The sequence below is a fragment of the Mus musculus genome, chromosome 3, assembly GCF_000001635.26.
Source record: "Mus musculus strain C57BL/6J chromosome 3, GRCm38.p6 C57BL/6J".
In the NCBI taxonomy this organism is placed as follows: Eukaryota; Metazoa; Chordata; class Mammalia; order Rodentia; family Muridae; genus Mus; species Mus musculus.
In genome coordinates, this window is record NC_000069.6 from 119,673,498 (window position 1) to 119,817,676 (window position 144,179).

At 38.8% G+C, this 144,179-nt stretch overlaps 1 protein-coding gene and 1 pseudogene across 8 annotated transcripts; one reads left to right on the forward strand and one right to left on the reverse strand.

The window, feature by feature from the left end:
- On the forward strand, positions 36,010-36,408 carry Gm4332 (predicted gene 4332; annotated as a pseudogene).
- Positions 45,244-111,150, reverse strand: Ptbp2 (polypyrimidine tract binding protein 2). Of its 8 annotated transcripts, none has more exons than XM_006501732.2 (14): positions 109,705-111,150; positions 108,007-108,037; positions 88,206-88,281; positions 79,447-79,619; positions 78,367-78,510; positions 74,293-74,457; positions 74,095-74,205; positions 66,818-67,013; positions 52,569-52,723; positions 51,115-51,148; positions 50,597-50,689; positions 47,292-47,508; positions 47,110-47,187; positions 45,244-46,960 (listed from the first exon to the last, which is right to left on the reverse strand). In XM_006501732.2, exons 1-14 carry the CDS (start codon positions 109,710-109,712, stop codon positions 46,831-46,833), a joined length of 1,611 nt encoding a protein of 536 aa, XP_006501795.1. In that variant the 5' UTR covers positions 109,713-111,150; the 3' UTR covers positions 45,244-46,830. The 8 variants fall into 8 exon arrangements, 4 of the variants coding, with proteins under 4 accessions (XP_006501795.1, XP_006501794.1, NP_001297640.1 ...); XM_006501731.2 differs by having other exon boundaries at positions 45,244-46,963; NM_001310711.1 differs by having other exon boundaries at positions 45,245-46,960; positions 52,569-52,708; positions 109,705-109,891.
- Positions 111,151-144,179: the final 33,029 nt, after the last annotated feature.

Genomic DNA, 144,179 nt, shown 5'->3' on the forward strand with positions numbered 1-144,179 from the left:
CATGGGTGCAACAATCAAAGAAAATGCAAAATGCAAAAAGATCCTAACTCAAAACATCCAGAAGATCCAGGACACAATGAGAAGACCAAACCTAAGAATAATAGGTATAGTGGAGAATGAAGATTTTCAACTTAAAGAACCAGTAAATATCTTCAACAAAATTATAGAAGAAAATTTCCCTAACCTAAAGAAAGAGGTGCCCATGAAAATACAAGAAGCCTACAGAAACAAATATTTTGAAACAAAAAAAGGAATTCCTCCCATCACATAATAATCAAACCACCAAATGCACAAAACAAATAAAGAATATTAAAAGCAGTGAGGGGAAAAGGTCAAGTAACATATAAAGGCAGACCTATTAGAATTACACCACACTTCTCACCAGACACTATGAAAGCCAGAAGATTCTGGACAGATGTCATACAAACTCTAACACAAACACCAGCTCAGGCTACTATACCCAGCAAAACTCCCAACTACCATAGATGGAGAAACCAAGGTATTCCATGACAAAAACCAAATTTACATAATATCTTTCCAGGAATCCAGCCCTTCAAAGGATAATAAAGGGAATATAGGGATAATAAAGGGATAATAAAGGGAAAACTCCAACACAACACAACACAACACAACTATGCCCTAGGAAAAACAAGAAAGTAATCTTTCAACAAACTTAAAAGAAGATAGCAACATGAACAGAATCCCAACTCTAACAACAAAAATAACAGGAAGCAAAAGTTACTTTTCCTTAATATCTCTTAATATCAATGGACTCAATTCACCAATAAAAAGACATAGACTAACAAACTAGCTAAGTAAACAGGACCCAACATTTTGCAGCATACAGAAAGCCACCTCAGTGACAAAGACAGACACTACTTCAGAATAAATGGCTGGAAAACAATTTTCCAAGCAAATACTCGCAAGAAACAACATGGAGTTGCCATTCTGATATCGAATAAAATCAACTTTCAACCTAAAGTTATCAAAAAAGATAAGGAGGGACACTTTATACTCATCAAAGGCAAAATCTATCAAGATGAATTCTCAATTCTGAACATCTATGCTCCAAATGCAAGGGAATCCACATTCATTAAAGAAACTTTACTAAAGCTCAAAGCACACATTATACTGCACATAATAATAGTGGGAGATTACAACACCCCACTCTCATCATTGGACAGATCTTGAAAACAGAAACTGAACTGAGACACAGTGAAACTAACAGAAGTTATGAAACAAATGGATTTAAGGTATCTACAGAACATTTTATCCTAAAACAAAAGGATATACCTTCTTCTCAGCACCTCATAGTACCTTCTCCAAAATTGACCATATAATTGTTCACAAAACAGGCCTCAACAGATACAAAAATATTGAAATAATCCCATGCCTTCTATCAGATCACCACAGACTAAGGCTGATCTTCAATAACAACATAAATAATAGAAAGCTCACATACACATGGAAGCTGACTAACACTATACTCAGTGATAACGTGGTATTCTCAAAACAATTGGGAAACGTGGATGAAATGGACAATTTTCTAGAAAGATACCAGGTACCAAAGTTAAATCAGGGTAAGATTAATGATCTAAACAGTTGCATATTCCCTAAAGAAATAGAAGCAGTCATCAATAGTCTCCCAATCAAATAAACACCAGGACCAGATTGGCTTAGTGCAGAGTTCTATCAGACCTTCAAAGAAGACCTAATTCCAATACTTTTCAAACTATTCCACAAAACAGAAACAGAAGGTACTCTACCCACATTGTTCTATGAAGCCACAATTACCTAAACAACACAAAGACCCAACAAAGAAAGAACTTCAGACCAATTTCCCTTATGAATATCAATGCAAAAAAAATACTCAATAAAATTCTCATAAACTGAATCTAAGAAGACATCAAAATGATCATCCATCCTGATCAAGTAGGCATCATACCAGGGATGCAGGGATGGTTTAATATACAGAAATCCATCAAGGTATCCACTATATAAGCAAACTCAAAGAAAAAAAACACATGATCATCTCATTAGATGCTGAGAAAGCATTTAACAAAATCTAACACCCTTTCATGATAAATGCCTTGGGGAGATCAGGAACCAAGGCCCATACCTAAACATAATAAAAACAATATACAGCAAACCAGTAGCCAATATCAAAGTAAATGGAGAGAAACTCGAAGCAAAATCAGGGACTAGACAAGGCTGCCCACTTTCTCCCTACCTATACAATATAGTAATTGAAATCCTAGCCAGAGCAATTAGACAACAAAAGGAGATCAAGGGGATACAAATTGGAAAGGAAGAAATTAAATTATCACTATTTGCAGATGATATGATAGTATACATAAGTGACCCCAAAAATTCCACCAGAGAACTCCTAAGCCTGAAAAACAACTTCAGCAAAGTAGCTGGATACAAAATTAACTCAAACAAATCAGTGGCCTTTCTCTACACAAAGGATAAACAGGCTGAGAAAGAAATTCGGGAAACAAAACCCTTCCAAATAGTCACAAATAATATAAAATACCTTGGTGTGACTCTAAGTAAGGAAGTGAAATATCTGTATGACAAGAACTCCAAGTCTCTGAAGAAAGAAATCGAACAAAATCTCAAAAGATGGAAAGATCTCCCATGCTCATGGATTGGCAGGATTAATATAGTAAAAATGGCTATCTTGCTGAAAGCAATCTATAGATTCAATGCAATCCCCATCAAAATTCCAACTCAATTCTTCACAGAGTTAGAAAGGGCAATTTACAAATTCATCTGGAATAACAACAACAACAACAAAGAACTAGGATAACAAAAATTATTCTCAACAATAAAAGAATCTCTGGTGAAATTGATACTCCAGAAAACCAAATAACCCTACTAAAAATGGGGTACAGAGATAATCAAAAATTCTCAACTGAGGAATACCAAATGGCTGAGAAGCACCTAAAAAAATGTTCAAAATCTTTAGTTATCTAGGAAATGCAAACAACCTTGAGATTCCACCTTATACCAGCCAGAATGCCTAAGATCAACTGAGGTGTCAGCAGATGCTGGCGAGAATGTGGAGGAAGAGGAACACTCCTTCATTGCTGGTGGGATTGCAAGCTCTTACAACCACTCTGGAAATCAGTTTGGCAGTTCCTCAGAAATTTGGACATAGTACTAACTGAGGACATAGCAATAGCACTTCTGGGTATATACTGAGAAGATAGATGCTCCAACATGTAATAAGGACACATGCTCCACTATGTTCATAGCAGCCTTATCTATAATAGCCAGAAGCTAGAAAGAATGTAGATGTCCCTCAACAGAGGAATGGATACAGAAAAGGTGGTACATCTACACAATGGAGTACTACTCAGCTATTAAAAAATAATGAATTTATGAATTTCTTAAACAAATGGATGGATCTGGAGGGTATCATCATTCGTGAGGTAAACCAATCACAAAAGAACACACATGATTCACAGAACACATGAAACTCAAGAAGAAAGAAGACCAAATGTGGATACTTTGATCCTTCTTTGAAGTGGTAACAAAATATCCATGGAAGGAGGTACAGAGACAAAGTGTGAAGCAGAGACTGAAGGAATGACCATCCAGAGACTGCCCCATTTGGGGATCCATCCCATTAACAACCACCAAAACCAGACACTATTGTGGATGTCAACAAGAGCTTGCTGACAGGAGCCTGATATAGCTGTCTCCTGAGAGGCTCCAGCTGCATATGTAGCAGAGGATGGCCTAGTCGGTCATCAATGGGAGGAGAGGCCCTTGGTACTGTGAAGGTTATATGATCCAGTATAGGGGACTATACTGGCCAGGGCCAGGAAGAAGGAGTGGGTGGGTTGGGGAACAGGGTGGTGGGGAAGAGATAGGGAGTTTTCGAAGGAGAAGCTAGGAAAGAGGATAACAATAATAAAATCTTGTCTTTAAGCTCTCAGAAAATGCAGGGTAGGTGATTTAGACAGAAAGATGAAGTATCAGAAGTCGGAGGTAGGCAAGGAGGAGTGTGCCAAAATCTTTCCCAGTATGGGAGAATTTTAAAAGAGCTGTACATGATGAGGTTTCTAACCGGTTGGTTATCTGTGTATCCCCAGATTCACATGCTACATGTGATAGTTCTGCAAGGGAAGACTTTGGGAAGCCTATACGGTTACTGAAGGTCATGGAGGTGAGATGGTGATGGGAAGAGAGGATGGAATTCCCCAGAAGACTGTCTCTGCCACGGACGACAAATAGGGCAGGGGGGCACCTACAGGCCAAGGTGCAGCACTAACTAGCCCTGTCATTCTGGCACCTTCTTTTCCCTTCCATCCTCCAGGGCCCTGAGAGTTAAGCTGTCTAGATGTAAGACACCCACCTGTCCTATCGTTTCTATCGTGAGAACTGACTTTTGCAACAGAGGTGTCTTGGAAGCTCACACCACCAGCAAAATGAGGACAGGATCTACACCATCAGCTTGGCTGAGGCGCTTCACAGTCACAACTCTGAAGGACGGAGGTGCTGTGTGAAAGCACTGAAGACAGGGAAGCCTGAGGGTCAGAGCTCTAAGGGGACAGTCCCTTACATTAACGTGCTACTGAAACCAAGGTCCTCCCTGTGCACACCAGGCTAGAAGGAAACCTGTGGCGGCCACAAATGTTTGGCTTCTTGCTAATATTTGTGGTATATTTTAGACCCTTTTATTTTAAATGGTGCTTATTATCTGCCATTTGAGTTTTCAAATTATAGAAATTGAAATGTAGCAAATACCTAATCAGGGGTATGGTTTGTTTTAAGCTGAATGCAAATGCCTACCACTTAGATTAGTCAATGGGATCCTGTTTCCCAGCATTGAGTCCTAATTTTTAATTAAAAACCAAAACCCCGATTAGTTGCCTATCATGTATGTGTACTTAACTCAGAAAGGGTGTAGACAGAATTATAAATAAATTTCTAAGACTGTCTGTGGCTTATGGTCAATATGAAACATTGTGTTCTTATTTTTCTTTACTTTTTATTTTAACGATATTTTATTTATGCCTTATAATTTAGAACATGTACACGATTTATTTTTGATCATACTCATCCCCAGTCACGCTTTCTTATCACCCTCCCACTGCCTCTAGGCCCCCTTTTCTTCCAAATGAGTTTTCCTTCTAGTTTTATGTCTTTTTAAAAACTACTTTGAAAATGTTTGTTGTTATTATTATTATTTTAAATAATACATTCAATGTGCATGTGTGTGAGAGTATGCCCAAGAAAAGGTATTGGGTTCCCTGGAACTGGACTTAAAGGCAATTGAGAGCCACATGTGGATACTGGGAATCACACTCTAATCCTCTGCAAGAACAGCAAGTACTCCTAACCACTGAGCCATGTTTTCAGCTTCCATATCTCTTAATAACCTAGTCCTCTGAGTTTACTTAGTAGTGTTTGAATGAGCATAGGCATGTGACATTTTACTGAAGTATAGTCAACTAACCAAGGAGTACACTACAAAAATAAATGACCCTCCTTTTGAGGTAGCCATTCACTGCCAATGGCTGCTTGGCGAATGGGGGGGACACCTTGTGTCCCTTTTCTGCTCATAGGCAGAAGGTCTTGTGCTGGTAGCAGCTGCTGTAAGTCATTAGCACAATGGCAGTGTGAGCAGAAGACAGCATTTCACAGCACTCTCATCCTCCAGCATCCTCCCTGCCTCCTCTTCTGTGATGGTTCCCAAGCCCTGGGTTCTCTGTCTTTTTGACATTTGCTTTCCTATAGCCAATTTATGAACATCTTACCAGAAATCTAGAACTCTTAGGTTAAAAAAAGATAGCCTGTGAAAATAACTGTATCAAACTGTTCTTTGGAAGAAGGGCAATCCTGAAGCTTGGTGAAATGGGTCGCTTCCTGCTCCCAGCAGGCATAAGGAGTAGCTGACATCAGCTTGCAAATTCTACCAGCACCTAGCTTAGGAGTCAAGGTGCCCATGTGACCTCCATGTCAAGAGTCTTGCTCTAGGATATCAGAAAAGGGACTGTCATCTTTTCCACCAGGTTCTAAAGCAAGTTCTTAAAAATTATCCATAGAGACAAATACTTCTCGTGCCATGGTTGAAATAAGACCCCAAAATGCAAACACCATGCTTCCTATGGAAATTAAAAAGCACATGAATTTAATCATATACTTTAGTGAAGACTGGTTCCAGAACAAAATTTGCCACAACATAAGATGCTCAAAATAGGCGAAATCTAGCAAAAGACCAGGCTCATGTGTGTGTGTGTGTGTGTGTGTGTGTGTGTGTGTGTGTGTGTGTGTGTTTGTGTGTGTTTTAAGCTAATAAATAACTCAATGCATCATAGAAAACAAGGAGTGGCCTGTCCAGAAAATTTTTCATTGTTAGAGACACAGAAAACTTTACACAAAATAGTTTTCCTTCATCTAATAAGCTGTGCTGAAGGATCAAGCCTTGGGCTCGTTGGTTGCCATCCAGTATAGATCCTGGTATGGGTATCTCAATCCACTGAAACTCCCAGCAGTTATGAAATAGTACAAGTAACTTGCCACCTGTAATAAATACCAAGTTATAGGGACACACAGATTTCTCATAAACACTAACCAGAATCCAGATGAGGCCACTGTGATGATAGGAATTTTACTCCCAGTTCAGAACATACTCCTTAGCAAAAGTGGATACGGGATTTAGGTCCAGGCCACCAAAAATTGTTTGTTTCTAAACTGTGCCCAGTGTGATCTCAGACACACCCTATAATTTGGATGTAACCATGAATTGTGCTGCATACATGAGAGCCATCTATAATATGAGTTGCTGCAGGGGAAAAAAAATACCCTGACAAGCTGTTGATCTAGTGCCTGCAAAATAAGGACCAATCTACACTCAAGTCCACTGTTGTTACCTCAAAGAAGCCAGGCCCATATGAAGGTCAAACAAGGACCCTCAGAGGCCCAAGTTCACCCCTTGACCTAGTTAATAAACATGGGAATGAAGCAAGGTTTCATTAAACTTGGAAGGACAGACTGCTTGGGTTTTCCTCTGGCTTTGATGAACCGCAGACATCTTTTCTTTAATCGAGTCCCAGGGCCTTAAAAAAGGCAACCTAAAACAAATAGCATCCAAAAGGAGGCTATCAGATTAGTGGGAAGGTTGAAGAGTTGAGAGAGGGGGTTGCCTGAGATAAAATGAATTAAGATCTAAAATATAAGTGACGACCTTTCTTTAAACACCTCCTGGGCTGGGCAAAGGCTCTCAGTAATGGGGCTACAGGAAGAGACAATTACACTGACTGAATTACACCCAGAGCCTGACTGAAAGGCTGGACTGGGGGATTTTGAATGTTCTCAAATTACCTTCGGAACTGTGGCCCTTAAATCACATGTGTTGTAGCCAAATAAGTTGAATGCGTCATGTCAACCGTATCTTCATGATCCTTCAGTGCACTGGCCATATGGGAAGGATATCTGCTAACTGTGCTTTCTTTTCTAAGTATTTATAAGTATGTTTTCCTTTTCCTTTTAAAATAAATCCGGTTGAGATCATTGACCTGTGTTTTGGTTCAACTCATCTTGAAGTTTGACCACAGGCTGCTTCATTTCCTTTTAAAAAATAATAAATAAACAAATAAAAAACAGGGAGAGGGAGGAATAGAACTTTTATTTTCAGTCTGGTGTTCCTGGCTAAAACTTATCTCCTGATACGCAGGTATGTATGTATGTATGTATGTAGGCAGGTAGGTAGGTAGGTAGGTAGGTAGGTAGGTAGGTAGGTGTGAAGGTGAGTGGGTGGGTGGGAGAATGGATGGATGGATGGATGGATGGATGGATGGATGGATGGATGGATGGGTGGGTGGATGGATGGATGGATGGATGGATGGATGGATGGATGGATGGATGGATGGAAAGCAGGCAAGATGGCTCAGGAAGTAAATATGCTTGCCTCAAAGCCTGCTAACCTGAGTTTGGGATCCCTGGGACCTACACATTGGAAGGAGAGAACTGACTCTCACAAGGTGTTGTAGTGGCATGCGCCCCGACACACAGATCAATAAATAAGTGTAATGAAAAGCAAAACCAAGTGTCATTTGAGTACTAGAACTAGAGGTTCTGGGAGTAGGCTAGGATGTACATCACCCACACTAGAACTCAAACTTCTCAGGCTTTCATTCTCTTTCCACAATGTCTCATGGTTTTCTACTAAAGATCCTTTTCTAAAGAAAAATTAACAACAACGTCATGATTCTTTGCCTCAGGTCTCCACAGCTGGACGGTATCAGTTCTCCCTCTTATGTGTGACCTGATAAGACTCAACTTAAAGGGAAAGGACTTACTTCAGCTCACAGTATTTGGGAAGGCACGGTAGCAGGATTTGACAATACTCATTCATATCTGGGTGGATCAGGAAACAGAAAAGATAGATCCCAGAAGTAGAGCCAGAGACCCTCTTTTTACAGGCAGGCTTCCCTTCCTAAGGCTTCTATAACCATCTGAGACCAGCTTGGCATTCTACCACACGAGCCCGTGAAAGACACTTCTCCTTCAAAACACAACAGAGTCTACTAAACCCTGCCCCTCTTGCTACTTTCTGAAACTGTCTTTTTCTTTTTTAAAAATGTCAGCGTTTTTGAGATTAGTTCATCTGAGTGACAGAGAGAAGAAGCCCATGTATGTAGATGCCCACAGAGGCTGGGGGAGAGCATCAGGTCCCATGGATAGGAATTAGGGCTACAGGTGGTGTGATCCACTCCATGTGCACAGTGATAACCAAGCCCCAAGTTGCTCTGCAGACACAGCAAGTACTCTGGACTGTTGAGCCATCTTTTCAGCCCTTCTCACACTTAATATTTTTTATTTTTATTTTGGGTGCTCACACATGCATGCGTGTGTGTGTGTGTGTGTGTGTGTGTGTGTGTGTGTGTGCGCGCGCGCGCATGCTCCGTGCAGGTGGATGTCAGGGGACAACTTGTAAGACTTGTTTTTCTCTGTATACCATGTGGTTTCCAGGGATCAGATTCAGGTCCTCTGTTGGCAGAAGTTCCCTCCCCCCGCAGCTAAACCACCTCATTGGTCCAAACTTTTGAAAGAATAACCTATGAGAAGAACAAATTAATAACAATTCCTGCAATACTCCATTTACAAATGTGTTTACTTTGCTGGCTTCATCAGTCCAAAGATGGAGTTCATATCCTAACTTTTCTTTCTGTCTCCAGTTCATGGTCCTCAGCAAAGCATTGTAAAATTCAATGAATGTTAGATTATTCTGCTTTAGAGTACAGAGTACGAGGGGGAAATAGCAAGGGAAAATGGCCTTATCTTTCAGATCCTTGCTCCAATACTCTGTGAGATCTTGTTCTACCCTGTTTGAGGATCTGTGACACAGAGCTCTGGGCAGGGTCAGAGAAGAGTTTCTTTTGCTTAGATGAGATTGTCTAATTACAAAGTGGTTCAGTGTATACCTGCTGCCAGGATTCTATTTCACCCACAAGCACTGTGGGCTTAGTTGTTCATGCAGAGACAGGCTTCCTCATCCCTAGGTGCTGTGTTTGGAGAACAGAAATCCTTCTTTGGTCATTTGTATCCTCCATGTGGCAGCCAATGGCAACACATTACTTTTGTTGATGTCCAAGGCTTATGGTAATGATTAGACAGATGTTGAACACACAGCTAGTTCTATCTAAGAATATTTCTGGTCCTAAAGTACTTAGAAAGGGATTCTGCTGCTTAAAATCTTCTGAGTCCTTGCTAGCTGCAAATTGCTTTACTGACACCTGACAACATATTCTTTGATTTGCATCTACAGATGAGGCCTTGAAATAAGAGAAAGTTGGATGCCACCTTTACTTGACTGAGCTGCAAGCAGCTCAAATGTCCAAAACAAGCTTGTCTTCTCTGACAACCCCATCCCACTCCTGAGCTCCCTTCTCAGTGGCCAGCGTTTTGTCCTGGGAGAGACTCTAAAGAAATAAGAGATGGAAGTAGAGCTCAGTGGTTGGGTAAATACTTAGACCTGTTGCAGCATTGGTTGAGAGAGAGAGAGAGAGAGAGAGAGAGAGAGAAAGATATCAGCAGCCATCTCAAATGTTCTTAACTTTCTTATTCATAATCAAAACTATAATTTACTTTATTCTTACTAACCCCTAAGTATACTTATTTTTCAAAAATAACCATCAGTATCACCCCTACCATGCAGGCTTCCGTACTCTGTTGGTCTAACTTTGATGCCCCTGTATAAACTTGGAACACATGCTAGTCTTTAGGATACTTCTCTCTGCTTGCTGCATTGACCACTGAAGACGTCATATCTCCTCTGTTACTTCCTGAGTTCCTGTGGGATAATCACCATGGCTTTGCAGTCCCAACACTGAAGAGGGTATTTTTCTGACCCAACAAATGAAGCAATTGTTACTTTGATAGTCTTCATACTATAAATTCTGGTTTGTAACTGATGCCATTCCTGGTAGAAAATCCCTCGTTTCTTTAGTGACAAGTCTGTGACTTCCAGAGCCACTAGAAAATCAGGTGTTATGGTAACTCTTGGCATGGAAGCTGGATGTTATCTGACTACTGAATACATAGTGTCAAGGAGCGAGTCAAGAAGAAAGGGCCCTAATGGAACATGGAAAAGAAAAAAAAAAGAAAAGAAAAAAAAAAGAAAAATGAAAACTCTCTCTCTCTCTCTCTCTCTCTCTCTCTCTCTCTCTCTCTCTCTCCGTGTGTGTGTGTGTGTGTGTGTGTGTGTAGCTAATAAAAAGAGCAAATCTGGTAAGGCTGATGATAATTCCATACCAGGAAAGAAAACCTGTTCATGACTCATATGACAGGAGGGAAGAAGTAAAACGCCAAAGAAGGCAGTCAAGGGGTTTCAATGCGAATGAAAAGACTAGAGAATGGATTCCTGGCCAGAACCCATACTCTTAGCCTGCCCAGCATGAGCCATAAGGCAAGCCCAAGTTTACTAAAGAAAGAGCTTGCTGGATGAGGGAGCAAGCATGCATGGTCCCTAACACCTCACCAGACCTCTGTGGCTTACAGAACCTGGGGACAGAAAAGGACCACACTTCTACTAGCAGCTGTCAGAATACTATGTGTCAAAGCAGCAAGCAAAGATGTCTTTTTCTTCAAGAAATGGCAGAAGCCAGTAATGGCAGGAGCTGCGCAGTGCTAGTTCAAGCCTGACCCCCAGAGAGTAACTATTTTTAATGACAACTCCTTTCTAAGGGACATGCTGCCATTTCTGGCTGCCCTCAGATAAGAATCCACTCCCCGCCAGCCATGCACTGCACAGCTCTTTACAAAGTTGATTCCCCCCTGAGAAAAATCCCTTTGATCAAAAAAAAAAAAAAAAAAAAAAAAAAAAAAAAAAACTGGTTTTGTTTCAGCTCATGGAGACGTATCACAGTGAGACATCTGAGTCAGTAGGAAATGTTAATAGATTTACACTTGCTGGGGAGGCCGGTGCCAGTGTGAGCATCATCTTCTGGCTGCTTAATTAACATTTGTTGGCATTCTATCTGCTACTGTTAGCAAAATGTAAATATTTAAATGGCATGTATTTTTCATGGAGCAAGAGAAGTCTGTGAGCGCAGAACCTCAGGCAACGATCTGGCTCCATCTTAATCTCGGCTTTCTGGAAACTTCTCCTTAGCTCTTTGCAAATCTCTTAACTTCCTGACTTCTCTACCTCAGCGGCTGCATTTCGAACAGACAGAGGATGAAGTTCCAGAGAGAGTTGCAAAGACGAATCACCCAATCACAGGCTGCCTGGGTTGAAAATGTCACACAAAGGCCATGTTGTTAAAGGCTCATTCTGCAGCCTGTGGTGCTTTTGAGAGGGGGTGTGGACCTTTAAGAGGTGGGACCTAAAAGAAGGAAATTTTAAATTTGGGAGTGTGTGGCTCTTAAAGGGATAATGAAATGCTGGCCCCGTCCCTCCATCACTCCACGATCCATGTCTCAGTCTCTCCCTCTCTATCCTATCCCTATCTCTGTCTTCATTGCTGTTTCTCCTTCCTGCTGATCCCCTTTCCTGGGTTTCGGATACTTCCTGCTCTCTGTCAGATGTTCTGCTTCCCCACAAGTTCCCAAACAATACTGTAAGCCTGACGTGGACAGGCACCCTTGAAACCCTGGACCAAAATGAGCATTTTCCCCCTAAATTATCTTCTTTGATGTCCTCTGACATATCCCATGAATATTGCCAAAGTGACAGAAAGCTCACAGACCAACTATCCGGCGGGGGTGGGGGTGGGGGGGAGGACTTCTTTGAAGATGAGAAAGGCCAAATATGATAGTGAATGTAAGTCACGGGACTCAATGCAGAGGGAGCAGGAGAGGCGTGGAACTGTTGGAAACCTTTCAGGATATTCCGCTTCTGTTCTGTCTCGCTGATGGGGTGCTGCCTACGACATATATACCCTCACAGGGACCATAGCAAGCAACAGAGTGTTTATGAGAACAAACTGGAATACTCTAAGGATGAAAATGTTCACCAAGCAGCTGCCTGTCTCTCTCAAGCTGCGGCTAATCCCCAGAAGAGTCTCTCACACATCTCCACGCTGGCTCTTCTCCTGCACTAACTTAGAACAGCAACTGTATTCAAGTCAGGAACAGAGATACTCCAGAAATTAAGGTTTGAGGTTTTTAGTTGTTCTTGTTAGGTGCTTGTTGGTCGGGGGCAGGGTGCAGGCAAGAGTTCACGTGGGTTGTACAAGCATACCTGTAGATAGGTATGCATGCGCACGGAAGCCAGAGGTTGGTTTTTCCCTCTCTTCCTAGAGTCCACTTGTTTGTTTATTAGACCTGGTCTCATTTTCCTGGAGTTCATCTATTTGCTAGGATGGTTGGCCAAGCTCCAAGAACCTTGGTACCTAATTCCTCATCCCAGACCCCCAGTACTGGGGTTACAGACGCACCCTGCCAGCCTCGGCTTCTGTGCAGCAGCTGAGGATCTGACCTCAGGTTATCATGCATGGATGGCAGGCACTCTGAGCCCCCTGCTTCTACTCCTCCAGTGCCATGGAGCAAGCAGTCCTTGGGGGAGCATGGCTGTTAATGCTAAGTATATTATAAGACTGCATGAAGAGTGGTTTCTTCAGGATATTTTCTTTTCTTCTGTTAACCTATAAACAAGTTCTTATACCTTGTGCTGTGGGGATGGAAGGAGTAGATAGATCCTGGGCCTGAATGTTCCTTACTGACATTGTTACTAAATGACTGTGTCTCTCTCTCTCTCTCTCTCTCTCTCTCTCTCTCTCTGTCTGTCTCTCTCTCTCCCCCCTCTCTCTCTCCCTCCCTCCCTCCCCCTCCCGCTCCCTCTCCCATATATATATATATATATATATATATATATATATATATATATATATATATGCTTCCATTTTGAGCTAGCAAAACAATGGAAGGTTGTTTATAGAAGGTTTTATGAAGCAGTGAGATTATTAAACTTTTTATACCATTTCTAGTTTCACCATTGAAAAGCAACATTCAAGCCTCTGTTTGCATAACTGTAAAACAGAAAAACTCTGGAGGCCAAAAATAGAGTATATAGGTACAGGCTCCATTAGAGAGTACTGCTTTAAATCCTAACTTACAACTAACATCCCAACAAGCCTTACTTAAGTTTAGTCTCCTAGCCAGTAAAGTAGGGCTGAATCCCAGGAGATTTGGTGATGGTAAAATGCTAATTTATAGAAATCTTCTTGAACAGACGGGGCCATAGGTAAAGGTAAGTTAATGTCATTGTCATTGTCTTCATCACCATTGTTGGTTGGAATACATCAGAGAACATACATTAATTGCAAATGAATGTAAAGATGTGTGAGAAGCAAATACTGGGCAAATGCAGTACGAGGCCTGACTGCTCTAAATGAGAAGTTCAGATCTAAGAGTCTGAGCTATGATGGGTAAGGTCAAATCTAACACAAAGCTTTCAGAGTTAGGCAGCACATTCCACACTGGGCATTAGAGAGCCTGCCTTGTTCAGCCGATCAGAGCAAGGAGTCTGTCCAGAGAGTGCCAAGGCTCCACTGTTGTCTGCTAGGGAAATTCCTTTGCAACCTGTGCTTCAGTTTCCTCCCCAGCAAAAGTCTCAAGAGTGATCTGGCTTCTCTAGCTTCCTCTCGGTGATATGTGCAGAGTGATAGGTTACTTACACACTGTATATGGGTATGTGGGCATGCACGTATGCATGCTTATGTGTGTCTCCCTCTCTCTCTCTGTCTCTCAGTCTCTCTGTCTCTCTGTCTCTCTGTCTCTCTGTCTCTGCCTTTCTCTCTCTGTGTCTCTCTGTGTCTCTGTCTCTCTCTGTCTCTCTCTCGCTCTGTGTGTGTGTGTGTGTGTGTGTGTGTGTGTGTGTGTGTGTGCATTTTCTGCTCAGCAAGACCCATGGGAAGTGCAGAAAAAAGAAGACAAACATGAAGTGAAGGATGAGCCAAGACATCCGCAGGACAAAATTGTTTTCCCAGAGAAACACCTGGGCAATGTGACAGGCATCTCAAAATTATCAACAGATAAAACAAGGGCAGTGGAGACTAAAGCAGGAAAGACATGGTAAAGAGAAAAGTGATGGCTGCCTATTGCATTAGTGGGCAGGTAATACATTTCAGTCTCAGGTGAGGAAGAGAAGGGACTCCATTTTTCTCTGACTGAACTAATTATAGAGCCCTAGTTTCTAAAGTGGTGGAGAAACCCTCAGGCCATTCTGACAGCTCTTTGAAGCTCTCTTACATACCCTGCAGGACACTACTCAAATGTCTCCTGATCAATAAAGCTTTCCTAATCACATTCTTCAAGCATACCCCCCCCCATCCCAATCTCCTTCCTCCTTGTTTAGCTTGTTTGTTTTTCTACATAGCATCTGTTGCCATTTGAGATGACAGGTAGATATAGATCATAGATAATGATAGATAATGATGATGATATACATAGGCAGACAGACAGTCAGTTAGTTACTTAGAGGTAGATGGTAGATATAGGTATGGTAGATAGACGGATGATAGATTAGATAGACAGATGATATATTAGATGACAAACAGAAGATATGATATAATAGAAAATATATATTATAGAAAGTACAGAAAATAGATAGATAGATAGATAGATAGATAGATAGATAGATAGATAGATAATGATAGATATGTGAGATCAGTTGATAGTACACCACCTATGTAAGCATAAACTATCTGTTCTAGAAAAGCATTGTAAATATAAAGCCAGGCTATGAATTAATAAACAATCCCACTATTTTCTATAGGAGATACCTTGGAGTGCAGTCTGTCCAAGAAGCGTTTTTCTGAGCAGAGTTTACTCGTCATCCTCAGTTTACACATTAAGACTCAAGGCCCTGTGTTCACCAGGCCTGCAAGCCACTCACAAGTTCCCAAATCCATTCAGCTCTTTACTTTGAAAGATTCAGCTATTACTCAAGTCCACGCCTCATTCACAACAACATTCTGCAGTTGACATTTCTTTTCTGAGGCACTCTGAAACTGGTCAAGATTAAATTCTAATAGATTTACTCGCCATTATTAACAGGTGATCCTTTTGGGGACTTCTACATGTCTGAACTTTTCTACGCTTTAAAACAGTGAAAATATTATGGAAAATTGCTTATGTATATTACACATATGCAATTATGTTTATTTTTGGTTTCTCAGTTTTAAATGTGTTCTAAGAAGACTGAAAGTGTTTGGAGAAGTTGTTGAATGAAAATATTGATGAGAACAAGTAAATGGATGGATGGATGGATGGATGGATGGATGGATGAATGGATGGACAGATAGATGAATGGAGGAGAGTCTTTGCCTTCACTTCCCTATTGTTGACTGGATTAAGTTAATGTATTAGCATGTTAACTGGGAAGTTCCTGGCCTGTATTACAGGCTCATAGTCCCAGTCAGATATCTATTAAGATATCTGACATCCTTTGGTGCTGTGGCCATTCAATCATAGAAAGTTGGCCGTGCCTTTGTTATTGTTTGTCCTGGCTCCTTCAATAGCTGATGGCGTTCTTAGTTATCCCTGCACAATTACTGTTCTGTTGATTCCATGCCCACAGCACCAGAGGACACTCCCTAAGCCAATCCTCATTTTTCCATCTTCTTTGTCATGTTGGGTGCATGGGAATCTTTGAGTTTCATGTGCTATACTTGCTTCGGGTGTAATAGCTCTCTCTTCTACTTTCACGTGACGGTAAACTTAGAGCACTAGAATTTGCCAGTGTCTTGGGCTAGGGGTTAACAGTTCTTTTCTGTACGTGCCCATGAAGGTCAGAAGGTGCCTGTTCCAATTGATCGAGCTCTGTCATTGTGATATAACAGATCTCTGTAGACATGTACTTGTGAGAGCAGGCAAGCCAGTATCTGCATCCTCCCTTGGGCCTTGCCCTGGGAATAAAATACAGAGTTCTCTATTCTTGGCTCTACAAATTTATCAAGGTTGATTCCTAAGATGTAGCCCACTCATGATCACAGAATACATAACCCTCTCCTCAATCCTTCTACCATTTTAATCTTTACTTTTTCCTTAACCATTTATTTCTTCCTAGATAAAATCTTGGGCCCAAGAAATTCTGACTTTGACTAATGACTTTAGGACATGCACCAAAATGGAATCTGTCTTCTACTGAAGGGCAATTAACTTTTTGCTATTACAAGGTATAATGCGCGCACACACACACACACACACACACACACACACACACACACAAATACAAAATAAAAGTCCTGTGCACATATGTGTATTCTAGGTAAAGGGTGTGTCTAATCAAACCATCATGGCTAAAATCACTCTAACAGCCATTTGTGGGTAAATGTCATGAGCTTGCTGAATCCTGTGCAGCTGTGTGAAAGGATGGGACAAACAGGGACGCAGGGTCCATTAGCCATGGTACAGTGATGAGGAGAACCAGGGTCAAGAAGCTACCAAACAGACCCACCCCTAAGGGTTTCAGTGTACCCCTGTGGCATCCTTCTTCTGTCCAGATAAGGACGGTAGCAGACTTCCCATCACTAGCCCAGATTCTCTATGCTTTCTTACCACAAATAATCTATCAGACCTTTAAGTAGAGTGGTGAGATGTAAGCATGGGTGGGAAAGTTGCAATATGCCAAGACATTCCCGGGGAGATGAGCATGAGTAGCCTTAAGAAAAACAGCCTCCAGGTCCTCAGTTTCCCCTCCTGTATGGCAACTCTGCCTGAACTTACATTAGCCTCCTTCCCCTTTTAGGGGTATGTGGTCCACAAATCCACTTTTAATACATATTATTAATGTTGATTTGAAAATTTCCCAGGAAAACACAACAAAAAAGTATGGTGGGGCTTATCCTGGACCCGCTTGTGGTATAAATAGCACAGAGACTTCTGAATATGTAGGACCTTTAATGAGGCAGAATCTCAGCTAACTCCCTAACCTTTCCCTAACTCTTCTGCCATCCCATCTCCCCATGTGGCCCTTACTCCCTCCTTATAGCTCTGTTCTCTCCCTTCTGTTTTTTCCTTGTCTCTCTTCATCTCCCCTCTCTGCCGACATCCTTCCTGTCTCTCTCACCGCCCAGAAGTTCTGCCCCTGTACTATCTGCCCCAGCTATTGGCTGACTTTATTACAACCAGTCAGCAATAAGACAATGCCTGGTCTATCTCTTTGCTGCCTAAGACATTGAAAGCTGCCTGACCTTCCTGTTTTGGGCAGGTGTGAAAGGACAAGCATTTACAAATCGAAGACCCGATGGCTGGCCATAGAAACAATGTCAAAATCCTGCCAGCACTTAGCTCTCTGCCTGTACAGTAATCAACAATTAAAAATACAGAGACACACCTAGTCAATGTGAAGGAAAGTTCACCCCAGGGGGGAAAAAAGAATATTAGTGATGAAAAGTGAAGTACAGACATGGAAGATCCACCATTTACTTTCTTTTGGTGTCATGCCATTATATTATCCTCGCCTCTGAGTGTGAGTACAGCCTGCCCTGAGCCAAGCGAATAGGCAAAGCTGATAAGTGGCATGTTCTTCACTACACAATGTGATATGGCCTCCGGAGGCTGCATACATGAGTCCTGCAGAGATCTTTCAGGATGACCATGATACAGGAGCTAACAGTAAGTCAGAACCACTCCTAGGCAGAATAGTCTAGGAATTCAGCTCTCATAATGGACATCCTTGTTTTTCCAGCCACCTAAGTGGTACTGAGTTCCATGTACTGAGTTGTGAAAAGGATTGTCTTTCTACTGATCAAGTCTGCAATTTCTTTGCAATGGGAAGTATCCTTCCTCCTCAGCACTTTCAAAATGGCAACACTTCTTATGAAAATAGATAGGTGGAAATGTATTTTTTTTCTAGATGGAAATATATTATAGTTTCTCTGAAATTGCATCCATTAATCAAATTAAATCTATTTATGAGAAAAATGTAGCTTCTAAATGGACAAATGATTTATTCAAGGTCAGATTTAAATCAATCAGAGTCATGAGTGGCTCACTCTCCCAGAATTTTTATGTGTTCTCTTATATAGTGTCTTAATTGTAAAGAATTTCTTGCAGCAGAGTAAAAATTTTCCAGATGAAAAATATAATTGAACCGAATATATGTATAAATCTGGGGTTATCAAACCTCCAGGTTCTAAATGTGGGCTTTACCACAAAAATAATTATTTTATTTTTATTCTAATACTTCAGGATTCCATTAAGCATTTTAAACGATCACTTGTTTTTAATTGGGAAGAAAAAGAAAATTAGGTCTAATGAAGTTAGTTGGGAAATAAATGCACTATGACTATGTTGACATTCTTTCAAATTGTATTCACTTGTTTGTGTTTCACATGTGTAGAAAAGCATACACATGTGCCCAGCCATATCATGAGCATGGATGTAGAAGGACAATGCCCCGGATACTGCTCTTTCCTTCTCCTATATGGGTTCAAAGCACCCTTGTCTACTGAGCCATCTCACCAGCCCATTTACAGGCATTCATTCTATAAAATGTTAGGTCTTATTGTGACATGTACCAGCCACTATTTTATTGCTGGGAAGAGACAACCATGACCACAGAACAGTTTCAGAAGCTTAGTCCATGATCGCTGTAACAGGGAACATGGCAACAGGCACGGCAGGCATGGGGCTGGAAATGGAGTTGAGAGTTACATCCTGATGTGCAGACCAAAAGAGAGCCCGACCTGTACTTTTGAAACCCCAAAAGCTATCCCCAGTGACACAGTCACTTCAACAAAGCCACATCTCCTCCTAATTCTTATAATCCTTTCAAATAGTGCCATTTCCTAGTGACTAAGCATCCAAATATATGAGCTTCTAGGGGACCATTTGTATTCAACCCACCACATGACATTTTCATACACGGATATCACACACTTTGATCATATTCACCACTAGCATTACACTATCTTCTTGCCCCTCCCCTGTTAGGCTGCTCTGTTCCTCTTCTTATTTTCAAATAATTCTATTTTCATATCATATGTATTACACACACGCACACACACACACACACACACACACACACACACACAGATAAAGGGAAAAAGAGAGACTGGATTCTGTACAAAAAGATGCGTGCATATAGTGTTTGTCTTCCTAAGTCCTATTTTGCTTAACACAACAATCTCCAGCTCCCTCCATTTTCTTGAAATATATTTAATAGCGTTCTCCTAAATGGTTCAATAAAATTCTGTTGTATGTGTGTGAGCACACATGTGCACAGACATTTTATATATTCACATGTTGACTATCTAGACTGATTTTAGAACTTGCCTATTGTGACTAGTGCAGCCATTAATACAGACATGCAGATATGTCGCTTACACACGTTGATGCTTTGGGTATACACCCAGGAGCACTATACCATAGAGTTCTATTCTTGGTTTTTGAGAGAACTACACATTGACATCATAGTGGCTGTACTAAATGATGTTTGCACAAGCATCACTCATCTGTATCATCCTTCTGTCTCTTGTATACTAACCACCTTTCCTTTTGTTTACTGGAGGATGGCCATTCTAACGGAGGAGAGATGGAATCTCAGAGTAGTTTTGACCTGCACTTCCCTGAAGGTTAAGAATAGTGAGTATTTCTCCATATATTTATTGGCTGTTTCTACTTCTCACTTAAAAGAACTGTCAGCTCAATTCATTTTCCATCTTCTGATCAGGAGCTCTTCATAAATTCTGGATATTAATGGCATCAGATGAACAGCTTTGCAAAAAATTTTCTCCCATTCTGTGATCTGTCTCTTCACCCTGATGCTGCTTTTGCTGTGCAGAAAATTTTTTATTTGCTGTAATGCCACTCCCCCTCTTCCTCCTCGTCCTCCCCTCTCTCCTCCTTCTTCTCCTTCCATCCTACTCCTCCTCTACCACCACTGCCACCACAATCTCTTGTCCTAGGCCACTGGGGTCCTCAGGCACACACACACACACACACACACGTACTCGCACACACACTACTTTTCCTTGTCCTAGACCACTGTAGTCCTCAAGTCCCCATTCCTATATCTCCACTTCTCAGAGGCTCTTGACCTCTGTGCTTTGTTGGAGCAGTTTCTGAGTTTCAGATTTTACCTCAAGGTCTTGGATATACTTTGTTAGGATCCTTCTAGCTCGTCTGTCATCTATTGACTTCAGAAATGATATAGTCCTCATAAATTCTGATAGTTTATAGTTTCAAACAAACGATGTATTTATTTCTGACAAATCCCTGCCTAGTCAAACTTAAATGGAATGAAATTAACCTATATTTCATATAAAGAGAATAGAACTTATAAAACCTACATATGATTCCAGCTACCCAAATTACTTAACATTTAATACACAAAGAAAAACCATTGTATTTGAAGTACTGCTGAGTCTTATCATTTTATAGTTTTTGAAACATTGTCTTCCCTGAATTAATAATAATCACCATAAATACTGGCACATCATTTACATAACTATGTTACTTTTGATTCTTTTAATAAAATTTGAGAATTTGTATTCTATTGGAACATGGTCCAAGAATAGAATTATATGAGATTTCTGAGTTCTTATGAGAAAACACCAAGAAACCAAGAGCCCTTGTGGCTTCTGTTTCTTTTAAAAAAAAAAAATGTTCTTTGGGTTTGCTTTCATGCCCTTCCCAGGTATAGTGGATAGAAGTACATTTGCTTCAGATTATTCATTATAAATTGCTATTTTTATTTGTTTATATGCCTCTATGGAAACAGAAAACATGTTTTCTTGCTATGTGTGGCTTGTTTGCCCCATCTGGCTTGGCCCTGTGATTGTGTAAATCACTCGATCCTCCTAACCTTCTGTATATAAATTGTCTGGTGCTCTGAATAAAGGTAGCTATCACATGAGACTTTAGTATGCCTCATTGATCAGCTACACTCTCCCAGGTACCACCTCCTCTAGAGCAGTAAGCAGTGTTCTGGTTGATTTTGTGTCAACTTGACATAAACTAGAGTTATCTGGGAGAAGCCTCAATAGAGAAAATGCCTCCACCAGACTGCCTGTAGGCAAACCTGAAAAGGATTTTCTTAATTAATGATTGATGTGGGAGAGTCCAGTTCACTATGGGGGTGCTACTCCTGACAAGGTAGTCCTGGATGGATTAAGAAAAGAGTGTGAACAAGTCATGGGGAGCAGGCCTGTAAGCAGCATCCTTTCATGGCTTCTGCATCAGCTCCTGCCTCCAGATTTCTGTCCTGACATCTCTTCATGATAGGCTGTAAACTGTAAGATGAAATAAATAAGCCATTTCCTCTCCTGGTTGCTTTTCATCATGATGTTTAGCACAGCAATAGAAAACAACTGAGAAGAATATGTGTGCCTGTCTGAGTGACTCACTCATGCCTTTGAAAGTAGAGTTAGAGGTAGGTATAAGCTGCCAATATGAATGCTGGAAACTAAATCTGCATATTCTGCAAAAACAGCAAATGCCCTTTAGCCTGTGAACCATCCTTCTAGCACCAAGGATTTTATATTTTTCATAGAATGATATTTTTGGAATATAAAAGTATTGGTATATAAGATTTTTGAGTCCCTGGAGAACATATAAAAGAGATAAATACTTGCTTTTATGTTAGTTGATGATTTGTCCTCATTTTCAGGGATATAACAAATGTTAGTCTTACCTTAGGTTTATTCTTGCTTTTATGATCATCATAGTTATCAAAATAACCTCAATGCAATCTTCATTCCAAATTGTCAGAATTCTTATAGCCTACTCTCACTCTCTCCACTCCCACCCTCACACATTGCTCTTGTCTGATTGGTTTTGAGATAAGGTTTCCATGTATCCCAGGCTGGCCTCGAACCTGCTATCCTCCTTGCCTCAGTCTCCCAAGTCCTGGCATTATGAGGTGTGTGCACAATTCAGCACAACTTTGTCCAAGTTTCATTTGTTACTTATTTATGTGTATGTGTTATCTGTGGAGGTCAAAGGGCAACTTCCCACAGTTGCTTCTCTCCTTCACCACGTGGGTCTTAGCAATTGAGCTAACACTAAGGTCATCACATCAGAGAAGTGACAAGTGCTTTTATCTGCTGTGCCATCTTGCCTGCCCAACAACACATGTGCACCCTACGCCTTATTTCTGTTAAGTAGAAGACAGAAAAGCAGTTATAACCACAAATTTTTAAATTAATGTGCACTATACTTAATTCAAGTATTACAACCCAACCCAAATCAATGATATATAGACTTTGGCAAATTTCCTAACATACTTATAGTATGATGAAGGAAGATATGGTAGCAAGATAAAGTAGCAATACACAGAGTACTTCCCCTCAGAGAATGCTAAATTGAAATTTATATTAAAAATAAATATGATAGGCAATAAAATATCCATGATTGACTGATAGACATTCCTCAGGAGTTCTACAGATAAATGTGAACTCCGGAGTCAAAGCAGTATTTTAGCTCTGGCTTGATTTCCTGCGATGAAATAGATATCCTGAGATTTAACTTGAGAATAAATGAAAATTTCTGGCAGCTTCATTACAGAAATAAGACAACTCTAAGACACTGACTGCTTCATAAGATCATAATCAAGTTTGTGAATTTTAAGGGAGGCTCGAGTTCAAAACGTCTCAAGGTTATGACTATACTTTTTCGCTTTTAAATTAATTTTGAGGAACAGGGGGAAAAAAACCCTGAAAGTTCATTCATAACCTGAATGTTGTTCTGTTGTCACAATAATGTTAAAAGCAGAACAATCTGCAGAAAAACAGTGCTGAGGAGGACCAGTGCCAAGGGCTGATGCACTTATAAATCGGATCACTAACATGACCAGCCTGGCACCAAGGGTGTGCAGTCAATAGCTCGAAGGGATGCAGTTACTTGCTTCCATCTCTGACTGGAAACACAGGGAAGAAACAATGGGCAATGGTTATTGCAGACTTGATAGTTACACAGTTATATGTTAAGAACTGACACTAAAATGATAAACCGAACCACAGAAGAGAGATTTGGAAGCAATTACTAATCAGGAAAAGATTCTAATAAATCAATCAGCATTAAGGTGGCTCTTCATCAGCTAGACTCGTGGCATTGCAAGCTATTTACATTTTTAAATGGCTCACCTGGCTTAGCAATGATATTCAAATAATTTCCATAATGTCGCTTGACAAGGACATCTTAGGAAATTGCGTATTTAACTCGGGTCTTAATGGAACAAGGAGTGTGTGTGTGAGTGTGGTGAGAGAGAAGAGAACACGAGGGAGAGAGGACGTTCACCCAGCCGAAAAGAGCAAAAAAGAAAACAAAGAACACAAACAAAATGTTAATGTGACTGTAAATTTAGATTCAGGCTATCCAGAGAATATATGTAAGTGCAGACTTGTGCAATTCCTCCAATAATATATCTATAATTTTTGTCACAGAAGGGGCAGTAATAGTCTATGTATATTTTCATATATGTGGTAAAAGCCATTCAGAACTCAGATCCATTTGTCTGTTGTAACCTTCCAGATTAGCATAAATTTAAACTTGAAGACAGGACTCTATAAGTTATGATATATTGTCAAAATCACTTTGCCAAACAACAGCAACTAAAACTTTTTGATGTGCTTGAAAGATTCCTACGGTGAAAGAGGCCGTGTCTACAGTGACATAGTAAGTCCATGGAGCACCCACATACTTCCCTACGGTGGCATTTCTTTACACTGTGTACCTTGCCAGAAATTACTTTCTAAATTGCTTTGTGCTGAATTGAACTGAGATGCACCAGCCAAGAACAAGGTAAGTTGCTTTAAACACAAAGGATCCAAAAAGTAGCACATTGCCTAAGCAGATATTCTTTCATCAGGAAGTATCATTTTGTGCTGTTGGGGTTTTAGCGGGATAGGCTGTATGGCTGCACACGCAGCCCTAGTTTAGCAGAGAGGATTGATAACATAAATAAACAGGTAAGTATACCACCACCATCATCCCCTTTCTATAGAAGTCTCATCCACTCTATTCAAGCAATTATCCATGAGGTATATAGCCCAAGGTCACTCCAGATATTGACTCTGCTCCTGTCTCCTTTCTTTGATTTATGTATGCTTTTTAAGGGTAGATGTCCCAACAAAAGTTTTCAAACATGTTGCTGCCTCTCACTCTCTTACACTACATAGTATATGCCATAATACAATTTGTTACACATAGCAAGGGAAATAAAGATTGAGGGTGAGATGGCTATATGTTTTCAGATTATATAGAGCTGGGAATATAAGCTGTTTTCCAAAGTCAGATATACTGGACTTGAGATGCTCCAAAGTTTTAATTCATGGATCTTGTAAGCGCTTAATAAGCAATTTCCACGGGCCAAACGTTTAAGTTTGAGCGATTCAGTGGAGAAGGGAAAAATGACAAATGCCAAGGTGAAGATGGAGTTTCCAGAAGTAAAGCATCTTTGGAAAATATAAGATCCTACTTACAATTGTCAAGAGATAGCAATGGCAAGGGGATTCTGTATCCTTTTAGTTTAGAAGAGCAAGAAAATTTAAGGATAACATAGACTGTTGATAAATCAAAAAGGTTACAGAACGCAATCAGGATGTTGGGTAGAAATAAAGAAGTCAAGAGCAAATGACTTCCGTAAATACAAAAGCATCAATATGATTGGTAAGATGAGAATGGGTAGAAGAAAGGATGTGGTCTGGACTTGGCCAGTTGCAAATTCTTCATTGTGGCCATCATTTTGGGGTGTCGTTGTTGTTGTTGTGTGGGGTTTTTGGTTTTTGTATTTTGTTTTGTTTTGTTTTGTTTTTTTCTCTGTGTAGCTCTGGCTGATTCAGAAATCTACCTGCCTCTGCCCTCCAAGTGCTGGGATTAAAGGCGTGTGCCACCACCGCCCAGCCTGTTTTGTTTTTTGAAAGTAGACGTTCCTATGAAACCAGAAGAGAAAATGGAGCTCACTTTTAGAATGTATGTGAAGTAAGAACCACTAGGTGTTGTTAATAGAGTGGTGGGAAAGGCATAGCAGGACACTATGGACATAGAGGATTCTGGTTCTGGAGCAAGAGAGCTAGAGACCCATAGAGAGCATGATGGTGGAGAATTGGCTCAGGAAGGCACAGCAACGTACAGCATTAAGAGGAAGGAGATGCTGAGGACTTGAGCTAACCTTGTAAACTTGTAACCTCTAAACATGAGTTAGCTGACTCCAAAGTGTTAAGGGTCACTAGGGCAGGTTCTTTCCAAGGTAAAATTTAGCTTTGCCAAGTCTTGGGAAACTCTATAAAATATTTTGTGTCCAGTTACCAGACTGGAATTCCTACATAATATCTATTATTAATAAGCTGAAATCCAAGGGAAAACATTAGTCTGATCTGTACATGTGGTAGTTAGTACCAAGAATAGGTTCCCTCAAATACAGAGCACTATAGCCAAGTCATTGCACATTGGAACACAGAGCTCTCAATGAGATCTCTCCAACAAATCCCTTGCCTCAGAGCTCTGGAGACACTGCTGAAGAGGCAGTGGAAAGAGTATGGAAGGCAGAGGGGCTGAAGGACAACAGAACAAGGTTCTCAAAATCAACTGGACAAAGTTCATACGAACTCACAGAGACGGAAGCAACAAACACAGGGCCTATGTGGGTCTGCACCAGGTCCTGGAATTCCTGAGTGTAAGAATGAGTGGGTCTCTGATTTTTGTGCCTTTGGGGCGCTATTTTCCTTCTGTTGGTTTGCTTTGTCCAACTTTAATGTAATGATTTGTCTTATCTTAATTATATTTTAAAATTTTTTAAATCTGTATGTACTATAGTTTAATTAAGAATAGCATTGAAGTAATTGTTGGGAAATTTTTCCATCAATACAGGGGTGAGTAGATGACAGAACTTTTAGAATTCAAAGAATTACTTTGAGAAACAGGCAGCCGGGATATAATAGTTAGTTTGTGCTATTTAGCTGATGTCAATGGTTAGTTTTCTCACTTACTTAAATTCTAACTTACTGAAATTCCCTGAATTTTCACCAGAATATAGAAAGGAAATTAAAGATGAAATGAAAAGACAGTAAGTAAGGGCCCTGACTTCCTAGCACTTTCTAACACTCTGTCTTTTTCTTATAGTTATTACACTTTTGTAAAAATTAGCTCTCATCTCTTAATTGTAATACAACATTGTTTTGTATAGGAAGAAGAGGAAGAGGAAGAGGAGGAAGAGGAGGAGGAAGGAAGAGGAGAAGGAGGAAGAGCAGGTTCCCTATGAAAATGGAATCTAGAGTATAAAGAAACTTGGCGCAGATGGTAGCCACCCTGTCCTGAAGTTCTTACAAATCAGAACACAGTGAAGGGGTTTAGAAGCCTGTACAGACATAGATGATGGTGGTAGTCAGTGAACTCATGCTTAGGCCAATGTAACTTGTACATTAGTATCCTTTAGCCATCTAGAGCGCTTGTTTGTTTGTTTGGTTTTTTTTTTTTTTAATAGATCATGAACCCTTCAGGTTTCTTATTTGGTGGACATAGGACTCATCTTGAGAATACACATTCATAAGTTATCAGGTAAAGATAATGCTGGTCCAGGGAGCTACAGTGAAGAACACCACCATAAAGTTACATGTGAATGTAGATGCTTTCTTGGCAACTGCACATGACCAGTGAAAGGTCTATGTTCAATGAATGAGGTGATTAAACATTATGAAGAGGAACATCTGTGGTTAGACATCAGAGAAGATATTGCAAAGGCTACAGTTGATACTGACAGCAGAAGGATGGAAGCCAGAGGATGAAAGCTTCGGAGAAAGAAAAAAATGGATCCCCAAAACAAAAATGTTTGCAGAGATAGCCTGAAATGGACCATAATTATGTTGTGCACACAATAAATGCACTTTTGATGTCTGTACCTAACTTGAAGGATCAACAGTATTGAAACACAGAGCCACTAGGAAGTGAACCTAATGAAACTATTTGTCCGATGCTCTGACTCTGAACCCTAGCGCCTCCGGTAGGCTCTGCAATGAAACTACAGCTTTCCAAAAGCTATCAAAAGGTATTTATAGACACTTACAGACACATGATAAAGTATTACTATTAAAAGTCTGGGCTGGGGGTGACTGGGGGAGTTCTCTTTAAAGCACGGGCTTTACCATTTGCTATACCTACTGATCCCTGTTCTCCCCAAACATAATACTTGCCTCATGCTTTGTCCCAAGTCCCAACGAGCTAATGATGATAGGGCTCAGCCTGTGATAGTAAAGTATGCTATAAGTTTCTCCCATTAAACATGCTCCAGAGTAGATGGGTCAGTCCACACCTACTGGACACCAAGGACTCTTCCTGTTGTCACTGTTCCCACATGGGTTTTCCTGTGTCTTTACTAAGAAGGAATACTGAGATCTCTTTCCTGTTTAATCCTCTAACTCACAGACAGGGGACAGCTGAGAAGAAACGTCTGACTTTCATCCAAAAAATATTTAGATTATATACTGGTTGTATAACCCAAATGCAATCTGTATACTTACAGATGACCTATATGTGCAGGAATTATATGCAAAGGACAACAGAAATGTTAGAATTGAGGAAAAGGAGGGAGATAGTTAATTATTAACCAGTAGACCACGAGGAGGAGAGATCCTAGGCCATTTGGAATGATCTCTGAGCACTTCCAGGCTAGATTCCAGAGGGCTTTACTCCTGGACTCTTGTCCAACACACCCTGCCTCATCACTGAGCCTTTTTTCTTCTCTGGCAGGATGTTGGGCTCTAGGTCAGAAGGCTAACCTCCTCCTCCCTAACCTACCGTTGGGCCACAGACGACCCTCAGACTGGGCTGTGCTAAGCTAACTCTCCTTCTTGCTGCCCTGTTGGAGAACAGGCAGGCTCCCTGGGCATACTTCACCTAGATCTCAAAGGTCTCTAACTTTGTCTGACTAAGCCAAGTCCTTGCTGTCATTTAAAATGACCCAGCCAGTTCTCCCTCTCCCTCCCAAGTTCCCTCCCCCTTCTTCCTCCCCCCCCCTCCTCTCTCCTCTCTATATCATGCAGGAAGGTATGCTTATGTACTGTCCCTGAACTACAAACTTCTTGTCCTATAATTCTTTTCTTAAAGGAGAGCTAGCAGACAATAATATCAAACACTGGCAGAGATGAGGAAGTAAAGAGCCAATGGTAAGACTGGAGGAAGCTCATCTTCCACTGAAGGAAGCAATCGTATGATTTCAGTGTTGGGCTCAATCTAAAGGACTTTGTTCTTTTGTACTGAATAATCTAACAAAGTTTAGATCCCTGGACGGACACCAAATTGATTTAGTGTCCTCCTCATTGTAAATAAAAGTGTAAGTTTAGTCTCTAATATGGACCTTGAACTTCTCCACACTGTCAAACAGCTGCTAGAAGCTCCTGATAAAATGTTTCATTCTTTGGGGACAGGAAAGGGGTCACCATAATCCTAAACCCCCGGGAATGAATTGATTGTTAGATGTAGTTGGCCCAAGAGAAATAGGCTTATCTGACTGAGTCTGTTATCTTCAGAAATCTCAACACATTACATGACTGGTACTCTCTAGTGTCTCACTATTCATTTGAATGGTTCCTATCATACATTTCAAATTACTCTAAAAGAATTAAATAGTTCATGTATCTACCCCCTCCCCAAGACAGCATTGTATTTAAAAAAACCAAAATAACAACAACAAAAAGGCAGGGAAAAAAAATATGCTTGTTGGCTCAAACCTTGTGATGGCTAGACTTTTCTCAATTTGGCACAAGCCAGGATCATTTGAAAGGATGGCACCTCAACTGAGAAACTGCTGCTCTAAGATCAGAGGGTAGGCAGATGTGTCCCAGCCCATTGTGGGTGATGCTACAGCTAAACACCTGGGGTGTTTATGAAAATGAAGACTGTAAGCAGCATTTCTCCATTTCTGCCTCTATGTTCCTGCCTGAGTTCCTACACACTCTGACTTCCCTTAATAATAGGCTGTGATTGGGACATGGTAGCTGAAATAAACACTTCCTTTCCTCCCTTACCTGGTTTTGGTTGTGAAGTTTTACCTCAGCAATTGAAATCCTAAGACATACCTCTAGTTGTACCACTTGGGAGGCAGAGACAGGAACACTCTGGAGTCCAAGTCAATATGAGCTTATGGAGCTACAGTCTGTCTACACACACAGAAATGCACCTCCTGGCTTGGACACAGGCCATTCTCAGCTACACAATGAGGGTCAGAGTTAAATTCAAGGCCAGTTTGGGCTACAGGAAATACTGGATACTTCATTCTTTCTTAGAATAGGGAACAAAATACCCATGGAAGGAGTTACAGAGAAAAAGTTTGGAGCTGAGACGAAAAGATGTACCATCCAGAGACTGCCCCACCCGGGGATCCATCCCATAGTCAGCCACCAAACTCAGACACTATTGCAATGTTTTGCTGACAGGACCCTGATATAGCTGTCTCTTGTGAGGCTATGCCAGGGCCTGCCAAATACAAAAGTGGATGCTCATAGTCATCTATTGGATGGAACACAGGGCCCCCAATGGAGGAGCTAGAGAAAGCACCCAAGGAGCTGAAGGGGTCTGCAACCCTGCAGGTGGAATAACAATATGAACTAACCAGTACCCTCAGAGCTCTTGTCTCTAGCTGCATATGTAGCAGAAGATGGCACAGTCGGCTATCATTGTGAAGAGAGGTCCCTTGGTCTTGCAAATGTTATATGCCCCAGTACAGGGGAACTCCAGGGCCAAGAAGTGGGTGGGTAGGGGAGCAGGGCGTGGGGAGGGTATAGGGGACTTTCGGGATAGCATTTGAAATGTAAATGAAGAAAATATTTAATAAAAAATTGAAAAAAAATAAAATGATGAATATGAAAAAAAAAACCCTTAAGTCACACTTTGTTTCACAATTGCCATGTTAATTTTTACTAAACGAGGGTCAAGTGTTTGCTAGATTGGCTACCTTATTCTAGTTTTGTAATTTTATTTGTGGGTTCGTTACAATAAGGTGATTTTTAATTTAAAAAATAGCTAGGTAATAGAGACACTAACATGAAAAAGAATTATTTTGCAATAAAAGTGTGCTAGTAAAATTCAAAAAAATAAATTAATTAATTAAAAAAGAGGAAAAATCTGGTCAAATACTTGCTGCCGGGATTATCAATACACCTATATTGCTCAGACTTAAGAATTTAAAGTAGTGATTTTATTTTAGATCTCTACGACACCTCCTGGTCTTAGAATACTCTAAACAACTCAGCATTGCCTTGTAACCTGACTATTCCCTATCTGTCTCTCTTCATTTGGTCCTATCTACACCCATCTCTGTTCATCTTCTGTCTTAATCATAGCAAGAACACGGAGTCAGCCTAAATGTCCATCAGGTTACAACAGATAATGAAACGTGGCACATACACAAGGTGGAATTTTATTCAGCTGTAAAGACAATGAGATTTTGAGGACCAGAAGTCTGACTCAGGGGTGAATTGCATGCACCACTCTTGCAGAGTTTGGGTCCAGTTTCAACCACTTTTAACTCCAGCCCCAGGAATCCCATACCATTTTCTGGTCTCAAGAGGAGCATACACTTGTTAGCATCTGCATACACAAACACCCTCCCTAACACACAGAACATTAAAAATTTTATAAAAACTGAAATCAGGAAATTAATAGGAAGATGACGATCTGGAAAGCATATTAAGTGATCCAAACTCAGCTCAGGCAAACAAACCCCACCCTCTTCAATATGCATATTCAAGTCTGTAATGTATATACATAAAACACCATTATACAGGTTCTGAGTGAGGAAAAGCCTTAAAAACTAAGAAGGAGATCATGAGAGGGTAAGAATAGCTGAGAAGCAATGGAACTGGTCGGTGGGGATGAAACAAAATGACTTTTGGGATATCAAGATAGACTGATGGGGAACTTTAAAATGGGGATGGAGAAGCCCTGGGTGGGGAAGACCAATCTACTGAAACATGCAGTTCAGGCTCTGCTTCTCCATCCATATGATTGGGCCACAATCACAACATTGTGAACTGAGTGGAGAACCGAGGTGAGCTGGCCAGGAGCAGAAGAGACCACAGGCAAAGGAGGCAATGAGCATGGAGAAAACAGCCAGTAGGCAGCTTCAGTGAGATAGCTCATTGAATGGGGGGAACAAAGGATATTTAAACCCTTGTGGGTGAGTAGGGGCCATGTACTAAGGATGCCTCATTTGCATAAGGAGAAATTCCAGGTGCTGCTGGACATGACCTTATAATCAGAAAGGAAGTTTAACCAGGCTATCAGGCTACATGATCTCCAGAGGATCAAAGGTGGGGGTACAGGGCTACAAGACTACTGCAGATCTCTGCACGAGATTTCCTAGGTTTGGACCTGCGTGAAACCCCAACCTTCTCCCCTGACCCAGTACCACACCTCCCCAGTCCCACAAAAAGAGAGCTGAAAAATGGCATAATGGTACTTTGAATGCTAATTTAAAAGATAAACAAAACAGATTTTGGGTGAGTTGCGTGTGATCCTGAACCCCATTGTCTACCTCTAGGGTAGCTCTTGGGTCCTGAGAAGACTTGCAGGACCCCACGAGTGACCTGCTTCCCCATGAAAACCTTTGCTGGCCCTAAAACTAAGCAGCTCAGAATCCTGTCTGACCAATCCTGTCCTAGTGGGATCCACAGGGCATCCCAGTTGGTGTGCCTGGGACAGCCTACAGAGGTGAGGGGCACGCAGTCCCCTGAGCCCCACTGCCTTGCCCTGAGCTCACTCATCAGTCCGGAGGATACCTGGGGGAACTCAAGAATATCTGTCCTGCTTCCCAGAAGAAACATTTGGGGGTCCAAAGACTAACCAACTTGAATCCCTACTTCAGCAATCTCATCTCAGTCAGATCGGCCCCGCCACCCCAACTGGGTCCTACTGGGACACAGTCTTCAAGGGTACAGACCACCCAGAACACAACCTGGAGAGTGGGGTCTGCCTGTGGCACAGCCAGCGGTGTCAGGCACCCTGACCTCCATTGTCTAGTCCACAGCTCCGGCTTTCCCAAGAAGACCTGTTGCTATCAGGCTCTTTTAGTCAACATCAGGAAAAGACAGATGCCTAAAGGACAGCTTAAGATTACAACAAGATCATATGCCCCAGTACAGGGGAACACCAGGGCCAGGAAGCGGGAGAGGGTGGGTTGGGGAGCAGGGCAGGGTTATGGCTTTGGGGATAGTATTTGAAATGTAAATGAAGAAAATATCTAATAAAAAAATACATTCAAAAAATTACAACAAGAACCAGGGCAATAAGGCACCACCAGAGTCCAGCTATCTTGCTACAACAAACAGTGGATTTTCTAATGAAACTGAATCAGAAGAAGAGGATCTTAAATCCAATTCTATAAAAATGTTAGAGGTTTTTAAGGAGGACATATATTTCCCTTAAAAAATATAGGAAAATGCATTGAAGCAGGTAGAGATATTAAAAGAGGAAGCAAATAAATATAAAGAAATATAAAAAATATAATCAAACAGGTGAAGAATATGAGTAAAACTGTCTAAGACCTGAAAAGGAAATTAGAAGCAATAAAGAAAACACAAACTGAGGCAATCCTGGAGATGGAAAACCTAGGAAAAAGAATAAGAACTACAGGCACAAACATTACCAACAGAATACAGGAGATGGACGAGAGAATCTCAGGTGTAGAAGAATCTATTAGTCAAAAAAAAGCAAAACCTAAAAAGTTCATGACACAAAACATGAAGGGAAGTTGAAACACTATGGAAAGACCAAACCTAAGAAAAATAGAAATGGAAGAAGGTTCCCAGATTAAGGGCCCAAGAAGAAAAATGTAATAAAATCACAGAAGAAAATTGCCCTAGCCTAAAGAAAGAGATGCCTATAAGGTAAACAAAACACCAAATATACTGGACCAGAAAAGAAAATCCTCCTGCCATGTAGTAATCAAAACACTAAATATATAGAACAAGCAGAAAGCAAAAAAGCCAACTAACACATAAAGGCAGACTTATCAGAATCATACCCGATTTCTCATCTGAGATTCTAAAAGCTAAAAGAGCCTGGACAGATGTCTTACAGATGCTAAGAGACCAGAGATGTCATTACAGACTATTATTCCCAGCAAAACTTTTAATCACCATAGATGGAGAAACCAAGACATTCCATGACAAAACCAAATTAAAAGAATACCTTTCCACTCAGCATTAAAGAGGATACTAGAAAGAAAACTCCAACCCAAGGAGATTAACTACACTCAAGAAAACACAAGATATAATTTCACACCATTAAAACCAATTGAAGAGAAACAAACACCACCACCACTACCACCATCACCACCATCAAAATAACAGGGACTCACAATCATTGGTCATTAATATCTTTCCATATCAATGGACTCAATTCCCCAATGAAAAGACACAGGCTAACAGAATGGATGATGTGTAAACAGAATCTGTCATGCTGCTGTACAAAAGAAACACACCTCAAAGTAAAGGGCTGGAAAAAAGTTTTCCCAGCAAACAATCCCAAGAAACAAGCCGGAATAGCCCTTCTAATAGACTTTCAACCAAGAGTAATCAAAAGAGACAGAGATGACACTTCATACTCATCCGAGGAAAACTCTACCAAGATGTTTCAATTCTGGACATCTATGCCTCAAATGCAAGTATACTCACATTCCTAAAAGAAACATTACTAAAAAATCAATCACACATCAAACCTTACACATTAATAGAGGAAGGCTTCAACACCCCACTATCATCAATGGACAGCTCACCGAGACAGAAACTAAACAGAAATAATGAAATTAACAAGAGGTTATGATTCAAATGGACTCAATAGATATCTATAGGACCTTTCATCCAAACACAAAAGAATATACCTTTTTCTAGCACCTCACAGAACCTTTTCCAAAATCAACCATATAATCACTCACAAAACAAGCCTCAACACATACAATAAGATTGAAATAACACCATGCATCTGATCAGATGACCATGGATTAAAGCTGGACTTCAACAATAGAAAGTCTACATATTCATGAAAACTGAACAACTCTTTACTCAGTGATCACTGGGCCATGGGAGGGAGGGAGGGAGGGAGGGAGGGAGGGAGGGAGGGAGGGAGGGAGGGAGGGAGTGGAGAGAGTGAAGGGGGGGAGGAAGGAAGAAGTAATTTGTTAAGAAAAAAAAGAAATTAAAGACTTTCTAGAATTCAATAAAAATGAGGGAACAACATGCTCAAACTTATAAGACAGTATGAAAGTAAAGCTCATAGCACTGTCATCATAAAAAAATTGAGAGTTCTCATACTAACAAATTAAAAGTACATTTAAAGGCTCTAGGAGAAAAGAAGGAGGAGGAGGCAGCAATAGCAGCAAATACACACAGGAAGAGTAAATTATAGGAAATAATCAACTTGAGGGCAGAAATTAATCAATTAGAAATGAAGAAAACAATACAAAGAATCACCTAAATCAAGAGCTGATTCCTTGAGAAAATCAACAAGATAGACAAATCCTTGGTCAAACTAACTAAAAGGCAGAGAGATTCTCCAAATTAACAAAATCAGAAATGAAGACAGGGACATAACAATGGACACTGAGGACAATCAAAGACTCAGCATGGCTTATTCAAAAGCCTGTTCTTCACAAAACTGGAAAATCCAAATGAAATGGATGATATTTTTAGATAGATACCAATTCCAAAATCTAAATCAAGATCAGGTAAACTATCTGAAGACATAGAAGTAGTCATTAAAAGTCTCCCAATCAAAAAATGCCTTGAACCAGATGATTTTATTGAAGAATTCTACCAAAGTTTCAAAGAGCTAATGCCAATACTCCTCAAAACTATTCCACAATATATAAACAGAAGAAACACTGTCAAACTCATTTTATGAGACCAGTTACCCTGATACATAAACCACACAAAGGTTCAGCAAAGAGAGTTTCAGACCAATTTCCCTTATGAATATTGATGGGAAAATATTCAAGAAAATACTGGCAAACCAAATCCAAGAACACATCAAAGACATCATCCATCATGATCAAATAGGCTTTATCCATGGATGCAGGGATGGTTTAGTATGCTAAAATCCATCAATGCAATCCACCATATAAACAAGTGGAAAGAAAAAAAATCCACATATCATCTCACTAGATGCCGCAAAGCCTTTCACAAAATCCAACACTCCTTCATGATAGTCTTGGGGAGAGGGGATACAAGGTGCATACCTAAACACAATATAGTCAATTTGCTGAAAGCCAGTGGCCAACATCAAATTAAGTGAAGAGAAACTTAAAAGCATTTCCATTAAAATCAAGAACAAATTAAGGCTACATTCCACCCATCTCTTCAATATAGTACTTGAAGTTCTTGCTAGGGCAATAAGACAACTAAAAAGGGATATGAATGGAAAAGGCAGAAGTCAATGTATCTCTAGTCACAGATGATATGATAGCATATATAAGCAACCTCAAAAATTCTACCAAAGAACTTCTAGAGCTAATAAACACCTTCAATAAAGTGGCTAGATGAAAATTTAGCTCAAAGAAATCAGTAGCTCTCCTCTCCTCTACATAAGCAATTAACAGGCTGAGAAAGAAGTTAGAAGACAGTAAGATACCGGAAAGACGCCCGTGGAGCCCGAAGTGGCGATTCACCGAATTCGAATCACGCTCACCAGCCGCAACGTGAAGTCGCTGGAGAAGGTTTGTGCGGACTTGATCAGAGGCGCCAAGGAAAAGAATCTGAAAGTGAAAGGACCGGTGCGCATGCCTACCAAGACTTTGAGAATCACTACCAGAAAAACACCTTGTGGTGAAGGTTCCAAGACCTGGGATCGATTCCAGATGAGGATCCACAAGCGACTCATTGATTTACATAGTCCTTCTGAGATTGTTAAGCAGATTACTTCCATCAGTATTGAGCCAGGAGTTGAGGTTGAAGTCACCATTGCAGATGCCTAAGACAACTGAATAAATCGACTTAATAGTCAAATTTTGCTGGCAAAAAAAAAAAAAAAAAAAAAAGACAGTACCCTTCAAAATAGCCACAAATAATATAAAATACCTTGGTGTAACTCTAAACAAGCAAGTGAAAAACCTGCATGATAAGAACTTCAAGACTCTGAAGAAGGAAATTGAGGAAGATATCAGATGGAAAGACCTCCTATGCTCATGGATTAGTAGGATTTACATAGCAATAATAACCATCTCAGCAAAAGCAACCTACAGATTCAATGCAATTCCCATAAAAATTCCAACACAATTCTTCAGAGATCTTGAAAGAACAGTTCTCAACTTCATATGAAACAGACAAAACAGAATAGCTAAAATGATCCTGAACAATAGAGAACTTCTGAGCTTATCAGTATCCTTGACCTCAAGCTACACTACATAATAATAATAAAACTGCATGGTATTTAGGTATAGAAATAGGCAGGTGGATCAATGGGATTGAATCAAAGACACGGAAATAAACCCACAAACCTATGGACACTTGATTTTTGACCAAGAAGGCAAAACCATACAAAGGAAAATAAAAGGAAGTCTCTTCAACAAATGTGCTGGTCTAACTGGATGTCTGCATGAAAAAGAATGCCAATAGATCTGTATATATCACCCTGCACAAAACTCAAGTCCAAGTGGATCAAAGCCCTCAAACATAAACCGGTTACACTAAATCTAATAGAGCAGAAAGTTGGAATAGCCTTGAGCTAATTGGTACAGGAAACAACTTCCTGAAAAGAACACCAATGGCTCAGGCTCTAAGATCCACAATGATAAATCAGACCTTATAAAATTAAAAAGCTTCTGTAAGGCAAAGAACACCATTAAGAGGACAAATGGCAGCCTACAGAATGGGAAAAGATCTTCATCAATCCTACATCTGATTGAAGGTTATTATCTGAAATATAAAAAGAATTCAAGAATTTCGACAACCACCACCCAAATAACCCAATTAAAATATGGGGTACAGAGGTAAATAGAATTCCCAACAAGGAATCTTGAATGACTGAGAAACACTTAAAGAAATGTTCAAAGTCCTTAAGGGAAATGCTAATCAAAACAACCTTGAAATTCCATCTTACACTAGTCAGAATGGCTAAGATCAATAACTCAGGTGATGGCACATGCTGATAAGGATGGAGTAAGGACACTTCTCCACTACCAGTGGGAGTGCAAACTTGCACAACTACTTTGGAAATCAATTTGGTGTTTTCTCAGAAAACTGGGATAGTTCTACCTGACGACTCAGCTATACCAGTCCTAGGCATATACTCGAAAGATGCCCCAATACACCAATATACACAAGGATACTTGCTCAACTATGCTCATCGCAGCTTTATTTGAAATAACTAGAAACTGGAAAACAATCTTGATGTCCCTCAACTGAAAAATGGAATACTATTCAGGCATTAAAAACAAGGACATCATGAATTTTGCAGGCAAATGGATGGAACTAGAAAATATCTTGAGTGAGGTAACACATACCCAAAAAGACATGCATGGTATGTACTCACTTATAAGTGGGTATTAGTAATAAAGTGTAGAATAACCACACTAATCAAAACAACCTTGAAATTCCCAATCAATAGACCCAAAGAAGCCAATAAGGAGGGTTGAGAGGATGGCTGAACCCTTCTCAGAAGGAGAAACAAAATAGTGAGTAGCAGTGGTCAAGGAAGGAGGGGCCTATCTCTAGGACATGTCAGAGACCTGGGAAAGCTCCAAGGAGTCTATGGGGCAACCCTAGCTGAGACGCCTCCTCGGAGGTGGGGGTGGGTGGGTATGGCCCTGAAGTGGCCACTTCCTGTAGCCAGGTAGGACTCCCAGTGATGGACAAGAACAGCAGCACAACCACAGACCCTTCCACCCAAAATGTGTCCTGCCTACATGATCCTACATGATGTGTAAGAAAAAGAGCAGAGACTGAGAGACTGGAAAACCAAATTTGAGGACTGTCCCAAGGGCAAGAACCGATCCCTGACACTATTAATGATACTGTGCTATGCTTGTAGTCAGGAACCTACCATAACCATCCTCTTTTGAGAGGCTCCACACAGCAGCCAATGGAAAGAGATGCAGATTCATACCCAAACATTTGGATGGTACTCAGGAAGTCTTGGAGTTGGGAGGATTGATGGACAGGAAGAGGACAGGGTCTCCAGAGGAAGATCAACAGCCAAATAACCTGGGCCCTTGGGGGCTCCCAGAGACTGACCTACCAACCAAAGAGTGAGCATAGGCTAGACCTAGGTCCCCTTCACATATGTAGCAGATGAGCAGCTTGGTCTTCATGCACATACCTCAACAACTGGAGCAGGGACTGTCTCTGAGCCTGTTGTCTGCCTCCCTGCGGATCTCATGCCCCTATGTGGACAGCCTTGCCTGGCCTCAATGGCAGAGGATGAGCCTAGTCCTGCAGGGAGTTGATATGCGTGTGTGTGCCCTCGCGTGTTGGGGTGGGGCAGCCAGATGGGATTCTGCTTCTCAAAAAATGACTTGGGTGAGGGAGGGGTACAGGTAGAGGATGGGTTGCTGTTAAATTGTATCGTTCATCCATCCATCCATCCATCCATCCATCCATCCATCCATCCGATTTTGTTGTGCCAAGCAGCTTTTAGTTTGTACAGGATGTCACCATCTTGGTTTTTTGTTCTTAACTATTCTATATACATTTGCACCCTTCTCCCAAAGCTGGGTAATTCACATACTACCCCTCCCAAGAATCTTACAGAGCATATCCTAGTGAAGTCTAGGTGTTTCTCCACACACTGTTACTAATCTGGACTATTATCTGGTGGCGAAAGGCCCCATTACATGACAAAAGTATACTTTAGTGGACATTCTCCATCAGTTTTCTAAGCTGGATTATTGGTAGGTATTTGTAATATGAGGGATGATCCTCGAGAGGCTAAAAGTAGATGTCAGCACAGGATGTCTATCAACTGTACTTTTAAACTTAGAGCATAGCAGATAGGAAGAAGGCTCTTGTAGAAAAAAGTCAGACAGTCATGTTAGTATACCTGTTGCCTCTGCTTGACTAGTCTACATGGCAACAACCTCAGGCTCACATCTCACTTCAAATCGTTAGAGGGTGACAAAAATTCTTATTTTTAAAAGGGGGCAGACTTGAAATCAATACTGGTCATTTAATGGCAATCCTCAAGGCTAAATTTTGTTTCTTCTGGTCGTTTGTAGTTAAGTTATTCATGTATAACATAGGTGTTTTAAGGGTGAAAATCTGTTCACTCAGAAAACTATAATATCATCCAGAAATTAGTGCAAAAGGCCTTTACCAAATGTATTCCCATGGCACTTGATAATTTGTAGTTACTACTAACTACCCTTTTGAGACTTAACCTAGCAAAGACAGACTATCAACTCCGTTTCATTGGTGAGGAAAGGAGCTCAGAGAACTAATTTTTGGGGACCAACTTACTGTGATTAGTAACTGGAAACCCAATCTTGTTTTTCAAAGTCCAACTTTACACCCTTTTGCTATATGCTGCAACAACATGAATTATACTACACACAACCAGAATGGTCACTTCTTGCCACACTTGGCAAAAATGGGACATAAGGAAACACCGTAAGGTTGCAATAAAGCACTCAAAATCTTTATCGGTGTCACACACAGACTTAAAAACAGCAGCATAATTTTCCATGTTAAGTGGTTAAAATGTTTAATACTGTAAATACAACATTTTAGTCTGAATATGTCTTGGCATGTGTTTGAGGAAAGGAATGAAGACGACGGGCAGTAGCTTAATAGGAATGATTGGCAGGGGGCTTATCTTCACAATGGAGACCAGTGTGGTCCTTAACACCACAGAGAACTCGGAAGCAGACCATACATGAGGAGGTGCACGTGGGCATTTGTGTATTCCTTACCCAGCTTAGTTCAGCTGGGTTGTTTCCTGCTTCCATTTTGCAGCTTTTCCAAAGAACCACAAAGCAAACATGAAATTCACATTTAAGCTGTTCCCTGATATATCAAAGTGCACTTTTTATTTTTAAGGTGCCATGGGGCTCTTTGTGTCTGTTCACCCTCCAATAGATAACATACACCGAGTATCTTCTGAAGATTTAAAATAAGCCAAAATCAGGTAGGGCAGGGGACCCTTCCTAAATGAAATGCCAAATATCACAACAGGGACAAGAGAAAGCTGACAATGAAATGGGACTCTTTCATGTGGTCTTCACAGGTCAGTAGAGGCAGTGATTATTTACTTCACAGAAGTGAAAACTAAGGCTGACGAAGGTCTCACAGCAGTATAATGAGGTGTCAACACGATACAGTGACAGTGCACCAGTGCTTATACTCTACAGATGCCTCTGTAACAAAGCACTTTCACATCAGAGCATTCCAGACTTAGAGAAGAGCTGAAACAACCACAGAAGCAACATCCATTGTCCCTTGAGACAGCTTCTACTGACATTATCAACTGGAATGTCTTCAGAGAACTGTGACCTCCTTTAAGGAGTTCTAACCAAACCGACAATGCTTCCTCCATTACGACTAAACACATTTGGGGGTCGGGGAGAACACTTAGAACTTTCAATTTTCAGGAAACCAGAACTACCACAATCTAGATTTGCTTGGGATTTTGTTGTTGTTGTTGGGTGTGTGTGCACATATGTGTATATGAAAGTTAAGCCAAACCAGACAAAAAAAAATACAGTAAAATACCTTATTATATACATACAATGCATCATTTGTCAGTTCATTAGCCAAAAGCAACAAAAAAGTTACAAGTGATTCCAGTTTTAAATCAGAGGAGCAAGAGAAATTTAATTTCAAAGAGAATGATGAAATAAGAGTGTAGGGATGGGCAGCTGAAGCAGGGGAAGATTGGATAGCAACGACAGAGCAAGAGACAGCAAGGCAGAACAGGACAGACACCAGACACATACTGTGCTGTGGGGAGGAGTGGCCCTTGCAGGCACACTTCTCAACAGCTAAGTCCTTAGGGATCTCTTCTTCCAGGAGGTGAGAAAGGGCACTTTAAAGGTGCAAAGTGAAAGGAAAATGATTTACTAAAGACCCAGGGCTGCCTTCTTTCTTAATATGTTGACCAAGTCCGGGCTAGAGGGAATTTACAATTACTTTTAAGTCAGCTCACGTGGAAATCTCCCTTTTCCTTCTATGCTAACCCTCAGCATTAAATACAAGCCATACTGATTACAACCACATATTTAACCTATCAATTCAAACATTCTCTTTATTAATTCTAAGAGCAACTTGTATTTCTCTTAATTCATATAATTCAAGTCAAGGGTGGACTAGGAACCTAGTGCCCTGTATCTTGGTTAATGAAAGTCACTACTAATGTATGCTGCTTGCTATTTCTTCATCTGGTCTCACCAGAACTGCTAATTCTAATGTAAAACTGCTAGTGAAATAGAACAAAATTTCTTCAAAGAAAACAGCAAAAACATCCTCACTCCTGTGCCTCAAAATTTTATGTGCAGGAATCTTGCCCAAATACTGACTCAGGTCAGAGGTTCCTGATGTTAAGGTCTAGGTGACAGCAACCGACCTTGGTAGGTGGTTGTGTTGAGTAGCAAGAAATGCAATGCTGAAAAGTTAAAATTACTCAGATTATGAGAGAAAAGACAGATGTACCCAAAGATAAAATACTGTTAAGGAGAAACATAGTCTTGATGAACATTCTTGAATAACTATGCGTTAAAATGAAGGAGGGTTGGGTTTGAATTTACCTTAATTTATATATATATATAAAACAAAAGTTGTTTTATTGGCTTAAAAAAAGAGACACAACACTAGTACCAGATAAAAGGGACAAAAGGAGAGAAGTTGAATATTCTTTGTCAACCAAACTATTTACTGAAGGGGGTTATAAAACTTTAGAAAAGGCTATCAGTTATCACTGTCTTAATATCCCAATCTTAACAACTATGAACTGTGATGCACAAAAAGAAAACAAAGAACATACAGCAGCTTGGCTCTTATAGTATTTATGTTCATAGAAAGTTAAGCTTAAACACAATGACAGAATACAAAATAAATTCTTTGGAAAACAACTACTGAATAAAACACTAAAGTCAAGGTAAAGATTGTCTCCAGTGCCAAAATGAGGTAGGTCCTAAGATGGGAAAGAGGTAGTCTCTGGATAGTCCATCCTTTCGTCTTAGCTCCAAACTTTGTCTCTGTAACTCCTTTCATGGGTATTTTGTTCCCTATTCTAAGGAGGAATGAAGTATCCACCCATTGGTCTTCCCTCTTCTTGATTTTCTTGTGTTTTGCAGATTGTATCTTGGGTATTCTAAGTTTCTGGGCTAATATCCACTTATCAGTGAGTGCATATCTAATGACTTCTTTTGTAAATAAAGAAAAATCTAATAAAAAAAGAATTAAAAAAAAAAAGATGGGAAAGAGGTAGGAAAGGGGGCAGGCAAGGCAGTGTACACTCAGCAGAGCCGAGTGGGCAGCTCTGATGCATGCTGCTCTCTCCATCTTTACACACTTGTTTTTTACTTTGAATTACTGATAATGTAACTTTAAAATGTACACTACTCACAAAATCAAACTACGAAGATAACCTACAGGAAATAAAGTCTATGTAAGACTTCTTAAATGACTATGTCACGGAGACTGACAACCAGCCAACACTCCAATACCAGTTTAATAATTTTTCACATTTCTTATCAGACTTTCTAGAAAGCAGTGTTCAGCTGAAATAGAACCCTTTGTGTGCTCAATTTCATGAAATAATTCTATATTCTTATGCTCTGAATGGAGACCGATGTTCCCATCTTGTATAAAGTCCTGGGTTACTCAGAAAATTATGCCGTTTTTTCCATCTTATGCTGGAAAAATCTTTAGTATGGTTAGAATTATCTTCAAGTTTCACAGCAAATTGTAAAGGCTTATACATAATATAAGCCTTTTATATGGAGTCTGTAACTCCAAAAAGCTATACTTTATTACTCAACTATCAAGTAGTTCAAATGAAATTTGAGGCTGGGCATCCTTGAGCTGTGGGATGCATTCTGTCATGGCACTCTACTGTTAAAAAGTAGCATTTAGGTGATTTTAAAACATTAACAAACATTTCTTTGCAACAGTAAGAAAGACAGTGGGACGATCTGGAGTGTTGATAACTACAGGCAAACCTGGCAAGGTAGGAATACTGGCACTTAACATTTTTTTGCTTAACACAGAGTGCCACAGCTGGGACAGCCTACCCTTCCTGCATCAGCTTCCTGAGTACTGGGTGTAACTTTATGGACTCCATTTTACTTTTAGACTTAGGAAAATTGTCCTTCCTCTGAAACTATACATCTGGTAGTTTAAACAGATACATATGAACTAATTATGCCAATTAACATAGTTTCTTATCCTAACCTTAAAAACCTCAATATTGCTAATAAAATTTTTACCGATTTCATAGAACTCTGTTACCTTCTTCCTGGCAAAGGTCTTAGTGGATTTCATACAAAGAAATAGGTGTCCAACATAAAATGTAATCAATATGAATCAATCCCCTTCTTATGTAGGTGATTTGAAATACATTGTCAAAAGCAAATCTTGTTTATTAAAAGAAAGTTTTTCTCTCAATTATAAAAATTCAATTTATTTGTTTCTAAATTCCCAAGAGAAAGCTTTTACTAACAAAGCAGCTGAACACTGAAAATGCTGTAAGGTTAGCTAGTGTGAGAGACTGCGGCAGTGAGCATAACAACATAAAGCAACAGGACTTTTACCTCATGTTCTTTTGATAGAGTGCTATTCTAATCTAATGCACTGAACTTTAAGAATTCTAGATGTCAAACTTCCCACTTCAATATCTTGATACTTTTAAAATAAGACCATATTGATGGAAATTATTAAAAGAGGGTAAAGCCAGCCACACCCTGGATGGGCAGGAGGTGGGGAGGGACCTTGCTCTCTGTCATTAGAGAGCGATCTGGAACTCCTCCCAGTGTCTTAATGTAGCCTAGAACCTTGTTTTTCCTTTTAAGCAAGTGTAACCTACAAATAACTACCTGAAACAAAGAGCAACATCTATTTTCAAGTATTGGAGCCTCCATGCAATCCCAAAGAAAACCACACACAGTTCTGTCCCAATGCTGGTTGTAAACTAACAGAATTAAGGCATAGCTGATCTTCCTGTACCTGGTCACAATACTGCAACATCACTTTAAAAACAAACAAACAAACAAACAAACAAGAGCAACACTCAAATTCTTAACTCTGAAACGGAACCATTCCTACTTACTGTACTTCTTGGAGTTGAGTAGACTCTTGTGAAAAGAACAATACTTTTAAACATGATTCTTCATTTTTATAAAATGACCCTAATGTCCAGTGTGTGACTTTGAGGTATACATGTATTAACACCAAAGTTAATTGATACCAGTATTTGTATATATAAAGTTACCAAAAAAAAAAGAAAATAGCTTGATGACAGCATCAGTATAAAGAGTGAGGAGGACAGCACCTGCGGTTTAAAAGCCTGCATGTATATACCCTATGGCACTCAAATAGAAGCCAATGCCATAGTCCTTTCTTTCCAGTAACAGCAGAACCCTTTGTTAAAACTCAGTAGTAGTCTAAAATTAGTAGGAAATCTAGAGCAGACACAAAGATGAAAGATGAAACTGCAGCAAGAGAGCATGGCAAATCCAAAAGACCTATTAGTGCATAAATCTACGGGAAAACAACAACAACAACAAAAGAGATAGAGAGAATTAACAAGCTACAATAGAAGTTATGTCTTTAAAGCAGATTATAAACAGGGTGGGAAATGTTTAATATGTGTCCTCCTGAAAAAGCAGTTACCGACTTTTGCATTAAAAAAAGGAACAGCTGGTGCATTTTCACAGCATCTGGATTTATTTATGGTATAAAGCCATAGGATTGTGATAGTATTACTCCTTTCCCACCCTGGCAGAGTAAACATGAACTCAGAAGCACAGTGGAGTGAAAACAAAGGAGAGAGAGAAAAGGCAGCAGAGAAAGACAGAAAAGGTGAATACAGAGCTACAGAAGTGTTTATTGAGCATGCTACAGAGGTAAGCAGAGTACACACAAAGTGAAATTAAACAACCATCAAACCTCCCAACTTTGTTAGAAAATTAATTTTTAATTGTGCCGCTTTCAAACTATACTGAATTTTACATTTCTAAAGATGTAAAAACTCAACTAATAGAAAATATACATGACCATTCTGTCTACATAGATAACAGAATCTATGAATCTTGAAACTAAGTACATCAATTTCAAAAAGTATTGGTCATTTAACAGAATCAACAATTCAGATTGACAAGAACTGTTCAAATAAATTTGACCTGTAGATTCTGAGCCATGTTTTTATTAAAGTCAGATCTATTCCTAAATACAAAATATTTTGAAGATTTATTAAAACTGAATATTACAATGCAAGGTAAATTAAGACTAAAGGCACATAAACTTTGGTCCCACCTGGTTGTCAGTTTTAGAAAACTGCCACAAAATTAATCTTCCTGCAAGTTTTCGCAGTACACTTTCTTTGTCTTTGAAAAATACATGCACCAGTTCCTGAACTAGCTAGACCAGTCTGCACATGCTCAGAAATCCACAACCATTTTCCAAATCTTAATTACAAACTAAGGATGGCAATATATATTTAAATGCACGTAAGTCATGTCAACTTCAAAAACATCTACGAAAAATATTCAGCCACAAACAAGACATTACTTAGTGCTGACATTTATATGACACGTCCCACAAGAGTGTGTACAAAAAGGTTAAGGTTCCACAATGCTTTCCACATAGGGCTCAAACTTACAGAAATCACTTGTCTTAAGAAATTAATACTCTGCATCTTGTTAATTTTAACTAATGCCTACATTCATAACTGAATCTAGACCAGATTTGTGAGATACAAAAGGCCAATGTTTTCAAAAGCAATAAAGCCTAAGATAGTAAAAACTAAAAATGCTGTTTTATACTCTCAGTATCAAGTATCTTATTAGATTAAATAGAAAGAAATGTGATAAGCCAATAATTCAAAGAAAGTTCCAAGCAGGAGAAATAAAAACTTAACCTTTTGACACACCCCTGCCCAAACATATTTTAATTCCCACATAACGATGTGCCCTAAACAACCAATTCCTTTTTCCTAGTAAATGCAGAATAGCAACACTAGTTTTCCTTTGTAAGGCACGTATGTCAACTAAGTTGGAAAAAAAAAAAAAAGCAAAATTAAACTAAAAATTTAAACAGACAAAAATGGCTTCCCTATTGAACAGATGAAACACAGCAGTTAGCAACTCTGCCTTTACATATGCCATTTCATTTTATAACCAAGGAATGATAACAGCATGAAAAAAATCAAACTCTGGTCCCCACTTTTCTGAACAGTCAATAGGTGATGACACCAACAATGGGATCTGCCCGCCATCTTCATCTCCCGTGCTTAGATTGTTGACTTGGAGAAAGACACTCTCAGATGATGGTTTTCTCCAAGGTTATAATTATGAAGATCAATCAAAGCCTGAATAGCTTCCTCCACTGTTGCCATCTGAAGAAGAGCCATTTTGTGATCTCTTCTGAAACAAAATTATGAAATTAGATACTTCATAAGAAGAGTTTAAACACTGATTTTCACCCATTTGAGGTAAATAAATAGATATATTTGAAAAAAAAATTTAAGTTCTATCAAGTCACACATTTTAAGACAAAGAAGCTTGCTTACTGAAAAAACTTAAATGCTTTCACAGTGCCCCCGGTGTTGGCAAACAGAGTTCGCAGATCCTCTTCTGCTACAGAAGGGCTAGAAAAAGAAGACAGGGAGAGTCCAGATGAATACAGATAACCATAGACCTGCTTGGCTGATAATATGACTGTGCTCAGTCATGAGCTGAAATAGATACTCACGGGATGTTAGACAGGTGAAGGGTAGCAGAAGGAGGGAAAATGTTCTGAAAGTTTTTGGATCCCGGTTTTTTAAAACGGTGCAGTGGTGAATTCCCAAAATCTTTTGTTAGCCCTTGATCATCAAGTCCCTCTCGAGGTAGTTGCACAGTCTGATGTTTAGAGAGAGTAACACGAATAATTTTTCCATACATCTTCTGCCCATTAAGATGATTCATGGCTAGGAAAATAAAGAATACCTATTAAAATATCAAAAGTTTAGGATAAAAATACTTCTAATTTGGAAATTCTGAATTTTCTTACAACTTAAAAATCATGAATTTATTACCATTTTTTATTTCTACTAGACAAAGTATTGCACCAAAAAACTTCCTTCATTGAACAAGAACAATGTCTACAAGCATCTACTATAAGAATCCTGATGATGAACTGGATTTTAATGGCCACAAGAAAAATATAGTTGTCATCCCTCCTTCCTGCTGCTCGGCTTCCTAGTGTGTTATAACTCCTGGGCAGCAGGGTTAGGACTGTCCTCTCAATTCCCTATCAAATTCATGTTCCCTCTGTTTCTCACTAGTCACTAGATCTGGGTAACTCCAATTCCTTACCTGCCTTGCTGTTGGATCTGTTTCTAACCCCCATCCATTCTATACACAGAGAGAGATCAGTTAAAAGACTTTCACAGGTTATAACTCTGACCATGGCATCACTTAATAAACATCCCTGGGAACAAAACCTAAACTTACTCTTTAATGTAGCTACATTTCCCAGCCTGACCCTTGCATTCCTCCCAGCCTCTCTGCACAGAATATTAATTGAAGTGATGCATTAACAGCTTGTGGGGAATGATGCTGTAAGACACTATCCAAGCCATAATGTAATGGCATCTTAGTAGTGTATTTTTTATAATGCTCTCTGGCTAAAAAGTATTCTCTAACACTTCTCTCAATTTTGTCAAATAATTTTTCTGAAGTCACTTCTACAGAGGCATCTTAACCATCTGTTGCAGAAGTTCATATCTCACTAAATATCATCTATGGGTACCCTGTACCTTTAAAGTCACCATAATTTATTCAAATCATTTGATTATTTTTTCCCTTCAAATTCTAGGACACATGAAGACAAAACACAGCACATGGTAAGAAGATATCATATGGCTTCCTTAGGTACCTGTCAGGTTGTCTTCCAAAGAGAACTTGGCTAATATATTTGGTTGTTAACCTAGCCTTTAATGGCTGAGCCATTGCTCCAGTCTGAGAACTTGCCTAATATTAGCAAAGAGTTAAGTGTTTTCTTTAGTCACAAGTCTAGGCACATTAAGGGAGGCGGGGGGAGGGAGGCTATTTTTAAAAGATCCTTCACTTTGTATTAAAGGGTTTTACACAATGGTTTATACTGAGCGTTAACACAACAGGATCTAGAACACCTAAGAGACAAGCCCCTGAAGGATTAACTAGATCAGTACTTCTCAACCTGTCGGCTGTCACACCTTTGGGGGTCAAATGATCGTTTCACAGAAGTCATACATCAGATATCCTGCATGTCAAGTATTTAGATTACGATTTATAGCAATAACAAAATTAGTTGTGAAGTAACAACAAAATTTTATGATTGAAAGGGTCACGATATAATAAACTGTATTAGAGTCACAGCAGGGATCTAGATGAACTCAGATGGAAAGGCACACAATAACTAAGGACAGCAATATCCCATGGACTTGCATTCTAGACAACATAAGATTATAAAAAGCAAGCTGTATCCCAGCTAACTGATTCACCACTCTGATTCCTGGCTATGACCTCACTGTGGCCAGCTACCTCAAGTGTTTGCTGATGGGACTGCCTCATTGTGATGGACCAAACCTTCAAACTGTAAGCTAAAAGTAAACCTATTTTCTTTAAGTTTCTCAGTCAGATACTCTGTTGAAGCAAAGAAGAAAGAAGTGAATCCATTCAGTATGCTCAGGCTGGGTACAAACAGGAATAGCAGGTAAAAGTGCTGTCACGAGGCTCAACAAGACAGCCTTCCATGGGTATCAGCACCTTGATCTGCAAATATGTCAGCCACAACTTCGAGAAAACTACTTTCTGTTGTTTCAACTTTACATCATAGTATTTTGTTGTGACAATCAAGCACAATAAGGATTAAGGTACCACTTGTTTAAAGTGAGTCTTTATATAAAATGAAAACAAAAAGTGTTCCGAATAAATGTGTTAGTCCCCATATCTCATGATGACTTGTTATTAATTAAAGGAAGATAAAGCCATACTCAATTCAAATACAAATAAGAGAAGGAAGTACCTGAAAATGTTTTTTGTTCATGAGTAACACTGTCAAATGTTACTTACAAAGAAAGGCACTATACATAAACAACAGTGAGCTGGGGCTTTAGCTCAGAGAACTTGCCTAGCATGTACAAATCTCTGGATTTGATACCCAGCATTAAAAATGAATGAATGAATTAATTAATTAATTCAGTGATAACAAAATAGCAACAACTCACCTCAGAAGAAAAGCATGTTCATAAACCCAGGAGAAAATGACATACCAAATATCAATGTTTAAGCTACTAGCACATTTAAAATATGTATTGCCACTTTAAACCAGAAAAATCAGATAGTTTTGTATCTGACCTACCAAGTTCACAGAGCTCCTGATTGCTGTAACAATTAATCCCTTCAAAAATGGTAAATTCCAAAGTTAAAAATGTGAATGCAGTCAGAAAAAGGTAGCGTCGTTCTTGAATTGCAATGAATCAAATTAGAAGCTAAGAGCCTGGTGATAGTTACAAATAATCACATTCTGAGCATGCAGTTGTATTCTACACTGAAGCATGTGTGAAAGACAGTGATATACCTGGAACTTGACTGAACTACATTTTATGCCTTTGAATTAAGCATTGGTGAAGATTTTTTGTTTTGTAAAACTCAGCAACTCAAAGGATATTTCCCCTTCCACTGCCAAACTGAGTCAAAATCTAAAGTGATTTTAGAAAAACACAAGGACATTGAATAGGATTTTATGACCTATATGAACAATTATTTCTAATCTCTTAAGCAAAAGTCACTTCAGTTTTGGGGCTAACATCCTTTTACATAAAGCTGTGCTCAATTTGTTAGAAATAAAGCAAAACAAGGACACACTATGTATAAACTATAAAAATATAAAAGTTAATAACATTTTCAGACTTGATCATTAAAAAGTCACAAATGATCTCTGAATTACAAGGGTCTGTTTTTAGTCACAGATATGGACTACTGCATTTAAATGTAGAATTTCAGTGTATAGGGAAGGTAGCCCCCTCTTACCGAGCTGGGACTGGTTCCCATCAGCCATCTGTATCAGAGCACTGTCTTTCTTATTGTACAGAATCTTCACGCGCTGCACATCTCCATAAACACCTTTTGGTGGAGCCACAGAGAGGTAATCCAGAAATGGAATTAATTTTATGTGAAAGTCAGCTAACGATTGATTATCTTTCTGACACATCAATGAAACATTCAGACATCAACATGATCACTCACTCAATCTCACCATTTACACAAATGAATAAAGAAGAACAAGATTTTGAACAGTGAATTTTGAAAAGAATAATTTTTGATAAACCCTCAAAGCTATGTGAATGATATTAAATTAAAAACCATGCAAAATAAATCAGCATGCATTAAAACAAACTTTGTGTCTATGGAGAGTTTTAAATAGCAAAGAAAAATAGCAAAAGATTTACTATTCAACTTTAAGCCAAAGTGCTAGCTACAAATAAGAATTAAGGTGAAACAAAAAAAATCAAATCAATAATAAAAGTATAGTGCTAACAATAACATACCGAAGAGGGTAAACAGACTTTGGGGCGTAACCATCTTTAGAAGGAGAGAAGAGCAAGCAGCGTAAGACAAGAAGAGAGAAGAGTCGAGGAAGAGCGGAGATGAACAGATCATCCATAACGAAGGGTGGTTCCCGCAGAATGGTGAGGTGGTCATGGATCATGGTTCAAGGCGGTTAATTGGGGCAAGTTGGTCCGAGGAACATTTGTTCAAGCACAGAAGCATGAACATAGGGAATGGAGACAGGGAATGAAGACAAGGACAAGGAAAATAAGGATAAGACAGGGAAGGGAACGGGCATTTGGGAGAAGACAAGGAGAGGGGAGGTGAACACACAGGGAAAAGGATGAAATGGGGAAGGGAAACAGCAATGCAGAAGAAAAAAATAAGGAATTGGGGAACAAAAAAAAAATAAAATATAGGTCAGTACATAGGAAATGCAGGAATTTGGTCAGAAAATGGTTGGTTTATGTACTGTACAAGAAAAACTGAGCAAAATGTAGTCATCCAAGACAAATATGGGTAAAGTACATATCTATCAAAGAGTAAATACAGCATTTCATCTCAACATGGGAAGGGACGCATGCATAGGGCTTTAAACTTTGAACTTTAACTGCATAAGCATGGCTGGTTATGAAATGCAGGCAAGTCGTAAAGGCACTCTGATTCAAACATTTTAGCATGCAGAACTGTGAATGATAACAGTACTAAACGACAAAATTAGGTTATGTTTATTATTAACAGAGGCCAACCAAAAATAAGACAAATACTCAAATTAGACATAATAAACTGATACATTTGAGGGTCCCACATTTCATACCAGCTTTCATAGCAATCAAAATAAAATATATCAGACATAAAATGTACAACTGAAGAAAATAACAGCAACTATATTTAACAAAAGGGTGCAGGGTAAAGTTGAAATATATATTTGTAGAAGACAATGACTAAAAACTGCAAAGAAAAAATTACTAAGAAAGACTGGAAGAGTGCCTCGTCAAGATCTTTGGAAGAACCTTCAAAGAAAAATGTATTAGAGTAGTTCACATAAAATAAGATTAAAAAAAACGCAATGACACATAAGCATGAAATGAACAAGCAAATCATTAGAAAAGGCAAAGAGCAAAATCATTTCACAGTTACACTTGCAAAGTAGATCACGTTTGCCTTTGAGAATAACAGAAAAATAAAAAGCCAGACTACGGTACTTCACCATATTTTTCTTAGGAAAAATAGGTAGCTATATTAGAATCTATATACATATATAAAGATATATGACTGTCTAGAGAAACAGCACTAACTAAACAAGTACGGAGATTTTATTCAGAAGCAGAAATACAAAAGATATTTTGGCTAATGAATATACATAAAAAGAAAGGCAAGTGCAAAATGAAATATGAAAAACTTTCACAAATGAAATGGAGATGAAAAAGCCATTAAAAATGATTTCACTAACCTCTTCATTTAAATTGCTAACCAACAGGACTGTATTGCCACCAGCTGAGACTCCAGGCATGCCCACTCGGCCAGCGGCAGCGGCAGCAGCTGCTGCAGCAGCATTTGGAATAGCCAAAGGACTGAGAGCCCCTGGAACAGCTGCAACAGGAAGCCCTAATTTTAAAATAAAGCATATTTTACGAAACACACACAAGTCGTTTACAAAACCAATTTAAGCAGAATGGCTGCATGGCTTATGGGTGACCGTTCCAAATGGTTCCTGTAAGTCAATTTTTTTGATGTTTAGAAAAGTGTTTTGTTGGTGTGGAGCAGTTATAGAAAAATAATCGATTTCAACAGTCGTTTATTATTTGAACTAAGGTACATACCTGTATAATGTTAACATATTACATACATGGTATCACTCATTTCCACCATTTACAGTGAGAGGTAGGTATAAGAAACCCTTTACCACAGTGATACTTCTCACTGCTACAGAACAAACATAGTTCACTTCCTATACACAAATTTGTTTTCATACAAAATTCAGTTAGTACAGACAAATCCACCTAAACAATTCATATAAATGTCCTAAAAATGTGACAAGTTGCATTCTCAATTTCATACTGAAGTAGAAACAAAATGAACCCCAAACATTTTCAACCCTTAAATTCCCATTTACCTAGTATTTATTATTTGTTGACAAGTATAATCCAAATCAGTACAGAGTTTACACCTTGACATAAAAATGGCCCCAGCCCTATACTTAAATGATCCGGATCTAATGACATACTTGCTTAGAAACAGTCCTTCACTGTGCCTTTGTAAATTCACACTGTGTTTCTCTTCTTTTGATAGCGTTCTTGTTCTTATGCATCACTCTGGGTCTACTGCTACTTCACTAGTCGGGACCGTACTCTGCCTGTCAGCTTTTACATGGGTTTACGGAGGTAAAACCACCTTTCACTGGAAGTTTCAACAATTTAGAGTGAAAATTCCTAAGTTTCTACGTGAAAACATCTCCTCCAATTTCCTCATCATTCAGGCTTTCTTCCTCTTCTGTGTGCACCCTACTAAAGGTAGGTACACAAAAGATTCTCAATTATAAAATTGTTCTGGGTGAGTGTATTTTGCAGTTTTTTGTCCACTTTCCTTGGGGATTACATTTGTTTCTGAATGTTCTAACTTAAATAAAATTACAAAGGCTAAAATAATAAAACCAGTAGTATCATCATACCTTCTGAACAATCATGAACCAATATTATTTTAGTTATTAGCCCATTTTATTTCTTCTTGTATGTGGTATGTATGCTTGATAAGGTAATTGTGCACGTGTGGAGGAATCACATACTGCCCTTTGCCTTTGTGCTCTGAGTTGGGTACTGTCTCTCTTGAACCCCAGGCTGACTCAGCGAGGCGGGCACGAGAGTTAGGATGGTGCAGCCCTTCCAGGCTTTCTCACCCTGGTTCTGGGGATCGGCGCTTAGGTCCTTATGCCTGGCATGACAGTACTGTCTTTACCCAACAGGACATCTCCTTGACCCCGACTTACTTCTTCATATTAAATACAGTACTTCTCACCACACCTCACACGTTATTTCCATTTAACATTTTAAGAATAACTTTACTTTTTGTCAGAGGACATATGTACACTTATAAACTAGACACTCACACTCAGTATTTTTTCTCTTATATTCTCTTGGTAAGTGACCTCTCCATGCTTACAAACAAAGCTACACAAGGAAAACACCCAGCATTTTTAGGCGGTTTGGCTGACAATACAATTATTTAATAATAGTGGAAATACCAGATGTAGTAATTATATTGTCAAATCATTTCTTTGTTTTAGTAGCTTTAATTGGCTACCTCTTGGAAGAAAAAGTAATATGTTGCTAAATTCTATGGTCTTTATGAGACTCAGAATTAATATTGGGAAAACTAAACAAAAACAAAGCCACCAACCTTACTTAATACTCTAAAAGCAACAGCAAAAAAAAGTTCCATGTTAAGCCTCACGTTCTCTTTTACGTAACGACTTCAAAACAGGTATTTGGTAAGCTCTTTTCCTACAACAAATGAAATCAACTTCATTTATGGGCTATTTTCAATTTTAACAGGTAAGGAGATGCTCTCAAGGCCAGTAACTCAAAAAACTTTTACTGAAAACCCAGCCATAACTTAACACAAAAATAAAACAATCTCAGGAATTTTCAGATCTCTTGTCTTTTCTCTGTACCTCTAACTCTTAACATCTCTTGTTTAGGATCCGAGCTCCTTGAGCTTTGTAACTAGGCTAAAACAAAATTGAAACCTTTTGCTCTCATGTCTCCCTTTTACACTTAAAATGACTGAGGAGAACAAGCTTTTATCTGAGTTATACCTACTGACTTTTACAACCAAATTAAAACCAAGAGAACATATAATCATGTACTCTATTAGCCTTAAGCCTGATGCACAGAATAAAGCTCCTATGCATACCAATGAGAAAAATCAAGAATCAAAACTCAAAACCTATTTTAGTATTAATGTCATATTTTGATCTGTGGAGCTCCCTATCAGACATTAAGAGATTCCCTACAATCTTTGGTAATATTTTATAAATAGTACCCTTAATATTAAAAAGTACTAAGGTATTTAACAGACAATTCATTTCAAAGAAAGAATGCTGTAATGACATTTAAAAAGGAGTATCAAGGTATGTAGTTAAAATTACAGACTAGTGACAGTCCTAATCACTTACTTGTTTTCCTGTTTTATTTAAAAAAATAATAATAAATCATTAAACTATTAACAAGATTTCTATCTAAGTATACTTAGTACTTACTTCACTTTTGGGAAAACTCTTTTTCTTCTTTTAAGATACATTTTTTTCCCATGATAACAATTCAATACTCTAACAAAATTATCAAAAAAATTAATAAGTAGAGAATTTATTCAAAATACTAAATATTAAAACATAATTGTTTAAAAGAAATACTCCAGGTTTTTACATCTGTGTTTTATAAGGGAGCAAATTTGATGTTAAATATTTAGATAAAGCTTTAGGTCATAAAATGTCATTAAGAGAATTATTTAAATGAACCTAAAATAATTGTGAATTAAAAGGCAAATGTAAATTGTTATAGATTCAAGAGACAGTTTAAAAGTCTAAGCTGAATTTTAATAAATATTACCTTTTAATAAAAAGACTGCTCAAATTTCACCCAAGAAAAGTTTCAAAACAGAAGCAATGAATTCTCTTTTAGTAAGAAGAGATAAGGAACCTTACCAAAATGGAAAATGTAAGCTTGCAAGCCCCAGTGCTGCTTATTACATTTGTTTAAATGCTAATCCACAATCTATGTATTATCACTACTCCTGGCTAAGAGGCTACAAAGCAGGTTAGTGAAATGATGTCAAAGGCCTGCATAATTGTGTCCTAAGCCACCTGCCATATGGAACCACTGGTTTTTAAGAGCTATGGCAAACAGCATTTCTCCTTACTAACATGTTCCACTGTGCAGTTATTTCTCCCCTAGGCTGCTAACAGGAAAAACTACCTTCACTTCTAAACCAGAGGCACAGCGCAAGCTTCCATGAGACTTGAAAACCTCTGTGGACAAATATCAGCTTTTTTCCAAATATTCTTCTCTGAAAAATTAACTTTGTCATCACACAGAAACTTTTTAGATTTTACATAAGTACTTGTGGCAACAAGAAAACCTACAAAATGTTAGTGGAATTTCTACATAAATGTATAAATGTTAAGTCAATTTTACAAGATAGCTGCTCCTTTGTAAAACTTACATAGGAATGCTGGACTTCAACATTATCATTATGAATTCTGCCACACTGCAAACATTCCCTCTTGGGTAATTATTTATCATGCCATTTCTCCATCCTATGGCAACATCTTTTGGACAGTTATTTATTGTGTGGGTTTGGTTTTTTGTTTGTTTTTTCTGTATAATCTATTTCCTCCTGCTACGCTTTCTATTTCTGTGGACAAGCTTGTGGTGACAGTGCAGTCAAGAGCCACAGTGAGTTTTAATCTGGCTGTCACAGCCGTCACTTTTCATTTTAGGTCCTGGAGACTAAAGCCAGGCTTTGCAACTGTTAAGCAAGCACTCTACCACTGAGCTATGTCCCCAGCCTCAATCTCATTTTACTACAATAATAATGTGTATTATGTACTTCCAAAATTTTACTTCAACAATTTAATCTTGTTCTCTTATATTTTGAAAATTGTAAATTAAAGCAAAGTTTTAAGTATTAATCTCTGGTTTCTAAATTCACAGCTCCCTATAGCTCTTGCCAAAATTCAGACTAAAATTTTAAATTCTAGATTAGATTAGGTATGGGAGTGCATGCTTTTGCTTCTAGCACTTGGAAGTCAGACACACATGGATCTTTGTGAGCTGGAGAGCAGCCTGATATTGCAAGCCTGCCTAAGTTTCACAGTGAGACCCTGTCTTTAAACAAACAGATCTTTACACTAAATTCCCTTTTGTCTCATAGGTATCTTCACATTTCATTCTTTTTTTTTTTTTTAAAGATTTTTTGAGACAGGGTTTCTCTGTATAACCCTGGCTGTCTTGGAACTCACATTGTAGACCAGGCTGGCCCCAAACTCAGAAATCCACCTGCCTTTGCCTCCCAAGTGCTGGGATTAAAGGCGTGCGCCACATTCTTTATAAATAACTATCATTAAAATATACTGCATTTAGTTACTTTTGCCACATTTCATTTCATGCTATCTTAGACTCTTTGAGACAAAAATAAAAAATAAAAATAAAAGCATTTAGTGAACCTGTCTTTAGTCCCCAGATACACCATGAAGCCAGTTTCTTAAAAACTAAACTGACCATCCTTACTCAATTATTCAGACAACCAATAGATCCTTCAGCAAACATTAATTAACATTTTGGATAATTATAATCTATCTTCATAAAATAGAGAATGCCTGGAAGCTTATTTTTTTGGTAAGCTTTTGATGCTAAGACGCTAATAACTCCAGTATAAAATTCACATTTCACAGATAACATTATCCTTAAGATCTTGCTCTGTAACCTTTTGTAGCACCATCTCATTCCTATTTATTCTATGTGCCATTCAAAATATTTGTCCCTTGTGAAACACAGCGCAGACTTTGTGTCACCTTTGCTTACACTGCACACAGAGCTCCTTAGACCCTCCTGATTCTTTAGAAGATACATCAGCTATTTCTGATCATGAATCACAGATTTCACTCTCAGAAAACAACACTACATTTATTATCTTAAATCAAAACTATTCTTGGGAATCACCTCCCACTAGAATATAAAATATCATCAGACACCTTGGTATTCTGTTCAAAGTAATATGAAAAAATATGCTTAAAATCAAGAACCTAATTGAAACCTTCTGTATGTATCTTGTGTTTTCTCGTTGATGAAACTCTCCTGTATAACTTCACCTCAAGCTACCTTCTTCTGTTGCACTAACTGCACACACAGATGTGATGTAAATCTTTAGGAAGCTTTTCTGAGTTTCATACATGTCATCAGTAGCTGTCATCTTTCTGTTTTATTATTCTGGTGAGACAAGGTCTCACACTAGGTGCTTCAGACAGTTCTTGAATTCATGACATTCCTGCCTCAGCCTCCCAAATAGGATTACAGGTGCACATGACTATAGTAAGCTTATAGTTAAGTCTGCAGCATGGTTTCATTGTAACAAGTCTTCTAGAGCCAAAGGCTATTATAGAACTGTTATAGAATTCAGGCTATTCAGTCTTAAAATCCTCAATCTTCTTGGTCCTGTTCTGAGATTACAGACTGGTGTCATGACAGTTGTTCCCCAATTTCTTTTCTAAAAGAATTAAGATGTAAACATTAAGAGTATACAAAAATTCAACTACAGTAATATAAGACACAGATTAATAGACCAAGAATCCACATTTTCTCAGATCATCTTTGAACATACATTATATATGCATTAAGACTGCTCCTGGAATAACATGGGACACTATGGTACAGTAAGTTTTCCAAGTTACTGGAGTCTTTCCTAAAATAATGTTTAAAAGGTATGATATAAAGCCAGCAAGTCATTCAACAACATTACCAAGTATTATATACTGTACATTAACTATATTCACTATATGTTTATACAGTAGGCAGCACAACTGTTTCATGTCTCTCATGAGACAATGTTACTATACAGTAGCATTTTTTACCTATATTACAATCTAATGAGAACATCTTCTCTAGATGAATCCATCTCTGACTGAAACACTTAGTAAATGGTTGTATTTTAAATGTTCCTGCCACAACAAATGACATAAAGAACTTTAAGTAGAGATAAAATCTGAAGTAGTTTTTCTTTAAACTGGTATTTTTCTAGTTATTCTGTAGGGAGAAACTATCCTTAAAATAATCTGTCTAGGTATTTGACAGTGGAGTCAAATTTTTAAATAGGAACTAAATAATGGGAGACAGGACAGAGTGCTGCTAATCCTTGTATTCACGCGTTCACAACTCTTCACTAGCACTAGTCTCTTTAAAAAAGGTACTTAATTCTAGCAACGCCTTAATAATTGAAGGGAACCTTTTGATTCACAAAATTAACAAGCAGCGTTTCCATCTTTCTAAGCATGTTTTACTAATGGTTCAATAGAAACTTTAGAAGTAGAAACCACTATGAACAAATTAAAAAATGTTAAAAATATTAAAAACTACAGTAATTCATGTTTTTTGAACATACACAGATGAAAAACCAGGTCTTACTAGCATATATTATGGAAACAATGAAAACAGCTCTATTACTGCTACAATACTCACTTACAGTTTTTTCTCCTGGTGCTATGATAAAATACTTAATATAACATGTATAATGGAATGTCTTGTAAAAGCTGTTTACATTTTTCTGCATAAGTTATAGAATCACAAAAAAGGGAACCAATGGCAAATGTAATTTCAGGAAATGTTTTTTTAAAAGCAGAAGACTGACAGAAAGGCACTAAAATTATTCAAAATAATTTTGAAAGAAAATGACAAAATGATGGAAAGATGTTTATAATACTGAATATAGAGCTAGAGTAAACAAGGTAGTAAGGTACCGATAGAAACACGCAAGCATGAATGGAACATAAACACACACCAGAAAATATTTGAAAAAGAACGGATGTAACTCAATAGAGGTTCAGCCTTGGTTAGACTGGGAGAATCGGCTAGTTTGAAACAACGACAAAAAATTTTCGAAAAAACTAAAACCAAAAGTGCTAGAAAAGAGACCACACCTTCACGATTGAACCTCACAAACCACTAAGACAAGACAGTAAATTAGACCTCATCAAAATGATGGGTCTGTGCTATGGAAGCTGCTGCTGAGGGATGGAAGAGACTCCCCAGTTGTACTGTGCTATGTGGACACTCTACAGTCTAAGAAGCGACGTGGAAGTAGAACAAAGACTATTTGAGAAGTGAAAGGGAAAGGCTAGAAGGGCCAAGCAAAGAAAGTAAAAAGGTCCAATTTATTATGACTAAACTGAAAACTTCTCACTGCCTCAGTCACACCAGGGTCTGTTTCTGTTCTCACAATTATGACAAGAGGTATAATGTATTATCTTCTGCTATTTATTAAGAAAATACTATTGCTTTCTGATCTTTTTTGATTCATGGGGATGCGTTTCTTTGGAGAAAGAAATATATCTAACCTGGGATAAACTTTGATTAGTAGCTTTGTTAAGTCCCCTGCCCAGTTCCTTCCATTCTGGAGTCAGAGAAAGGGCAAGTGAGTCAACAATCACACATGAATAAACTGCATCAATGACTCCCTAGGCTACTCTCGCAGGCTACTAGAACCTGGAAGCAATGGCTCCTAAAGTATAAAGCAGATACTGGGAATAATCTAGCCTATACCCTGTACCAATTCATAAACTTCACAACAATGAATGCTTGTACCCAGTCATAATTAAAACAACTAAATACATGCAAATGTTTTGTCTAGCAACTGTATTTGTTAGCAAAGAAACTGAGGAATTTTTTGCTCTACACTGCCTTAAAGATAGGCTGAGTCATAGCATATGCCCAAAAGGGTCTGAGGTTCGGGGCTTAGTCTGCAGTACTGCTTCCAGCCCCAAAAGTAAGTGAAAGAAAGACCAGAATTATTTCGCACACACACTCTATGACAAGGCAAAGGTCTAGCTTATTGAGGGGGAAAAAAAAAACCTTAAGTTTTTGCTAACTAATGAAAAAGAAGTATGTGAAAGGAGGACAATCTTTCAAACTCCTCATTCTGATGAAAGATACTAAGGCAGAAGTCACTAGTGAATACTAACCGGTTAGCAGAAAACTAGAATGAAGGCTTCATGTGGTAATAGTAAGTCACAACCACTCTCCAGCACAACCAAGTGAGGAGCCATGGAGGAACCAGATGCTAGTGTCTTCTTCAGAGATGCAGTAAGCCCAAACGCAGTGCACACAGGAAGAATGTATGACCCCGCAGGGAAACAACCAGAGCAGTGTATAACTAGCAACTTTCTAAAAGCTTAATTTAATGTTTTTTGTCTTTTTATCAAACCAATAAAACTGAAGTTGGGACAGAAAAGAGGGCTTATCACAGTACAAAAAGAAATTATGCAGATAAATAACAACTAACATCAATTATCTCTCTCAGAATCTTGCTCTGTACAAGGCTACCTTAAAAAGATGAACAAACAAAAAGCCACTTTTTTTTTTAAATATAGGGACTGGCACAGGACCCTGAGTTACATATTGAGATTGTATCTAAAAAGACCAAACATAAATAAATACCTTTTAAAACTAAGAAATTTTGATGCAGGTTAAATATTTCGTCACATTAAGAAATTTCTGCCTAGCAGCCAGGAACAAAAACATAGGCCAACAGTGAGACAATATGGAGAGAGGGAAGAGACCTTGAAATGTTCAGCCCCAAAAGGTTATGTCTCAGTCAAAATCCCTCACCTCTGGGCTCAGGGCACTCAGTAGAAGAGGTGGGCAGAGTTTAAAAGCCGGAGGGGAAGAAGGTTACCGAGGACACAAAACCCTGTAAATCAACAGGATCAATGCACACAGACTGAGGGAGGGTCTGCCCAGGTCTGCACCAGGGTCCTAGAACCGAAAGCAGAAGTAGACACGTCTCATTCCTAACCTAAAAGCAATCTCCTACTGATAACCTCTGGTGAATGAAAATTAGTTTTCTTCAAGGGAGTCTCATTGAAAACACAAAGCACTCTTTAAGGGCAAAGCCCCAGGCTCAGCCATAGATGGCCAATAGAAAATGAACTCACTGTCTTTAAGAAGTTCCTGTCTCATGTCATGTCATGTCAAGTCATGGTCTTTTCCTCCTTTTAATTTTTATTTTTACTTTTTTAAATTTATTTTTTCTTTTATTATACTACATGGCCTTTATATGGTTTCCAGTTTTGTGTTTTTTATGGGATTAATAAGTTTCTATATCTACATGTGTTTCTTACACCTTTTGATTTTTCTTTACTAGTTTTGTCGTATGCTGATTTGATAGTTTTTGTTTTATCTTGGTACTATCCTTTAGAAGCCTTTTTGTTTACTACTGAGAGACAAAAAGGGACTGGATTTGACTGGGGGAGGGTAGGATGGAACTAGGAGGAGGAGAGGGAGGGGAAAGCATAATCAGGATATACTATCTAAGCGAAAAACTGCTCTCAATGAAAGAATAAATAAATTTAAAAACGAGGGAGAAAGAAAACCCTCTGCCTGGTTTGGTGACACAGGAGGGCATGGAATCCCAGCATGCAGGAGGCTGAAGAATAAAACATTTTAGTCTAAGGGCAGTCTGTTCTACATAGCAATTTGCAAGGCCATACTGGAACCTGGACCACATAGTGAGACTCTTGTTTCTACTCAATTAATCAGAAATTCTTGATGTGGTAGATAAATTTTGTTTTGGTAAAAAATCTGGGGATATTGTTGTGATAGTTAAGATATGACTTTGATTTAAAACACAATAGAAATAAAAACAAGTAAATTCACAGTGATCACTACTAATCTTATTACAGAAATGTGGGATTCATTCTAAGACATGGAAGACTGACATATAAATGTAATTTATAAAATATTACCATGTGAATGACCCACTTAAAAGCAACAATAGAAAAAGCTTCCAAGGTTTTAAATAAACTTGGTAATTTTAGGATTACACATAAAAGGGGGAAACATAGTAAACCTAGATTAACAATAACATTTTATCAGAATTATACCAAGTAAATTATGACATGAATATTAAAATAGACTGTGCAATGATGTCTTTTTATGAGGACATAATAAGTAATTACTAAAACCCTAAAATTTGGTATAAAAATTCCAATAGCATTTAATTTTCAACTCCTGCTTCACTAAAATATTTTGGGATATTTAAAAACGTTATGAATGTGTTGGGCCCACTCCCACTGATTTTCAGTGATGTCCACAGCCAACACATTTGGAAAAGCACCATTACACAAGAAGTACAAATTAACCTTCATGAAAAATGTTCTATCTCCTCATGACCATCAACTAACTGCACAACCTCTACTAATACTGTTATTCTAAGAATGGGTGCTACTTTATTCAAACTCTATTCTTTTGACAGATTAGTTGCTCTAATATTTTTAAGTGGCAACATGATCATGAAAAATCATTTCTAACAATTTTCTAAAGCTACCCACCTCTTAATATATTAACATTTACCTTGACAAAAATTTTAATGTGTACTTATAGTAAATAATTTTGACCAACTTGTTCTCTGAAAGAGGTATGTGAGTGAATAAATATACTGTGAAGCTTATGATTATGTTATTTAGATGTTACATTCTAAGTATCTACAAAGTACTGTGTTTTCCTTCTCTAAATATTAACTACATTTACCAAAATACTGTGATTCTCAGTAAAAGAGGGAGGGAAACCAGGTATAAGTGATAGTTTAAAAATAGTGTTTAAAATAAAATCTTTTTGAAAAGTAAAGACATTCATTGAAGCAGCTAAATATAAAAAGCAAAGTGAACCCTCATATATTTGAAAGAATATAAGTATAGTCTTTTCAGTAAAGGGGCACGGTAGCAATTATTTCAGGAGTTCTGCATCAGAAAGACTGACCAAGAACGGAATCTCGCCACTATTACTTTGGTTGTACTCTGAAGTCACCCGATAAAATATCCTATGAGGCAAAAAATAGAGAAAAGACAGTTATCATTTTATAGTGGCGACATCACTAATGGAGCACTAGATGCCCCTGGAAAGTGTCAAGAACAACTTTTCAGAAACATAGCACTGAGCTGGACACACAGCACAGACTTACAGTCTCACTATTTCAAGACTGCAATAGGTATTAAGGCAAGATCAAGACCTTAGTTTTAAAAAGACATAAACTTTATTTTTTTTTAAAAAATGAGAATAGTTACTAAAAATACTCTTCTGAAAAGTAACAGACCTAAGCAAGTTCAAGATTCAGCTCATATCCTAATCAAACCTAAATCTCTAGTAAGTACTTTGTTAAGAACTACCTAACACACCAGCTGAAAGACTCCAGACAACTGAAAAATTATAAACAAGTATTTTAAAACTACAAAATAGTTTCTAATTAATGATACATTTCCCCAGTAATTTAATATGCTTTGAAAAAAAGTAATGAAGTCAAGTATAAGAACAAAACAGTGGTTTCAGCATTAGTAAAGTTGAGGCAGAAAAAAAAAAGTCAAGAGTACAGGGCTAACCTGGGAGGAAAGCAAATTTCCAGAGTTCTCTTGACACAGTGACATTGTCTCAACCAAGAAAGGTGTGCTGACAGGGCAAAAATACAACCTTCTACACCATTTATATTATCTCAAATTAATACATATCTTCCAGGAAGAAACTTGTAAAGCTATTAATAATCTTTAATATTTTTATTCAATAGTTCTAGAAGTATCATCTTAGAAAATAATTTAAGGTAAAGATTTTTAATAAAAAATACTTTAATGTCCACTTTCAAAGATTCAATGTACTACAGCAAAAAAACAAAAATAACCAATGAAGATTATAAGTATATTCATTATAAGTTATTAAAATTATCATTTCTTCTTATAAGTTCTAAATATAACTGTTTTTTTTTCCTAAAGTCAAAACTTTAACTGGTTAGTAGGAATGTATCTCTTATGAATACCGTAACTTACAGAATCTATTATTGGAGTTTTGAAAGTTAAACTTTTAAAACCAATTTGAGAAGAGTTAAAGTAAAAAGTCCACTTATGAAGAGTTTGGTAAAGCAAGCCTAGTTCCTCAAATTTAACCTGGACTCACCAATGAGGTTGGCTAATGAGCTCCAGGGGTCCTCCATTTCCTACTGTCCCCTTCTTCTCTACTCCCCACCCTGGGGTTAAAAATGGTGACTACTATGCAGGCTTCCTATAAGTACTTGAGATTCAAACTTAGTATAGATCATGCCAACAGAGCAAGCACTTTAAAAATTGAGCCATCTCCAGTTCCATGCTGTTAAAGATTTTTTTTTCTTTATATTTTCTAACCAAAGCCTTAAGATCACAACAAAGAGTTATTCGGTTCCCTAGAAAATTCCAAATGACCTAAAAAATATGCCTCTATTTAGGATCCAAACATACACATAGTTTCTTAGAATCCTTTCATGTTATCAACAGTGTTTTAATGGCACATTTCTTTCGTATTTTACCCATAACTTTTTTTTTTACAAAGCGATATGTGATTGTTTAATTTTCTAGACTATAAAATCTTTGCTACTACCCATTTAGTTTGGCTACTTAAGGTTTCATTAACATACCGGGGAAGTGTAGAAGAATGCCTAAAAACCAGAAGCTACAATTACAGGTCTTTCTACTCTTTTTGTAAAAGTTATGTCCAACAGAGTTAAAAGCTGCATGTCATTTATTATCATCTCAATCTTGACACTGCCATTAAAAACTGCTAACTATAAACCAAGGCTTCAACCAAACCTACAGTGCAAATAAAATTCTGTCAGGAACACTGCTAATAGGAAGAACCTAAACCATCTACCTACTATTTTTAGTCACAAACAGCAGCGCATGGTGCTGGAGACAGCAAATGCTAATAAAGGGTCACCAGTTTTGTATGTCCTCCTGAAAATTAACTGCAAACAACTGCTCTTGAGCATTAGACTCATTTTGCATTCATACCAATCATTTTTATACATTTACAAGTGAATGGAGTTGTTACATGTTTGTAATAAGTATTTTCAACACTCATCTGTTTTGTAAAATGATGGGCATAAACTAAAACTTTAGAAGCTACTTTCTTCTTTCTCAACCATCAATCTGGATTCTCTCTAGCCAGTAACCTTCATTTCAAGATACTATACTTGGGGATAGAGATGGCTCAGTAGTCATGAGCACTTAGTGACCTGTTGAAGACATGGGCTCGGGTCCCAGAACTCATGTGGCAGCTAACAACTGTAAACTCCAGTTCCAGAGAATCAGATGCCCTCTTCTGCCCTTCACAGGCACTCTACACAGGTGGTATACAAACATACATGCAGAGAAAACATCCACACAGAAATAAAAATGAAGATAGTATTAAAAATATCAAAGTGAAATTTCAAAACAGGACAAATTAAAGAAAACGATTAAAATTTGACATTATCAGTTTGCTTATTCTAACTTACATTTCCCCTACTCTTCGGTCAATCAACTTCCAGCTGCTTGTTTTTATACTGCACTTTATGTAAGTAGCACAGATCCATCCATTTTAGGGGTAAATTAAAATAATGATAACCACATCCAAAGAAGAGCAATAAGCATGTTCTAGAAAAATCTTCATGTACAATTTTTCAACATTTGTGGTGGACTATACTTTTTTAAAAAATTCCATGCACCCATGGACTCCTATTTTCATCTTCGTAAATACTTTGTTATTTCTGCATGCTGCTAAAGCAAACAAAATCACCCTAACAAGAACACATAAAGACCTTTGGTTTAGACAGAACGCCAAATCTGAAGCATACATATTTTAATAACATTCTTTTTCATTCCAGTTTTTCTTCATTTATTTTAGGGGAGTTATATGTGGGAAAAGAGAGGTGATAAAAGAGGGGTAAGATGAAGATACTTTTAGTTAGTTATCCTCAGGAAGTTAAAGGCTTCCTTGTAATGGAATTCATACAACCCTCTGAATATGCAAGAAAACTCATAAACTCTCCATGTCATTTGTTAAGGTATGAAGTCCAAGGTCAATCATACTTACAGTAGGTCACCAGGCACTTTCCCAGAGAGCAATGGAGGAAAGGTGCTACAGACAGTAAAAGTCCTACCTAGTAGGGATGTCTCCTTGGCAAATGCTGCAGCAATGGCTGGGTCTAACGCAGGCTGGCCGTCTCCAGATGGCAGATCAGGTCGAGTATAATCCCTACTTTTATCATTGTTGTATTTTACATTCAAATTCACAAGTTTGGAAAAATCAATCCTTAGGGTACAGCAAGCATTATAAATATTTTGACCATCTAGGGCCTGTAAAAGTGAATAAAATATATCAGCCATCATAAATTTGAAAATTAGCAAAAACAGGAAAAGGATTAAAATTTCACATATCAAGCCATGGTACTGTTCTAAATGTGTTAGTTTCTACCACTCACTGCCTTCCTTAAGTAGGCAATGCTATTTAACTCTAAAATATAACCATTTCATCATCAATATAACACTTTTAAATAAAATAAAAAGCTGTAAAACAGCCTAAAATAAAAACAACAAGCAAACAAACTGATAACAGTCACACACACAGTCAGCCCTAATGGTAACACTAAAATGAGCTGATTCAACTCCTCCTGGATACCACACTGTAGGAAGTTGCCTTATACAAAGAAATGCAGCCCCAAAATGTGTAACAATTGCCATGAAATGAAGTAAGAACAAGTACTTCCTTAAGATGAACTGTTGGGCCTGAATCAGAATATCTTGATGAAATTAGAAAAGCCAATTATCATTCCAGGAAATTCTGGAATAGAAAAGAGTGCTATCTACAGTTAAAAGTCTAGACTTAATGACATCACTGTTAGACCACTACTAATTTTGAGTATTATTGTAGAAATATAGAAAGTAGGAATAAGGGTCAACAAATTTCCTTAAAGGTTGCTATGGGAACTAAATAAAAGACCATACATGTGGAAGTTTATCATGAATTATTGACTATGATTATAGGTTTTTGCTCTGTATATCAATTATTTCTAGTCCAACAAAGCATATAGGAAAAAATATAAATGGGAACATAATATTACTTTTCATCAGAAGAATAAAAAGGTCTTATTAATGGAAAAGTAAACATCTATATTTGCTTAAGTATATTAAGATTGGAATTCATTCAAACATTGAAATATTCTTACTCTCTAGAACAATAATTCCCCTCAATATACAAAAATTTTACTGAGCTGAAAAAAAATTCACCATCACAACTAGATTACAGGCCTGGTAAAAAACTAACTTAAAGGCATTTCATAAGCATTATTATTTGAATTACATTTAGATCAAGCAAACCATTAGACAAAAAATATACCAAATAAAAGACACCAAATAATATCAATTTTATCAAGAATTTTATGTAAAATAACTCTGTTTCTTCCTGTGGAGGCAAAAACCACTAATAGCTATTAATTTACAGTAAGTTGAGTCATTCCTGTTGGGAGAATGTAAACCAGTGACAGAATTTGATTTCTATGCAATCTAAATGGCACTGTGAATATCAGTCCTGCAAATGTCTATCAGAAGATGAGTAGCAAAACTTTACCCTTAGGTAACTAATTAAATACTATCAAGGAGTACACATTACCTCATTAGAGCTGGCTTGAATCACCATCCCTAGGTTAATGCTAACAGAACTGACAGAAAATTACTAAATCTACAATAGACTTTTCAAAGTGATATTTTAATGTGATATTAAGACAGAATGCCAAATTATCTACAATCAATGTGCCAATTACTACAACACCCTTTAGAAACCTTTGATAATTTCAATTTTAACTTTTAGAAAAATATCTGTACACAAGTACAAGACACACAGCCACACAGACTGGGAAGAGCTGGAGAAACAACTAGTCAAATTTTATATAATTTTGTCATACAAGGAGAGGAAAATAGCAATCTAGTTAATTTAAAATTTGTATGAAGTAAGGTGACTGTAAGTAAGGCAGAAAGAATTCATGTTGAAAAAATTATGCAAGCTTCATTTCAAGCTGTATTTACAATCCCAAGAAAGAATAGTGATACACAAACCAGTCGTATGGTGGGTGCAGCCAGCAGACCACAATGAACTCGCTAGAACAAAGGCTACTGTCAGTGAAAGCTAAACATTATTTGTAACAAGCAAAGGCTTCTCAAATATTCCTACTTTCAAAAACAGTTTATGACCCAGGGTGGGGGAATGCTAGGGCAGTGAGGCAGGAGTGTGCTGGGGGGTGGGGGTAGAGGGAGATATAGGGGGGTTGTGGAGGGGAAACTGGGGAGGATAACATTTGAAATGTAAATAAATAAAATAACCAATAAAAAAAAAAGTTTAGACACTAAGTAGAAATAATTAGGAAAAATTTGCCACAATAAATTAAAATTTATAAAACACAAGCATCAAAATGAAGGAAAATGTTAAGACAGAATATACAATTACAAGAACACAATGCAACATGTGGATACTTCAATGAGCACTATTTATATATAACTTGCTTTAGTGAGAGGTTGTTGGGCATTCTTGAGGGAAGCTCTAAGTTCCAAGTTCTCTTGGACTTTTAACAGTAATTAAGTAGTTCAAATCAACTATTTGCAACATAAAATTCCACACTGGTAGACGATATATAATCTTTTAAAACTCCTGATCCACTGTGAACTCCTATAAATGCAAAATGTCAAATGTAAAAGTCAAAAGGTAGTGAAACAAGTTCTAGCCACTGTCCACAGAGTACCAACCACCACATCGCAGTTTTCAAACCATCTGCATAGAACAGGGACTTCTGTGTAAGAAAGACTGACGGGCATGATTTTAGTGCTACAAGCATCTGAGTTTACTGTTGCTGTTGCTTTCTTAGAACCTAAAATGTAACCCACAGGTATGCTAAAACAAAATGACAATATGAAAAAGATTCTAGACAACACAGCACCATTATCTAGCATCTACAAACAAAGACATACAGTTCATGGACTTCAAATAACAAAAGCAAAAGGACATTGGCTACTCACGCGTTGTTGTTACAACTCTGCTGCAAAAAATAACCTTTAAAACTGGGGTATTTACAGGCTTCAATTAGCTTTAAACATTCCAATGTTAAAATGTTATTGAGAAGACAAGGAAAGAGTTTCTTTGCTTTGCCAGTATACTGCATTAGTTTTCTTACAAAAATATGAAGACCTTTACTTTATGAGAATTAGGATTGTTGTTATGGCTTCAGTTTATCACCTCAAATGTCAATGCTCAATAGACTACTACAAAGTAGACATAGTATCCACTCATACTAACAGAAAACAGTTATCTAAGAAATAATTATTTAAAAAAATCCATTCTAATTCAAAGTACAAAGTTGAGTTCTCCGTGAAGAATTTTCTAAACTGGAATTTGATTAAAGGAAAAAGTAAAAGTAAGTGAAGAGGAAAGCCGTCCTAACCAATGAAACAGCACAGTGTAAGCCTCAAAGATCACAGAAAGCACACCTATTAAGTATTTAAAGAAGTTTGACGCAAATGAAAAGGGAGTCATGAAATGAGACTTAAGAAACAAGCAAACATTTAATCTCCTAAATCATGCTGATGACTACAGACTTTATCCTAAGGACAAAAGATAGTCACTGAAGGACACCGAGAAAGCAAGTAGTGTGTCTAAGTTGAAATCATCATGTAGTCTGAAAAATAAGCAAACAACAAAACCGAAGTAAAAAACCCACTGGGAACAACCTAAGATCCTGAAGGAATGGATTTCAGCCAAGTACCTTCAGATGATGTCCTGATGGCTCAGATCAGAAAACTTCTATGCGCTGCTGGGAAAGGACAAGCAGCTCATTCTGCATGAAATGATTTGTGTCACATAGTCTACCAGTCTTAAACGACCGTGCTGTTCTTGAACTTGCCACCTCTGGCTTAGTTAGAGAAGCTTCTTCTGGCAGCAAGCAGTAGTTAACTACAGAGACACAAGTGCTCAGTTCTAAGAAAAGAACTGTATCACTCTCTCAAAGGCTGAGGGATCACAGCAGAGAGAGCCAAGGAAAGGGGTAGAATGTTATTCAAACTGTCTTCTGGGCATGACTCTTGAGTGCTTAGCATCTGTAATTACCTGTGCAAGATCTATACAAGACTAGGCCTGCCGACATTCCATTAACCAGAAAAAAAGAGGGTAGTGAGAATCTATGGGCACTTATGATAACTAGGGAGAGGCATTTCCTCAGGAGTGTAGGCACATAGTGTGGTAAATCGGACCCCATAGGCTCATGTTTGAATGCTTGATTCCCAACTGTTGGAAAGGGTAAGAATAAGGCCTCCAATAAAGTTTTCTATAAGTTGCCTTCGTTGTGGTATCTGTTCATAACAATGAAAAACTAACTAAGACTGTTGTTGCTCCTGTAATAATCCCTCAAATATTCCTGGAAAGGGATCAACAGGAATTGTAGGAGAACAAGAAAGGATAATTAATAAGCATGGCTGTGATTAAAATATATTATATACAGGTATAAATAATATAATGAAGCCTATATCTGTAACTAAAACTAAATAGAGAAAATATACAGCATTGCTTGTTTGTAAACACACAAAACATTCTATTAGCATCAGCACTAAGTAAACTATAGCTACAAATATGTTATTTTTATACTGACATAAGTTAAAAAAAATCAGAAAAACTTTTTGAGTAATACCTGTTCAAAATAGGGTTGTAACAGCTGAAGGACAAACAGGAACTCAGGAATCCGAATCAATGTCTGAAATCAGGATGGAAGGAAGGAGTAATGACTCCAAGTTTTCTGGCTTGTTAAGAACAGTGGCACTGGCTTATTACACTATGAGACACAGCAACACTAGGAACCACAAGTTGCAAGGAGAACAGTCTAAGTTTGAAAGTGTACAATGATTGGCTAGATTCCTAGTCTGGGTCTTTTAGTAAAGTTCTGAGCTAGAGAAGTTAACAAAAGCACTAAGGATAACTAAGTTGTATGAATAAAGTCTGCCAAACACAAGCAGAATGTGAAAGGGGAAGGGTAATTGAAAAGAAAGGAAGGTGAAATCTAAGGGAAAGTATCAGAAAGTAGGAGGGAAAACCTTAACAAAGTGGGGTCAGAGTGTCAAATAGTACAGATTACAGCAAGTTTAAAACTGAAACTGACTACTCCAACTTTAGTGCCCACTATCACAGTTAAAAGGGTAGTTTAGGGAATTATGGATGAAACCAAACTACGGTGCACAGAGAAACGAGAAGAACAAAGATATGAGCAGCAAAAAGCTTGCTTAAGAAACCTGATTATACTTAAAAGTCAAGAAGAAGAAAGGACGGAGGAAGATGGAGAGACATGTACAGAAGAGAATCAGCAAGATTTGAAGTAAATTCACGAGAAACTTCCGCATATTAGAAATCCTGGTGATAAGCAGTCAGAATGGAAAAATAAGTCAAAGTAGATAAGACAATTATGCCATTTCTACTAAGATAGCCTGAGGAAAGAAGCAAAGGATGAATTTATGGATCTGTTCTTTATTGATGAACATATATGCCTTCTTTAAAAAAGGCATGTATACTTAAACATAGGGATACAGATTAGATTTTGCTAGAGACTTCTAAAATTCCCATCTGACTTTAAAAAAAAAAAAAGCCACAAATGAGAGTGAGAAAAGACCGAGTAAAGCATCATTGCCAACTCTGTAAACAAAGCAGTGCTGACTAAAAAAGGAACATGAAGGGATTTATTTCCCCAGGAAGAATGACTGCTTTCTGATGACACTCAAAAATGTCAGAGGATAGGATACTAAGCAATGTTCTCTAGTTACACCCTTGATAAAGGCACAAAGAATGCAGACTGCAATGCTCATCAAAACATTGCCAAAGCAGTCTACATGCCAGGAATATAGGACAAGGAAGTATTGTGGAAAGTCAATATCATTTCCTTTGCTAACAGGCTCAGCTACCAGAATGTGGACTTAAGAAAGTATATTCCTCTTAAAATTATCACTTTAGACTTCTGTATAGAAACCGTCAGCAAGCATACGTAAATAGTCACAAACACATATAATCGGGTGCTTATGTACACCCACACAAATATGTAAAACAATTGTGATACTTTATCATAATATTACATGATAACTATAGATTATTTTGACAAGATACATACATCAACTGTTTTTTCTTTAACAAATGGAACATAAATTCTAAACAAACTCCAGTTCACTGATCCTTTGTCAATACTTTCCTCTGGATCAAACAGATAAGAGATACATACAGACACAACCCAACAGATATAGAAAATACACATTTTAAAAAAGTACACCACTTACAAATACATTTAACATTGTAAAATGCTATCAAAATAAGTCTCTAGTCATTTCCAATAGTATAATCTTATACCACATTAATATAAAAGCTTTATAAATACAGGAGGTAATGCATGCGAAGAATAAGTATTTTGGGCAAGAGAGAATTTTAATAGTTAACTGGTGTCTGAAAAGGAAGCATAGTAAAATAAGATTATATAACCTGAGAACTAGTAGGCTAAGACTAAAATACCTGGAAAAAAAAAAAGATAAGTAATGGACTTCTTTACATCCTAACACTGTTTTCTATCAAGAAAGTGCAGAGATGCTGTATTGCAATCATGCCATTATCACTAACAGAGCTGTTTGCTACTGGAAGCATGGTTACTGGCCAAATCTGATAGGGTAGGTCAAAGGAAATGAAACAATAAAAAACCAGTCCAACTTTCAGACGGGCAATCTTGACCTAGAGAAATCAATAGAATACTAGAAAACATGATTAGTATGAAAATAAAAGAATCGAAAGTAAAAAATTAGGTAAGACTAACATAAAAAACTGACTCAATAGTTTCATAAAATTACTTAATATTCATTTTTAATGATTTAATAATGAAATAACCTGGCAAAAGAAGTTTAACAGTAAAAACAGAATTGAATAAATTAAAGAGAAGGCTTTAGGCATTAAGAAGCAAAGGGATTTATAAATTTTCAACAGCATCATGACAAAGGGGTAACCTTGCTTCTCTACGGTTTCGTACCTTACATATCTAAAAATGATTTAAAAAAATAAAAAGCATTAAGAAACTAAAAACAAAACAAAAACCCCACAAAACCTGTAAGACACAATGTAACTAGAGCTGACCAGAATACTGAAGTATGTAAACCAAAATACCTTGAAAAGTTACTATGACACTCCTAGCAAAAGGCGCACTGAACTGTGTGCATGCACAAGGCTACCCACTGTCTTTGCAAGGTCACAGTTTACAACCAAACTGAACAAACATCTAAGACAAGCCTATGTTACAGTTGACTAGAGCTACAGTTGTTCTAAGTTAAACACACCCCAGGAATGCATGACAAACCCATCACTGTCTCACGAGCCCCGACTTACTAGCTTGGCTTGTTGAGCGTTTACCGGATCACCATACTGGAGCAAAGCCTGAAACTGGTTGTTTTTTGTAAATGTGATTATCTTCAATACAGCACCAAACTTAGAAAATATCTGTGAAAACATTAAAATCAAGGCATTATCACCTACTAAATTATTTCTTCAAGCTATAAGCAACTATGCCAAGCAAATGACACTTACTTGGTGAAGGACATCAAGTGTTACAGGGTAGTACATATTGTCAATAATTATTCTAAGTACTGGACTCTGGGCTGGAGTCACCGCACTCTCACTGACTGTGGTGCCACTAAGAGGTGTATTTGCTGTCTGGACCGCTGTCACAGCTTGAAGAACTACTTGCGCACGCTGAAAAAAAGGAACGGACAAGTAACACACCCATTATTTCTACTTACATTGTTACATGTTTTACTACTGTCTCCTTGTAGCTCAAGAATTCCACTACATTTGTTTCCAAATAGTTACCTAAACACTTTAACACCGATGCTGACATAGCTCATGCCATTTATTCTGAAAGAATATGATTTACTTGGATAGATGTTTATAACTAGAAACTGTTAGATGAGAAATTTACACAATAAAAAAACTTTAGCTTCATATTATACATTATCCCCTCTATGAAACAGGCACACTACAGGAAATGGACTACCAATAATCTTTCAGAAAAATTATCACTAAGTTTATTATTCCTAATACAATCTTAAAAAATGGACACAGGAGATTTAAAACAGTTTTTTACACTAATAATATGAAATCTGACCAAAAACTAATGTGGTCTTTAGTATAACTAGCAGGAACAATTTCAGATATACTATGAAGGATTATTTTCAGTATATTTTATGGTAGATAATATACAATCAACCCTGCAAAATGCATCATATTTAAATTTCAAATTATCTTAATGGTTTGACAAATCGTTATTGGTAAATAAATAACAAAAATACAATTAAGTTCTGAAAGAAAAGAAAAACACAAAAGAATTAATATGTTTGTAAGAATAAACCAAGGATCACACAACCTAAGATTCAAAAAGTCGGCACACACATCTAAATAAACACCATTTAAATGCTAAATAACAATATGAACTACACATGCATATATCACAAGAACCTCAAATGAAACAGCATTTTACAACAATAACTATTTGATACTTTAATACTACTGTGGAAAATAAAGACCTTAAGAGCAACATTTCCCTACAGACATTTATCTAAATGACAGCATTAAATACCATAACTAACATCTGTTACAAATTCAAATCTTTTAAAACTAGAAACTGCAAGTTAACCACATAAAATTCGATAAATACAAAAGGTGAAGTTTTCCCTGCAACTTTGTCACCTCAGTTTCCTTTCCTGTACCAATCCCCTCACTGTCCTTCCAGAAAAAGCATATTATTAATCCCACACTTTTTCATGGAATTAATTCCAGGCTTATTTAGCGCTAACCATCTTTTTTAGCTTGACAATTACAATTTCTAATAGTAGTAACAAATGACTTTCTTTTAGTACATGAAGCACAGTTTGCCAATAGAGGTTTTAGGTTTTCAAAATATTACATGTACACAGAAAAGGACTCAAATACTTGGAAGAGACCTCAGTAAAATACCACAAATTAAACTTATCTGAAAAAAATATTAACCCAACAAACAAAACAAAAACCTGTAACACTATCCAAAACAAAGACCTGTAACACTACCAATGTACCAGAAACCAGAACCACGCCCTCTCCCAGATAAAGAAATGGAACTGTAACATCTATGGTCTACTTTGGTCTGGCTTTCAAGAAATACCGTTTTAGGATGTACACTTATGCTTTACAAATACACAGAGCTTGTTCAGTCCTTTTTGGCTACAGATATTCCACAACTTCTCTTATTGCTGCACACTTGGGTCATTTCTAGCTTTAAACTCCTAGAATGTAACAGTTGCTCCCTGGAATTTGGTTTTTTTTGCATATCTTTTTATTCACATATATATGCTTTCTCAAGCATGCAATTAGGAGGGGAATTATTAAGTATACAGCATGCATATGCTCAACTTGAGATATATTTCAAAAATGATTCTACCAATTTACATGCCAGTCACCTCTATATGAGAATTCAAGGTTCCTTGGATATCAATTCCAACATCTGCTATTAGGCATCTTGTGTATTTCTTTATAGATAGGTCTTTTGTTACATAGCCCAGACTGGCCTTACCCACATCTAAAAGTGAGAGCACAGTGGCAGCAAAAACTTCAAGCAAGAGAAACCTCATCCAGCTAGAGGACTAACACATCGTTACTTTTTGAAATTACACTGCGGTAAAAGTCTAGGCAAACAGATGGCTGTAAGGGAGGAGACACAGTAGGTGTTCTAGGCCTTTATCTAACCAAGCCAAAAAAAAAAAAAAAAAAAAAAAAAAAAAAAAAAAAAAAAAAGGACATGATGCAGGAGAATAACTTAGTGGGACTCAATGCAAATAACTGGGTCATCTAAGCGACAGTAGCAGCAAGGAATAGAGAAAAGTGTACAGGTCACAATAAAGAGTGAACTCATAGGTCTTGATCATATAAGAAATGGCTATAGCCAAACATGTATTTACTTGCCTCTCTATTATGAAATGCCAAAATACTTGTAAGTGAATAATAATGTAACAAACACTAAACATTAGGCTGAAAATGATTTTTGTCAAATTCCAGGAATAACAACAAAAAAATGAAAATACACAGCAAGTTCAAACTTATCCTGGCAACAACATGACAATAACAAAACAAAAATACAAACAAAAAAAACCAGGAATCAGAGCAGCAAAGAAAGGTTCACAAAACAGGGAGCTAGGAAGCACAGACCCAGATTAACGCGAAGTCTGGATAATGAACAAACAACTCAGTTCTTGCCTTTGACTCATCATCTCAACATTAAAACCAATAAATCCTTAAAAGAATCAAAAGCCCTAAAAGTCACATTTGTTAGCTCAGAACAAAGGTCCTTCGGCATTTGGGGGTTGACCGGGGACAAACATGGCATCCAAGTCCTCATTACTTTAATCTAGGGGGAATTATGTGAGTCCAACAGAATTCCAAGTGTGTATTCTCAAATAAGAATGAAACAGACGAGCATGGCAGGAGAGTGAGAGCACGACAAACACAAAGGGAAAACTCAAGAGGAGATAGCATTCAAACTCTGCTAAGCTATCTTGAAAATAAAACTGCACTTAGAACCTTCAAAGAACTGCAAGGTTCTTTCTTTGCCCAACTAAAAGGTAAAAACACACTAAACACTCTGAGGGGCCTTTGAAAACTAAAAACTTTACTTAATTTGAACATTCCTTCCATAATAGAATAAGTAATTTATTGTCTAGCCACTCTGAAGTTCATTATAGCAAAGTACCCTCTATATGAGACTAATTTAAAATCTAGGTTTGTTCTCCTTTATATATATTTCTTTCCTTTGAATCTTTGAAGATGGAAGGCACAGCTCAGTGATGGAGTGATCAACTAACATGCTCAAGGCCTTGGATTTGATCCACCCACAGCACTACATAGAATGAAAATCATACTGAATCAATATACACAGAAAAGACCATTACAGCAAATTAACATATTTTGGTCTAAAAGTATACTTATATTATTTTAACATTAATTTTAAATAGTATCTGTATACTTCAAAAGCCAACATTCACATGTTCTTCAGTCTTAGTTTTTCTCAAGAGAAAGTTAATATGCCATTAGGAAAAAAAAAAAAAAACCTTCTGTAATGAAAGAATACCGAGAATCAATCATGGCCTTGGATTTCCTATGTCCCAGAGGCAGAGCAGTGCAATTCATGTTACCAAGTTCCTTCCCCTGACAGCAGTTCCAAGCTTTCCTCCACCTAAGCCATTCCCCTCCCCTCCTGCACCTGACCACCAGCTCTAGTTGTGACTACACATCTCTTGCCAGTGTTCATTCACTCTGTTGCTTGCTACAGTGTCTAAATAACCCTCAGTCCCAATTTCCATGTTAAAATATTTTAACTTTAAACCTGCAAAAAGTAGCAATCTCTGCCGTCTTTAAAAAAACAGTGAAACTAATCTAATAATAATTTAGATCAGGAAAATGAGTATCAGAAAGCCACCTATTTTTATAAAAGAATACTTAACATGTATATATACATACAAAAATATTTTAAAGATAACAAAAAATGCATATAAGAAGTATTTTCTATTAACATATACTACTTATTAGTCTTAAGATGCTATTGGCCATATTATTTATGTATCTAAAAACACTCACTTGGTTTAATGTATTATCTGTCTTTAGTTCTTTGTGATTGGAGTACTGGATGTAAATTGGTTGGTTACGAAGATGAGGTGTCACAGCAGAATAGTAATTAACCATAGTAATAGCTGCTTCCTCTGTTGCCAGTTCCAAAAATGCCTGAAAATGAGTTTTTAAAAAAGATACCATGAATTAAACTTAAATAAAAATTACAATTTTTAACTCAAACTCAAGTGTCTGTTTAAGCTAATCTGCTAATTGAAATACTGCCTAGACTGTAACCTCATTTCCGTCTCAGTGCTCTAACAAAGAGAACTTAGCATCTGACTGAAGTGCTGAAGAGATGGTTGCTACAAGCACCTGATGCTTCTCCAGAGGACCTAAGTTCACAGCATCACCATGCACAAGGCTTACAGAAGCCTTGCCTGGAACTCCAATCCCAAGGAATGGACGCCCACAGGCTTCTGCTGGGGCCTTAGCTCACATGCGCGTATCCTCAAACAAGACATATCATTTGAAAATAATAAAACATGTCTTAGAAATCACTTAATTTTTAAAATAATATTGGGGTTGATTCAAGTAATACCCTTCGATTTTGTTGGTTCCATCTACAACTTACTACATCCCATAAATCTGTTTTTTAAAAAAACTAGAGAAAATAAGCATTTTCTAGCACCAAAATTTTATGTTACTATCCTAAAGGTCTCATATAAAAAATACAACTGAAAAATTAAAAGGACGGAATAATTATTATATTAGCTACGTTTAGAGAATATTAATTTTCTAATATTAAATAAATTCTTCTAAATAAAATTTTTGGAAATTTTAAAACATAATGTCATTTTTAATATGAATAGGTCCTACTGCTACTGTTAATGAATGAGCATCCAAAATTTAAGCCTGATTTCTAATGCTACCAGATGAATAAACTCATGTAATAGATTCTACTAGTACCCCTGGTTTCTGCTATTACAAAACAAAACAAACAGGAAACTGAACTTCTTTTAATTTTGTCAGACAATGAATCCTTTAGGTGACAGATAAGCCTCCTTCTGTGTAATTTAACATGCTAGTAGTAACGCTTGTGCACTGTACCTGGTTTTTTCCTTTCAGCATAAGGATGTTAGTCACCTTACCAAAAGGTAAACCTAAAGCAATAACTTCTGTTTCAGTCACTTCACCAGGTAACTTTCGAATGTGAAGTACACGAGAGGGAGCCCCATCCATTTTATCTTCTCCTTTAAATTTCTTACTATCGTTACCGTTGGCTGAAAGACATACAGAAATATTCTTTATAATCAGTATGAAAAAAATGGATTCCTATGAAAAGTTAAAAATACTTTAAAACATAGGTGAGTAAATCTGAATGCTTGAAAAGCTAAAATTAGGCTTTCAATGGAAAGGAGAAAAATCATTAAACCATCAACTAAGGTTACCATCAAGCCATGTGCAGTCTATGTAGAATAATAATTAGCAAAAATACTAAAATTCAACTTCATACCAAAACTGTCCAATGACTAAAGAACACAAGTAAATTAAAATTACCATTGAATTCTTTGTACAAGTTAAGTGATACAGCAGGCTCCCCTCAGCCAAAAGAGATATATCCCAAAGCCCCCACTCACATGGATAAACAGCTAGAATCAAACTCTATAGAAGATTTTTCTATATGTTACATGCATATGGTAAGGCTTAAACAGGACACAGGACCTTACTAAGAATAAATAATAAAACAAAACAACACAATGAAGTAGAAGTATATACTTTTGGATCATTACATTAGACCAGTAGTGTTCATTTCAATAAATAAATATGCCTTCATTACAAAGTTCCATCAAAAAGAAAAACACTGTGTAATTATGGATGCCTATAGATTATTTCATACATAACTGAAAGCCATCTCTACATCTATCAGTTGGTCATAATGTACTAGATACTCAAGTGTACTTGTTAAGACTTCAAGTAATATAAAAAATCCTTATACATGTTAATATATTCATGGTTACATTTTAAAGATTAAATACTCTATAAAAGTAAAATATTTTATGATTCTATGTTAAAGTCAGAGGACAGCTTGCCAGAGTCATGTTTTCCTACCATGTGTGTCCCAGCAATCAAGTGCAGGTCATTAGGCTTGGCAGCCAATGCCTTTACCTGCTGAGCCACCCAGGAGGCCCACAAGTCTTGTTGCACACCATTTATCATATATTACTCAGTCCTAAGGCACTTTAAGTACAGTTTCTACTTTAAATATCCAAACAAATGAAACCTGAAAGCTATTTCTACACCAACACTTCTCTTTAAGTCAAAACCTGTTTTCTATGTCCATCTCCAACAGCAACATCTTCATGAGTAAGGAAAGTAATCTCAGGCTGGACTCTGAGCAAACCATTTCTCTGCTTTCTACTGTAATTACCTTTCTCACAACTGTCTCTCTAAAACTGCTGCTTCTTCAGAAACATTCCTAAGCTCTCCTATAATTCAGTACAAGTGACCGTCACATTAAAACAGAGCACTTCGGTTAAAAACAATAACTGATAAAAAATAAAATAATCATATTGAATCTATTGCTTTTCTGGGTCAGCCTTTAGAGACCACCCACCAGTGACTAAGAACTATTACCGTCCCTTATTAGATTTCTTCCAATCATTTTTAAATTTACTGAGTTATTTTATAACCCAGAATAGACTGTATCATGATGAACATCCTACACATAATTGCAGGCTGGTCTATAGTTTCCCAGTATAGTTTTACAAACAAGGGTCACCAAGGTGACAAAGCTATTGTTCGAATTCTCTAGCCTGGCTTCTTATTTACAGTGTTAATGGTTAAGCTTGTCGATTTGACTGGATTTAGAATCGCCATAGAAACACACTTTGACTAGGGTACAGTAGGATGCTACCAGAAAAGTTTAAGTGTAAAGACCCAGACTACACAGCTAGAGTGCGAAAGGAATAAAAGAAAAACAAAACAAGCTAAGCACCGGGGTTCATCTCTCTTTACTCTCTGAGTACAGACTCAACATGACCTGATGACACTCTTGTGTCACCATGGCTCTCCTGTCCCAGCAAACTACATCTCTTCTTACAATATTAAAAAAAAAGTAAACCTTCCTTTAAGTTGCTCCATGCCAGGTATTGAGTCACAATGAAAGAATAATCTAGGGAGAAAGAGGTAAACTGTCCCATAAATTCCTATGAGATGGTTTACTGAAAGTATAACTAAAACATGAAGAACATGTGCTTCTGTCATGTTTATCATGTCTTAAGGTTGCTCCAGACACAGTTCAATATTAGGTTTTCTGATAAAAATGAAATATTTTCTATAGATATTTCCTTATCTGAAAATTTCTGTTCTCACAACAGTAAAATAAAACTATGTTTTCTGTTTGTATGGAATACAACTTTCCATCCTTTTACTATTAACCTATTTGTTCCAACTAGACTTTAGAATAGTAGCTACAACTTCTTTCTAAATCCAGGGCAATAATCCTTTTGATTAAACTGTATAGTCCAGTATTTTACAAAAGAAAATGGAATGCAGACCTTACAAGAATTTTCAGTTTAGATCCACAACAAAGATTTTCACATACCTTCTTCCCACATAAACTACCCCCCCCCCATTATCAACATTCTCCATCAGGGCAGAGCATCTGTTAGATCCTTTGAAGTGCACTTTTTATGTCACTAAGTTCTGACAAACATACAATGACATTACATCCATCATTACAGTACAACACATACTCTACCCCAGCTCTAAACACTTCTCTATTACAAGCTACATTCACTACCTTGTTTCCCACTGCCATCATGGTTTTATCAGACTGTGAGAGCAACATGGTAAATCAGACTTTGGATAAACCCAGCAGGTACTAAGCATTAGGATCCTTCCCTGGTTTTTCACAGCTTGTTAGTTTACCTACTTTTACCTGGTTGTACCACAACTGTGTATCAATCTACCTACTGTAGGACATCCCATTTCTTCAACATTTTGTTAGAAGAAGGTTTTTACGTCGCTCCCCCTTCCCCAGACATAATTTTTATTTCCTTTGAATAAACAGGAAGGAGTACAACTTTTACAATGTTTAAGGAAATGATTACTTTTATAAGAAAATACAAAATAAGTCCCCCAAACAACTGTATCATTTAGTATTCCTACCAGTATTAAAGTCCTGCTGTCTATATCATCATCACTATTTGGTGGTATCAAAGTTCTGACTTTGGGTCATTCAATTACCTGTACCTATAAAATATGCTGTGTGCCCAATTTCAGTGCATGTATATTTCATGAAACCACCAAAAAAAAAGTTGGCCCTCTAGATAAGTAAGTTCTTTATATGTGGACTCTACCTTGAATTTGTGGAAAAGTCCCCAGAGGAGTCAGGGATTCCACAAGAAGACCAACAATCAACTGACATGGACCCTTGGGGGCTCCCAGACACTGAACCTCCAACCAAAGAGCACACATGGGCTGGACCTATGTCCCCAGCCTCTGCACGTATGCAGCTTAGTTTTCATGGGATTCCCCAATAATCAGAGTGGGGGCTTACTCTAACTCTGTTGTCTGCCTGTGGATCCTGTCCCCCTAACCAGGCTGCCTTGGATGGCCTCAGTGGAAGAGGATATATCTGGCTATGCATTGACTTGAGGTGTCAGTCGGTCAGTACCCAAAGGGGACTCCACCCTTCTCAGAGATGAAGGGGATGGAGAGGTGGGGGGAGTGGCCATGAAAGGGGAGGCCGGGAGGAGAGGGACTGTGATGGAGATATCAAGTGAATAAATAAGTAAATAAATAAGTGTAAAGATATGAATAAGTGAAGAAAACTTAAAAAAAAAACCTTGAATTTCCTACCTGCTTATCTCTATGCAAATGAGATGTAACAATTAGATATCATAATATACAAGACTTAAAAATGCACAGAAAGATGTACACTGGTTATATAAAAATATCACATCTTACAAAGAAGTCGGAGTATTCATAATCTTTGGCATGTTGGGAGGAAGAAGGGGCAGTCCTACAACCAAGCTGCCATGGAGGTGAAGCTCAACTGTTACATATAATCATCCTTCCCCAATCTGTTTATGCCATGCCACTCTTTGTCATGCCACTGAACCGTCCTTTTCCTATCTGTGAATTACTTAGCAGCCAATATGACTTAATTATCATTTCTTACAATTTACTATTTATAAATGTATCATACGATTAATTTTTAATCGTCTATCTTTTACCAAACTTGACCTGGAAGTTTATCTCTGCAGTTGTATCAGTAACTCATACTTCAGAGCTAAGCAATACAACATTGTACAAACAGTACATAATGCCAAAACAGGAATTTATCCTTTCATTTGCTGATGGATATTCAAGTTGTTTTAATTTTGGATTACTATAAACTACTCAACCTTCACATAATATGACATTTTAATGAACTGCATTTACTGTGAATAAAGACCTAGGAGAGATAACAGGAGAATCCTACAGTATACTGCTTTAAGTTAAGAAACTGCCAAATAAAGGCAGTGAGTGCATGCGCAGAAGCCATCAAGGCCCTGGTGAAGCCTCAGGCCATCAAGCTCAAGATGCCAGAGGGCTCCAGCTGCAAACTCTGCCGTCTGGCTTTCATCGCTCACCCCAAGCTAGGAGAGGGATAGGAAAGCAAGAGCTATATAGCTTTCTAGTAAATCTCTTTTATCCCATAAGACTTTGCACCTTCCACAAGCATCAGGGGCCCATAAATATGTGGGTTTACTTTTAAATTCTCTATATTATGATCTACTGACCAACCTATTTGGTCAGGAACCAATATAATTCTCTTTTGATTTTTGTAATTTACAGTTATTTTCAAAATCAGATTATCTTCCAGTGTTTTCACTCTTACCTACTAGCTACACTTAAATCACTCCGTAGAGACAGTACTAGGATTGTAGGATCTAACCTCAAGCTCAGAGTGTTTTTATGTTAAAAGTCACACTATTATTTTATGTAAAATGAGAACATCTTAACTTTTGGGCTGCTATCATGGTCTCATGATTGTAATCAACAAAGTCTATGATACAAAGTTTCCACTATATATACTAAGTGTAATGTACAGAAATTCAGAGAACACAAATTCAAATGACTGAGACAGGGTTAAAAGAAGAATCATTTACATCTGCCATTTCACAGTACTATTCAAAAATAACCTTTATGTGCTCTGAGATTTTAGCTAATGTCATTCTATTAAATCTAAAAAGGTTAGCCTGTACTCTTTTTTTTTCCATTTTTTATTAGGTATTTAGCTCATTTACATTTCCAATGCTATACCAAAAGTCCCCCATACCCACCCACCCCCACTCCCTTACCCACCCACTCCCCCTTTTTGGCCCTGGCGTTCCCCTGTACTGGGGCATATAAAGTTTGCAAGTCCAATGGGCCTCTCTTTGCAGTGATGGCCGACTAGGCCATCTTTTGATACATATGCAGCTAGAGACAAGAGCTCTGGGATACTGGTTAGTTCATATTGTTGTTCCACCTATAGGGTTGCAGTTCCCTTTAGTTCCTTGGGTGCTTTCTCTAGTTCCTCCATTGGGAGCCCTGTGGTCCATTCAATAGCTGACTGTGAGCATCCACTTCTGTGTTTGCTAGGCCCTGGCATAGTCTCACAAGAGACAGCTATATCTGGGTCCTTTCAGCAAAATCTTGCTAGTGTATGCAATGGTGTCAGAGTTTGGAAGCTGATCATGGGATGGATCTCTGGATATGGCAATCTTTTAGTATGGACTTCTTGTTAAATGTCTTTTGCGTGGATATTTCTAGTATCTTTACTATTAGTTTTCAATTACTGGGTACTTTGTGCCTCAGTCTGTGTTTGGTTTTCAAATTAACCTAATAATAGGGAGGATGTTTACTGAGCTGCTTTAAGTTCATGTTTCCCACAAACTGTAACAAGTGTTCAATAATTTCTATTTCAAATAGACATGTGTGTGTGTGTGTCTATATATATATATATATATAGAGAGAGAGAGAGAGAGAGAGAGAGAGAGAGAGACAGACAGACAGACAGACAGACAGACAGACAGACACACATGTGTGTGCCCACATACGCACAGTCCCACTCACTCTGTGGGCTATCCAGAAATTCAAACCCAGTGTTAGGAGGAGGGAAGACTGCTTGCTTCTTGTTTGGTATTCCCATAGATGTACTTTTGGTTTTTCGAGACAGGGTTTCTCTGAATAGCCCTGGCTCTCCTGGAACTCACTTTTTAGACCAGGCTGTCCTGGAACTCAGAAATCCACCTGCCTCTGCCTCCCAAGTGTTAGGATTAAAGGCGTGCGCCACCACTGCCCGGCCCCATGGGTGTACTTTTTGTTTAGTAGTCAATAAATTTATGGAAATTTATTGAACATTTTCATGTTTTAATCTCAACAAGCAAATGTTTCATTTTAAATATTCAATTGTTCAGTCAGAATATTTTATACTTTAAAAATACAAGAAATCTTTAAAGAAATTCCATTCTCTGTTCAGTTATTATTTTAATCTTTCTCTTTAAACTTAATTCTATGGCCTTTACAAACTAATTCTCCTATCTATCTAGACATTTTGGAAGTCTCCCCCTATTGTACACCTCACCCTCTAGTTTTTATTTTTCTCTTTCTTCTTACAATCTGTAATTTTTTATTGTAGGCTAATGATATTATGTATGACAGATATAGAAAGATTAAATTCTATTTTCATCCTTAAGGGCTGTTTTACATATATGTGTGCATGTATGTACACACACACACACACACACACACATTATATATATATATAATGTGTGTGTGTGTGTGTGTGTGTGTGTGTGTATGTATGTATGTATGTGTACATATATTTCGGTTTTTCGAGACAGGGTTTCTTTATATAGCCCTGGCTGTCCTGGAACTCAACTTTGTAGACCAGGCTGGCCTCGAACTCAGAAATCCTGCCTGCCTCTGCCTCCCAAGTGCTGGAATTAAAGGCGTGCGCCACCACCGCCCGGCCATATATGTATATTTTTAACCAGGCAACTAAATTTCATATGAAATCTTCATGTCTGTCATGTTAGATTTCTAGTTCCTTCAACAAATGGCACTTACCACCAAATCTAGTTTTATTAAAGATCTGGGCTTTCTATATTCTAATTGTAAGTTGAGGATACCCTGGAATGTGCTTTATCAGACCTCTCAGAACTCAAACGTCTCAGAAAAGTGTTCATCCTATGACATCACCACAGAGCTCTCAGGCCTACAGTAAGGCAGTTTTGATAGATATTGCAAGCTTCCTACCAGTAAAAATATAACGAAGCTAGTATCCTTTTGCTATGGTCACTATATGAACTTCTGGCTGTCTAAACTGCACCACTTCCCTGTATTCAGGATCCATGGCCTAACCCCTGCATGTTTAGTTCTACTGTGTTTCCTTGGTCCAGTGGAGCCTCTGAGCTTTGTCTATGCAGTCATGGCAGTAAGATGCTTCAAAGCAGAAACCTAAAATGATCATGAGACTCATGACAGGGTGTTTCCTTTCATTCAAGCTTATAATTTCTGTTCATCAAGTCCAACAATCAACTTTGGTTTGTGGGCTTGGAAGATGACTGGGAAAGGGGTCAAGACTACTATAGTTATTACTCAGGTATAGCCTAAATATTAAGTTTTAAAACATCCCTACTATCAATTACTATGTTATACATCAAAAATCTGACAAAGCAGAGTTGCAGACATTTAATTGGTTTATTGTCAGAATCATGGTCTTGTGATACCGTTTTATATTGTACAGAAAAATAAATAATATGTACTAAAAATTCAGCTTTCCACGCCATCATGCTGCAATTAGCATATACTTTCCCGTTTTTAGTTAACTGAAAGAAGTGTGTTCCATCCTTTTATGACCTTTATAGGAGAAAATACAAACTAGTATCAGGAAGATAGGTATAAAATGTAGACTTGAAATAAATTAATATAATAATATTATTCAAAATAAAGTCATAAAATTAAAACATATTTCTTCTTCAGACATTAAAATATTTTTGAGACCTACCCAAGAAAAGCTCTAAAGGTATAAATAAATGCTCTTAGACTTATAAGTAGACAACAAAATGGAAATTCATTAAGAAGTCAGAGCACAAAGGGTGAAACTACAGGGAAGACACTGTGTAGGTCAGGTTCAGGTTGTTACTTACAGCACAGGCAATAGAGCTATAATATAAAGAAAGAAAGGTGGCACAAACACAAAAACTCACAATCTAAGAAAGATGCAAATATGAGGCATGTGAGAATGGGTTTGTGTGTGTGTGTGTGTGTGTGTGTGTGTGTGTGTGTGTGTGTGTGTGTGTGTGTGATTAAAAAGCAAGTTATTAAGCCTGAGCTAGTCTGAGGTGCCTAGAGTCCCCACTACATGGGAAACTAACACAGAAGGACTACATGCCCACTTGAGCCCAGGAGGGGAAGGTCAACCTGGACAGCAGTGAGACTGCCACAAAAGGGGGGGGGGGGGTGGATAAAGAAAGAAAAAGAAATTAAAGCTTTTGAAAATATTAACTACAGGATCCAGGATCTAGAAAAGTCTATAACCCACATTTAAAAACCAAGGCTTTAAGTAGGAAATGTACCATGGTTACAGAGAATCAAGGGGAAAGTTTTACGACTGAGGAATGTGTAGTAGTGTTTCTCTGGCGTGGGGAAGAGCGTGAGTTCAGTGTGTAGCATTAGTGTTGGTAAATAAATTCAATCAGATTGAAACACTACTTGCCCACAAAAATTACCAAATTCAGGCTTCAAAACTTTTAAAAAGCTATTCTGGCATAAAGTATGCTTTGGCTTTAACACTCTGCCCTGGTAAACAGTAAGACGGCAACACTTACCTGTAACTACCATGCCACTCATATTAGAGTTGGGGCTGCTGAGAACACTGCCTGAGAGTAGCTCGTCAGATCCTCTCTAGAAAAACACAAAACAAATTACTGTAAGTCACTGGGATTAAAAAATAATACAAAAGTTTATCTCTTGTTTTTGACTTTTCTACTGCTGCACACAACTGAATCCCTAAGAAAGTGTTTCTCAATCTCCCTAATACTGTGACCCTTAACGCACTTCCTCATATTGTAGTGACCGCCAACCTTAAATTATGTTATAACTGTAAATTTGCTACTGCTATGAATTGTAATGTGTATATATGATTTGCAAGGTATCTGATATGGGACCACTGTGGGATTGCAACAACACCCAGGTTGAGAATCCCTGCCCTAAAGCAAAGGATAAATACCCTCATTCATCCCTCTTCACTCTCCATCTACACCAAGTACACGTGTTTATTTCTAACGTTCCATAATTGATTCTTTGGAAGAGCACACCTCAATTTTTTACCAAGAGGAAAGAAAGGAGGAGGTCAGAGGAGGCAGCCTTTCTCCAAGTATGATTTTCTCTTCCGCTCTAACAGTGTGACTTATTCAGATAATCATTCAAATTTCAAAATGGGGTGCTTGTCACTAGCATATAAAAATCAGGTATAAAATACCAACAACTACAACACGGAAAATAAAACCAACATGGTAGGAATGAAAATTTTCATTTGGCAAAGCAAAACAAAAAGGTATGTATGTATGTATATATAATAAGACAGGGAAAGGTAATACTGTCTCACATGTTCAAACCACTCGGTGATGTTTTAGATATATTGAAAATACCTGTATGTTATAAAAATATAATTCACTAGATAAGCATTTAAAGTAACTAAGTCAACTATTTTGTCTATTTTAACAATGTGTGTATTTAAAAAAATGTATATATTAGCATAGAAGGGCATTTATATTTAAAATAACTAAAAAATATTGGATTAATGAATTTATCAGAATAAAGCTGAATACAACAATCAAGATAATAACTTATGAAATATAAAAAGACAGTTGAAACCAAGTTACTGTATACACAAAAGTTGGCTCCCAGTTACAGGACTGGGGTTTCGTATAGTGAATAAAGTCAGCCCATCAGTCAATCATTCTGCATCTGACTCTAAAGGCAAACAGGCTGGAGAGCTTTGGTGCTTTCTTTACCCAAACAAGCCACACAACCATTTGGAAGGGTTTCTGACGCCGAACCATCCACCATTAACCCACACAAAGCCCAGCTTCCAAAAGTAAACATGGCATCCTTTCCAAAGTGCATTATCATGGTATCTTTCAAGTTGCTTGATTTCTTTTCACCCTAGGGGTTCATAGGAACTACTAAGAAATGGGTAGGAAATACTGCTTCTAAATTAAAGAGAAACCAAGCCTTTACTCGTAATTAACTCTACATGCACAAGGCTGACTCTCTTCCTTTTCTCTACAACAAATCTTTTTGGCAAAATCTTTTGGGAATTAAAAAAATAAAACCCTGTATATTAGTCTTTTTTTTTCATCCTATTATTTCATACCTGTTGTTGAGAGTACATTTTACACATATTCTGTCAGAATACACAGTTTATTATTTGGAACTGACAAGTACTGAGGACTGTATCTACAGCTGTTCTGTACAAGGAATTATGCTCACCCTTTCAGAGAATAAGGCTTACCACTACCATGACCAAGAGAAATGACTCTACAACAATGCTGTTCAGTTTAACACACTGTCTAGTACAATAATTTTACATGAACTATCTTAGTCAACCTAGTTCTTTAACTTGGACTTTATAAAAACCATAAAATAATAATAAATGATGACTGTTCCATTTGATGGCTACTGAAAACAAATCAAACTTTTAGAATCAAATTTTAAATTCAGAATCAAAACCTGTACTAAGAATATGTAATCTTTAAAACTGTTCATCTTAAGATGTCAACTGGTTTTACATTTAACTAAAAATTTCATATGTCAAAATTAGCTTTAAATGTCTCTTGATAAATGAGTATGACCAGAGAAACATCGACATCTACTATGCTACAAGTGATCATTTCAAAAAATGTATCCTACAGAAGGCTCACAAGAACTGAAATTTCTGAGAGAAATTAATATGGTTCAAAAAAAATGGCAAGTCATTTGCCATTAGTTTCAAAGGTACGAGTCAGGGTTTCTTCTGTTATTTATCAGTCTTCTCCTATCATAACTGAGCCTATCATCTACTACTCGCTGGCAAAAAAGAGTTCTTAGGGTTGCCAAGAAGGCAAGCAAAAACTGTAAGCAGAAGTTGAAAAGTCCATGTGCCCTGCTAGAGTGAAGACTGACATCCAAGCACTTCCTACTCTAAGATGCAAGCCTAGGAAATCATGACCTGAAAAAAGAAAACTCTATCAATTCCAGAGAAAAGCTAGACTTTCAAAAAAAAAAAAAAAAAAAAACATACTCAACCTTGATACAGAGAAAGGACACAGCACTAAGTACCTATTAAAGGCTAGAAAAGCACTAAATCACACAGCCAATAAACATAGTAGATTCTGACATCCAAAAGTTACATTTTAAGGACTAAAACTACAAACCTCAGAAGAATCCCAAGCAGAAAGGGAAAGTGCAGCAGTTACACATCATCACAAGGGGGGAGGGGGGGGAGAACACAAGCAGGGATCATACAAGCAAATCAAAGAAATGTGGCTTGCTGAAATCATTTTCTTACACCAGCAGAAGGAAACTTTAGAAAATTTTTATTTCAAGGATCCCTAATAAAGAAACTAAATCTAAAAGGAAATACTGGGTAAAATCCTATCAGTACATAGTCTCAAAGTCCTCAAATAATAACTGAAATAATTCAAGACAATATTCTTTAATAAGTTTACTAAAACTAATAAAATGAGTAAGTTTAATAAGTTCTGTGTGATATTGTGAATATACACATGTGCACATATACACACAAGGTCTTCAGTTCAGTTGTCTGGCATACAGCTCTAAAACTCATGACACTCCCAAGATGGCTGATGAGTGGAAAGCTCAAGGCAGGTTCAAGATAGTTGGTCACTGCAAGAACAAGAAGGATGATGAGGGACAGGGAAAGGTTAAGTTGATCACCATCAGCCAATGGTTTGGTCAATAAACCTATGTAATGAAGCCTCGTCCATAAAAATCCAAAAAGGACTAGTCTTCGATTGTTTCCAACTTTTAGTGTGTAGAGATTTCTGGAGAATGGCTCCGTAGAAAAGTTCTACATCCCCCTCTCATCTTGAGCACCTCTTCATCTTAATCTTAACATTCTAAGTCTTTTTCTTTAGAAAATTAAGTGATCTCAGGACAGCTGTGGGAACCACACATCCAAAAGCAAGGCAAAAAAACCCAGGGGCTTCTGACAGGCATCCCAAGATGGAGAGAATCTGAAGACGGAACCCTCAACCTATGGAATCTAAGGCTTTCTCCAGGGATTATGTCAGAAGTTATTTGGAGAATAATGTTATTAAAGAATTATTGTTTGCTGGAAAAAAAAAGCCTTCAATCTTTATGGGGTCAGTACTCTGTGTTGACTGCCACTGGGTATGGGAAAGAAGAAAGTTAAGCTTGTTTTCCAAACATATTCCAACAGGCTTTCAACAATCAACAAAAGACAGCCAGAAGAACAAGAGAAAAAAATAAAATGTGCAAGAAATGTGTTCATATAATTTTAACAACATGCAAATGGAACATGTGGCCATATTAAAACACTGGTAAACCATGGGAGATAGCTTTCAAGACAGCAGAGTAAAAAAGAACTTTTGAAATAAAATACCAACAACACGGGGACTAACCCCAAGTATCAACAGATGGCACTGTATGAAAAAAATTAGGTTTCTATACAACAAAGGAAACAATTAGCAGAATTAACAGCCAACAAAATGCCAACAAAATGGGAGAAAATCTCTACCAACTATGCTTCAGACAAGGGGTTATATCTGAATTTACAAGGAATTGAAGAAATCACATGCTAAGAAAATCAAAAACTAGCAAAGAATGAACAGTGTTCAAAAAATAAATGAAAATGACCAGTAACTATATAAAAGCATCCAATGCCCCTAGTAAAGGAAACACAAATGAAACCTACTTTGAGACACCACCTCACCTCAGTAAGAATGGCTATAATTAACAAATCTCACATCAAATTTTGAAGAGGGTGTGAAAAGAGAGGACTCTACTCACTGTTGGTAGTGATTGGGGTGAACTAACACAGCTATTGTAGAAAACCATTTGGAGATTTCTCAAAAACTTAAAAAAGAACTACTATTTCACTCCTTGGCATAGATACCCAGAGAATGCCCTATCCTTCTATAAAAAGATCTGTACCCCATGTTTAATGCTGCTTTGTTTACTTTAACAAACAACAGAAATTAACCTAGGTGTCCATCGACAGAAGGATGGATAATAGTGATATACAAGTATGTTCACACACATACACAGGAGAGAGAGAGAGAGAGAGAGAGAGAGAGAGAGAGAGAGAGAAAACACACTAAGTCCTAAAGAAAAATGAAGCTAAAAATGTTGCAGGAAAATAAATGGACTTAGAATGTATAGTATTAAGCAAGATCACACAATCTCAGGACAAAAACCTGCATTCTCTCTCACATGTGAAATGTAGCCAATACATAATAGGTAAACAAATGTACATGTAGGTAAAGTAACAGGTTAGAAAGACCACAAGAAAAGCTAAATATAAGGATTTAGAGGATGAATATGGACTAAATTCAGACAATGAACATGAGTTCTAAAAGGAGATAAATATAAGGCTATTTTTTTTTTCTAATTCTGATTCTGCCCTGGATCATTTTTTTCTTCCTAGCGCTGGATAAGTGCATGAAATGTATCTGATGTTGCAAATGTAAAGGTTAATGTAAAGCTCCATATTAAAAATATTAAAAATATGGAGCTTTTGATCCCAACACTTGGGAGGCAGAGGCAGGCAGATCTCTGAGTTCAAGGCCAGCCTGGTCTACAGAGTTCCAGGAAACCAGGGCTACAAAGAGACCCTGCCTTTAAAAACCAGGTAAGTAGGTAGGTAGGTAAGTAGGTAGGTAGGTAGGTAGACAGTCAGACAGACAGGTGGGTAGATGGGTGTGTGTGGATGGATGGATGCCAAAAACAATGTACACTCCATTAATCAGGGGGAAACAACCAGGAACAAAACAAAAACAAGCAAACAACAACCAAAAACCCACAACACAACACAAACCATGAGACTAACAAAAATTAAGAAACTCAATAAAACAGTGTCAGTAACAATTTGAAATGTAACACTTCTGTACTTATCCAAGACATAAATCAGAATGAAACCCTAGGAAATAACACACTGCTGCTAGGTAAAGTTTAACACACTCAAGCCTTGGTGTACACTCTCAAAACGGCCATGCATACACCAGCACTGTTCAACTTTAAATCCTTATCACAAATATCCACCAAATGAGATAATTTGAACATTTTCACAGAAGAGCTCTCCACAGTATTATGCAACTGCACATATAATTTGGCTAATTACTGAAATCTTCACTGAATCAAAACAGAAGTCACAGCCAGAGTCAGGTGTACTGGCTTACATGGGTAATCCCAGTACTCGAGAGACTGAGACAGAAGGACTGCCTACATAATGAGTTCAAAGCCAGTCTAAACCACAGTGTGAGACCCTTCCCCTACCCCCAAAAAGACAAAGCATGGGTAACTATTTTTTAAAAATCTATTACATTTGTACATTTGCATATACCTGTGTGTACACACACAAACACATATATATACCTGATATATATATATCAGGGAGAAATTAAGTTTTGAGATTCTCAGTGACATAAAATGAGTGAATCCTCATATCTTGTGTATGACATGACATAACTGCTTATAACCTACACACATCTTCCAACATATAAAGTCTTTAAGTTACTTACAAAACATAATATAAATTGTACATATCCGACATGTTTACAAGAAAAGTCTTCACATACGCAACCAATTTAAAGGCAGGGTTTTCAATACACGATTACCTGAATGCAGACCATATAAGCCAATGAGCATGGAAGAACAAATGTATTATCTTTTTCAATTACATGACAAAATTATATTTGAAAGAAAAAAATCTTTAGCATACACCTGTGCTAAATGTCCAGGTAGGTAAAGAAAAGAGCATACAGCCATACACATATATGTAGCACTTACATTTTAAGTGGTAGATTGGAGATTGCTAATACTATCACAAATAAATTTAATTGATTCCAGGGAGAAAACAATGAATAAAAATAAGGCATTTTAATCACCCCGAATAAGCCACTTCTGTGAAATAACATCTAACCAAATGATCAGAAAAAAATCAGAACAAACTACAATCAAAATTGAAGATTAAGATATCACACAAGGCCAGGAATAGGGACCAGCAGGTAAAATGGGGCAATCCTGATGACAAGAGTTCAGGTCCCCAGAACCCATGTATAAAGGTGGACGTGGAGTCACTCATCCGTAGTAATCCCAGTACTGCTACAGAAAGATGGAACATGGAGACAGGAATTGTCCTGCAACTTCCAGGATAGCTCGGCTGAAGTTCAATAGAAGGTGAAAGTTACGATATTCCCAGGAGTTGTCTCCTGACCCCACATGTACAATGAACAACATGGTGCACACAATCCCACAAGTAAATAAATGTTTTAAAAGCCATCACAAAATTATTTCACAAGCAACAGATACAACTTGATGCTACATAAAATTTGGCTCATGTTCTGGTCATCTCTCCTACTTAACAAGCAAGACTTGTTTTAAAGATTCATTTACTGTTTTATGTATGTGTCAGCATGTGTTTATGGCACATGTGTACAGGTACCCACTGATTATAAAGGAAAGTGTTAAATACTGTCTTATTTCCTCAAACACAGGAGGAACAAGGGGCAGGAGCTGATGTGCAGGCCACGGAGGGATGCTGCTTTCTTGCTTACTCATCATGGCTTGCTCGGCCTGCTTTCTTACAGAACCCCCGACACAAGTCCAGAGATAGTACAGTGTTTAAACTCTCTCCCATCAATCATCAATTAAGAAAATGCCGCCGGGGCCTAGCAAACACAGAAGTGGATGCTCACAATCAACTATTGGATGGATCACAGGACCCCCAATGGAGGAGTTAGAGAAAGTATCCAAGGAGCTAAAGAGATCTGCAACCCTGTAGATGCAACATTACGAACTAACCAGTACCCCGGAGCTCTTGACTCTAGCTGCATATGTATCAAAAGATGGTCTAGTCGGCCATCACTGGAAAGAGAGGCCCATTGGACACGCAAACTTTATATGCCCCAGTACAGGGAAACGCCAGGGCCAAAATATGGGAATGGGTGGGGACTTTTGGGATAGCATTGGAAATGTAATTGAGGAAAATATGTAATAAAAAAAAAAGAAAAGAAAAAGAAAATGCCCTACAGCTTGATTTTATGGCATTTTCTCAACCGAGGTTCCCTCAATTAATATTACTCTAGCTTGTGTCATAAAGTTAACCAGGACATATCCCCTGAAGTTGAAGTTACAGGTGGTTATAAGATGCCTGATATGAATCACGGGAGCCAAACCTGGGTCCTCTGGAAGAGCAGCAAGCATTCTTAAGTGCTAAGTCATCGATTATTTTTAAAAGACAATCTATGCACGAGATATGCAAAGGCAGAAAGCATGGGCCATACTCATTCTGGCCAAAGAGCCTCAAGACTCAAGAAAAATAGGTCAAAACAGTAGCCTGAAAATCTGTTTTGTTCCTTAAATCATCCTAATATTGATTTATTCATTCTATTTAGATGTCCATGAAATCTACTGGAATATAAGCTCTCTAATACATTCCATGTTTATCCAAACACAGTAAGATGCCTTTCATGAAAAGCATAGTGAAAAAGAAAAATGCAATCAAGTTCAACTGGTTTAACCAGATACAATTTTGAAATAAATTCTAAATAACTGAATCAAAAAAGAAATCTAAACTTCAAACACAGACTTAAAAACTTGAAGATCTTGGCAGAGGAAGTATAAATCATAAGCTGAAAATCTGTTTAATCTTCCTCATAGTAAAACAAATCCAAATTAATTCTGTATTTGGATACTTTCTCACCCACCAGACTAGCAACACTTCCAACTCTTTCTTTTCCTGAGACAGGGTCTCTCATTGGGACCCAGAGCTTACCTGATTTTTCTACAACAGCGAGGTCCTGTGCCTCCCCTACCACCTACTTAGGGCTACAGGCACACACTGCAAAACCTCTTCGTACTATTATATGAGACTCTGGCATTTGTATTTCTGGGTAGCAAAAACCACCCCACACAAAACATTTAGGGATATCCAGTAAAACTGTATTTGTACTATACATTGATCCAACAATTTCATATTTAGGACTTATTCTAAATAAATACTAGTTATTTTTCATTCTGGCAAGAGTAAAACCAGTGTACAGAAGACATGGTTTGTTTTCCAGGAGGTGTCATTTAGGAAAATGCCAAGATATAAGACATTATGCATTATGTTTTCTACCTATGGTGGGAAGGAAAATGAAGAATTTACATGTGCATGTAATGAATGAGTTGGATAAACCAATCAATTAATGAAAATACACATTTAAAGAATACAGAGGGTGAGCTAAGTTTCTTTGAATGTAGCTTGTTTTGGGTCTTTTTTTTTTTAATTGGAGGAAAGATAGTTAAAAAAAAATTTTTTAATTTAATCCAAAATTGAAAACAAATCTCTTTATTTTGCTGGTAGAACAGAGAATAATTTCAATAAACTTTAAAATTCAATAACTACATTTGGCTTCTATGAAATATGCCCTAAAGTCAAAAACATGATTATTAAAAAAATCTTTATTTTAAATAATGTTAGTATAGTATTAATATGGCTTTTAGTAAAGTAGTGTCTCTTTTAAAAGCTAGTGCTACATGTGGTAAGCTAGTGTTTCTTAAAGTGCTACTCATGGTATACCAAGGTTAATATTAGCAATCAAGATTTTTCAGGGACAAGAGATACAAGCATAAAATGAGGGGGCTAGAGAGATGGCCCAGTGTTTAAGAGCACTTGTTCTTACAGGATTTGGCGTTTGATTCCCAGTACCCACATGTCAATTTTCAACTGCCCGTAACTCCAGTTCCAAGATGTACATGATACACAAACATACATGTAAGCAAAACACTCAAACACACAAAATAAATCTGAAAAAGAAATCAAATAAACAAAACCAGTATTTTAAAACTCAAATAATCAAAACCAGTGTAGCTTTAAGTATGAATGAGAAATACTGAATGAACTTATAAGATATTTCTATCAAAAACTGCTAACTGCTCCTGAAAGAGTGGTGCAACAGAAACAACCTTAAAGCAAGTATCCCTTGGCACATCATTATGTGATTGCTCGGGAGCATTTTCTACACCTTGGGCACAAGGACTTTTGAAAAGCATGGCTCAAACTTCAACCACATGTCAAAAGTTACTGGTATTTGAAACTCCACTTGCCCAAGATTTAATAACATTTTAAAAATAGTCACTACAATAGACTACAAAACAAAGGTAAAAATCTTAATTTCCAAATGGTAATAATAACAAAAAAGGAGGAGGCCACACTAATTACACTGGAGGTTGATCATTAGAAAAACTGTGATGAGGAGGGGCTTAGGAGACCCAAGCCCTCCCTCCCCAAGGAAGCATCAGCAGTCAGTGTTTGCTGGGAGAGAGGGCACCATGTCTTTCAGTGCTGCAGCCACTGGTAAATTTCCCATACTCCAGTGAGTCGCCTCCCACCCAGGGAGAGGACTTCTCAGGAAGGAGGGTTACAGTAAAAGAGAGAGGAATAACAACTACAATTCATTATATTCATGTATGAAACTATCAGAGAATAAAATCTATCCTGCTTCAGTTTTAAAAACTGCATGTGGCTACAGTGTAAACATGTAATTCATGAGCAATTCTTAGTGGACTTTTAATATATGAAGAAAAACCATGTTATTTTCACAACACCAGTAGGATTACACAATCACTTGTTACTGAAAGTGAATAAATGATAGGAGCATTCTATAATGAGTATGTCAAACTGACAACATCTCACCCTACTGATGAATGTCACAAAAGGAATGAAGACAGTCTGCTCCTCCAGAAATAATACAACAGAAATGACATAGCATAGCAAGATATTCTTGCTAAATATTAAACCTGTATCAAGTTTGATCAAGTTTCATCTAATTTATATGTTCATAATTAATGAAGAAAATATAAGGAGCATATGAAACAAGCAACAGAAGACTAAAGGGTGGAAATAGAAAGTACGAAGGACTGGGTATAGGAATAAACTGATAAAAAAGAGCTCTAAGAGACATTAATCAACATGTTGGCTTTTCTTAATTCCTAAAAGGAAAACTACTCATTAAGTTATTTTAACTTTTACTGTATAAAAAGAATACTGTCAATGTAATCAATATACATCCTTAACTTTTGATGTATTTTAATGAAAAATAGTTCAAGATCAATTTAAATTAGACAAAATGTGAGACTCTGTGTGGCAAACATTTAACATATTCGTAACAGTGGAAGGCACTAGAGCAGTAATTCTCATCCTGTGGGTCCTTAACCCCTTTGGGGTCAAACAACCCTTTCACAGGGGTGACATATCTGATATCCTGATATCAAATACTTACATTATAACTCATAACAGTAACAAAAGTATAGTTATGAAGTAGCAGTGAAAACGATTTTATGGTTAGGGATCACGACAACGTGAGGAATTATATTAATGGGTCCTGACATCAGGAAGGTTGAGAATCACTGCACTAGGGAATAAAGTTAGTATCCTCACTTTTTAAGCAATGAGGTATAAAGTCATTACATGAGTTCTTTCTATAAATTTGTATTTGAATATGATACTATCTGAAACTATTAGTATTCAATTACTAGTCATAGGACTCTTGAACACATAGCTGAAATATGAGATTCACCACACTCAAATCTGTTCCAGTTTCTCTAACAACTTCCAGGCACCTATGCTGCTTCCTGGGTAAACGTTTCAGTTGTTTCCTTTAAAAACAACAGCTATAAACCTATTCGGATACATAAAAGTTTGTAACTTCTTAGTACTGTCAGAAGTTAAGTCTGTATTACAATGTGCAACTTTTCATGAACATTATTGGTTTACAGGGTTTGTTACCTGGCAGGATCTGAACTTTATATAAGGACACTGTAAGAGCTGACTAATACCTCTCACAACATCTTTTTACCCAGAAGTTCTTCATCCTTTTTTTTTCCCTTCTTCCTCTTTTTGACTTTTTGAGACAGTTTCTCTGTGTAGCCCTAGCTGTTCTGGAACTCACTTTGTAGATAAGGCTGGCCTTGGACTTTCAAAGATCCACCTGCCTCTGCCTCCAGAGTGCTGGGATTAAAGGCGTGCACCACCATGCCTGGCTCTACTCTACCCTTTTTAAGTATTACCTCTCATTTGCTGCAGAGAACTGATACACATTTATAGAACCTACAGAACTGCCCATGGCCTGCAACTGTTTGCTATAGTCTACTGTGGTCTATTATGTTCTCTACATTTCCAGTTAACTGACTGGTAGTGGTACACAAAGACTTCTTAGAGTTGTGAAGTATGCGGGTGAGGTGGAATGGCGGTAGGTTACTAAGTAGGGTTTTTTTCTATTAAAATAAGGTTCATTTAACAAGTGTATGTTTAAAAACCAACAATATTCCTTTATATTTTGATTCATTTTGTTTTGCTAGACTGAGAGAAAAAACTGTTGACCAGTACTCTTACAGAAAGAGGGTGGGTGGGGAGAAAAACACCATTCAAAGTATTAAACTTGGTGCTAAATGACTGCATTTCTGCCAGTCACCACAGACTTGTCATTGCCTCCCATGTCTCTCAACCCATCTCCTAGGAAGAACAGCTTACTATTTCCAAGGACCCACTCTCACTGAAAAGTAACCCTACCATAGCTGTATGGCATTTACTTAAACCCTTGAGTCTCCAAAGAGACGGGATCCCTCCACAGACTGGATCTTTTGTCTATCCCAACAAATAGGAATATGGTAAAATAAAATCAGTATTTATCTTTTTACTTACTGCTAAATTGTTCATGAATTATAAACATAGCCCAAGACACTTTCATAGTCATTATGCATTAACTGAGAACTACTTAATATGTAACTCAACAATGGAATACAACTCAACACACTGTTTACAAGTCTATGTTCCACAGAGCTGGCACTCAATAGATATTATGTTAGAAAACTTGACATTTTTAGAAAAACCTGTAGCACAAGGTACATGCTATGGCACTAAAAAAGACTTTAATCAAAATCTTAAAACACCCAACTTTTAAAAACACATACCTTATTTAAAAAACAAACAAAAAGTTACATTCAGGACTTCAGAAAATCGAATAACCCCATTAAAAAATGGGGCTCAGAACTGAACAAAGAATTCTCACCTGAGGAATACCGAATGGCAGAGAAGCACCTGAAAAAATGTTCAACATCCTTAATCATCAGGGAAATGCAAATCAAAACAACCCTGAGATTCCACCTCACACCAGTCAGAATGGCTAAGATCAAAAATTCAGGTGACAGCAGATGATGGCGTGGATGTGGAGAAAGAGGAACACTCCTCCATTGTTGGTGGGATTGCAGGCTTGTACAACCACTCTGGAAATCAGTCTGGCGGTTCCTCAGAAAATTGGACATAGTACTACCGGAGGATCCAGCAATACCTCTCCTGGGCATATATCCAGAAGATGCCCCAACTGGTAAGAAGGACACATGCTCCACTATGTTCATAGCAGCCTTATTTATAATAGCCAGAAGCTGGAAAGAACCCAGATGCCCCTCAACAGAGGAATGGATACAGAAAATGTGGTACATCTACACAATGGAGTACTACTCAGCTATTAAAAAGAATGAATTTATGAAATTCCTAGCCAAATGGATGGACCTGGAGGGCATCATCCTGAGTGAGGTAACACATTCACAAAGGAACTCACACAATATGTACTCACTGATAAGTGGATATTAGCCCCAAACCTAGGATTCCCAAGATATAAGATACAATTTGCTAAACACATGAAACTCAAGAAGAATGAAGACTGAAGTGTGGACACTATGCCCCTCCTTAGAATTGGGAACAAAACACCCATGGAAGGAGTTACAGAGACAAAGTTTGGAGCTGAGATGAAAGGATGGACCATGTAGAGACTGCCATATCCAGGGAACCACCCCATAATCAGCATCCAAACGCTGACACCATTGCATACACTAGCAAGATTTTATCGAAAGGACCCAGATGTAGCTGTCTCTTGTGAGACTATGCCGGGGCCTAGCAAACACAGAAGTGGATGCTCACAGTCAGCTAATGGATGGATCACAGGGCTCCCAATGGAGGAGCTAGAGAAAGAACCCAAGGAGCTAAAGGGATCTGCAACCCTATAGGTGGAACAACATTATGAACTAACCAGTACCCCAGAGCTCTTGACTCTAGCTGCATATGTATCAAAAGATGGCCTAGTCGGCCATCACTGCAAAGAGAGGCCCATTGGACACGCAAACTTTATATGCCCCAGTACAGGGGAATGCCAGGGCCAAAAAGGGGGAGTGGGTGGGTAGAGGAGTGGGGGTGGGTGGGTATGGGGGACTTTTGGTATAGCATTGGAAATGTAAATGAGCTAAATACCTAATAAAAAATGGAAAAAAAAAAAGCTAACTTTAAAAAAAAAAAGTTACATTCAACTATTACCAAAAAAGACATGCTTGGTATTATTTAATTACTCATGAAAGCAAACCAATGAAGAAGAATTCAATAGTCCTATAGTACAACTTAAACTGTGAGTTACAGATGAATGTGTTATTTTTAGAGCAGAATCCAATTTGGTAAAAAAGCAAGCTACTCTTAACAACAGGAATACTTTATCATCACTCTATTTATAAACAGACCTTGATTTTTAGTTAATAAACAAAAACAAACAAACAAACAAAAGCCAACTGCTATAAATCTGGCCATATTTACAAGTCTGCAACAAAACGTGCAGTATTAAATACGAACAAAATATAAGACAGCATATTCAATGAAAAGCAAGTCAAGATCTAGAGGATGCCATAGAAGCATCACTAAGAGGGATAGAATAGCTAAACCCTGTATCAGAAAAGGTTTGTGTGTGCTTAGGTTCTGTCAATCTGACATACATGAGAGAAGAGGCCCAGGACAAAGGAACTTAAGCTGAGGAACGGTCTCCATCAGACAGGCCTAGGAGCAAATCTATGGGGTGTTTTCGTTGATTATTGACAGGAAGGGCCCAGTTCCCTGAAGATGGTGCTACCTCTGGAAAGGTGGTCCCAGGATGTATAAGAAAGCTGACAGAGCAAGCTATGGGAAATCTCCCTCATGGTCTCTGCTTCTTTCTGTTCCTGGCTTTAGCTTGTCCTGGCTTCCCTTGATGACTAACTTGTAAGCCAAATAAACCTTTCTTCCCCAAGCTGCTTTTTCAGCCATGGTGTTTGTCATAGCAACAGAGCAGCAAGTAAAACCACTTGGTAGAGAAAGCATGAACCTTACTCCTAGCACTTGGCGGGGCAAGGGGAGGAGCACAACTGTGAGCTCTCGGTCAGCCCGGTCTACGCAATGAATTCCGAGACAGTCAGAGCTACACAGTGAGAACCTGTCTCAAGTAAAGTAATTAATTAATTTAAAAAAATCAAAAATAAAATTTTTTTAAAAAGGAAAAGTATACATTCACATGAAGAAATGAAAGAAGGAAAAAGAATCAATGAAGACAAAAAAATTGACAGAAAAGTTCATGAAGCTGAAGTGAGAACATTTATACTATGAATCAATAATCAAAACAACACATGAATAATCAGTGTAAGAATGCAGAGCGCTCAAGTTCCTGCAGGTTCTAACCTGGAAAGCAGGGAGAAGGGCTAAGTGCAGAGGCGCACAACTGTAGTGCCAGCTTCCCAAGAGGGCAGACCTGAGACTCCTATAGGTGTCATCTACATAAAAGTCTTAGGTTGGAAAAAAATAACAGTAAGATCCTATCTCAAAAAGGAAAAAAAAAAGAAAAGAAAAGAAAAGAAGGACAATAAAAAGCATAAAGGATGCTCAGTATGTAACTTAAAACTTCCCCACAGAGAGAGCAAGCCCCAGACCTACAGAGCCTCACTTTAAAATGGCATTCCTTCCTTAATGGATGGTTCATAGAGCTTAAATTCATGAGTCAGGAAGATAGACTATTCATCCTAAATCAAAGGACAAGTAAAACTGGCTACTCTTACCACCTCCAGTCAACTTAACACTTACTACAGCTCACAGACAAGAAAAAAATGGCAACCAAACAGCTGGTCATCAATGGTAAATGTAAAAATTCTGTTAGAATCTGAAACAAACATCAGATTAACAAACTGAATTTGGTAAAAGTGCAGAAAGCAAGAACAAGAACACATCATATTTCTAAACTCTTGCCCCAAACAATCGAAGTTGAACTCTTAAAAACACATCAACTGGGGGATGAGCTCAACATAAAACAAAAAGACATATAAAACTTCACAGTGAAATCATAAAAACCAATGCCCCAAACTTAAAGACCTATGTGAATGAAGAAATAAGCTTTATTCTGTCATTGATAGGAAAATTCAATAGTAAATTGTCAGTTCTTCTCAAATCGCTTCACCAATTCAAGCCAAATACAGAAGGATTCCAGTATGCTTTTTGTGACTCAGAAGGGCCAAAACAACTTTGCAAAAACAACAAAGTTGGCAGAGCAAGGCAACTTGATTTCAAGAGTTAATATGGAACTAATGCTTACAACAGTATGCCCTTGACATCTAGATAGATAAACACAGTCCACAGCAGAGAAGACAGACATAAAATCATATATAGGAAAGCTTTTTAAGGCAACTTATTTTTGACAAAGCTGCAAGACTAATTAATGAAAGCATTTTCTAGCATTGTTAGAAAAACTGATGTCAATATCTAAAATAAATTTTTTCAATCCACGTTCTCAACCTGTTTTGTGGGACTCTTGACTTTTTCTCTCTTCTCCCTGCTTCTCATACTGTAGTCCTCCTCTCTACCCCCTTATTTCCTTCTAGGTTTTTGATGTGTGTGTGTGTGTGTGTGTGTGTGTCAATGTAACAAAATGCAGAGGTCCTGAAAAACTGTAATTCCCAAATGGAGAAGAGACCTAAGTATTAAACTGGAATGAAAACTCTTAGAAAACAAAAAAGTCATTTTACTTTAGGTAGGAAAGGCTTAAATAGGACAAACTAAACCATCCATAAAAGAAAAAGTTAACTAAAATGGAGTTTAGCAGCGTAACTACTGCTCTTCACAAGTGCTGTATAGAGAATGGAAGGTAATAGAAAATTTGTGCAATCTACTCAATTAATAAAAACAAGTCCAGAATGAAGCCTGACAAAATCCAAACGTAAAACAGTATCTTAGAAACATGGACAAATAAACAAGCTAGATGTGATGGCTATCCGTGATTGTCAACTTGACTAGCCTGGAGTTAACCAAACCCAAGCTGGTGGGTAGACCAGACCCGTAAGGAGTTTTTCTTAATTAATTCACTGGAGGCAGGAAGACCTATCCTACATCTCCATCTTTTGAAGTCAGAAGACCTAACTTCTGGTGCTGGCCAATTTGAAGGGCATGGAGGAGAGACACTTTTGCTTTTTGCCTGTTTGCCTTCGTTCTCAAGGGCAAGTTCATGTATGTTGAAAGGCATTCTTTCACTGGCATTATAGAACCTAGTCCTTCAGGATTCTGATGTGAGCACATGACCAGCTGACAACAGTAGCCTCTTAGACTTAACTATTACTGAATTCTTGAACTTTTGGTCTGGGAGACACCACTGTTAGACTAACAGAACCACAGCTGTGGTCATTTGAATGAAAATGGCCACTAGGCTCAAAGGGAAAGCTATTATTTCAAAGGAGGGTTCCTGGCCTTGTTAGAGGAAGGGTGTCAATGCGGAGGGGCTTCAATTCAAACCAGGTTTGTCTGTGATTCTCTATGTCTCTCTGTGTGTGTCTGTCTCCCTCCCTCTTCCTTCCCTCCCCCGAACCCCCTGCTGCTGCCAGCCAATCCAGATGTAGAACTCTTGGCTTCTTCTCCTGCACTATGTCTACCTGCATGCCACCATGCTTCCTGCCATGACTATAATGAACTAAACCTTTGAATCTTTATGCCAGCCCCAATTAAATGTTTTCCTTATAAGAGTTGTCTCCATCACAGTGTAACTTAACAGCAATAGAAATTCTATGACAACAACCTATAAGCTACTCTAATAATAAAGTCACACACGCGCACACACGCACACACACATGTATATGTAGATATGGGAGGTGGGCATTGATTCTTTCTGTAAATCCTCTTCCTCTAAAGAACCCTAACTATAACTCACCAGTCATGGTGATCTAAGCCTTTAATCCCAGCACTGGGGAGGCAGAGACAGTCAGTCAGACTTCTAGCTGGAGACTAACCTGGTCTATACAGTCAAACCTTGTCTCAAACAAAACAAAAACAAACAAACAAACAAAAAAAAACAAAAGGAAGAAGAGAACAACAGCTGGCAAAAGGCACACTGAAAACACTCATAACAGATACCATACAGAAATAAGAATTAAAACCACAATTAAACTATCACTTCACACCCACTAAACACTAAAAAGCACTGAGAAGTCTCTGGAGGAACTGAAATTTTCATATCCTGGTGGTGGCAAGATGGTGCAACCACTGCGGAAAAGAGGCTGCAGTTTCTCAATTAGTTAAACATATGCCTAACATATGATTCAGCCATTCTTAACAATGGACCCCAAGAGAAATAAAAGCATATGTGCACAAAAAAGTGCAGAAATGATCATAGCAACTTTATAATACCCCCAAACACAAATGCCCACTACAGGTTTTTAGTTACCATATAGCATGATGACACTAAGCAAACAGTGGGGAAGAGAACACTAACACCGTGTAAATAACTTAAAAGCTTCTGCTGAGTGGAATACAACAGAAGACTTCCCTGAGTCCATTCATTTAAAATTCTAAAAATACAAGCGAATCTGCAGTGAAAGCAGATCACTCGCTTCTGGGGAGAGGCAAGGCAAAGGGGACAACAGAGGGGCAGGAGGGCATTCCTATGAGTAACAGGTTTCTACCTCGATTGTAGTAGTGGCTTCGCCCACTCGAGTAAGTGTGTGTAAGTGTGTGTGTGTGTGTGTGTGTGTGTGTGTGTAAATGAGACATTGCATACTTTAAATACGAGTAAGTGTGTGTAAGTGTGTGTGTGTGTGTGTGTGTGTGTGTGTGTAAATGAGACATTGCATACTTTAAATACAGGCAGTTTATGTCATACCAAAATAAAAATTTGAAAAGGTCAGGATTCTACAAAAAATAAGAAATGCATGATAATGTGCAAATCAGTAATTTTTAAAAATGAAAAACTTAACACATCTACACCTAAGCAACTGAACTGTGAATGAAGGAGAAATGGATACTACAGTTTCAATTATTTTAAAAACGCACATAGATTACTTTCTTTACAACTATTTACTTGTAAGAAAGTTTAAGTGCCGTACAAACTGCTGCAAACAATATAAGAATTTAACCAATATAGTAGAAAATGATAAAAAATGAACTTTAACTTTACAAAATTTTATATTAAACATTTTAGAATGGGTAGTGAATATTTTTATACAATTTTCAAGTAACAGACCACAGAGCTATTACTTAACTCATTTTTATAACTTATCCTCTAGTAAAAGACCACAGAGCTATCAGTTAACCCATTTTGACAAAGTACCTTGTAATCATTTATTCTTTTATATAATTCACAGAAGAAATCTATTTGGATAATAACTACAATATCAAGACATTTTGTACTCTTGACCTATTCCTGACTTCAAAGCTCTTAATATCTCAACTTGAAAAACATGACTGTCAATGAAACTAAATGTTCTACACGATATTAAAGCATGGGCCTCTAGATCATTATCATAGAAAACACAGTAACATCTCCTAACCTATTCTGAAGATTAAACCATCATAAACATAATTTTTTAAAGTCCAAGAAAAATACTGAAGGTCAACTTCACTAAACCAGGTACACTTACAGTTCTCCTAAGGGTATTTATATGCATGGGGTTTTATATTTATACTTATAATTAAGGTTGAGGGACAGGAGAAATCCTATTACAGGCTTGGGCATAAGTTAAAAGACAAAGAATCTGTCCTAACAAGGTGGAAAGGCTTGCAACCAACCAATCTGTAATGCACCAAGACACTAAAAGGTCTGTCTATGCCTTCAAGGAAGTGCCAGATGGTAGGCATGGAGTCAATTGTAAGGGCTGAGCAGTTTTTCTACCCAAGAAGTGAGGGAAAAACCTACACACACAAGAAAGCTCTTCAACAACTCAAGCTGGAAGGACTTAAAGCAACTGTGTCCTTCTTCCATGTCAGGACAACTGATTACCAGTGTGATTCATGCCTAGCACACACATTTCACTTTAATCAGAGTCAACTGTTTTAAACTAACACTTTACACTACTTAAAGAGGTTAAAAAAAAATCTGCTTATTATCAAGTAATTAACATACCATGGTCATTATCAATATCCAACTGTACAGTTGTTTATAGACTCTGACTTTACAAATTAAAGGAAATATTTTAAGCTTGGCTTTTGTTGTCAAGGCTAACTGAAATTTTCCACTCTTTACAATGGTACCATATCCAACATCCCCAGTTTCCACGTTACTTTCAAACATAATCTCCTACCTTCACACCAACAGCAACCTCAGTGACAATTCTGTAAAGGAAAAAATAAAAGTGTCAACCTCTTACTCTTCTAATGATCAATGCTTAACTTTAAAACTTTTAAGATCTTTTATAAATTACCCAGGCCCTGGCAATACACAGATGCTCAGTGATAATTTTTTTTAACTATTATTTACCTGGAGGTTTTTTGTTTTTGTTTTTTGTTTTTTTTTTTTTTTAGAAATAATTTTGAACCATTCGACGTTTCAGTCAGTTTATGATCATTTTTAAGAACCTTTAACAGCAAGATGAAAATGCAGAAACACTATACTATTCCTAACGTGCTTATATACTGACATCAGCAACGTTGAGTGAGTTCTTTGGTAACCTAAACAAAATCTGGAAATTGGAAAACTGTCTGGGGATAATTCACATGTCTAAAGCTACATTTCCTGTGGTAAATAATATCCCATTAAGGTAATTTGTGGCAATGATGTTTAAAGCCTTTTTATTATCTCTTCTAAAACACCAGATAACTAACTCTAGACTGATAACCTATTGAATAAACTCGGATTTTACTTTCTTAGACTCGTCAAATCCAGACCCTCAATTTTAATAAAGGTTCATGTTCACTGGGTCTCTTTTCGTGCCCCTTCCTCTCTGTGGGCTGTGAACTGTGGCCCCCTTCTCTGAACAATGAGTTGAACTGGGTCGTTCGGGATGTGGAGTTAACAAGGGCGCGACATTGGTGAGCCTCCTCTTTTCTTCTCACAGCTCTCTCATCTCACTCAGCATCCTCCGGTCTTCACGCCCAGCCTCTCCAAAGATGCAACACGACTCTGATCCATGTTCCATATTTGCTTGGGGGGCTGGTGTGGGGGGGGGGGTGTTTGTTTTTATTTTTGTATTTTTTTTTCCTCCAGAAACTAATCAAAGTAGGGGGCGGGGGAAGGCCAACCCTGTGTGGATTATCTGTTGTCTGCCTTGCGTGGCTTGTGGCCTTTGCCCATGTGACTGATGCTGCCTCTCCAACACTTCATGGGGGTTTGGTTTTGTTTATGGCTTAATTTCTGGGCCCTGTGGGCCGAGCCCCGAATTCTTGTTGTTGTCGTTGTGGTGGTGGTAAAGGCATTCCGATGGCCTCCCGCCCCCGCTCCCAGACTCGGATGAAAACAAAGGAGTGTGACATGTGCCCTCCTCCCTCCCGCCGCCACGCGCCCTCCCCTTCCCCGCAGCTCCCACTCGGCGCTCCGGCCGCGGCGTTTCGGGCGAGGCCGGGGATGGCGGGCCTCGCTCAGGCTTCGCGCTCCGCACAGGCCTCCGCGGCTTGGCCCGCTCGCGCCCGCGCCGCCGCCGCCGCCGCCGCCGCCACCCCAGGGTTCGGGTCTCCCCGCGGCGTCGACATGGCTCCCGAGGGGGCAGGGCCGCCCCGGGCTTCCCGCCCCATCCCCCGCAGTCGGGCCGCCCCGCGTCCCCACAGCAGCCCCGAGGCCTCCCCGGCCTCCCAGCCGCGGCTGCGGTTCGAGCCGGTAGCCGGAGCGGCCGAGGGAAGCCCGGGGAGGGGTGTGTGTGATGGGGCGGGGGTTGGGTAACGGCGGCGCGGCCTGGGAGGGGCCGCCCGAGCCCCGCTTCCCGGGACCCGACCCGACCCGGATCCCGGCCGCCGCCTCGCCGGCCTCCTCTCCCTCGCCCATCTCCTCACGGGCTCCCGGTACCTACCCGTCCATTGCCGAACCGGACAAAGCTTCGCTCCCAAGAACCGAGCCACGCAGCCAGCGAGCCACACAAGCGGCGAGAAAATGGCGGCCAGGGCCCGACGGAAATTGCCGAAGGTGCCGGAGCGCACGGGGCAGCGCGCGGCGGCGGAAAGAGCCGAGCGCGCGGGCGCCCGGCGGCGGCGGGAGACGAGCGGCGGGGCACAGGGACCGGGGGAGTGGGCGCCTCCGCCGTTGGCTGCCTCCGCCCGCTTGCCCGCCCGCCCGCCCGCGCGCGCACTGCCTCCCGCCCTCGGAGACGAGCCCGCTGCAGTGGCTGGCTGACCTGGGTTCTTTCTCTTCCGTGGGCGGTGTGAGTGGGACAGCCTGCAGCCTGCACCGTGTGTGCCTCAGGCTAGCCCGGACTGCAACCCTGCTGCTCTCAGGCTGCTTCCACTCTTCCTTCCAACCTCAAGCTGCATTATTACCACAAAGGACCAATCCCAGGCCCGGCCCGGGCACCCTTCGCCCTCTCAGCTCTAGAGAAAAAGACTTTATAGCTGCATCCTAGACCTCGTTTACAAATTCTTCATCCTCAAAGAGCTTACCCCCCTGGTCAAGATCCATTGCTTAGGAAAATATAACAACATCTCCTAATTAAGGACTGCTCACCAGCTTAGTGTTTGCTTACAAACCTGGAATCAATCAGGCCAAGAGGAAGAAAAGGTGATTCTCATGTGGGTTGGTAATTTTTGTGCATCTGTTAGGAAAAACATATATTCCAAGATCCCTACATGGGAATGGCCACACGCTGAGCGAGCGAGGTGGCAGAAAGCGTTCCTGTATTCCAACATTTGGGGATATGGAAAGAGGAGGCCAATTGAGTTAGCATTAGTTACAGGGGATGAAAATGTTAAAACGGCCTAGACAAAAATCACTTTTCCATAGAACTAAAGGTCTTAATATCATAGAACATGTTTTCCGTTCTTCTTTAATGTATTTGTATCATAGCCCCAGCAACATTTGGTTTCGGAAAATGTTCCCGGCATGCCACTAATGCCAGCACCACCCTTTGCTCTTCCCTACCTCCTCCAGCACTTACCAACTGTGTCTGTCCAGGTGTCCTCCATACCTCCTCCAGATCTGCCGCGTCCCCTTCAAGAAGCCTCTTGCCCTTACCACCTGGAATTTCACCTCACTAAATGGGAGATTGTATATTATTTTTAAAAGATAAGTCAGAACCTGGCCCCAGCTACTCCAGAGGATGAAGAAACTTAGTGAGACCTTGTTTCAAAGGCAATCAACAACAACCACACACATATGTGCACTGTTGTTGCTCTAAGAACGTTTCCAAGCCACCACCTGGTCAAATAGTCTTGATTTGCCTTAGGGATTGTCGATTCTTTTTAAAAATCTAATTTCCGGCAACACCTCCCTTCTATCTATACTTTTGACTTATGATACGTAAAGGCCCCATTATCATTTCCATTAATAATAGTTTTTCATGGGTTGTGGTTTTGTTCACATAGTTTCAACTCAACAATTAAATCTGTATGCTCCCAGAGGGAGGGAGGGAGGGAGGGGATCCAGGATGCATTCTCCATCTTCTTCGCACTGGCACAATCAACACTGATAATTGGTTCTCGTTTTATCTCAGGGAAGACAATCTGGGTCAAGAAGAGCAGAACTTCTGTCAAGTGTCAGATGTTCACTAAACTACAACCTTTTGTTGGTCTTCTAATAAAGTATAAGGGCAAACCACAGCACAGTCAATATGCTGGCTTATTTAAGTCAACACTTCGGTAGGAAATATGTGAGGTAGTTCGCAAGGCAAGACACATAAAGCACTAGATTTTAAAATGTAGTAAAGAAATAAGGGTTTAAAGTTGGGAATGATGCTGATGTATCAGCACACAGCAATAGGCTCCTCTGGACATCTACCTGAGGTTTCTGTTTCAAGCCATTTGTTCAGTGGTAAACCGTGGCTGGGAAATATTAAGTGTAAAATCTAGACATGATTTATAGTTTAAAATTCTGCACCATTCTGAGGTAAAGCATAATGAAATCGCCTCCATCTCACTCTCCAGTCAGGACATGGGTCACCTCTATGTTCAGTGTATCAAGGCTAAACACGCTATCTTCCAGCTAGCTTATTCAATGAACAGGTGTCTTCGATCAGCTTAACTATCATGTTATCTCAAGGTTTGTATGTGCAGGAAGGAGTTCCTTAGTTACCTCAACTCCCAAAGCACGAGAGTAGTGCTCCTGGCAATCCGTATGCCAAGAAAGTGTCATATGTCAAGAAATCGTAAAATGCTTCCCTGGAGGTGAACAAGCAACCAAGTATTTCAAGACAGGAAACATATTCCCATGTCTTTCCTGAGTATGTTTTGTGCAGTTACTCTGTTTTTAGTATTGTTAATCTCTGGCTATGTCTAATATACGAATAGTGTGAGGTTAGCTTATCATACATTGTTTTGGGAAGATGGGCGTACAGAATGAAATAACAGATACAGAGGCTGCTAGCACCTGCAGTTGTAGGCATCTGGTAGCAGGACAAGACTGTAATCCCTGTGTGCTATATACCACAAAAACATATCCATGAAAGCCTGGCTTCGCGTTTGAGATGTTCCATTTGTTAGCTACGTGACACTGGACATGGTCAGCATAACCCAAGGATGAAGTTCATGAAAATGAGATTAAGAGTGACGTCATCATCCAAATTGGTGTCCAGTTGACAGCCTGGCCGCAGTCAATGCTTAAGAAGCGGTGCTGCTATCGCCTTGATTGTTGGTGATTGGTTGTTGTTCCTGTCACTGATACTATTCTCTGCAGAAGGAACAGGCCACACTTTTGGCTTTTGGAACTTCGGAGGCAGCCCGTATCCGTATAGCTGTATCTGTACAGAGATTCTTCACAAAGGTTAAACATGTCAGTAATGAAATTAGATTGGCACTCGTACAAATGAATAAACCAGGGGAAATGTCACCGGCAAATTTGTAAAGTCCCACCCATATGTCAATCTGTGTGCCTGTGTAGGTTAACTAGGGGCTGGATTATTAAACAGTGGAGGATGGCCAACCCTTGTAAATGCCGACTAGATTCAATTCATGTTTATGAAGTCCTAACAGAATAGGGCAATAAAAAGTGAAGTGGCTGGACAGTATTCTTTTCATACCCAGATCTTCTTTCAGTACAGTAATGTGTTCTTTTCCATCCGAATGGTAACTGTTTTGACCTTTCACAGAAAATTTTTCACTTATGTGAACAATCATTAAATCTAAATTTCAGCCTAGGCTAAGCCAAAATAAGGTCTAATACTGATGCAATAAAAGTAAGAAATGGGACCATGTTCACTTCCATAACATTTTATTCTTAGTCTGCTTAGGGTACTGGAGTATCAGTTAGTTTTCCAGTCTAACAAGAGAAATAATAATATACCAATTAATAGTATTTCATTTTTGAAAAGGTAATATGAACTCAAAGTAGAGAAAAGGACATTGAGAAGCTGTCAAAGCTTATGCAAACCCCCTGGAGAAGGGAAACAATCAAAGAGGGGCCATACTAGGTACTAGGTTGCTGGGCACCGAGCATGGGATGTAAAATAGATGTAAAGGCAATAAGTTCCTCTTTATCATGAAGAAAGTTATTCCTAACTGCCCTATAGTAAGGGTTTTACAATTTCCCAAATGTACTTTAACTGCCATGTGGAAAGGGTTTGACAATTTTCCAAATATACTTCAACTCAACTGAAACACGATGCTTATGACTTCAGAACATGTGAACTATGTCCCAGCAAATCTACTAGAAGAAGAAAGAGCATATATTTTAGGATCCTGCTCGCCATCCAGATTCCCTTCGCCGCCCACCTTTCCATTTTACTACATACATTTTTGGATAGGTTCTAATACCGGTATTGACATTGTGATGGTTGATTTAACTGTCAACTGGACACAGTGAGGAGCATCTAGAAGGACAGTCTCAGTGAGGGGCTGTCTACATCAGGTTGGCCTGCAGGCATGTCTGTGGGGGATTGGTTCCATTACAGTAACTGAGTGGGAAGGGGCACCCCACTGTGGTGAGAGCATTGCCTGGGGTTGGGCCCTGGACTGTACGAAGTAGAGCATACTGAGCAGTGAACACAAATGTTTTCACTCTCTCTTCACTTGCACCGTGGATGAACTAGCTGCTTCACATCCCTGTTCCCTTGACATCCCACCAATGATGGACTGTGCAGTGGTTTGAATGAGGACAGACCCCAGAAGGCTCATATATTTGAATACTTGTTCCTCAAATGGCAGAAATGATGGGAAGGATTAGGAGGTGTGGCCTTGTTAGAAGAGGTGTGTCACTGCAGGTAGGCTCTGGGGCCCTGTCTCACTCTCGGCCTCTTGCTTGCAGGTCAGATACAAGGTCTCAGCTATCCCTAAAGAGTCATGTCTGCCTGCATGCCTCTACACTCCCTATCATGATAGCTGTGGGCTCATCCTCTTGAAACTGTAAACAACAATTAAATGCTTCCTATTATATAAGTTGTCTTGGTCAAGGGATCTTTTCACAGCAACAGAACAGTGACTCAGAGTGTCACCTAGAATTGAAAGAGGAATAAACCCTTCTTCTCTGTTAGTTGCTTCTGTTATTATTTTGTCACAGCAATTGAAAGAAATCTAAACTAGGACAAAAATATTCATGTGTTTGTTTTACTCAAAGGTGATGATCATTATGTAGTCAGTATTATCTTGTAACTTAAAACTATTGTCTTAGTCAGGGTTTCTATTCCTGTACAAGCATCATACCAAAAGGCAAGTTGGGGAGGAAAGGGTTTATTCAGCTTACACGTTCCCCATTGCTGTTCATCACTGAAAGAAGTCAGGACTGGAATTCAGGCAGGTCAGGAAGCAGGAGCTGATGCAGAAGCCATGGAGGGATGTTCTTTACTGGCTTGCTTCCTCTGGCTTGCTCAGCCTTCTCTCTTATAAAACTAAGACTACCAGCCCAGAGATGGCACCACCCACAAGGGGACTTCTGCCCTTGATCACTAATTGAGAAAATGCCTTGCAGCTGGATCTCGTGGAGGCATTTCCTCAACTGAAGCTCCTTTCTCTGTGATAATTCCAGCCTGTGTCAAGTTAACACAAAACTAGCCAGTACAATTATGTATCTTTGAGATCTAAGAGATTAAAAATATACAATATAGAGTTTAGAATTGTCTTGTTCTTGCTACATAGCTATGTATTCCACCAAGAAAAAAAATCATACTTTATTTAACTAAATATACTGACAAATCCTTAGGTGGCCTTTATGTTAATTTTGTAAACAATTTTGCAACTAATTTCATTGTTTTTAAGTCACTTCACACTTGAATACATCTGCTAGATGACTGCTATAAATAAAAGAACTAAGTAAAGTGTTTTTAATTCTGAAAGATGATACCAAATTGCCCTACATGGGACTTAAGACCTTGGAGAAAGATTAGCAATTGCTGTTGTAATTAAGTAATTGTCAAAGGCCAACAAGAGAGTGCTCATCAGGTAAAGGTGTTTGCTATCAAGTCTGAGAATTCATGGGATCCAGCTGGCCCACTCATATAAGTTGTCAGATGGCCATGGAGTGTATACACACACACACACACACACACACACACACACACACCACATACACCACATACACCACATACACCACATACACAGAGTAAATAAATAAAACTGCAATCTAAAGGTAAACATATAAAAACAACGATCAAATAGGAAAATGAGCAAAGCACTTGAATAGGATATTAAAAGTTTATACAAAATAAATGAGCACAGATAACATCATCCTCACTTAACAAAGCCCAGGAATACTGTGCTAGGATGCTTTGTTTTGAGCCCCCAAGAGAGACAAGCACAACACTGAGTACTGAGAAAAGAAGAATCTCTTCCATGCTGTCACTGACACATAAAGACAGAATGAAGTTGCTTCTGGGACTGTAGAGATGGCTCAGCAGTTAACAGCACAGCCTGTACCACTCCTTCCTTCGGACAACTTGGGTTTTGTTCCCAGTACTCGTGTTCAATGGCTCACAGCTGTATGCAACTCCAGCTTCAGGGAACCTGACCCCTCTGGCCTCTGAGGGCACCTGCATTTGCCTGCACACACCCCCCCCCCCACACACACACATAGATGTAATGTTAAATAAATATCTTTAAAAAGTGATTCCTCTAGATGCCTTACAGCTAAAATAAAATAAAGCAGACAAATAAAACTCTTCCATACACACTTCCTAGCTCTCTTGTGATGATGTGTCCTTCAGTACTCAAGAAAGAAGGAAATACAGGTCCTGAGAACCTGAGACTCCATATGTGAGCCAGGATGTGGGTGAGAGAAGCCCCTGGTGCTAGCTATGAACCTGGCCCTATGGACCCGTGGAGCCAGAAGCAAAGGCTGCAGGAAAGGGCCTTCAGAATAACCACAGAGACACCTATGCATCCATCGGACTGAGGCTTACGGTTCTTGGCCAGCTTAGGTAAAGAAGAAAAAGTATGTGGGATTTGTAAAAGTTTAGGATGTATTTATTTATCCTGTACTCTATGTGTCTAACTATGGGAACTTTCACCACAGCACATGTGTGGAGGTCAGAGGGAGACTTGCAAGAGTCAGTTCTCTCCTTTTAGTGTGGATTTGGAGATCAACTCCAGTCAGCAGGCTCAGAGGTCATCAGCCTCTAACAGCTGGACCATCTTTTCCACACCAGATTTTTTTTTAAATCCAGAATAACTAAAAATTTAGTGAAATATCATTATAGTATACTCAAACTTAAGATTGTGGAACAATTTTTCAGAGAATAGTAGAGAAATGTCTGTGTGTGTGTGTATGCACACATGTGCACTCCAGTACACTAGGGTTAAATTTTGCATTTTCCAAAGTGGAAAGTCAATAGGTAGTTTGTGTACAATCTGTACCTGAGAAAATGGTGGGTGAGCATGTTAGCCAGGGTGAGGACTAGGAGAGTCGGAGAAGTGTGAACATTTTGAAAACAGTCACTTCCATGTGGGTCATGGAACCTGGAGACGAGGAAGGGTGAAGTTTGGGTCCCACTTATTTCCTAACAGATCATCCAGATTGCTTGCCTTCAAAGCTATGTGAATTTTTTACTTTGATAGAAAATAAGCTTTATATTGAAAGAGGAAGGACTAGGTTGTAGGGAGCAAAGTATGGCTTTAGTGCGCCATTGCCTCCTTTGTATTCCGCTGTAAGGAATGCTTGTCTGCATGATTACTGAAGGAAAGTTCAGCAGAGATGGCTGTCCTTCCTGTATTGGGCACATAATAAAGATTATTCCTGGAGCAGCATACAATACCTTTGATTGGAACTGAGTCTTTCAGAATGATAACACATACAGATTACTCAAACTAAGGGTGAAGTAGAAAATAAAAACCACATGGAAAAGTAGAAGAGGAATGGGGGGTTAAATACAAAGGAAACAACATCATTTTACTATAAACCACAAAAGAAAATATAAAACCCATATCATAATATATGTGGCTTTGTGCAAACACCCACAGAAATGGAAGCTAAGGTCAAGCGAGTTGCAAACAAAAATCATGTAATAATTTAAATTGTTAAATTAAATGTCCCATAGTAGGAAAGAGTAAGGCTTTTACACTAAATTCTTGTATAACTTTACAAAAAAAAAAAAAAAAAAAAAGAACCAGTTTTCATCACTATATAAGGTAGCCAGCAGGAGGAGTTTCCTAGTCTGTTGAGCTTGCTTTCTTTATATCTTGCATCCACAGTGAATGGTGCTCTTAGCAATAGGGTTTTATTCCCTAGTTATGGTGGGCAACCAAGAGCAATGACAATAGCCTGTGTCGGTTTGTGACTCTGGATTCTGCAGGGTGTGGGGGTATATGGGGGGGAGACATTAATGGTTTCACCCAGCACTGATCTTGTTGATGCAATAGTGGCATGAATGTTGTGGTGGTAACCAATTACTTTCTGGTTGAATAAAAGGCCTATTCTATGAGAGGAATGTCATGCCCCAAACTGTAAACATGGTGAAACATGACTGGAGAGATCACAGAACCTGCGGAGGAACTTGCTATTGATTGTTTTGATAACTGGCCCTTTCTTTCAAACTGCCTCTTAAATATTTAGGTTTAGATCCACAGATTTGTGTTGCTCTCAGCTTGGCTCAGAGAGGCTTCCTTTTGTAGTGGGTAGCAGTTGATATAGAGTCTCATGCCTGGCCGAAGTGCAAAGATAAGTAAGAAAGAGTGGGAAGCTATGGCTAAATCATCCATATTAACCTCCCATCCTCCAAGGTTTAGAGAGCATAACAAGAGAGAGGACAGAAAGAACATAAAAGCTGGTGAATGAGGAGGAAAGCTGTGCAAAGCAGACTTCTGCGTGTGAGCAAGGCCACTATACATATCACCTCACAGCGGCTGTGATTACCTGCAGAAGACATGTAGTGGGTAAAGACAGTCAGAACCCCAGCATGGCTTGGCAGAGCAGCCTCAAGATCCCACCCTTGAAATGAGAAGCTATTGAAAGTTGATGGCTGCTGAAAGAGTAAGAGTCACTCTCCATTAGAGACATGGCCACTGGCAGGTTGCCAATGTACCAGTGGATGCCCCACCTCCATGTTCATCTAGGCATCATTAACTGCACTAAAAAGGTGATTAGTAGCAACAAAAAGGAAAGACAGGAGGCTGGGAGCGATGCAAGATGGGCACCCACAGTAGTGGCAGCTGGAAGGAGGTAGTGGTGGATGGATATGATCAAAATACACTGGATACACACATGAAATTTTCATAGACTAAATAACAAATATTACCATAAACGGGGAACCACATTGCAAATGGAAGTAGTCAGCCTCTCCAAATTCTCTTACTCTTTCGAGCTTTCAACTCAAAGGACAGCACATGCTGGTGAGGGTGTGGAACAAGGAGAGCACTCCTCCACAGCTCGTGGGAGTGCAAACTTGTACAACCACTCTGGAAATCAATGTGGTGGTTTCTCAGAAGAGTGAGAATAGTTCTACCTCAGACTCAGCTATACCACTCCTAGGCATATACCCAAAAGATGCTCCACCATCCCATAAAGATGCTAGCTCAGTTATGTTCATAGCAGCTTTATTTGTAATAGCTAGAAACTGGAAGCAGCCTAGAAGTCTCTTACTTGAAGAATGGATACAAAAAATGCAGTATATTTACACCATGGAATACTACTCAGCCATTAAACAAGGTCATTATGGATTTTGAAAGCAAATGGATGAAACTAGAAAATATCATCCTGGGTAAGGTAAGCCAGACTCAAAAGAACATGCATGGTTTGTACTCACCTATAAGTGGATATTAGCTGTAAAGAACAGTATAACCATGCTATGATCAACAGACCCAAAGAAGCCAAATAACAAGGAGGGCATGAGGGAGGATGTTTGAATCTTTATCAGAAGAGGAAATGAAATAGATATCTGAGAACGATGGAAGAAGGGAACTGGATGAGAGTGAATGGGGAGGGGTGTGGGGAGGGGCAGGGGAGACCATATGTAAGGAGAACAGGGGAGAGAGAAGGGAGGTTGGCTGGGGAAGGACAATCTCTAGGACATGCCAGAGACCAAGCATAACTGTCCTCTGTGAGGCTCCACCCAGCAGCCAATGGAGATGGTGAGACTCACACCCAAACATTAGATGGAGCTCAGAGAATCTTACAGAAGAATTGAGAGAAAGATGGAGGACAAGAACTCCACAGGAAGACCAACATAGTCAACAAACCTGGACCCTGGAGCCTCCCAGAAGCTGAATCACCAACCAAAAAGTTGGGCTGGAGCTAGGTCCCCTGCACAGATGAGCTGCTTGGTCTTACCATGGGTTCCCCAACAACTGGAGCAGAGGCTGTTCCTGAGCCTGTTGCCTGCCTGCCTGCCTGCCTGCCTGCCTGCCTGTGGATCTTGAACCCCTAAATGGACAGCCTTTTCTGGCCTCAGTGGGAGAGAATGTGCCCAGTCCCACAGTGACTTGATATGTGTGAAGGTGGGGGTGGGAGAGGTTGACACACAGAGAATGCTTCTGCCTCTCAAAAGAGAAGGAGAGGAGGGATGACGGAAGGGCTTGCATGGTGGCATACTGGGAAGAGAGGAAGGAATGACATTAGGTTATAAAGGGAATAATCAAATAAATTTAGTAAAATAGAAAGGGGATGTCATTTGGTTCTTATTGAGCAAATTTTCAAGTGGCACGTGACTTATACTGCAAAAGTCACTTTGCGTACTCAATTCCCCAGACACATATCATAGAAGAAGAGAACAGGTTCCTATAGTTGTCCTCTGATGTCTAGTATGCTGTGACATATCCCCCAAATAAATAAATAAATAAATAAATAAATAAATAAATAAATAAATAGAGGTTAAAGGAAAACAACATAAAATACTAGGGCAGCAAGATAGCAAAGTTGAAAAAAAGTGATTGCTAACAAGTGTAATGTATAACTTTTCTGTTGCTGTGATAAAATACCATGACCAAAAGCAACTTATAGGCGAGTTTCTTTCATCTTCCAGTTCCCGAAGGGGCATTCATAATGGTGTGGGAGGCACAGCAACAGGCATTTGGAACAGGAAGCCGAGAGATCACATCTTCAGCTGCCAGCACAAGGTAGAAAAGTGACCTGGAAGTGAGCTAAGACTTCAAAGTTCCAAGCCCACTCCTAGTAATCTACCTCCTCCATCAAGGCCAAAAGTTCCTTAACCTCTCAAGCAGTGTCACCAGAGACCAAATCCATGGATACAGGAACCTGTGGGGAACAATTTTCATTTAAAGGATGGAGGGAGGTGACTGACTCCTTAAAACTGTTCTCTGCAACCGCCCATGTGCTATACTATAGACATCCACACATGTGCAGACAGACAGACACGCAGAGACAGACAGGCAGACAGACAGACAGACAGACAGACACACATGCAATATATTTAATTAAAAAAGACTGCTATGTTAAGTGCTCTACATACAAGCAGATGCACGACCATTACAATATCCATAAAGCAACCATGAAGACACTGACCTAAAGCAATTAAAATCTTCGATCTTGTTAATGAAATTAATACACTCAACTAAAAGCAACAAAGTCCCATTGGTTTCTATTCAGGTTTTGCTGATCGCTTGTGCTGAATTAAAATAAGCATTAAGAAAGCAAATAGTATTTATGTCCATGTTATGACTGTGGAAGGTGTTATGGTTGGACTTTCATTCCATCCTTCCCATGTGGAATAGCCATGCAATTTGGGTGCATTTGACTTTCTTCTACAGCTCGGGGATAAAAGCCTGTCAAAGTCATGTCTCCTAGCTGTGGTCATAGTTTCTAGTAAGATCCAAAGCCAGTCTATGCTCAATCCGAGATTGCCTCGGAGATAGATCCTGCCATTTCCATTTGATGTTGGTACAAATGTATTCATTAGGAGCATGGAGCTCTGATGGACACCAGTCACCACACAGACCACAAAAGCAGCTTACCTAAAAATAAATCCTACAGGAAGACAGAAATCTGTTTTGCACCTCAGCAAGCTCTTCTCCCTAAGACAAGAGGACATCGTTTTAGAACAGACGGCCATTTCAGTTCTCTGCTCTGAGTGCAAGTGAAAATCCCGATGGAGGTTTATAAGCTAGTAGGAGCTGTTCTCTTGTCCGCTCTCTGACCTCATTCCTTGCAATCGTCTTGTCTATTCATTCCTCACCAGAAGCGTCAGCCGCCTCAACTATGTGGTTGGTATGCAAGATCCTGTCTCCTTTTAGGGTCTTAGCTAAGCTGTTGTTCTGCTCTCTCTCAAACATTTCTTGCCTCCCTGACAGATAATGCCTTCATTTCTCTGTCCTTATTCAAACCCCCAATTCTCAGAGGGATACCCAGACCATCTTATCAGGATCCCACTCTGGCCTTCATACAACTCCATTGTCCTCCTTATGTCTGTCTCTATCAAAAGAATTCAGAGGAGACACAGGGTAAAAGATAAGAGTCTATTTTTAGTGAAGTGGGGCATGAGAGCGGGCAATGGCCCGAGAGACCATTGCATCAACCTATATTTTTAGGGTAGGCTTTAAGCTTACCTAAAGTCTCTGGAACTTAGAGTTTTCCTGAAAATGTTTCCCTGCCCAGGTGATTGACAGGACCCTTAGAATTAACTCTTCAGGGAGGAGGCTAGTTGAACAGTTTCTGTTTCAGATCACTTATGGTTTTTTTGATGTTGTTGTTATTATTGCTTTGTTTTTTTGTTTGTTTGTTTGTTTGTTTTGCTTTGTGTCGGGGGGAGGTGTCCATGACCAGAAAGCATCCTACTAGATAGCAAATTTATATTCTTTGGGGTAGTTTAGAGTTGGCCATGTTTCTAAGAAAGGCCAGAGATATTCAGAATCTATTCTTTGAGCAGTAATAAGTCCTGCAGTTTCAGTTTCTGTTTTTACCAGATGCTGATGGAGGACCTTTCAACCTGCTAATATCTGATTGGCTAACTAATAACTATCCAACAAATATACTGCCGTTTGTCGTATTAGTTTCTCAAAGCACGTGTTAATGTTATAGTGTATTATGTAACATTTATTGTTTGGCTTCTGCCCCCCCCCCCTTCTGTAATGTAAGACATCTGGTGATCAGTAAATGTCCCCTAAGCCTTTATGGAAGCACAAAGGAGTGATAGCACTGCTGGATCACATGTTGTCTGAGCACCGGATCTGATGTGAGCCAAGGTGGTTCTTCTAGAACTTTATACACTGGCAGTCAGAATACATTTGTAGACAATTGATAGCAAACTACCTACTAAAAAATAACGAAGGATGAGCCATCTATGACATCCAGAGAAGGTTTGGAGGAATTGGTGAGGTCATCAGAGAAGAAAAGGCCAGTTCTCCTCAAATAAATAAGGAGCTGTCATATACAAAGAGGAATTAGGTGTATTATATGTTTTTCTTCTACAAAGCAGCGTGGATTAAAGTTATAGACAGGCACATTTCAGCTGAGTAGAGCAACCAACTTTCTAACAATAAAGCTGCCCCATACTGGAACAAATTGCCTCCCACTTTAATCAGCTCTCTGTTAGCATAGTGTGCAAGCAGGGGCTGAGTGTGTCTGCCATTGAGAACAGAAGGCATCCCTGCACCGGGCAATGCTTGGATTTGGTGACCTCTACTCTAGACTGTATTATGAAGCATTTTGATGTGACCACTTGTGTGCTATCCATAAACAAATCCCCTCCCTCTGCTGTCTCTCTTTCCCAGTTCCCAAACCATCTTCACATAGAGAGTACCACTTGTACTTCACGAGCAGACTCCTCTTGGCCGTGGTTGGTTAGATCAGGAATAAGCAACATTCTAAAAGCTTGTCAGTCCAGGTCGCTAGCCCTACAAATTCACAGGGAGGAAAAGACCTTGGTTCTCTGAGGGGATTAGAAAGGTGACCTCCTAACACAGAAGTGACTGACCGCCATTTCTAACATGTATGGGGAGAGGCAGATACTTCTTTAGAAGGATCCAAAGAATGAAGCCAGCGCAGATTGATGAGCACCTGGGATCTGAGGCATGGAGGATGCTTCCTGCCTGGATTACCACAGCCCCTAATTCTGGCATTTACTAAAGCCCACTGATACTGGTACTTTAAGAAGCATGTTTCTTCTTCTTCTTCTTCTTCTTCTTCTTCTTCTTCTTCTTCTTCTTCTTCTTCTTCTTCTTCTTCTTCTTCTTCTTCTTCTTCCTCTTCTTCTTCCTCTTCTTCCTCTTCTTCCTCTTCTTCCTCCTCTTCCTCTTTCTCTCCTCCTCCTCCTCCTCCTCCTCCTTATTTCCCTGTCTCCCTTTCTCATCCTCTATGCTCAGCCTTCCTACATCTCTCTTCTCACCCTTTCCCCTACTCTCTTTTCCTTATGCTAATCAGTTATTTCTGTCAGATGCTACCTGATCATCATAAACTATAAACATTTTATTTAGATTTTCAGCTCTATTTATTTGTATTTAATTATCCGAATTCATAAAAGCTTGTTATTATTTTTGTAAAAAGGTTAAAATTAGTATCCTTTCTTTGCACTAATTGGAATTAGATACTACAAATTATAAAATAAGTTATGTAATGTCTCTCAAAATGTTTCCCTGGCTTTGCCCTCACTGCTATCATATCAGTCCCCAAGGCAAAGGTCTAGAGCTGTATGTCTGACATCATCAATGCCATGCATTCCTGTTTTTCTAAAGGAATTGTTACACCCTCTCCATCTGAGGGGTGGTGCTTGTTCATTGCTCCTGTTCCAGTACTGCACCCTGGCCCGTCTGTCTTTTCAGGTTGCGGTACTGGTAGTAGAAGCAGCGTGGCTGTGATAAAGAGGTGTTGGGGAACAAAAGGAGACACTGAGTACTTTTAAAAATCAGGTATGGTAGGCACTGCATGCCTTTATTCCCAGTACTGAGGTTGGTCTCTGTGAGCCTGATTTACATACTAAGTTCCAGCATCACCAGGGCTTCATAGTGAGACCCAGTCTCAAAAACAATTGTAATTCTCAATTGGTTACAAAGTAGCAGGTTTTATCAGGTTGTTTTGACCTATGCTTTGTTCTCATTAGTCCCCCCTCCCCTCCCCCACCCTTCTCCTTCTCTCCCCAACTGCTTTCTGCTAATCCCTATCCCTCCTCGCACAACCCTCTTCTGAAATCAGCCAATCACATGTACTTTATTTCCACTCACACCCGTATATGATCTATGAGTTTTCTTCTCCCCTGATTACCCCTTTTCTAGATTTTAATGATGTGTATGTGTGTGTGTGTGTGTGTGTGTGTGTGTGTGTGTGTGTGTGTGTGTGTATGACAGTATGTGTACTTATGTGCAGGAGCCCATGGAGACCAGAAGAGAGCATTTAACTCAGGTCTTCAGATCTGTCTGTTCCTCGTCACCACCACCAAGTTCTGCCTTTCCTCACAGTGTACAAGCCTCTCTGATTCATTTTCTCTTCCATCTCTCTACCGTGTATTCCATTACAGGCAGGTGCCTGAGTATCTTCGGGCTGCCCAGGCAGGCGTGTGTCTGTTTTCTTGATTTAATTTCACTAGACCCTATGTGTTTGGGATGGAAAGATGGTACTGCCTTCAGGAAGTAGAGCCTTGCTGGAAGACATGGGTTATTGAAGTTTTATAGCTGAGTTCCACTTCTGACTCACTGTCATTTGAGTGTGGGTACAATGTGACTAGCCAACGGCCTGCTTCTGTGACAAGTTGCTCTTGGGCCATGCTTTCTCTACTGGCTGTTGTGCCTTCCCATTCCCCCAAGGAACTGTGAGTCAAACTAGACCCTTTCCTCTGAAGTTGCTTCTATCAGGAGATTTTATCACGTCAAGAGAAGAGAAGCTAATAGACATTTCACATTTAAATCACAACGCACATTTAAGAAAATTAGAAGTTAAAATAATATCACCTTTACAATTACACAACACTCAGTTTTTATGTTATGTTATTATTTGAGACAGAACTGGACTTGAATAAAATTTATATATTTTTTGCCACATAATTCTTTGCTTACAGTTCGTACAATTTACTTCTAACCAGCATGTTTAGAATAATGCAGAATATAAACTGTTTGTAAGTACTTCCAGCAACTTCAAGTACTTTACAAGTAGGAGATTTAAATACAATTGATATACTAATTATGATTAATTTATGGATAATTGTTATCTATCCATTAAGTCATTCCCCTAAGGATTTATATTCATTAATATGTTGTTTGTTAGCTATATGAGTTTAAGTTGCTTAAGTCTTAAATGATCAAGCTGAAATTATGAACTATTTTCTGCCTTTTATCTTTGTCAGATGAATTAGGGCATTTTTCTTCTTCGCCCTACTTGACTGTTAGACTTTGGATCTAGAGCATCGTTTGAAGGTCCTTGCTTTGGATGCTTGGTCTCCAGGGTGCCCCTATTGGGAGGCAGTTGACCTCTTGGGAGGTAGAGCTTCATGGAAGTAAGGTCATTGGGGACATGTCCTTCATGGGATAGGAGGACCAGGATCTTGTCTTTCTCCTCTCCTTTCTAGCCATCACAAGTCAAACATCTTTGTATCACTACACGTTCCTTCACCTTCTATTTTGCCTTTCCGTTGTCCCAAAGCAACAGAACCAAGTGATCATGCATCAGCACAAATGTTTCCTCCACTTAGTTTGTTTATGTTTTGTTTATCAGAGTCATAAAACTCTGAAGCTCACAGTGGCTGGGTACTCAGTTAACCTCCTCTTTTTCCACTCAATGCCACTAAGCATGCTGCTAGCAGTATCTACAGGTACGAGGGGTAAGTCGTGAAGACATAATTACTCACAAAAGCATAGCTTCTCTCTGTAGCCTCTGATAGATTCCCAGATCCAAAGGACTCTAAACCACGCCCAACATGTTTCTCCTCTAGTCACAGTTTGGGATGTTTCCTTAAAATGGAAATACACGGTGGCCCTGCTTTGCTAATTAGGATCTTAAGTATACATTTAGCTTAATTACTGCTTAGGCCAGCAGCCAGGTTTGATAGTGGCAAACTTGATGGGCCTTGTCTAGACAATATCCTGGACCCACCAACAGAGGCCTGAGAGCCAGTGTGTAGGTGTACGGGCAGATGACTGCATCTGTGGGCAGGGGGTCATATGAGGGTGGCTTTCTTTGCCGTCTCAGTCCCAGCAGTCTGTCGTGGTTCAGGATGAACATATATTTCTGGTCATACAGTCTCTCTCAGGAAATGTTCATATACGATCGCAGTGCTCTGGTGTTTGAAAATGTCATGCTCCTGCTATATGAAAATGACAGCTACTGAGTTGTGCTTCAAGTTGTTTATCTAGAAGCAATAAAAGGTCAGGGATCCAGTCAGTCTTTCTCTTCAGTCTCTCTTAGAAAAGGTAACAGATGCCCTTGAGAAGGGTGACTCAAAAAACAAAACAAAACAAAACAAAACAACAAACCGTTGTCTCCTAGTGACTGCTTCCTAAGGGTATAAGGTCTGTGTAAGGAGGTCAGGAGACCCAGAGAGGGGTCTTTGGATTGTGTCATTGGGAAGCTGCAGGGGAAGGTCTGTTAAGGTACCATCCTAATTTTGAGGTAAACATTATGAGAAGCATCACTGTCTGGGCTTGCAGGCTCAGAACCATGTGATGATGGACCCGGTCTTCGTTGAGTCTGTCTCCTGCAGGTCTACACTTTGCCCTGATCTGTATCTGAGTTCAATCCTTTGTCTATTTTACATGAATTAATCAATGGTCCCAAAATATTCATGAGGCTGTGCGCACCCATGCGCAGGTGCCAGTGCTCACATAACTACCCAAGGAAAACAGAGGAGGAAGTTGGGTGTCCTATTCTGTCATTCTTTCGCTTGTCCCTTGCAGATAGGGCCTCTCATTGACCCCGGAGCTTGCTGCTTTTCCAGGTAGGCTGGCTAGTGGTCCTCCCCCATCTTCCGTGGTCCTCCTGTCTCATCGCCTACCCTCCAATACTGGATGCATGAAGCCAAGCCTTATGTTTTATGTGAGTACTAAGCTAAGCATCTGAACTCACGTCATGCTTGCACCGCAATCTTTGTTACCCACTGAGGCACCTCCCCCCTCGTCAACCCACCCCACCCCCACCCCCACCCCCTGGGTCTCCTGCACCCTGTCCTCACACTCTGTCCTCACACTCTTAGGGATGATAATGAAGAGGACTCTGGAGCAGTGTTAGACTTTTGCCATTTCTTTTTTTTCCCCTTTGTCTTCCTGACTTGTATGTCCTGTCCTCTCCCTGTTGAACAAAACACATTTTCTCACATTTCTCTTGCAAATCAATTTAGTGAGACATGGTTTGGGGGAGTTTTTAGAATCAACTCCAAGAAATAATGATTGAAATAACATTGCACCTTGTTTCTCTCAGGAGGAGCTCTCCTGGGTACCATCCCATTCGACGATAAGACGGTTACGACAAGCTTTTTATCTTTAAATAGATCCCTGCCCACTTTTGGTATGAAGAAAATGTTGGTTTAACCCAACTCGAAACTTTTGACAGGTGTTCAGAGAACTCTGAAACCCCATTCTCTCATGTTGATCAGCACAAACCCCAAAGATGCTTCCATTAGTGATCTTCCTTTTTGTACTTGGACAGTCATGTACTACTAGAGAAAAGTATCCCAGCCTTATAGCTGATGTACCAGAACATCGTATTTCCCAACCTCCAACTACACAATAGAATAGCAGTTACAATTGCATTATAGCTGCTTTTACTAAGTCATTGATCTGTACTGAGACCACTACCCTTAATCTGCTTATCTCTTAGCAATGCATGCACTCCCATGCAGACTAGTCAGATTAGAAAACCAAACCAAACCAAACCAAACCAAACCAACCAGCCAACTAACCAGCCAACCAACCACAAACAAACAAACAAACAAAACCTGAACCATAAAATGAGTCTTTCTCAGCTGACCAATGCACACAAGCCTTTCACATCTCTTTACTCTTGTCAAGAGGATGAAGGAAGGGCACACCTTTCAGTTTCTTGATGCTGGACCAACTGTGCTGTGTTCTCCATCAATGACCTCCCTCCCCCAACACACCCTGTCCATTGCTGAGGGGCAGCTACCATCACTGCTTCGTTTACTTCCTATAGTAGCTTTTGGATTGTTATAGTCATTGTTATCTAAATTAACTCCACATTCCACTCGATGTAAAATATAGATCCTTTTATGGGACTCAATCCCTTAGAATGCTTTGATGACTCTCCACTGTAGATGAAGTGTAATCTTGTTAGCATGGAATGAAAACTCCATAGTGCTTGAACCCCATTCCCAGGCACTGTGGTCTCACACTTTCACTTTACAGTTCAAATGAAACACTGATTCTGGGCCCCCTCCATGCCAATTTTTTGCTTGAGTGCCCCTATTTAGCATCTTCACAGCTTTCCCATGCTCAGCTATGCCATATTATGTTGTATGACTCTTTGCCTAAGTAATTTCTGCCTACTTCATTGGGGTCAGCATCTCACTTCTACAAAAGTCTTTCTCTTTGTGCTGTGGTAGTGTCCCGTGCTCGCTATTACCCATTCTCATTACAACGTTCCCATCAGCTCCTTAATCTGCGTTCATGGACTTCAAACCAGTCTCTTGTCCTGTAATGCTGAAGTATATTTAACCAGTTTACACACAACACTTCATCTCCTCTGGATACCTTATCTTTAAATTTGATGATTCATATCTCCCTCACCCCCAACCGGTGCTTGCTTGTTGCATTCTGATAACAAAGTATTTATAGAAATATCCAACTCAAAAAAATTAAAATGCCAATCATGAATTTCATAATTACAAAGCTTGTCTCACTATATGCAAAACTTTAGACTTTTATTGGGAAATATTGGGAAATGGGATGTGTAAATAGAATGGAAGTATTTACAATACAGAAATAGTTTTAACACACTAATTAAATTTCGTCAATTGGGTTAAGAAATAATGGCTAACATCCTGTTTGTCTCACATAGCAATAAAGTTCACCACACTCTGGGCATTTGGCCTAATTGGAATGGAGGCAAGGTCCTTGAGCCAATGATGATAGCCACTCCATTCTCCCTCTCTTTCTTTCTCCCTCTCTCCCCACGCACAATGATTGTCTTCAATCTGTGACTCTCAAACAAACAGAACAGATTTCCATGTGGCAAAATCCGGTTTCTCATCTAACCCCGAATCTGGCTTCATTGGATGGAAAAGAAAACAGAAACTTTATGAGTAAATAAAGCAAGAAAACAAAACCAAAAAACCAAAAGAGCTGAGCTGGTGTTGGTGAATGACTGGTTACTATTGATGTACAACGCCACCTCTCTCTTGCATATCATTTTATTGACATGTGGCTTTCTGAGCCGTAACCATCAACTCCAAGAAGTAATGCTTTCAAATACCGCTGCACTTCTTAGAGGGGCTCAGACCGACACTGTTCCCATCCTCTATAGGAATATCATGGAGAATATCCTAAAAGATAGGTAGGATATTTTTGCCATTAGAGAATAACTAATATTCAATTCTTCTGCACACAGTAAGATGAAAAAACACAAACAGTGGGGAACTTTTGAAAATGGAAAGAAAAAGTGTTTTCATGTATTGGACAAGAGGCACAGAAGTGATAAAAGAGAGAAAGAAATGGAGGCAAGGCCCATGAGTCCTCTAGCCTCACATCTGAAGGCATTGGGGGGTGAGGGGGAGCTGTCATGAGGAGAGAGTTAGGCAAAGCAAAAACAGAATGGCAGAGACAAGATTCTGGTAAAGCTGTGGTACCTTAACTATAAAGCACAGGTAAGTGGAAGGGAAAGAGAATAGAGAGATGCTCTAGCCATCACCAAGATTGACTTCTGACTTTGTTGGTGCCCAGTGAACTGTACCTGCATAAGGTAAAACTTGGTCGGAATAAACCCTTTCCTCCCCAACTTGCTTTTTGGTCATGGTGTTTTGCTGCAACAATAAAAAACATAAATAAGACAACCAGGTACTCAGAGAATATAATTTTCAGCTTAGTATTTTTAAGGGGCTCCTAAGTATGTCAACAAGTGGGTCTCTGATTCTTGTGCCTTCTTTTGGGCCCTTTTTCTTCTGTTAGCCTGCCTTGTCTAGCTTTGATGTAGTAGTTTTTGTTTTATTTTATTTTATTTTATTTTATTATTTTTTGCTTTGTTGTTATTTCTTTGAAGCCTGTTATTCTCTAATGAGAGACAGAGGGAGTGGAGGTGGGGAGGAACTGGGAGGAGTAGAGAGAGGAGAAACTACAGTTAGGATATATTATATGAGAAATGAATCTATTTTCAATAAAAACAGGGGAGCAAGACCAGTAAAAGTGACTGAGGAAGTGCCAGCTGTGGCACTCCATTGCCACATAAGGCTGGGACAAACTAGCATCATTGCAATGTGGAGGTTGACAGCCATTGTCTGTTTCCTTGGAGATTCAGCAGAGATTCATGCAAGGCCAAAGATGAGCTATGAGCCTGAATTAGTGTTACGATTCGTCACAATTATCCCTTACCGAGCTATAAAAAGTATCTTGAAAGATTCAAATTCATCCAAAAAGTCCTTTAAATGTCTTGTAAATAAGTGTCACACTCACCAAAATTAAGAAAGCTGGCGGTGTGGCTCCATGGCAGAGCAAATGCTTAGCTTGGATGAGGAGCATGATTGAACTCCTCAGCACCAAGAAAAGAAGACAGGAGGAATGATGGAAGAGGAGAGAGGGAGAAAGAGAATACAAACATGCATCCTGTAGGAATAATCTCTTGGGTACTATTTGGAAGCATCACCTGCCAATACAAATCTGATGACCAATAAGCTGAGGGAGAATTAGAAGGTGGGACATCTGACAGAGAGAGAGAGAGGAACTCTGGGCAATAGTCAGGCACACGGAAGATTTGGAAATATAAAGCTGAGGAGAGGTAGCTGGCCTCATGGCAGACATAGAATAGTATAAACTGGCTAATTGAGTTATGAGATAGTCAGGGGGAAAATCTAGCTTAATGCCTAGACTTTTATCAATAAATAATAAGCAACCAAGTCATTATTAAGGAATTGGGGTGCAGGTGAAAAAGCCTGCAGTTACAATATACAAAGTAAAAAATTGTCATGCCCAGAATTCAATATAAAATTGAAGGACATACAAACAAGCAGAAAATGAGTCATATTAAAGAGATATCAATCAATAGAAGTACATACATCAATTATAGAGATGATGGCTTTTATTTTATTTTTGGATCAGGGTCTCATAGTCCAAACTGGCCTCAAACGTATTGTGGAGCCAAGGGTGACCTTGATCTTCTGATCTCTTGCCCCCATGTTCCTAGTGCTAAAAGTACAGCCTTATACCACTAAAAAGTACTGGTGTATACCCGGTATACACAGCTGAATCCAGGCTTCTGTGCAAGGCAGGCAAACACTCTATCCACTGAGCTATATCCCAAGCCTGAGATGATGGAGCTTAGCAGGTATTTTAGATATCATAGTATGCTCTAAAATGTAAAAGAAACACATAAAGACCATAAAGCATAAAACCCATGAGATCAGGACTAGAACACACAAAGCATTGTTATAGGGCTGAAGATGTAATTGAGTGAGAACTTTTGCATAGAATGCGTGAAGCCCTGGATTGGAGACCTGCCACCATGAAAGACGATAACTTTCTTATAGTATTTTATTACATAAAATCAAATGTACAGTTGGTTTTGCTTATTAAATAACATGGAACTTCCAGAGTTCGGAAAGACACATCTGAATTTTCAAAGTTGCTAGGTGGAATTATTGGAATGTAGAAGTGTTAAAAAAATAATCAGATAGAGCTGGGCGTGGTTGGTGCACGCCTTTAATCCCAGCACTCCGGAGGCAGAGGCAGGCGGATTTCTGAGTTCAAGGCCAGCCTGGTCTCCAAAGTGAGTTCCAGGACAGCCAGGGCTAAATAGAGAAACCTTGTCTCGAAAAACGGAAAAAAAAAATCAGATAGAATAATCAGACAGCTGGCAGAGCATAGCATAGCAGCCCACTGAGAGACTTTACCCAACAGCTGACTAAGAGAGACACAAATATCCACAGATGAACATTGGATGGAGGTTAGGGACCCCTGTGCAAGAATTAGGAGAAGGTTTGAAGGCACTCAAGGAGATGGGCCCCACAGGAAGACCAACAGTACCAACTAACCTGGACCCCTGGGAGCTCCCAGAGTCTGATTCACCAACCAAAGAGCACAAGCAGGCTGGTCCAAGGCCCCCAACACAAATGTATCAGAGGGCTGCCACCTCTGGCCTCAGTGGGAGAGGATGGACCTAATCCTGCAGAGAGACTTGAAGCTCCAGGGTAGGGGGATGTGGGTGGGGGGAGCTGCAGTCTCAGAGGCAAAGGGGAGAGGAGATGGGGGGAAGAACTCTGTGAGAGGGGACCAGAAGGGGTAGCAACATTTAGGATGGAAAGAAAAGAAGAAGGAAGGGAGGGAGGGAGGGAGGGAGGGAGGGAGGGAGGGAGGGAGGGAAGGATCGAGGAAAGAAAGATAATCTGGAAGATTTAGGGAAGCAGCACAGTGGACAAGAGCTTAGGTTCTGAGAGTAGGAGAACTCGAGTTTGAATATTTAGCATCCATGTAAAAGCCACACAAGGCTGTGCGTGTCTGTGACCTCATCACTGGGGGAAGGAGACAAACATCCCGAGTCTAGGTGAAAAAGCAGAACTAACTCCGTCTGTCCACTAGAAACACCTCGTAAGTACAATAGAAGTAGAAAAAAGGAAAGTAGCTGTTGGAAATGGCAGAAGAAGATAATGTTCTGTTTGTTTGTTTAGTTTTGGGTGTAGGATTCAATTCAAGAGCCTTGCACATTCTCAACAGGTGCTCTACGCTGAGCAATCCCTCTAGACATTAAAGAGATAGTGCTATCCTTTAACAATCTATTTCTTTTTCCAAGCAAAATGAAATTATATAAAGCACCACTAGTAATAAGTCACAGTTCAATTACCTCTCATTTGTACTCAAATTGTTACTCATAGAAATAAGAAATTTTCTCCATTTTTCTAGAATTAAAGTGATAGTAAATATTCCTATATGTCACTGCTAATTTTAATAATAGAAGATGCAATTCTGACCCTTCCTTTGACTGTTAAAATACACAAGACTATTTTTAATCTGCAATTTTCAAGAAATGTGTTTGCCTGGTATCCTAATCTTCAATGCATTGTTATTCAATGTCTTTCAAAGCTCTGACTGGAGGAAAGATATTTTGAAGAATCGACTGAAAGCCATCTCATTTATTTCTTTGCATGATGTAAAATCTGTTCTTGAGTTGTGACATCTCTGAACCATATCATGTTGACCTTCCAATGTACTGTTGGTTTATATTCCAGTGACATGCATTGGTGGGTAATTCATAGAAAATACACCCTTGTTTGTCTAGGAGAGTTCTAACTCCCTCTGGAATTATCCTTAATGTCCTCACTCCCAAAAGTGTCACTATTTTGGCCTAAATTATATGGCCAACTTAGTTATAAATTAGTGCTCTCTCTCCTATATGCTTTTGTGTCTTTTCTACATTCTCTTGTGTTCTTTGTGGTTTTTTTTTCTCCCTTTTTTAAAGAAAATTGGACATTTTCTTTATTTACATTTCAAATGCTAACCTCTTTACTGGTTTCCCCTCCAAAAACCCCCTATCCCCTCCTCCCTCTCACTGCTCACCAACCCACCCACTTCCCTTTCCTGGCCCTGGCATTCCCCTACACTGAGGCATAGAGCCATCACAGGACCAAGGCCCTCTCATCCCATTGATGACCGACTAGGCCATCCTCTGCTACATATTCAACTGGAGCCATGAGTCCCACCATGTTTTCTTTGACTGGTGGTTTAGTCCCTGGGAGCTCTGGGGGTACTGGTTAGTTCATATTGTTGTTCTTCCTATGGGGCTGCAAACCCCTTCAGCTCCTTGGGTCTTTGTGTTCCTTGTTAACCTGTTAAGGTTTGTATATTACCATGGGTTAAATCTCTTAGAAACAGCAGGAGTCTGTTTTTCACAGTTTGGAGACTGGAAGACCAAGGTGCTGTTACATTCAGTGTGTGAGGACCTGCTTCCAAGTTCATAAATGGTGCCCTCTAATTGTGCCTTCACACAGAAGCAGGGTGGAAGCACTAGGGCACTGCTTCTGAAGAGCAGTATGTTCTGTACTGGCACATTCCTGCAGGAGCGAGAGGGAAACTCCCGAAACTGAGGGAAGCAAAAACTCACATGTCGGAGAAAGAAGAAACTCGGAAGATTCTCTAAGGCTCGTCCCCAGATTCACACAAGTAAACAACCGACTGGGAGGGTAGTGAGCATCCCTCGGCAGAGAGGACATCTTGGGACTCATGATTAGGCCTGCAAGCTGTGTAGAGTACTCCACGGTTGTGCTTTTCATGAGCCTTCCTCTTGGTGAGGTGGACTCTTCAGTTAATTTAGAGCCATTCACATTTCTCTGAGTCCTTACTTATATTCTTGTTAGGAACCTCCATAAAACTCATTGCTTCACCAAGTTGCATGTTGGCTTATCATGGATTCTCTTTTTGAAATAAATGGACTCTTCTCTGTCTCTCTCTTTCTCTGTTTCTCTCTGTGTGTTTCTCTCTCGATGTTTCTGTCGGTCTGTCTGTCTGTCTGTCTGACTGTCTGTCTCTCTTTCGTGTGTGTGTGTGTGTGTGTGTGTGTGTGTGTGTGTGTGTAAAAGTAGTTATCTGATTCACAAGGGTTTCATAGACATGGCTTTCTTACAAGACAACCCGTTGCCTACTATCATGTTGGGAATTAAGAGCAATATAGAAATCCAGGAGAGATGTAGTCAATAAGTAATGTGCTCACTATGTAAGTCAGAAAAGGTGCTATAAATGTTATTTTAAAAAATAAAATAGAAACTTTCATATCCTCTGTGCAGCCTTACAAAATATTCCTATATAATTGACTAAGATTTTAGCAAAACTACTGGATACCTTGAAATGATTTTAAGAGTAGGGGGATTCTTGGGCAGTCTTCCTTGTCATAAAGACTAAAGCCCCAAGGCCAAAGGTTCACATGTCTAACCATAGTCATTCTGCTAGAGAGGAACAACACAGGGATTTTCAGTTCAAAGCTATGTCATTTCATAGACTACCAGTTAGTCATCTTTCAGTATTTCAACTTAAGGTGAATATTATCAGTTGTCAGTATGTGTACAGACTAACCATTATGCAGTACTGAGTGGTCATAGGTAGCTAGGAACTGCCATCATGCAATCCCTTTACAGTTTTCAACTGTAGCTGTTAAAGCAGTGAAATTGCTAAGCATTGGCCAACAGGAGCTTTGAATGACATAAGCATGCACATGATCTCCATTCTGCAGGGGACCAAAGTCTGGTTGCAAAAGCCAATCCATCATTGTATCAGTTGGAATTATGGAAGGTATGCTAGGTAGAAAAGCATACTTAAGCCACACAAGAGAGAGAATTTTGTTAGAAAAAGGATATCCGAGAGGAGAAGTCACTTCAGGCCCGCGAGGTAGCCCTTCCTGAATCTACACCTTTTCTGGTGTGACTTGGCCTTCTCTCAGGACTACAAGTCTATTTCAGTCTCATTTGTATCTAGGCTTTTTGTGGTGATTGCTTTGGTTAGCAGAATTGAGCAGAAGCAACGGTCTAGGGTAAAAAGTGTCCTGTCCATTCCTGAAACTACTCCGAAACCCTGCCATTGTCATGGAAACAGGTATAGTCCAGCCTGCTAGGCAGAGACAGACCAGTTGTATTCCTGTATTACCTCCAGGGTGAAAAGGAGGAACGCTAGATGATATTAGACTGGATTCCAAGAGGAATCTCCAGGTAGGACATCATACCTGCAGAGGCTCTTGCATATGTTCCCACCCTGCCTGTCTGGATGGCGTCCTCTCCATTATTTGTTATATGTTATATGTTATTTATTTGTTATCTGCTGACACATACCCTTGCCATCTTCCTTCTCAGCCAGCTCTCTTCTTAGCTAATCACCCACAAATACTTTCCCAAGGTTTACCAAGATCTTTGTGAGTAGGAGCAAGAAAAATGTAATAGGGACCCAATTATTAACATGTCCCCACGACCCACCTCAGGGACTTCCTCCACGGTACTCTTTCCCTCACTTGGTTCATAGTGATCTCGGGACTTCAGTTACAACCATTGAGTCACAGCTCTATTTCTTTGGTAGGGTTGATTGGATTGGGTAAGATCATACATTCATCTTCTAACAGACCATGGTAGCTAACGTCATATGCTTCCACAGATGAGCAGTAACAGTGTGAGGTGTAGATCACATGTGGTCAGTCGGCAAAGTGAAATGCTGTAGTATTTTCTGTGGATTAGATCAATAGTGCTCATGAAAGTTTAGTATTTTCTGTGTAGGAGAGCAATAGTGCTCATGAAAGTTAAGAACAACAATATTTTAAAAATGAAAGTTATCATTACAATAAGACGGTTTACTCATAATTACTGCAGGTTTTCAAATGAGGCATCTATCTTAAAGCTGGTTGTGTGTGTGTTACAAGCAAGACTACTTTGCAAATGACAGACTAAGGTCCACTCCATTTCCAATAGAAAGGATACACATTGGCTCATGGAACTAATGATAGATAGGAAAGGTGACCGAGACACGGATTCAGAGATTGTAGATCTGTGTGCCACCCCGGTCATTCTGTTTACCTGCCAACCTCTTTTCTATTCTGTCTTGACCTTGTTCAGTTCTGAGGTACAGTCTCTTAATTCAACAGCTCTAGACAAAAGCATTCTCCTCTTCCCCACAAGCTCCAAGAAAAACCCAAGATTGATTTTGGTCTGGCCAGCCTTGGACCGCATTACTACTCGGAAGCTACTTGCTGGTGGATCGGGCTCTAGAAGGAGGTGTTGCATGGCCTGCCCAGCACCAAGTCACCTGCACATCCAGTTGTTCTTCTGGAAGAAAAAGGGAAGTACACGTAGAAAAGAAACAAAGAATGGGCTCCATTGGTACTTAGCTTCTTTATTCGCTTAAATAATAGATACGTGAGAATCCATAATAGGACTAGTTTTGCTATCAGGCCTGCATTTGAATGACAAAATTGAGAGAAACATGAAGACACAAGACAGATCTCATGCAGTACACAGGCGACCACGGAAATTCTCCCTGGGGCCCCATAGCATCCTAAGAGGGATGAATGTAGTGATAGGCAAGGTACAGGGGCCATCACCACAGGAACAAAGGAGACTTCAGAACCTCTCTGTGCATTTGCAAGTGGAGAAAAAGGAAAAGGAAAACAAAGCACCATTATCTCCCTCTGATCTCTCAGATTTATCACTTTGCCCTTTGAAGCCCAAATCTGAATTACTTGATATTTACATTGAATTGTTCCTTAGCAACCGTCTCAGGTATGTAGAGAACGGTACAAAACTGATTTCATAGAGCTGGAAATTAAATATCTCAGCCATTTCAAAATATTATCAAATAAACATATTCCAAGAGAGGTTTACTTTTTTTGTCACCATAGAATTACATGTACAATTATCCAGCACTCTTCAGATGACCAGCAATGCGTCAATGACTTTCTTTAAAATGGTAAAGAAATCCAATCCTCTTAACAAATCTCAACATGTTAATGTGTAGTGACTCCATTGCAATGGCCAGTTACCCCAGCAAAGTAGGGAAGGACGCTTCGGTGGTGATCAATGGTCACACAAGGTTTTAGGCATCCAGGAAGCTCTGCAAAGCTACAAGACTGGTGATTTGGAACATCCAGGTTCATAAGAGAAACTGACAAGTGACAGCACTTGGGGACAGACAAGAGTTGGGGGTGGGGAGTTGAACAACTCTTCTGCAGGTGGTACTGCTAATGGCTCTCTTTGCCTTTTTAGAGGAGATGGGAAACTATTAGCCTGCAGAGAGGCTGCAGCAAGCCAGAGCTGTGTCCTGCAAAGTGCTACAGTTAGATAATGCTAGAAAGCCTACAGGAAGATTTCAGGGAATCCTTAAGTCAGCAGCTAATGAGATGCTATAATAAAAACACATAGTCACATTACAGAGGAATCAGACAGTAAAATTCTAATATAGTAAGTCATATACGTGTGAGTTTATTTATATGGACATTCTGAAGATTAAAGAACAGTAGTTACCACAGGGCAGCAGAACAAAGTAAAAGGCTATTTCTAAAGGATAAAGCATTAAGTTTCATTTATTTTTATTTTTCTCAAGTGCACGTGTATGATGTGTGTATAGGTTCTTTTGTGGCACATCCGTGTGCATATGTAGTTGACATCATTTATGTGAGCTCTGGCGATCTGAACTCCAGTTCTCCAGCTTGCACAGAAAGCAACTGTAGTACGATTATGTGCGTGAGGGGCTTCTTGGCCTCAGGCTAGACAGGAAAAAGGAGAGAGCCAGGGAGCCAGGGACAAAGGTCCTTAAGGCCCCGCCTCCAGTGATTACTACCAATTCCTGAAGTTTCCAGAATATCCCAGAATCACAGTTCCAGCCAGCCATTTAGCACATCAACTTATGGTGTATGTCAAACATTTTATATTTAAAACATAACAAACAGGGAAATGCCTCAAGTCAATGTTAAGAAAACAAAACAAAAAAGTATGAATTTTAATTTCCAAAGCTTAGTGTTTATATATTGTTGCTATGGTGTACGTTCTAATTATCTTTTAAAGGTTTATTTATTTTTATTTTATGTGTAAAAGTATTGTGTGTACCTAGTGCCCATGGAGGTCAGAGGAGGGCATCGGGATCTCTGAACTGTGGCCATAGACTGTTGTGAGCTGCCATATGGGTACGTGGATTAGAACCCAGGACCACTGGAAGAGTAACAAGTGCTCTTAATTGTTGAGCCACTACTCCAGCCCCACTGTAGTACAAAATGTGTACATCCTATTTGAAAGAACACAATTAAGAGGAAGATTTTTAAAAACCCTAAGTTTGAAAATTAAAGAAAAACCAACAATCTATTTGAGACAAGAACAATGATGGTTTTGTCCCTGGTGGTATTCTAAAAATTGCAGAGTATTTTTTACATATATTTTATTTTTGAATAATAAATACCATGCTTGTTTATTAGTATTGTGATATCTCATAATTGCTCCTTTGGTTGTAATGTCTTCCTGCAGTCTACCACAATATTACGATTATCCTGGCACATAACTCTGATGCTGTTATTGCTTGGCCCAAACCAATCAATGGCTCTTCTATGCTCAGAATACTCACATCTTCAGCTTTGATGTCAAGTACCTTTGTAGTTCACCCTATTTTTCACCTCATTTTATTGCTTCAGCCTTTCCTTGGTCATTTGGTGAACTCTGTCTTCCAGAAGGTCAGTTACTGTGTCCTTCAAGTTATTTCTATTTTCTGATGCTTCAGCCAAAAAGTGTCTTTCCTCCCACAATTAATTTCTTCAAAATTTTCATCTTTGAACATACTAGAGTAGCTTTTCATTTTTTTTTGTTGGTGTTGTTTTACTAAGACCCACTGAGATAAATATCATTGCAGCCCAACACAGATATGTAAATTAAAAATAAAAAAAAATCAAGAAAGAAAGCAGACTTTCTCTTACTTTGAGAGACAGATGTGCATATCTCCTTTTCATTTGGTATTCTCTACTATTTATCTCTTTAAAACAAGAATTCAGAGCTCTATCCTGTTAAATTGTCTCTTGGCCCAATTATGACGAGCTAGTCTCTACGTGTAAACCTTGCTGCAGTATTTCCTCTAAGGCCGCCTGCTGGAACCGACTTAATCCTGTGTCTCCCTTTCTCTAAACTCTGAGACATGCTTCTCACTTCCAATGTCCATTAACACAGAACTCTACATGATCCTGATTTGTGGTCACTGTAGAGTCTTCCTAGACCATAAACTCCTTGAGGGGGAGAGTAGTGCTTAATTTTAAGTACTCTGGCATCTAGAACAGATTAGTGTCTTATAAGAAGTTAGTCAAATGAAAGAAACTTGGTATTAATTTTCTCAAATCATCACATAGATATTCACCCAATGTACCCTAAGAGATCCTTACCCCCCCCCCTTTTTTTGAGCTATATATCGCTGCAGGATACAAGGATAATGAGAACATTCACTGGAGGATACTCTATCATCTGTAATCAATTTATGAGGTTATTAAGTAATTGCTGAGGAATTCCCCAGTTCGTAGAAATATCCTTAGTTCAGATACTGTTATCTCTTTCCCTACACCCTTACATTAGAGTAACAATAAAGACCCATGAATTTGAAAAAAAAAAAAAAAAACACGTCCTGATCAAGAGTGTAGAATGACAGGCTTGCTTGCAGACTTGGCATCCTAGTTCTTGGCATCCTCCGTTCTCCCGCAAGGCACCTGATGAGATTTACAGCCTTCCTAGCCTGGGAGGTTTTCTTTTAAAGTCTAATGAAGTTGTCCATGAGCTTCTGTTCTGAGTCCATTCTTAAATTCTTTTCTTAATGAGACTAAGAACCTCAAGACGCCAGTTTCCCCCCCCCCCCCCCATCACTAGGGCCTCACGCATACTAAGTGAGTAACATCACACAGCATCCTTATCCCTTTCCTCTTCTTCTTTTGAGACAGGGTCTCACTAGTTTCCTCACGGTTTTCTTGAACTTGCTTTGCAGCCTAGACAGGTGTTTAATTTGCAATCCTCCTGCATCAGGCTCTCGAATATCTGGGTTTAGAGGTCTATACCACTGGATTGGACTTATTGCGACATCAGTTACTTAGGAGCTAGTGATTTTTTTAGTACTTATGAATCTGACACGATATAGAAAGAGGCTGGGAAACCCGACCTCGGTTTCACGTTATCTAGGAGAAGCCTGGTACAGTAGTCTCATCAGAACAAAATAATCAAAGCTAGGGTAATAAAGAGGGAAGCAAGCATGCAAGCTGCTGTAGAAGAATTAACATTTCCCCAGAAAATCAGCTTTCTGTAACATAAAAGCATCCAAAGAGGGAGAATCCTTTAAATATTGTGTGTTTTTTTTTTTTTCAACTTCAAAGAGGATACCCAGGACATGCAACTGTTTTTTAACATGAAAATCTTCAAAGAATATATTTCCCATGCAATACTTAAAATTCTCAAAGGGGGCTCCTTCGGGAGGCAAACCCTTTGAAGGTGAAATCTCTTCAATCATGTGAGTTTTTTTCAAAGAGAAAAACCTTTTTCAAATTTTCTTTAAGCCAGGGACATTTTAAGAAGGACTTATTTCAGAAATGAGGAAGAGAAACACTGTCTTTTCCATGCTCTATGCTTTATTGGACTTCTCCAAAGAGGAGCCATAGAAACAATGAAAACAAAGTATTGCCAATAAGTAGAATATAGTTCAGTTTGGAAACAAAACTGAAAATGTTTGTTGGCCCTACCAACAATGTTTCATTTGAAGATTGTAAAAATGTGTAAATGCTTTAAAATTGCTAGATATTTGTGTATTTCATTGCAGTAATGAAAGCCACATTTTGTCTTTCCAGGATCCTCTTTTTGCTTGAAAAGGAAAGCGGGCATGAACTTATTACGTGTGATTCATTTTAACTGCTGGATAGTTTATTTGACCTCTGTTGAAATCACACTGGGAGTATCTTGTTAACTTTCATTGGTAAACATAGTTTGTCAGGTTACTACAACTCTGAAAAAAAAAGAAAAAAAAAAAAAAAAAACCACTTACCAGGCAGATCCCATGTCCTTAGAGCCTAGTTCACTTGTTGGTTCCAAACCTACTTCTGTAACCTGGCTACCCAGTCACTTTTTAAATGGTCACTTAACAAACACTTATTACCATTACCCCATGTCATCCCTCATGGCCACCAAATGGTTATTTTCTTTCGCTTCTCTGGGCGTTACTACTATCAGGAACAAAAGAATCCAAGCCTGACAGTTTTACCCAGATTCTTCAGTTAATCTTTGGCACTCTCTCTATTTAGGAGGCTCTTGATGAATATCTAGAATATGCTTCCAGTTGTCTGATAAACAAAAGCGCTATCAGGATTCTCAAACCAATGCGACTGAAGCCTGGTGTACATTTTTGTTTTCAATTTCAAAAAGTGGTGTGCATGTGTATGTGTGTGTGTGTGTGAGAGAGAGAGAAAGAGAGAGAGAGAGAGAGAGAGAGAGAGAGAGAGAGAGAATGGCTGCAGTAAGTACCTGTGGAGGATGTTTGATCCTCTGGAGTTACAGTGTTGTGAACCTTTCAATATAAGTTTCCTTTAACACTGAGACATCTTTCTAGACCAACGTCTTCCCTTTCTGTAAGTCTTACAGATGTTTAGGCGGTGCCCCTTAACAGATCGCACTAGAGGACCATTGTTGATGTTCTTGCATTGTTGAAGACAGTGATAATGACTTTGAATGAAGTCTTCTGTTTTACCAACCAATTTCCAATGTTTCCAGTGGTATTGTAGCTTTTGTGTTTTTGCATCGAGCACTTCTCCAGGTATTCTTTCAAATATGATTTTCATTTTATTTTATATTATTTATCATATAATATACATACTATTATAATATTTATTTATGTTAATGAAATAACAACAAAATAACTTGTGAAACATGTCTGATAATACATATGAAAAAGTTATATAAGAAAAATCGCATCTCTGAAGAGTGGTTGCTGGTGTAATGAAGGCCAGCTAACCAGGAAGAAAATGCTAAATCTCAGGCACATAGTCATATCATTGAAAGATGCTTAAGCATAAGAAATACCTTTTTTTTTGACCAAAAAAAAAAAAACTTTGATGAATTTAATTTCCTTTGACCTCTACTAAAAGAGGGAATTTTTAAAAAGGTCTTTTGACACAAAGTGCTTTGTATTTCACAAAACCAACCATGAGTTACCATCAAGATATACTTTAGATCTGCTGAAAGAAATCCTAGCCTCTGAGAAATGATGATGATGATGATACGAATTCAGGTGATGTGCCTTCAACAAGTTGAATTCCCTTTTAGATTCATTTCAGAAGTAGGAACCACACAGGCCAAAGGACAAGGAAGCCATGTTTCTCTTGATGTTTTCTTCTTTCTCTTTTTCAGCATCTTTCTGCATCACCAATACAGGGAGCATCATATAGAAACCTAGTTGAAGGGATACTTTGAGATTACCTTGCTCTACCACCTTCCCCAGTTCCACCAAAAATTCTAAGATGTTAAATTGAATTATCTCTCTTTCCTTCCCTCCCTCCCTCTTCTTTCTTTCTTTCTTTCTTTCTTTCTTTCTTTCTTTCTTTCTTTCTTTCTTTCTAGATAAGATTAATATATGCACATATCCTTAATTCTAGTATGTACATCTATACTAGCTATTATGAGAATTCTATAAAAGATTACATGATCCTCAAATCCTCTCCTGGTTTGAACTATTTGTGATCTTTAGGGATGGCTGGAGAACAGAAACTAAGACGGGGATAGAAATGCAAGGGATTTATTGGGAAAAGTGCTTGTGGAAGGCATAGGAGAAGGAGCCTAAGGAACTGGAAACAGCATTCACACACTGTGTGGTATAGGCCTGGTATCCAGGAGGGAGAAGAGGAAGAGGGAGGTAGTAGGAACAGTATAGACTGAGGCCCAGTTAGTTTAGGTTAGGTCAACAGAATCCCTATGAAAAAGCCATTCATTTAAACAGTGCCCTGCCTTATAGCACAAGCTCATCACCCTAAACACACAGCACATTTCCACAAGTACATCCACAAACCTTCATAGACCATCCCAAAGGCTGCAGGAAAGGCTGCTTCATGATATCTCTGTATAAAATACCTTGCAGAGACCCCAACCTTAAAGGGATTCCTGACTTGTGCGTTAATGACAAATGAATAGTTTAAAAGACCAGTGGTAGCGAGGAATGAAATGATTGTCCACAAAATACATCAGGACAAATTCAAATTGCTTTGCCTACATTAATTTGGGGCTAGTTGTGGCTACAGGAGACTTTATTTAAAAAAAGCATAACAAAAAACAACCTCAAAACACCAAAATATTACCGTACATGAATAGACTATGGCCTTTGGCAACTGTGATGCATAAAGCAGGCTCAACAGTTAAAGCAAATGTCAATC

Excerpts from the sequence above, each read along its gene's own strand:
- Ptbp2 (XM_006501731.2), bottom strand. Across the intron at positions 78,511-79,446 it reads TGCTGAAAGGAAAAAACCAG|GCATTTTTGGAACTGGCAAC; the intron begins GTACAGTGCACA and ends ACTCATTTTCAG. Across the intron at positions 51,149-52,568 it reads TTAGCAATTTAAATGAAGAG|ATGGTTACGCCCCAAAGTCT; the intron begins GTTAGTGAAATC and ends CTCCTTCTAAAG.